The 125,808-nt window shown below is 37.8% G+C and overlaps 3 protein-coding genes, 2 long non-coding RNA genes and 1 pseudogene across 6 annotated transcripts in view; 2 read left to right on the top strand and 4 right to left on the bottom strand.

The window, feature by feature from the left end:
• Positions 1–4,169: 4,169 nt before the first annotated feature.
• LOC119808530 lies at positions 4,170–7,748 on the bottom strand. Its single transcript, XR_005284468.1, has 3 exons — positions 6,220–7,748; positions 4,806–4,988; positions 4,170–4,460 (listed from the first exon to the last, which is right to left on the bottom strand). It is a non-coding gene; the product is annotated as an uncharacterized LOC119808530 (long non-coding RNA).
• Positions 7,749–9,815: 2,067 nt separating this feature from the next.
• Positions 9,816–52,119, bottom strand: LOC119808473 (cytochrome P450 2C26-like). The gene is given in 9 exon segments (XM_038321023.1): positions 9,816–10,355; positions 30,072–30,213; positions 34,007–34,194; positions 35,259–35,400; positions 43,223–43,399; positions 45,085–45,245; positions 48,353–48,502; positions 48,669–48,831; positions 51,915–52,119. Coding segments are annotated over 9 exon segments (1,473 nt in total). The 5' UTR covers positions 52,083–52,119; the 3' UTR covers positions 9,816–10,173.
• A 1,581-nt stretch (positions 52,120–53,700) lies between these two features.
• LOC119808501 (cytochrome P450 2C26-like) lies at positions 53,701–65,564 on the bottom strand. Its single transcript, XM_042054472.1, has 5 exons — positions 65,532–65,564; positions 62,598–62,760; positions 62,275–62,424; positions 56,428–56,530; positions 53,701–55,256 (listed from the first exon to the last, which is right to left on the bottom strand). The coding sequence occupies exons 1-4, from the start codon at positions 65,562–65,564 to the stop codon at positions 56,463–56,465; spliced, it is 414 nt and encodes a 137-aa protein (XP_041910406.1). The 3' UTR covers positions 53,701–55,256; positions 56,428–56,462.
• A 13,811-nt stretch (positions 65,565–79,375) lies between these two features.
• LOC119806263 lies at positions 79,376–95,499 on the top strand (annotated as a pseudogene).
• Positions 95,500–97,010: 1,511 nt separating this feature from the next.
• Positions 97,011–117,438, bottom strand: LOC119824922 (cytochrome P450 2C25). 2 transcript variants are annotated; one of them, XM_038345514.2, is made up of 9 exons: positions 117,236–117,438; positions 112,945–113,107; positions 112,621–112,770; positions 108,946–109,106; positions 105,750–105,926; positions 103,961–104,102; positions 101,699–101,886; positions 98,682–98,823; positions 97,011–97,528 (listed from the first exon to the last, which is right to left on the bottom strand). In XM_038345514.2, exons 1-9 carry the CDS (start codon positions 117,401–117,403, stop codon positions 97,347–97,349), a joined length of 1,473 nt encoding a protein of 490 aa, XP_038201442.1. In that variant the 5' UTR covers positions 117,404–117,438; the 3' UTR covers positions 97,011–97,346. The 2 variants fall into 2 exon arrangements, with proteins under 2 accessions (XP_038201442.1, XP_038201451.1); XM_038345523.2 differs by lacking the exon at positions 117,236–117,438 and adding an exon at positions 113,557–113,574.
• A 5,457-nt stretch (positions 117,439–122,895) lies between these two features.
• LOC119824933 overlaps positions 122,896–125,808 on the top strand; it is a 10,473-nt gene continuing 7,560 nt past the window's right edge. The window contains exons 1-2 of the long non-coding RNA XR_005287151.1: positions 122,896–122,962; positions 124,808–124,935. This is a non-coding gene — a long non-coding RNA (uncharacterized LOC119824933). The remainder of the gene's footprint in view (positions 122,963–124,807; positions 124,936–125,808) is intronic.

The following is a 125,808-nucleotide window of genomic DNA, read 5'->3' as shown; positions in this document are numbered from 1 at the left end:
GTGGCAATTTCTCAGAAACTTAGGAAACAACCTTCCTCAAGACCCAGTAATACTACTTTTGGGTATATATCCAAAGGATGTTCAATTGTGCCACAAGGACATGTGTTCAACTATGTTCATAGCAGCTTTGTTTGTCATAGCCAGAACCTGGAAACAACCTAACTGCCCTTCGACTGAAGAATGAATAAGGAAAATGTGGTACATTTTTTATACAGTGGTGTACTACACAGCAGAGAGAAAAAACAAACAAGCAAGCAAACAAACAAAAAACCAAAATGACCTCTTGAATTTTGCAGGCAAATGGATGGAGCTCGTAAACATTATTTTGAGTGAGGTAACCCAGACCAAGAAAGACAATTATCACATGTACTCACTCATAAGTGTTTCTAAACATAAAGCAAAGAAAACCAGCCCACAAACCACAATCCTAAATAACCTAGACAACAATGAGGACACTAAGAGAGACATACATATCTAATATTAATGGGAAGTAGAAAAAGACAAGCTTTCCTGAGTAAATTGTGAGCATGGGGAAATGGGGGGAGGGCTGAAGAGGAGGGGAGAGGCAGGGAGGAGAGCAGAGAAAAATGTAGAGCCCAATAAAAATGAATAAAATTTAAAAAGAGAGAAAGGAGATTTATTAGAAAGATAGATGAGTCTCAGACCATGTAGTCCAACAGTGGCTGCTTGTGGAAGGATAGTCCAAGAATGCAGTGCTTATTATATCAGAAGGCTATTTGATTCCCCTGTCTTCAAAATGCTGAATCATGAAAAAGTAGGTCCTAATGACATTAAAGGAATTGACTCTCCGTCAAAGTTAGGCACAGAGCATAAGTTTTCTTCTTCCAGAATTTGTTTACCTCCCCGACTTTGAGAATCAGTGGGCCCATGCTGCCACCAAGCAGCTTGCATCATGCTGCCCCCAAAACCCATTCATGTTCTCTGTAGCAGGACCTCCTAAAAGAGATTTCCATTCTGTCTGCACAGACCAGGAAGTTGTCTCTTTTTTTTTCTTTTTTTCTTTTTCTTTTCTTTTCTTTTCTTTTTTTTTTTTTTTTTTTTTTTTTTGGTTTTTCGAGACAGGGTTTCTCTGCAGCTTTTTTAGAGCCTGTCCTGGAACTAGCTCTTGTAGACCAGGCTGGCCTCGAACTCAAGTCTGCCTCTGCCTCCCAAGTGCTGGGATTAAAGGCGTGCGCCACCACCACCCGGCTCAGGAAGTTGTCTCTTAAAGGAGCCACACATCTGCTTTTTGCCAATGCCCAGAGCCTGCAGGGAGGGGCATCATATGTAGTTGAAAGTTTCTCTCCTGTCTGCCAGTTCCTGAATAACTACTCAGAGGCTTATGTTACTTATAAACTATTTGGTCTATTAGCTCAGGCTAATTATTAACTAGCTCTTACATCTGCTCTTTGCCAAAGTCCAGAGTCTGTTAAAAAAAATGAGGCTACAATGATGCCATTTCTGACTTTGTTTTTATGTATCTTAAATCCTTTATTTTATTTTATTTTATTTTATTTTCTCATGGTTTATTTTTTTATATTTAAAAATTTCCATCTCCTCCCCTCCTCCTCCCCCTTCCCTCCCCTCCTCCTCCCCCTTCCCTCCCCTCCTTCTCCCCCTTCCCTCCCCTCCCCTCCACCCATACCTCCCCTCCCTCCCTCTCAAGGCCAAGGAGCCATCAGGGTTCCCTACTCTATGCTAAGACCAAGGTCCTCCCAACTCCCCCCAGGTCCAGGAAGGTGATCGACCAAGCTGAGAAGGCTCCCACAGAGCCCGAAACAGTTTCTCAGGCTTATGTGGATGTAAGTACTCTACGGGGGACCATATATAGCTGAAAGCTTATCTCCTGGCTGTCTGTTTCTAAATAACTACTCAGAGGCTTATTTTAGTTACAAACTGTTTGGACTCTTAGATTAGGCTTATTATTAACTAGCTCTTACATCTTAGATTAACCCATTTTTATTATTCTATATTTTACCATGAGTTTTACAGCTTGTTATCTCACATCTAGTTTCCCTGGTGGTTGTTGCTATCTCGCAGACTCTGCCTTTCTCCCTTATATTTCCTGCTTGGTTCTAGTCTGCCTGGCTATTGGAAAAATCAGCTTTTTTTTATTAACCAATGGTAATAAATTCACAGCATACAGAGAGACATACCACATAAACTAACTTATTGAATACTATTAACCACAAGCCATCAAGTAAATAGTCATCTTATACATTACCATTTTTTAATGTGTTTATCACTTTCATCTTAATCACTATTGTAGTTAATTACTGGAATAAGCATAGCCTCCTGTGTATGTTTTAGTTTATTTTACTTTATTATTTTTCAGCTGGACTAGGACTGAACGAGCATGTGATAAAACCAGACTCTCTGACTGTGGCTGACAATGGGGGCTGACTGAGAATCCATTAATAATGGCACTGGGACTTGTTTCTACTGCATGTACTGGCTTTTTGGGACCCTAGTCAGTTTGGATGCACACTTTCCTAGGCATGGATGAAGAGGGGAGGGCCTTGAACTTCCCAAATGGCAGGGTACCCTGCCCTCTCTTAAGACTGAAAGGGGAGGGAGGAGGGTGAGTTGGGGAATGGGAGGGGAATGAGAGGAGGGGAGAAAGTGGAAATTTTTGAAAGGAAAAATAAATAAATAATAATAAAGAAAACTTGAAACATTAAAAAAAGTTTCATTGTATTATCCATTGCACAATGTAAAATTACATAAGGCATATTCATATACCTATATAATAAACACTAAGCTCATTTCTGAGATACTTTCTGACATGGCCCTTTCTCTAGCCTATGTCTCCCATCAATCCCTCTTTTCTCTAGTTGATTTTACTTCTATTTTCATTTTAAATTCTTTTTCCATTTTGCATACCAACTACAGTTCCTCCTCCTTCCCCTCCTCCAGAACACCCCCTAATTTGCCCTCACCTTAACCCATTCACTCCCCAGAAAGGGTAAGCATTCCTATAAAGAGAAAACCAAGCCTGGCATATCAAATTGAGGCAGGACCAAGTTCCACTCCACACTCCGCCCTCGCCCACCCCCACCCTTCCACATCAAGGCAAAGCAAGATATCCTACTATAGGGGATGGGATCTAGAGAGCCAGGTCAAGCATCAGGGATACATCCTGGTCCCACCACGAGGGTCCCCACAAACATATCAAGCCTCACAACCATTACTCATGTGCAGAGGTCCTAGTTCAGTCCTGTGCAGGCTCTCCAAGTGTCAGTCAAGAGTCCATGAGATTCCACGAGTTTACATAAGCAGTCTCTGGGAGTTTCCCTGTCAAGATCTTGACCTGTATTCCTCATATAATCCTTCCCCTCTCTCTTCATCTGGACTCCCGAAGTTCAGCCAACTGCTTGGCTATGGATTTCTGCAACTGCTTCCATGAGTTACTGGATGGAGGTTCTGTGATGACTATTATGATAGTTACCAATGTAATTAATAGAGAAAGTGTAGTGAGGGGCTGCGGGCTGCATTCCCGCCCTGCTCCTGGCCGCCTGACTAGCTTAGCCCCAGAAATAATTACATGGAAACTGTATTATTTTAAACACTGCCAGGCCCATTAGTTTCAGCCCCTTACTCACATCTTGACTAACCCATATCTAATAATCTGTGTAACACCACGAATGGTGTCTTACCAGGAAAGATTCAGCACGTCTGACCTGGTGGCTGGCTTCATTGCATCTGTCTCCCTGAGGAGAGGTATGGCAGTCTGCCCCAGAGAAGAGAGGCGGGGCAATTGTCTGAGTCATCTACCTCACTTCCTTTTTCCTATTCTGTCTACTCCACCTATCTAAATATTGCCCTATCAAAAAGCCAAGGCAGTTTGTTTATTAGCCAATAAGAATCCTCCATCAAGAAAATGAGTACAGACATCCTCTCCACTATTGCTAAGAATCTTAGTTAGGGTTATCCTTGTGGATTCCTAGGAATTTTCCTGGTATTAGGATTCTTCATAACTCCATAATGGCTCCCTCTATCAAGATATCTCTTTCATTGCTCTTCCTCTCTGTCCCTCCCCAATTCACACATCTCATTTCCTCATGTTCCCAGCCTCCATTCCTCCCTGAGTTTACCCAGAAAATCTCATCTCTTTTCTTCTTCCTAGGACAGCCATGTGTCTCTTTTAGGGTCCTCCTTGTTACCTAGCTTCCCTGGGACTGCGGGTTGTATCCAATATCCAGTTAAGAAAACAATATAGAGCAGTGGCTGATCCAGCTGTCTCTGTCTTGTCATTCTTCCAAGGGTGATGGGGACCAACTACAAGGCATGCTCTCCAGTGGCTGATCTAGTTGTTGCTGTCTTGTCATTCATCCAAGGGTGATGGGGACCAACCACAAGGCATGCTCCAGCTTTGAACACACAAGAGAGCATGTACAATCTTTCTCCTGCATTTTATCCAGTCTCATCACCATAAAGAACCATGCCCATGGCAAATCATCCTAAAAGACATTGGCCAAACAGATCAAGCTCCATTATATTTCTCCCTTTTTTGCTAATTCAGAGGGTTCTAATTCAATATAAATTATGTACAGTAAGAATTATCAAGTATTATCCAGATGAAAGAACAAAAATGAGCAAACGTGATACTACAATGAACAAGAACAATATCAAGCAAGAAACACATTCTAAATGTCCAGACCATAGGTAACAATCCAATAGCTGTTCTATTTTGAAGAATCCAAGTCTTGTACTTAATATGCCTTTAGCTAAGGTACAAGAGAATTGTAACTATAACTATCTAGTCTTCAACCCCAACAAAGCTCTGAGAAGAAAAATAATATTACCTGAAGAGGCAGGAAGTCCAAGCAAGTGACTTCCAAAAAATGTAGGAAATAACAGAAAGAGCAGGCCATCTGGACAGACAGCCAATGTTTCTCTGTAACATTGGGGCATATAACTTAGGCTACAGGCCTAGAATATTATCATTATTGTATTCAGCATCACCAGTGTCAGCACAGACTTTTCTTCTGGAGGAGATAAGAACTCACTAGAGGGACAGATAAGTAATCTGTCTGTGACTCACAGCTCCTGAAGCAGGAGAATGAACAATGGACCTTTGGAGGCTGTTTTCTTCAGGATGCTGAATGCACTCACATTTTATTTTGTTAATCTTAGGGTGCTGGGTCAGGGTTAGCCTCTACCATTATGGGTTCTCTACCATTAGGTTTCTCTTTAGGGTAAATTCAAAATTTCTGAGTTTTAAAATTAACCAATGCAATTTTGGTAAGATATTAATCTAGTTCTGTTGAGTACTACTATTATCATAGTCTCAATCTCAAGAGTTTAAATTTCCTTCAATTGTTTACTAAGATTAGACTTAAAAGTCTTCTCATAGTTCTTAAAGCATCTCTGTCCCATTGATATCTCTATTGCTCTAGAATGAGTGCTAATGCTTTTTACCCACAACCATTTTTTTCTACCAAAAACCTTCAGAATAAGTCAAAAGCATGAATATATTGCCTTTTTTCTTTTTTATGGTTTATTTTTTATATTTAAAAATTTCCATCTCATCCCCTCCTCCTCCCCCTTCCCTCCCCTCTCCTCCACCCAAACCCCTTTCCCTCCCTCTCCAGGCCAAGGAGCCATCAGGGTTCCCTACTCTATGTTAAGACCAAGGTCCTCCCAACTCCCCCCCAGGTCCAGGAAGGTGATCAACCAAGCTGAGAAGGCTTCCACAGAGCCTGTCTATGCAGAAGAATCATAGCCCAGCACCATTGTCGTTGGCTTCTCAGTCAGCCTCCACCGTCGGCCACATTCAGAGAATCCGGTTTGGTCTCATGTTCCATCAGTCCCATTCCAACTGGAGTTGGTGATCTCCCATTAGTTCTGTCCCACTGTCTCCATGGGTGAATGCACTAATGTGTATTCAGCACAGATTATACATAGTGGTACTGATAATATATCTAAAATTTTTATCTCTTTTTGTAAACTTAAAAAAAAATTAATGAGAGAGGGTAAAGCCCTCCCTCTTACATCCAGGCTTAGGAAGGTATGCATCCAAAGAGAATAGAATCCCAAAAAGTCAGTACATGCAGTAGAGACAAGTCCCAGTGCCATTATCCTTGGCCCCTCCATCTGCCCCAACTGTCAACCACATTCAGAGGGTCGGGTTTGATCCCAGGTTCATTCATTCCAAGTCCAGCTGGAGTTGTTGAGCTCCCATTAGCGCAGGCACACTGTCTCAGTGGGTGAACCAACCTCTCATAGTCTTGACTTCCTTGCTCAGAGTCTCCTTCCAACTGCTCTTCAACTGGACATCAGGAGCTCAGTCCAGTGTTCCAATGTGAGTCTCCATCCACAGGGCAGAGTGCCTTGCTCTCTCTTAGGACTGGAGGTGGGTGGAGAGGAGGGTGTTGGGGAGATCAGGAGGGAAGTGGGAGGAGGAGAGGAAGTGGGAATTTTAATTGTTATTATTTATAAAGCAAAACATAAATTTTAAAGAAGAGAAAAAATTTCTTGCGACCTTCATGAAATCAACTTTAATCGACCTCTCACAGGTCAAATAGACTCCAGATAAGTATTCCTGTTAGCCAACAACCTAACTTTCCACACCTATTGTCTATGCATGCAGATGGCATCTCTTCCTCCTTCCTCTGGTTATGGAATTACCCTTCCCCAAGTAACAAAACCCTGAGCCTAGAAGTTTCAAATGCACATCTAAGATAAAAATATTCCCCTAAACGACTTAACTTCACCTTCAGTCCCTCCTATGTATCTGTTCCAGCATATTTTAAATTAATTAAAGGCTACACACATCTCAAATGCTGCCTGCTCCTTCGCAGGCACAGATGTCCCACAGAACCTGGGCAGTGAGAGAAAAAAACCTGCTTTTTCTGGCCTTGGTGAGCATTCCAGCTTTCTTGGATACCCAAAGATATTGATGCCCCCAGGTACTAGGAAACAGCCTAAAGAGTAAGGTGTCCCTACTCCTTCCTGACCAATCACCCCTTCCTATTTACTTAACTCTTATAATAAAATAGGAATGAAAGTTTTTCGACCAAGAACTACCCACATTCCAGAACCATGTGCTCCCCATCACTCACTAGGCCTCCAGTCATTGTAAGCACTAAAGGCCAATGGGACATGTCATTACCAAAGTCCAATGGGACACAAAATACCTAAAGGCCAATGTGACATGTCATTACCAAAGTCCAATGCTACACAAAATACCTAAAGGCCAATGTGACATGTCATTACCAAAGTCCAATGGGACACAAAATACCTAAAGGCCAATGTGACATGTCATTACCAACGTCCAATGCTACACAAAATACCTAAAGGCCAATGGGACCCAAAATAAATATAGGCCAAATTTATGAGATTCCACCATCACCAGTGTTGTGTGTTTTTCTCTGGATGTGCTCCATATCACCCTCTAAAGTATGTGCTATTATAGCCTACTCTCTCTCTATCTCTCTCTTTCTTTCTCTCTATGTCTCTCCCACTCTCTATCCTTTGATTTCACTACCTGTTCTGAGGCAGTCATTTTCATACCATTTCCCAATAAATATCTTTCTTATGTCTATTGAACGGTGTGATTTTCTGGCACTCATTGACTCTATAATTGACAGGATAACCTTTAGATAAAAATTCCTTATGCATATAGTGTAATGTATTTATATACATATTCCTAATAATAAATACATTTGCCACAGTCTGTATATTTGTACATGTATGTATATTTACAAGTAGCTTTGTATGTTTTTATAGTTGTAATTAAATTTTTTATGCCTGTGTTTGTGTTTTTTTTTTTTTTGGTTTTTTGAGACAGGGTTTCCCTGTATTTCTAGAGGCTGTCCTGGAACCAGCTCTTGTAGATCAGGCTGGCCTCGAACTCAGAGATCCACCTGCCTCTGCCTCCCGATGTGCCTATGTTTGTATATACAGTTTTGAGCAGGCATCTGAATAAGCCCTAGAAAAGTGTTGAAAGTGTGTCAATGTTGTGGTAGGAAGTTGTGAGCCACCATATGTGGGTGCTGAAAACCATGCTGCAGCCCCTTTCAAAAGCAGTAACCCCCTTTATCTCCTTATTTGTCTCTCTTGTCCAATTTATTATACATTTTCTTAAAATTAAACTATATAAAAGATTGTCCTGTGTTGTTTTAAGTATCTTGAAATATTTAGTGTCATATCTTTTAATAGAAGAATATATTTGAACAAAATATAAGCATCTTGATCCAGGTTTACAGAAACCCTTATTTTAAAACAATTTTATCTGTGTATAGATTGCATAGGTTGCACGAACGTTTGCTTCTGCACTGACACTGATATGTGTGTAGCCATATGTCTGCATTCACCACTGCTATAGTGGCTAAGGGTAACAGACAAAGTGGCTTTCTTTGGAATTGATAGGAAAGCTTATGAGTGATGTCAGTTTCCATGAGATATAACAAAATAACAGCAGATGGAAATTGGTATTTAAGTTGTCAGCCCACCAGGAGGAATCACTCTGAGGGGAAAACATCCTGTGAAGTAACAGACAGAAACAAATGGTCTTACGGTGTCTGTGGCTTCATGCTTTATAAGACTACATCTCTAGATAGATAACAAAATGACTGCTTCTTTGCTTGCAACTGTAAGCTACAGATCACCAATTAGGGAGTTGACTGAGAAAAAAATGTTCCTTCTTTGCTATGTGATGAGTTTTTTTATATTTATTTCATGTGAGTTATTGGAATAACTCTGTTTTTATCATTTACTTAAGAATTAAAATGTGATATTTAAATGTTGCTCCTGGATTACCTGAAAGATTCTGTTGGGTAAATATAACTGTGAAGAACAAAAAAAGAATTGAAGAATTCAACATAAGAGAATAAAAAAGGATAAATCAAGATAATGTATAAGTGTCTTTTACCCTCAAATACTCAGATAGAAAATCTTAGTAGATTTCTTTCATACGCTGGGCAGTTTAGGAGTTGGCTCTCTCTAGGTTGTGGTTGTTATTTCTCATTTAATACCTTCCAGTGCTGTGGGGGAGAGAATATAGCAACTGACATAATAAAAATGATGCTTCCTCTGACTGTTATTCTTGCTGTAGAGAAGACAGGAGCTTAGAGATATGGTAAGCAATATGAAATTGAAATACATGCCCAGGATTAAACATGAAGAAACAAGTCAAAAGCATATTTAAAATGTTTGCATTTTTTAAGAACAAAGCAGGAAATGCTCTTACTCTCCCTGTATATTCCACCTATTTCTCTGCAGTTAGCTGCTGCTCCTGTCACTGTGTATCTGTTTAAAATGCAAGTGCTTCCAGTAACTGTAGGAGATCCCCAACCAGAGAGTGTTCTCATACCATCCTCTTCAATAATTTCATTTGTATATTTCTGTTCCAGGCAAGAGTATAGGCCTGTGTGTGTACATGTTAACAGACTGCTTTACAATAGTGAGTATTTGCCTCTTTGTGTGTTGTGTGTGTGTGTGTGTGTGTGTGTGTGTGTGTGCATCTGCATGATCATGTGGAGGTCTGTGTTCAGTCTTTGGTGTTGTTACAGGGTATTCCAGTGAGACGTAAGACTTTGCAATGATACTGGATGTTTTGACTCGATCTAGGGATGCTTTTGACTCAGTCTCCCACTGTGGTATAAATAGTAATCACCACCAGGTCTGACCTTTAGGTTTTGTTTTGAATATAAATGTATGTACTTGAGCCCTGTATGAAAAGAACATTGCTGTCTGAGCTGTCTCAACAGTATTCCCACTTTACATTCTGAAAGTTTCTTGTTATATAGTCCAGCAGGACCTTTGGGAACTCCTTTTTCTTTTCTCTCTTATGAAAACTGATGGAAAGTCTGTTGAAATCAGAAATACAAATTTAATATGTTATTGTCAATGACGTACAGGAGACACAAACATGACTGTGAATTATTATATAGTTGGACACTATACATTTTATGTGGGAGCCATGTTAACTACAGGTTTAGCTACATGTGAGCACAAGGGATAGTAACAGTGCTATGGAGAATGGCAAATGTCTTTGACGATGACTTCAGAGACTGTAAAATGGAGAACTGATGATGTCCGTGGGAAATTAGAGAACAGAAGCTGTGAGAATGTGGAAGGACACTGTATGCCTTCTGGGAAAGTGTTAACTACAAGCTTTGAGGGTGATTTCAGAGAAGAACCCAGCAGGAACCAGGCATCTGATCTTCATTAGATGGGAATGAAGCAGAGCTGGAAAGGGGGAGGTAATATAGCAAATCCATTGACCAGTGGGGCAACATTGATATCATTCGGGGGAACCAGAGATTTCAGCTTGAAGTTCTGTAAAATGGTGGTCAGGAACAGAAACAGCTCCATGCGGGCCAGACCTTCTCCTATACACACTCGTTTTCCTGTAGGGAAAAAAATATCAAAAGGGTAACTATGCCTTGTATGTGAGTGAGTGTGGGATGCAGTATGTTTGTAACTAGCACAAGAGAATAATGTAAGTGCTGAGTTATTGGATGGGTTGGTTAGTTGTATGGGTGGGTTAGCGGACAATTGCTTAAGCAAATAAATAAAGGTGGCGAGTTAGGAGTTGTGTAATCCAGTCTCAGATAAGCATATATAAGCATGTCCTTTGGGTCTCTGCAAGGGAATTCCAGTAGAGATGGTATTTCACTTGTCAGGAAACAGTGGATTTTGGCACAGGGAAGGATACTGACATATTTGCTAGGCTTGTGTGCACTTTTTCATTATATTGGTGAATCTTTTGGTGATTTTTAATTTCACTTTGGCAGTCACACATGCAACAGCTATAAATTTCTCTAGAAACTCCATTCTTTCTCAAATGCTTTCCCCTAAGATTCAGCAGGGGGTTAACACTTCTCAATTTTCTTATTTGGAAATATTAACTGCAATGCCTTATTCTGGAAACATTCCTGACTCAGTAGAGGCAGTAAAAATTAACTAGATATGCTTTCTTAATTCTTTTCAGGGAAAGGTAGAGGGTAATATACTGTGAAGAAAGGAACTAAAAATGATAATGGCAAGAAATAATGGGTTCATGTGAGGAAACATCTAGAACATTAACCATACCTCACAGTTCTGGGAAGGAGATTGATGTAATAAATACATAAAAAAGGGAATTACACAGTACCAACAGTTGAGAATAAGTTCCCTAGATAGCAAGCATTAATGGTAGGATATGGTATACTACAAGAGGACAAAATATAATGCAAAGTCTGGGATGGATAAATCATTTTTTACCACACCCAGGAGCAATTAGTTGGTGGAAGAAGAAAGGTACAGTGGAATGGGAGAAGAGTGGGTTGACAAAGTTTATCTTTTATAGAGCAAATGAGAGCAATAGCACCATCTTGAAGGCCAGGAAATATATAAAAGCATTTCTTAGATTCTGTTATTATCATGTTGTTTTTCAGATTGTTGGAGGAATTCTTGCATTCGTGCCTGCCCATCTCTCCCTTCAAATACTCTCCATTTGATAACAGCAGAACCCAGCGAAGTTACAAAAGGAAGACTTGAACACCCTAATCCAGAAGAAGTAGAAAAAAATGACATTATGAAAGAGATAGAGTCCCTTAAACAGGATATGAAGAACTCCCTTAAAGAAATAGATGAGAAAAATAACAAAAAGTTTGAAGAAATGAGTAAATCCGTAAAAGATACCCTAGGAAACCAAAAAAAAAAAAAAAAAAAAAAAAAAAATCAGATAATGGGAACAGTTCAAGACTTGAAAACTGAAAGGAGGCAATGAAGAAAACACAAATTGAGTGCCAGATGGAGATGGACTATATAGGTAAATGAACAGAGACGACAGAGACAAACAAAACCAACAGAATACAAGAGATAGAAGAAAAAAATCTCAGATGCTGAAGACACCATAAAGAAAATAAATGCTCTGATAAAAGAAAACAGCAAATCCAACAAATTCTCAACTCAAAACATCCAGGAAATCTGGGACACAATAAAAAGACCAAACCTAAGAATAATAGGGGTACAAGAAGGAGAAGAATTACAGCTCAAAAGCCCAGAAAATATATTCAACAAAATTATAGAAGAAAACTTTCCCAACATAAAGTTATTCCTATGAAGGTTCAAGAAGCATACAGAACACAGAATAGACTGGATCAAAATAAAATCCCCTCACCACATAATAATCAAAACACAAAACATACAGAATAAAGAAAGAATATTAAGAGCTGCAAAGGAAAAAGGTCAAGTAACTTATAAAGCTAAACCTATCAGACTTACACCTGACTTCTCTATGTAAACCATGAAAGCCAGAAGGTCCTGGATAGATGTACTGCAGAAAGTAAGAGACCATGGATGCAAGCCCAGACTACTATACCCAGCCAAGCTTTCATTCACTATAAATGGAGAAAACAAAATATTCCTGGATTCAAAACAAATTTAAACAATACTTAGCCACAAATACAGCCTTACAGAAAGTAATAGATGGAAAATCACAACCCAAGGAATCCAACAACGCCCACAATAACTCAGGCATCTAGTGACCCTAAAAAATAACCAGAGTTAACAACCACTGGTCATAAATATCACTTAATATCAATGGACTCAATTCACCTATAAAAAGGCACAGGCTAAGAGACTGGATATGAAAACAGGATCCAACATTCTGCTGTTTACAAGATACACACCTCAACCACAAAGACAGACATCTACTCAGAGTAAAGGGTTGGGAAAAGGTTTTCCAATCAAATGGACCTAAGAAACCAGCAGGTGTGGCCATACTAATTTCTAATAAAATTGACTTCAAACTAAAATCAATCAGAAGAGATGGAGATGGACATTTTATACTTATAACAGGAACAATTCATCAGAATGAAGTCTCAATCCTGAATATCTATGCACCAATATAAAAGCACCCACTTATGTAAAAGAAACATTACTAGAATTCAAGGCAGACATCAAACCACACACATTAATAGTAGGAGACTTCAACACTCCTCTCTCACCAATGGACAGGTAAATCAGACAGAAACATAACAGAGAAATAAGAGTATTAATGGAAGTAATGAATCAAATGGACTTTACAGACATCTATATAACATTCCACCCAATTAGGAAAGAATATACCATCTTTGAAGCTCATGGAACCTTCTCAAAAATTCAACACATACTCAGTAACAAAGCAAACTTCCACAGATACAAAAAATATTAGGAACAACCTGTGTCTTATCAGATTACCTTGGAATAAAGTTAGAATTTAACAATAATTCAACCCCCAGAAAGCCTACAAACTCATGGAAGCTGAACAGACAACTACTGAACTACCTCTGGGTCAGGGAAGAAATAAAGAAAGAAATTAAAGTCTTTCTTGAATTCAATTAAAATAAATACACAACATACTCAATCCTATGGGACACTATGAAAGCAGTGCTAAGAGGAAAGGTCATAGCTCTAAGTTCCCACATTAAAAAAAAAAAAAAAAACAGAGAAAGCTCACATTAGAGACTTAACAGCACAGCTGAAAGCTCTAGAAAAAAGAAGAAGCAGACTCATCCAGGAGGAGTAGAAGACTGGAAGTAATCAAACTGAGGGCTGAAATCAACAAAATAGAAACACAGAAAACAGTCCAAAAAATTAATGAAGCAAAGAGCTGGTTCTTTGAGAAAGTCAACAAGACTGACAAACCTTTATCCAAACTAATATAAAGGCTGAGAGAGAACATACAAATTAACAAGATCAGAAATGAAAAGGGGGACATAACAACAGACACTGAGGAAATTCAGAGAATCATTAGATCTTACTACAAACGCTTATATGCCACAAAGTTGGAAAATGTAAAAGAAATGGACTTATTTTTAGATAAGTACCACTTACCAAAATTAAATCAAGACCAGGTGAACAATTTAAATAGACCTATCAGTCATGAGAAAATAGAAGCTGTGATTAAAAAACTCCCAATCAAAAAAAGCCAAGGACCTGATGTTTTTAATGCAGAATTTTTTCAGAACTTCCAAGATGAGCTGATACCTGTACTCCCTAACGTGTTTCACATAATAAAAACAGAAGAATCATTGCCAAACTCTTTTCATGAAGCTACAGTCACCCTGATTCCAAAACCACACAAAGACCCAACCAAGGAAGAGAATTACAGACCAATCTCACTCATGAACATCGATGCAAAAATTCTCAATAAAATTCTGGCAAACAGAATCCAATAACACATTAAAAAATTTATCCATTATGATCAAGTAGGCTTCATCCCAGAGATGCAGGGCTGGTTCAACATATGAAAATCTATCAATGTAATCCATCATATAAATAAACTGAAAGAAAAAACCATATGATCATTTCATTAGATGCGGAAAAAGCATTTGACAACATTCAACACCCCTTTATGATAAAGGTTTTGGAGAGGTTTGGGATACAAGGATCATACCTAAATATAATAAAAGCAATATATAGCAACCCAACAGCTAATATCAAATTAAATGGAGAGAAACTCAAAGCCATCCCACCAAAATCAGGAACAAGACAAGGCTCTCCACTCTCACCATATCTCTTCAACATAGTTCTTGAAGGTCTAGCAATAGCAATACGACAACATAAGGAGATCAAGTGGATTCGAATCGGAAAGGAAAAAGTCAAACTTTTGTTATTTGCATATGATATGATAGTGTACATTAGTGACCCCCAAACGTCTACCAAAGAACTTCTACAGCTGATAAATAACTTCAGTGATGTGGCAGGTTATGAGATCAACTCAAAAAAATCAGTAGCCCTCCTATACACAAAGGATAGTGAAGCAGAGAGGGAATTCAGAGAAACTTCACCTTTTATGATAGCCACAAATAGTTTAAAGTATCTTGGGGTAACCCTAACCAAGGAAATGAAAGATCTATTTGACAAGAACTTTAAGGCATTGAAGAAAGAAATTGAAGAGGACACCAGAAAATGGAAGGATGCGTAGGATCAACATAGTAAAAATGGCAATTCTATTAAAGGCAATCTATAAATTCAATGCAATCCCCATGAAAATCCCAACAATATTCTTCACAGACCTTGAGAAAACAATAATCAACTTTATATAAAAAAAAAACCCAGGATAGCTAAAACAATCTTATACAATAAAGCAACTTCTGGAGAAATTACCACCCCAGACTTCAAACTCTATTACAGAGCTACAGTAATGAAAACAGCTTGGTACTGGCATTAAAACAGAGAAGTCAACAAATGGAATCGAATAGAAGACCTGGATATTAACCCACAGAACTATGAACTCCTGATTTTTGACAAAGGAGCTAAAAGTATACAATGGAAGAAAGAAAGCATCTTCAACAAATGGTGCTGGCATAACTGGATGTCAACCTGTGGAAAAATGAAAATAGATCCATATCTATCACCATGCACAAAACTCAAGTCCAAATGGATTAAATACCTCAATATCAATCTGAACACATTGAACCTGATAGAAGAGAAAGTGGGAAGTACTCTACAACATATGGGCACAGGAGACCACTTCCTATGTAGAACCCCAGTAGCACAGACAATAAGGGCAACATTGAATCAATGGGACCTCCTAAAACTGAGAAGCTTCTGTAAAGCAAAGGGCACTGTCATTAAGACAAAAGAGCAACCTACTGATTGGGAGAAGATCTTCACCAACCCTGCAACAGACAAAGGTCTGATCTCCAAAATATAAAAAGAACTCAAGAAACTGGACTTTCAAATATAATTAACTCAATTAAAAATGGGGCACTGAACTGAACAGAGAATTCTCAATACAAGAAGTTCAAATGGCCAAAAGACACTTAAGGTCATGCTCAACCTCCCTAGCTATCAGGGAAAATGCAAATCAAAACAACTTTGAGAAACCATCGTATACCTGTCAGAATGGCTAAAATCAAAAACACCAATGATAGCCTTTGATGGAAAGGATGTGGGGTAAGGGGTACACTCATCCATTGCTGGTGGGAATACAAACTTGTGCAACCACTTTGGAAATCAGTGTGGCGGTTTCTCAGGAAATTCGGGATCTACCTACCCCAGGATCCAGCAGTACCCCTCCTGGGAATATAATCAAGAGATGTCCTATCATATTACAAAAGCATTTGTTCAACTATGTTCATAGCAGCGCTATTTGTAATAGCCAGAACCTGGAAACAACCTAGATACCCCTCAATGGAAGAATGGATAAATAAAGTGTGGAATATATATGCATTAGAGTACTACTCAGAGGTAAAAGACAATGATATCTTGAATTTTGCATGCAAATGGATGGAAATAGAAAACACCATCCTGAATGAGGTAACTGAGACCCAAAAAGATGAATATGGTATGTACTCACTCATTAGTGGATTCTAGCCATAAATAAAGGACATTGAGCCTATAATTGGTGATCGCAGAGAAACTAAATAGAAAGGTGAACCCAAAGAATAACATGTAGTTATCCTCTTGGATATTGGAAGTAGACAAGATTGCCAGGCAAAAATTGGGAGCTTGGGGTTGGTGTGGCGTGGGGTCAGGGGAAATGGGGGGAGAGAAATGAGAAGGGGAGGAGGGGGAGAGCTTGGGGGAATGGGACTGTTGTGATGGAGGATGGGTGGATATAAGCAGGGAAGTATATATCTTAAGTAAGGGAGAAATTTTAGGGTTGGAAAGAGACTTGACTCTAGAGGGGTTCTCAGGTGTCCAAGGAGATGTTCCCAGCTTGTTCCTTGGGCATCAGAGGAGAGGGTGCCTGAACTGGCCTTATCCTATAGCCACATTGATGAATATCTTGCATATCACCATGGCACCTTCATCTGGTGATGGATAGAGATAGAGACAGAGACCCACATTGGAGCACTGGACTGAGCTCCCAAGGTCCAAATGAGGATCAGAAGGAGGGAGAACATGACCAAGGAAGTCAGGACCACGAGGGGTGTGCCCACCTACTGAGACGGTGGGGCTGGTCTAATGGGAGCTCACCAAGGCCAGCTGGACTGGACTGATGGAGCATGTGATCAAACTGGATTCTCTGAATGTGGTGACAATGAGGGCTGACTGAGAAGCCAAGGACAATGGCACTGGGTTTTGATTGTACTGTATGTACTGGCCTTGTGGGAGCCTAGTCTGTTTGGATGCTCACCTTCCTAGACCTGGATGGAAGGGGGAGGACCTTGAACTTCCCTCAGGGCAGGGAACCCTGACTGCTCTTTGGACTGGAGAGAGACAGGTAGGAAGAATGGGGGAGGAGGAGGGAAATGGGAGGAAGAGAGGAGTTGGAAATTTTTAATAATAATAAAGAAATGAGGGCTGACTGAGAAGCCAAGGACAATGGCACTGGGTTTTGATCCTACTGCATGTACTGGCTTTGAGGGAGCCTATTCTGTTTAGATGTGCACCTTCCTGCACCTGGATGGAGGGGGGAGGACCTCGGACTTCCCATAGGGCAAGGAACCCTGACTGCTCTTTGGACTGAAGAAGGAGGGGAAGGGGATTGGGGGGAGGGGGAGGGAAATGGGAGGTGGGAAGCAGGCAGAAATTTTCAATAATAATAAAAAGAAATATGTGCTGCTACTCTTAGCAAAAAAATCTAAAATCTCTGAAATTAACATTTGTTCTGTTTTCCAAAAGAAAATATGTGGTATGTATTGAACTTTCTTCATTAAAATTCCGAGGGCAATCAAAAAATGAATAAATAAATAAATAAATAAATAAAATAAAAAAGCATTTTCTACAGACACAAAAGAACTGCTGAGGTTTAAATATTGTTGTCCTCAGAGCAATGTACCCATGTCTATAACCTTTAATTTTTAAACTGTGAGTATCTGCCAGCTTACATATTTGCTGCAAGAACAGTAGGTGCTTGGGTAGATTGTTAGTTCAACTTGAAAAAGTGCCAGACTCTATGCCTAGACTGAGGTTGTATAAGGGATGAGAAAATGTGCTTGGGTAGTAGATAAGGGGCTAAAAGAGGTTTTCATGATGACTATGATGTAATTCTTAGAAGTCAATAATAGAAACCAATAATAAAACTATTCATGGAATCCTGGTAGAACAAGCTCTGTTAATGTATAAATAAAGATGGCTCATGTTGTTTGTGCTACTTGTGCATAATCATTAGCAAGTCATTAAGTGGCTCTGAACTTGAGGCAGGATGCTGGCACTGGAGTACATGTTTTTCCCAAATAACATACGATCTTAAGAAGTATATTTTTGAAGACAGGTTATCCAGAAAGAAAAACAAACCAGAGGAATGCATGAGCTATATAATTATATAGCAAAATAAATCAAATTAGCATAGCAGATATTTTCTGATCATTTCACATAATCATTGATGATCTACCTTATTCTGAGCAGTTCATGAACCTTTCTCTAAAACTGAATACATACATGGACACAAAGCATTTCTCAACAGATGCAAGAAAGTTAAAAGCAGATCTTGCAAACCATCTGATTGTCATGGACTAAAGATAAATACCACCACCTAAAGAAACTCTTGAAAGTTTAAAAACTCATGGAAACTGAACAAATCTCTACTGAATGAAAAAATGGATCGGAGGAGAAATAAAATGCTGGAAGAGAGCACAGACCTCCTACCCCCACTTCCCTCTGCAGGCTTGTGTCTCCCAAGCTTTCCCTAGTGTTCTCAGGTGTCCTGCTCCTGTTCTAAGGCCATCCACCCAGAGGAGTCAGACTCTGGCCTCCAGGCAGGTCTGAGGATTCCTGCAAGGGAGTGCGGGCTTCTTCAGATTGTGCTGCCAGGTTCGCTGTGTGGTATTCCATCCCGCCCTGCCCCCACCTTGGCCCTTTTGTCTGGGCTGCGACCCTGGGCTGCCTGGAATCCCTGATCCTGTGCCCTGACATTCCATCTGAACTGGCCATCCACCCAAAGGGGTCAGACTCTGGCCTCCAGGCAGGTCTGAGGATTCCTGCAGAGGGGTGAGGGCTCCTTCAGATTGTGCTGCCAGGTTCACTGTGTGGTATCCCATCCCACCCTGCCCCCACCTTGGCCCTTTTGTCTGGGCTGCGACCCTGGGCTGCCTGGAATCCCTGATCCTGTGCCCTGACATTCCATCTGAACTGGTGAGTGAATGCGGACCCTGGGGCAACCTGCCCTGGAAGAGAGCACAGACCCCCTACCCCCACTTCCCTCTGCAGGCTTGTGTCTCCCAAGCTTTCCCTAGTGTTCTCAGGTGTCCTGCTCCTGTTCTAAGGCCATCCACCCAGAGGAGTCAGACTCTGGCCTCCAGGCAGGTCTGAGGATTCCTGCAAGGGAGTGCGGGCTTCTTCAGATTGTGCTGCCAGGTTCGCTGTGTGGTATTCCATCCCGCCCTGCCCCCACCTTGGCCCTTTTGTCTGGGCTGCGACCCTGGGCTGCCTGGAATCCCTGATCCTGTGCCCTGACATTCCATCTGAACTGGTGAGTGAATGCGGACCCTGGGGCAACCTGCCCTGGAAGAGAGCACAGACCCCCTACCCCCACTTCCCTCTGCAGGCTTGTGTCTCCCAAGCTTTCCCTAGTGTTCTCAGGTGTCCTGCTCCTGTTCTAAGGCCATCCACCCAGAGGGGTCAGACTCTGGCCTCCAGGCAGGTCTGAGGATTCCTGCAAGGGAGTGCGGGCTTCTTCAGATTGTGAAGCAAGGAATAGGTCCTCCTCTGGCACTGGGGAGATCCAACCAGTTTCAGTCACAGCAAAGATTGGTCTAGGACACCAAACTCCTCCGGGCTCCTTTTGAAGGAAGAGATGGGCAGGCGCCAATGCAGGAGCTCCTCCAACAACATGAAAGGCAACATGACATCACCACAAGCCAGACATCCCGAAAAAACAAGAATCGAACACCCTACCCCAGAAGATATAGAAGAAACCGACCTTAAACAGTACTTTATGAAAATAATAGAGGACCTTAAACAGGAGGTAAAAAACTGCCATAAAGAAATGGAGATGACAAACAAAAAGGTAGAGGAAATAAATAAATCTCTCAAAGATACCCAAGAAAAACAAGAAAAAGCAATCAAGCAGGCAAGGGAATCAGTACAAGACCTGATAAATGAAATGGAGGTATTGAAGAAAACACAATCTGAGGGACGTCTGGAAATGGAAACTCTGAGTAAACGAACAGAAACTTCAGAGACAAGTATTTCCAACCGAATACAAGAGATGGAAGAAAGAATCTCGGACTCTGAATATACAATAGAGGAAATAAACTCACAGATTAAAGAACTAAACAAATCTAACAAATTCTTAACACAAAACATTCAGGAAATCTGGGACACCATGAAAAGACCAAACCTAAGAATAATTGGGGTAGAAGAAGGAGAAGAATTACAACTCAAAGGCCCAGAAAACATATTCAACAAAATTATAGAAGAAAACTTCCCCAACCTAAAGAAGGATGTTCCTATGAAGGTACAAGAAGCCTACAGAACACCAAATAGACTGGATCAAAAGAAAGCATCCCCACGCCATATAATAATCAAAACACAAAACATACAGAATAAAGAACAGATATTAAGAGCTGCAAAGGAAAAAGGTCAAGTAACATATAAAGGGAAACCTATCAGAATTACACCTGATTTCTCAATGGAAACCATGAAAGCCAGAAGAGCTTGGATAAATGTGCTACAGACACTAAGGGAACATGGATGCAAGCCTAGACTATTATACCCAGCAAAGCTTGCATTCACCATTGATGGAGAAAACAAGATATTCCAGGACAAAAACAGATTTAAACAATACGCAGCCACAAATCCAGCCTTGCAGAAAGTAATAGAAGGAAAATCACAAACCAAGGAGTCCAACAACGCCCACAATAACTCAGGCATCTAGCGACCCTTCACCAGCACAACTAGAAGAAGGGAAACACACAAACTCTACTACTAAAAATGACTGAAGTTAACAACCACTGGTCATTAATATCACTTAATATCAATGGACTCAATTCACCTATAAAAATGCACAGGCTAAGAGACTGGATACGAAAACAGAATCCAACATTTTGCTGTTTACAAGAAACACACCTCAACCACAAAGACAGACACCTACTCAGAGTAAAGGGTTGGGAAAAGGTTTATCAAGCAAATGGCCCTAAGAAACAAGCGGGTGTGGCAATACTAATTTCCAGCAAAGTTGACTTCAAACTAAAATCAATCAGAAGAGATGGAAAGGGACACTTTATACTCATAACAGGAACAATCCATCAGAATGAAGTCTCAATCCTGAATATCTATGCCCCTAATATAAAAGCTCCCACTTATGTAAAAGAAACACTTCTAGAACTCAAGGCAGCCATCAAACCACACACACTAATAGTTGGAGACTTCAACACTCCTCTCTCACCAATGGACAGGTCAATCAGACAGAAACCTAACAGAGAATTGAAAGACTTAATGGAGGTAATGAACCAAATGGACTTAACAGACATCTATAGAACATTCCACCCAAATAGGAAAGAATATACCTTCTTCTCTGCGGCTCATGGAACCTTTTCGAAAATTGACCATATACTTGGTAACAAAGCAAACTTCCACAATTACAAAAAAAATATTAGTAACCACCTGTGTCTTATCGGATCACCATGGATTAAAATTAGAATTCAACAACAATGCTACCCCCAGAAAGCCCACAAACTCATGGAAACTGAACAGTCAACTACTGACCCTCACCTGGGTCAAGGAAGAAATAAAGAAAGAAATTAAAGTCTTTCTTGAATTTAATGAAAACAAAGACACAACATACTCAAACCTATGGGACACAATGAAAGCAGTGCTAAGAGGAAAGTTCATAGCACTGAGTGCCCACTTAAAGAAAATGGAGAAAGCACTCATTGGTGACTTAACAGCACACCTGAAAGCTCTGGAAAAAAAAAGAAGCAGACTCACCTAGGAGAAGTAGAAGACTGGAAATAATCAAACTGAGGGCAGAAATCAACAAAATAGAAACACAGAAAACAATCCAAAGAATCAATGAAACAAGAAGCTGGTTCTTGGAGAAAATCAACAAGACTGACAAACCCTTAGCCAAACTAATCAAACGGCAGAGGGAGAACACGCAAATTAATAAGATCAGAAATGAAAAGGGGGACATAACCACAGACACAGAGGAAATTCAGAGAATCATTAGATCTTACTACAAAAGCATGTGTGCCACAAAATTGGAAAATGTAAAAGAAATGGACAGTTTTTTAGATAAATACCATATACCAAAGTTAGACCAGGACCAGGTAAATGCTCTAAATCGTCCTGTTAGTCTCGAAGAATTAGAAACTGTTATCAGAAACCTCCCTACCAAAAAGAGCCCAGGACCAGATGGTTTCAATGCGAAATTCTACCAGAACTTCCAAGAAGACCTAATACCTATACTCCTTAAGGTATTTCATAATATAGAAACACAAGAGTCACTGCCAAATTCCTTCTATGAAGCTACAGTTACCCTGATACCTAAACCACACAAAGACTCAACCAAGAAAGAGAATTACAGGCCAATCTCACTCATGAACATTGACGCAAAAATTCTCAATAAAATACTGGCAAACCGAATCCAAGAACACATTAGAAAAATTATCCATTACGATCAAGTAGGCTTCATCCCAGAGATGCAGGGCTGGTTCAACATACGAAAATCTATCAATGTAATCCATCACATAAATAAACTGAAGGAAAAAAACCATATGGTCATCTCATTAGATGCTGAAAAAGCATTTGACAAAATTCAGCACCCTTTTATGATAAAGGTCTTGGAGAGATTAGGGATACAAGGGTCATTCCTAAATATAATAAAAGCTATTTACAGCAAGCCGACAGCTAACATCAAATTAAACGGAGAGAAACTCAAGGCTATCCCACTAAATTCAGGAACACGACAAGGCTGTCCACTCTCTCCTTATCTCTTCAATATAGTGCTTGAAGTTCTAGCAATAGCAATAAGACAACATAAGGGAATCAAGGGGATTCAATTTGGAAAGGAAGAAGTTAAACTTTCATTATTTGCAGATGATATGATAGTATACATAAGCGACCCCCAAAACTCCACCAAAGAACTCTTACAGCTGATAAACTCCTTCAGTAACGTGGCAGGTTACAAGATCAATTCCAAAAAATCAGTCGCCCTCCTATACACAAAGGATAAGGAAGCAGAGAGGGAAATCAAAGAAGTATCACCTTTCACAATAGCCACAAATAGCATAAGATATCTGGGAGTATCTCTAACCAAGGAAGTGAAGGACTTATTTGACAAGAACTTTAAGTCTTTGAAGAAAGAAATTGAAGAGGATACCAGAAAATGGAAGGATCTCCCCTGCTCGTGGATTGGGAGGATCAACATAGTGAAAATGGCAATTCTACCAAAAGCAATCTATAGATTCAATGCAATCCCAATCAAGGTCCCATTAAAATTCTTCACAGAGATTGAGAGGACAATAATCAACTTTATATGGAAAAACAAGAAACCCAGGATAGCCAAAAAAATCTTATACAATAAAGGTTCTTCTGGAGGCATTACCATCCCTGACTTCAAACTCTATTACAAAGCTACAGTATTGAAAACAGCTTGGTATTGGCATAAAAACAGAGAAGTTGACCAATGGAATCGTATAGAAGACCCGGATCTTAAACCACAAACCTATGAACACCTGATTTTTGATAAAGGAGCCAAGAGTACACAATGGAAGAAAGAGGGCATCTTCAACAAATGGTGCTGGCATAACTGGATGTCAACCTGTAGAAGAATGAAAGTAGATCCATATCTATCACCATGCACAAAACTCAAGTCCAAATGGATTAAAGACCTCAATATTAATTTGAACACATTGAGCTTGATAGAGGAGAAAGTGGGAAGTACTCTACAACAAATGGGCACAGGGAACCGTTTCCTACGCATAACCCCAGCTGTACAGACTTTAAGGGCAACATTGAATAAATGGGACCTCCTGAAGTTGAGCAGCTTCTGTAAAGCAAAGGACATTGTCACTAAGACACAAAGGCAGCCTACTGACTGGGAAAAGATCTTCACCAACCCTGCAACTGACAAAGGTCTGATCTCTAAAATATATAAGGAACTCAAGAGACTAGACGGTAAAATGCCAATTAACCCAATTAAAAAATGGGGCGCTGAACTGAACAGAGAATTCTCAACAGAAGAAGTTCGAATGGCCAAAAGACACTTAAGGTCATGCTCAACCTCCCTAGCTATCAGGGAAATGCAAATCAAAACAACTTTGAGATATCATCTTACACCTGTCAGATTGGCTAAAATCCAAAACACCAATAATAACCTTTGCTGGAGAGGTTGTGGGGTAAGGGGTACACTCATCCATTGCTGGTGGGAATGCACACTTGTGCAACCACTTTGGAAAGCAGTGTGGCGGTTTCTCAGGAAATTCGGGATCAACCTACCCCAGGACCCAGCAATTCCACTATTGGGAATCTACCCAAGAGATGCCCAATCATACAACAAAAGCATATGCTCATCTATGTTCATAGCAGCATTATTTGTAATAGCCAGATCCTGGAAACAACCTAGATGCCCTTCAGTGGAAGAATGGATGAAGAAACTGTGGAATATATACATGCTAGAATACTACTCAGCGGTAAAAAACAATGACATCTTGAATTTTGCAGGCAAATGGATGGAAATAGAAAACACTATTCTGAGTGAGGTAACCCAGACCCAAAAAGATGAACATGGGATGTACTCACTCATAATCGGTTTCTAGCCATAATTAAAGGACATTGAGCCTATAAATTTGGGATCCTTGAGAAGATAATAAGAAGGTGAACTCCCAAAAAAGGATATAGTAATCCTCCTGGATATTGGAAGTAGACACGATCGCCAGGCAAAATTGGGAACTTGAGGGTTGGGCAAGACTGGGCCAAGGGAAGATGGGGAGAGAAAAGTGTGAAGGGGAGAACGGGGGGAGCTCGGAGGAATGGGGTGCTTGGGATATAGGAAGGGTGGATATGGGAGCAGGGAAGCATATATCTTAATTTAAAGAGCTACCTGAGGGTTGTCAAGAGACTTGACCCTAGAGGGGTTCCCAGGTTTCCAGGGAGACGCCCCCAGTTAGTTCCTTGGGCAGCTGAGGAGAGGGAGCCTGAAAAGGCCAGTTCCTATAGCCATACTGATGAATTTCTTGCTTATCACCATAGAACCTCCACCTGACGATAGATGAAGAAAATGACAGAACCCCACATTGGAGCACCGGACTGAGCTCCCAAGGTCCTGATGAGGAACAGAAGGAGAGAGAACATGAGAAAGAAAGTCAGGACCGGGAGGGAACCTCCAGCTGGCGACAGATGGGGAAGGTGACTGAGCCCCACATTGGAGCTCTGGACTGAGCTCCCAAGGTCCTGATGAGGAGCAGAAGGAGCGAGAACATGAGGGAGAAAGTCAGGAACGAGAGGGGTGCGTTCACTCATGGAGACGGTGGGACAGAACTAATGGGAGATCACCAACTCCAGATGGAATGGGACTGATGGATCATGCGACCAAACCCGTCTCTCTGAATGTGGCCAACAGCGGGGGCTGACTGAGAAGCAAAGGACAATGGCTCTGGGCTCTGATTCTTCTGCATGGACGGGCTCTGTGGGAGCCTTCTCAGCTTGGTCGATCACCTTCCTGGACCAGGGGGGAGTTGGGAGGACTCTTGTCTTAGCATAGAGTGGGGAACCCTGATGGCTCCTTGGCCTTGAGAGGGAGGGAGGGGAGGTATGGGTGGAGGGGAGGGTAGGGAAGGGGGAGAAGGAGGGGAGGGAAGGGGGAGGAGGAGGGGAGGGAGGGGGGAGGAGGAGGGAAGGAGATGGAAATTTTTAAATATAAAAAAAATAAACCATGAGGAAAAAAAAATAAAGTTGAATAAAAGTGAACACTGAAAACTATGACCCACAGTGAAGTCCCTCCTATGAGGTTAAGTCATAGACCTAATTGTCCAACAAAAGAAAAACAAGGGAGAAAAAGAAAGGGTGGTAAAGAGAAAGAGATACAGAGAGAATGCACGTTAACTAAATGGCACACCTGAAAGCTCGAGAAAAATATACCCAGGAGGTAAAGATGGAAAGAAATAATCAAACTGAAGGCTGAAATGAGTAAATATAACAAAACAACAAGACAATACAAAGAATCAGTGAATGTTAGAGTTGACTCATTGAGAAAAACAGTACACTTGATAAACCTTTAACAAATATACTAAATATACTAAAAGGTGAAGAGAAACAATCTAATTTAATAAAAGTATTTTTGAAAATGGCCTATGAAAAAAACACTGAAGAAAGTCAGGTGACAATAACGACATAGTGCAAAAATACGTATCCAACTAAACTGGAAAACCTAAAAGACAGATATAAACTTTTGATATATACAACTTACAAGAGGATGGGAAAAGCTTGGGGGAATAGGATGGTTGGGATATAGGAAGGGTGGATATGGGAACAAGGAATTATATATCTTAATTAAGGGAGCCATTCTAGGGTTGGCAGATACTTGACTCTAGAGGGGTTCCCAGGTGTCCAGGAAGACGTCCCAGCTAGTTCCTTGGGCAGCTGAGGAGAGGGTGCCAGAAATGTCCAGATCCTATTGCCATACTCATGAATATCTTGCATATCACCATAGAAACTTCACCTGGCGTTGGATGGAGAAAATGATAGAGCCCCACATAGGAGCGCTGGACTGAGCTCCCAAGGTCCTGATGAGGAGCAAAAGGAGGGAGATCATGAGCAAGGAAGTCAGGATCATGAGGGGTGTGTTCACCCATTGAGACGGTGGGACAGATCTAACGGGAGACCACCAAGTCCAGTTGGAATGGGACTGATGGAACAGGGGACCAAACCGGACTCTCTGAATGTGGCTGACGGTGGAGGAGGACTGAGAAACCAAGGACAACAGCGATGAGCTTGAACTCTACAGCATGGACAGGCTCACTGTGAGCCTTGTCAGCTTGGTTGCTCACCTTCCTGGACTTAGGGGGAGTTGGGAGGACCTTGGACTTAACATAGTGAAGGGAACCCTGATGGCTCTTTGGCTTGGAGAGGGAGGTAGTGGGGGTATGGGTGGAAGGGAAGGGAGGGAAGAGGGAGGAGGAGGGGAGGAGATGGAAATTTTTAAAAAATTTAAAAAAAGAAAGTAAAACATAATAACACAATTATCTTTTCATTAGTAAAGGCTTTTTCCCAAACAGCACATTCCTTCCTCTTAAATGTCCTGAAATAGACCTGGGATATTAGGAACTGAGGTCAACATAATAAGAGTGACTTAGTGTTAACCCATAGACAAAGTCAACCTAAACAAAATCTCAAAGCATTTCTACTAAAATTAGGAACACGATAGGAATGTCCACTTTCTCCATATCTTTTTAAAATAATATTTGAAGTATTAGTTAACGTTGTAAAACAACTGAAAAAAATCAAGGGAAGGCAAATATGAAAGGAAGAATTAAAAATAGTCCTTACTTGTTGATGATATGATTATATCTATAAAACCCTAAAATCTACACCAGGACCATCAACAGCTGAAAGGCTCTTTCAGCAAAGTGAAAGTGACAGGATATAAAACTAACACAGAGAAATTAGCAATTTGAAATGTACAATTGAGAATTGTACTTAGAAGGAAATTAAAGAAAAATTCCTTTCACAATATTCTAAAACAACGAGGACAAGAACAACAATAAAAACAACAACAAAAACTAACCAAACCAAAAAACAAACAAATAAGCACGCAAACAAAGATATTTTAGAGTATTTCTAACAAAATAAGTGAAATATTTAAGATAAAAACTTCAAGACAGGGCTGGAGAGATGGCTTAGCGGTTCACAGCATTGCCTGCTCTTCCAAAGGTCCTGAGTTCAATACCCAGCAACCACATGGTGGCTCACAGCCATCTGTAATGAGGTCTGGCGCCCTCTTCTGAAGACAGACAGAATATTGTATACATAATAAATAAATAAATATTTAAAAAAAACTTCAAGACATTCAAGATATATGAAGATATCAGAAGATAAAAATATCTCTTGTGCTCATGGATCAGCAGGATTAATATAGTGAAACTGAGCACCATATCAAATCAATCTACATTTTCAAAGCCGTTCCCATAAAAATTACAACACAAGTGTTTATGAAAATTGAGAGGACGATTTTCAGCTTTACATAGAAACACAAAAGAACCAGGATAATTAAAAGTATCCCGAATGATAAAACAATCACTACAAGTATCACTAGCTCTGATTTCAAATTATACTATGGAGCTGTAGCAATAAAAATCAGCATGATATTGACACAAAAAGAAAGAGCTGGAAGGAATCATGTTATGAGTTTATTGTCAAAATCACTTGATCCATGAAGTCATTGTCAAGCTATATATCAGAACATGCTCTGTATGTGTGAAGATGCAATATTTGTGACCAGCACCCTGCTTGGTGGAGTAGCAGAGACCCCAAAGATTCCAAAAGAGTATCCTGCCACAACTTCAAGCATTCCATTACCTCATGGTAACCTGGAAGTTTCTTACACCTAGATCTAGGATAATACATATGTGTGTGTGTGTGTATGTGTGTGTGTGTGTGTGTGTGTGTGTGTGTGTGTGTTTGTAGATAAAATTCTCTATTTTCTTTTAAACAATTAAACATGTTTGAATGTCTGGGTGAATGAATATGTCAAGGTTAATTGTTTAGGAAGTTCAGAGGATGGCTCCAGGTCTCCTGGAGCAGGGAATATAGGTGTTTGTGAGCTTCCCAGGATTAGCGCTGGGCATTTGACTCAGGTTTATGGCAAGGAAGCAAATTCTCTTAATTGCTGATTCATTTACCCAGGCCTTTATTACCTTTGCAAAAAAAAAAATAGCTAACATTAGCCAAAATCCCAGCAAGGACTGGGAATATGCTCAAAAAGTCTCCCCTCTAATGAAGAAATATGGGCAGCTAGAGGCTACTCAAAGAATAGATCTAGTTTTCAATCATGAATTTGGCCAATTGTAGGTTATTCATGCTTCAGGGCATGTCACTAAACTTAAGCACACTAGAAGGACATAGAGCACTCAGTGCTTTGAGAATGTGTTGCATGGCTGGGGCAGACTGAAGGGCCACTGGCAGTTGCACCAGGATTTATTCCTTCTGCATGTACTGGCTTTTTGGGATCCTATTGTATTTGGATGTATATCTTGCTCAGGCTAAATATAGCAAGGAGGGCCTTTGACCTTCCACAAGGCAACGTACCTTGCCCTCTTTGAGGATTGGTTGTAGGTGGGATGAGAGGGTTTGTGGGTGGAATGGACAGAGGGGAGAGAGTGGAAACTTGGATTGGTAATTTTTATTTTTTAAAAAAAATCTAATAAATTAAAATAATGAAAAGAAAAGGGGTGGAAATGGAAGAGGAATAAAAGTGCTGTATACTAGTTGTATACGAAAAGAAGAACGTGTACGAAGTTGTAGTAAGAGAATAGTGCAGGGTGAGAATTAAATGCATTTGACAATTGGGTTGAAATATAGGTGTGGTTTTGATGAGAAGTCTTTGTATACATATATAAAACTCAAACAATAAGAATGAGATTGTAAAATGATAATAATTTTTGGTTTTGTCTTTCATTTATGTCCTTTGCGTCAGATAGAAAGTCATAAACTACAATGTTGATTGATATTTGTGTTTTATATTTGAAGTATTAGAGAGAAAACTCTTGCATATTTCTCCCTAGCAACTGTCTTGGTCAGGGATGGGTGATTCTCTCTAACCACAAGACCGAACACATCAACCTCTTTTTCATCTGCTTCCCTGAGTGGGCTTCATGCCTCGGAGCTTTTCGGTGTTTTTTGGATGTGTTTCTACATAGCTGAGCCAGGAGAAGTATGAAACAACAGAAAAGTAAAATTATGGCAGTCTTTATTTAATGGTGATTGTTCAAAGGCTAAGTGACATTTATTCTCTATGATGATGACTTTTGTATCCATGAGATGTACATGTAAAGGAAGACTGCAAATTGTAAACCACTAGCATTCTTTATTGTGTGTGAAGTAAGTGTAACCTCCAAATTTGATTCCAGCAGGGAAGAGTGTCAATGACAGTGCATAAGTTCTAATCACACACAAAATACAATTCTATGAGTCCCTTAGGTGTCACTGTAAAATTTCTCACAGCTTTTTGTGTCACCAAAGTCATGAAAATGAGGTTATATTACCTGCTGAGAAAGGCATAAAGTAGTCACTTTTCTTAAAGTTTCCTTTTGCATCCAGAAAATGACCAGGATCAAAGGTCTCTGGATTGGGGAATTCGTTGCTGTCATACAACACTGATGATAGTGATGTTAATATGGTCGTTCCCTGCAAACAGCTCACACAAAGACATCAAGTTAGAAAAATATCATGGTTCTAAGAGACATAAGGGAAACAATTTTCATCTTTTCTCCGTAAAGTAGGTACAAAGAAGATCAGGGACATTTCAACAGACAGAACATGCAGGGAACAGGGAAGAGACTGAGTCAAGCCACAGTGATGTGGCTAATGTGCCTCTACTGAATTTGAAGTCAGCACTTAGGTTTTGGTAATAATCCTTCTGAGTCTGTTCCCTTTCCCTGCACACTTGGACATGGGTGTTTCATACCTGCTGCTCTAGTTTATCAGTTGCTTTATATAAGTACATGGGTCATGATATCATGTGGAGAGCTGTACTGTATGTAAATAGCATAGGAACTCATTCATGATGGAACACAGAGTCTAAACACACAAACAGCACTTGGTTTCTCTCATGGACAGAATTCAGATATAGATGCATTCCTACAGGTCAGTGAAGGAATGGTCTGTTCTCACATATACTGTCTATGTATATAAACACACATATGTAAGCAGGAGAGATGCTGCTTTAAAAGGGACCAGAACTAATAGAACATAAAAGGAAACAATGTAATTCTTTTTAATTTATTCTTTCATATTTTGTATCCTCATCTCCTTCCAATCCCCCCAGTCCCACAATCAACCCCCTCTTTCAGATCCACTGCCACTCTGTTCCCCTTCAGAAAAGGCGGGCCTCACAGAAATGTCAACTGAGAAGGGATAATAATATGCAATACAGCTATGCGAAAATATCCATATCGAGGCAGGGAGATAAAACATAATGGGAGGAAAAGGGTACCAAGACCAAGAAAAATTGCCAAAGATACCTGCAGCACCAGTGTTTGGAGTTTCTCTAGAAATCCAAGATAAACAACCAAAGCATACTTTCAGAGGACGCAGTGCAGATCCATACAGGCTCCATGATGGCTGCTTCAGTCTCTGTGAGCATGTGTCAGTCCTCCTGAGCTAATTCTGTGGGCTGTATTCTCCTGGCCTCCGTGACTCCTTGGACTCCTGCCATCCTCCCTCCTCCAACTCCTACCATCCTCCCTCCTCCTCTTCCACAAGAATTCCAAAACTCTGCCTAAGGTTTCGCTGTGAGTTTGCATCTATTCATATCAACTCCCAGAGGAAGTCTCCTAGATGACAACTGACCTATACAGTAGATTATCTTTAAAGAGCATTATTATTTTTTGCCAGTTCTTTTTCATTCTACCCTAGGTCTCTGGGTCATTTAATTGTTTCCTGTGCATCCATGCAGGCAGCATTTGACTTGGGTCTCCTCTCCTGGCATGGGACTCAATTAGACTTGTCATTGGTTGGCCACTCCACAAGTTCGGAGCTATCATTACCCCATAACATCTTGTAGGCAGGACAAATTGTTGGTCAAAGGCTTTGTGGCTGAGTTTGTATTCTAGTCCCTCACTTCAAGCTTTGCCTGCTAACAGAAGGTGGATTGTTTAGGCTCCTTAGCCCCTATTACTAGGAGTCCTAAAAACACACTTACAGATTCCAGGGATTTCTCCCTGAACACGGTTTCCACCATGATCCCCAAATGCCACCAAATTTTAGTCATTTTGCCCCCATGAACTCTTCTTTCATTACTCCACACACATGATCCCTCCTTTTCCCATTCCCAATAGCCTTCTGAACATACCAAATCGATTCTACTTTTCTTCCCAGGTTGATCCACATATTTCTCCTTGAGCCCTCCTTGTTATTTTGCCTTTCTGTGTCTGTGGATTAACAGTTATCCATTAACTGATACCTACTGTCAATTTATAAGTGAGTAAATACCGTGTTTGTTTTTTCTGAGCCTGGGTTACCTTACTTGGGATGACTTTTTTCTAGTTTCATCCATTTGCCTGCAAGTTTCATGATATAATAAATACTAGTAAATAGACCACAATTTTTCTATGGGGTCTTAAATTAGGGACAATCCATAGTTTTTCCTGTTCATGGATCTTATAAGTGAAACTGCTATGATCATAGTTGTGCAAGTGTGGTTTTGGTAGGATGGAGCATCTTTTTAGTATTTGCCCATCAAGTGGAAAATTTGGTTCTTGAGGTAGAGTGATTAACAATATTCACAGCAACATGCATATTAATTTTTGTAGTGTATTTAAAAGTTTGTACTCCCACTAGCAATGTAGGAACATCTAGATTGCTCCACATTCTTGTCAACTTGTACTGTTACTTCTGCTATTGATCTGACATTCTGACAGGTATAAGATGAAATCTCAAAATCCTTTTGGTTTACATTTCCCTGATGGCCAAGGACCTTGAAAATGTAAGGCTTTTGCACAGGCACTTGTGATTCCTCTATTGAGAATTATGTTTACTCATGTATCCTATATTTAAGTGGAGTTTTTTATTTCTTATTTATAGCTCTTTGAATTCTTTATATATCTTAGATTTTGGCTATCTGTTAGATGTGGAATAGGTGAAAATCTTTTTCCATTCTGTAAGCTTCTCTTTTCTCCTATTGAGGGTTTTTCAGAAGTTTTTCAGTTTCATGAGGTCCCATTTATTAATTGTTAATCTTAGTGACTGAGATATCAGTGTCCTGTTTTGAAAATTGTCTCTTGCTCCAGTATGTCCAAGGCTAATACCTATTTCCTCTTGTATCAGGTTTAGTGTGTCTGGTTTTATATTGAACTATTTGATCCACTTGTTTTGGTAATAAGTCATTCCTGTCCCATTTTTACTCTATTTACTATTTAGTTATATATAGAGTTATAGATTAAGTGTTGTTATATTATGCTAGACTTCAGTACTAAAAACCACAATTCATATTTCAAAAGATCCTTTTGCCACAACTTAATTAGATAAAAATACTTCCCAAATTATACAAAGACATTGTTTGACAGGTGAATATTGCAGTTACATTGATCAGAAATGAAATGTTTGCACCCATTCACCAACTCAACTTTATCACATATTTATGTCAACTTCATCTCTGCTCTAAATGAGTCATGAATTGAAAGCATATTTTACATTTTGAGTTTCCCTACTCCCTTCTGGTTCCTAATTGCTCACACATTCTAAGTGTACTAATAAAAATTTTAAAACATTATATTTCAGTGAGGTTAAAATTAAAACCCAGTTTTTTTCATGCTATCTGAAATTCATCAATTACTTCAATAATAGCATAAGCAATAGTAAGGAAAAAAGGATTAAAAATAAAAGTATACATAAAATATTATGCGGAAAATTTAAGTATAATTTACATTCTACATACATTTTCAGATAAAACATTTGTTCAATTAGTAAAATATATGAGTTTGAGTAAAGTATGATCAATATAAGAATTAAATCAATTTTTACAATGTTATTTAAAAATAAAATATCAAGAATATTCATTATTCATTGAAACTCAAAGAAAATATTTCCAAACTATGTCAGTGAAACCAAATCATTTGGAGAAAAAAAACAAAGCACAGGTAAAAGTATAATTTTTTTCTATTGCTTGAATAATGCAAGATATAACCTCCTCAAAGTTTTTATTAATTTTTTTCTCTATGATAAAAATCACAAAGTTTTCTTGAATGAATTTGAAAAAAATTTGGAAAATACATGTGGAAATATAAAACCCCAATGCTCATCCAGGCTGAGAAAAGTGGAATTATCACTATTGTGTCCCTGCCTGCTGTAGGACTGCCTTCCTGATTATGAAGCAGCATAAGGAACCCCAAAAAACAGCGTGACTCAGAGGACTGGAACCACACTGTGAACCTAGGAGCATCATTAGCACAGAAGTAGAGTAGAGAAGAAACAAGCTTACCTTGGGGATGAGGTAGTTCCTGAATTTAACATCACAGGTCACTTCATGGGGTAGGTTGTGGGGGCGATATCAATGAATCTCTGAAACCTCATGAATCACGGCATCTGTGTAGGGCATTTGCTTCCTGTCCTGCAAGCAGGGGCTGCGTTGTCTGCCAACCACACAGTCAATCTCTTCCTGGACTTTAGCTGGTTAGGAGCAATGACAAATGTTGAAATAGAGAAAAGCAGCAGGGTATGTGTGGGTCTTTGTACAGTTTTCCTCCAGTTATCTTCTTATTAATCATCAGTGGGCACGTTCAACACCAAACACTACTTGGAAATATATTTGTGTTTTAACGACAACTGTTTTTTTATAGTGAGTTATTGGTATGGAAAAAGAAAATGTCGATTAAACCCACATTCTATTTATAACTGCATATCTATTGATACAAACACATATCACACACATGTCAGTACACATGTATACATGCATCCTTTCATTTCTCTATAATAGATCTTATATCATCATACTTAGTAATATGGATACTCATTGTGGAAAGAATTGCAGATACATAAATATCATTCCCTATAACGAATATTAGAGTTAGGTTTCACTTTTGATGCATATTTTCATTAATGCATGTCTTTTCACTTCAGTTTGTAATTTTCCCTTTGGTCAGTTACAATTACTTAAAGGTGTGTGTCAGCACCACCAGACAAAAAATTTGTTATGTTTGAAAAGATTATTGTTCAGCAGAACTTTTATGGACTCTGGTAAAACTTCCAAATACTGATTTAATTTCAACATCCTTGAAAATGTATTTCTAAATGTCCAAACAGTCTTGATTTCTTCACAGAATGTAAAATTTCACAAGAAAAAGCATAAAACACTAGGATTACTTATTGACTTTTGTGAGGTGATTTCTTTTTTCTTTACCACATATCTAAATTTATCAGAATAAAGAAAGTAGCTACAAGAATTCATCTTTTCTAAAAGCCTGAATATGGTGAAGAAGTCAATATTCAGCCACAGCTCCATATATACCTTAGGTGCCTAGCACAGACTGCCTGTCAGGGAGCTCAGATGAAGGACAGTCTTTGATGGACATTTCTTCAGCTACAGTTTCTTCATTTTTCTCAGTTATGCTCCCCTTTGCAGCCAGTGGAACTGCAAGTTAAATACTGAGATTTTTGAATAACAGCACACAGGGTGCTGGCAGTATCTTGCCAGCATCTTCCAGAATGCTTTGATTTACCACACACAACCTCACCTGTGACATGTGGGTGCTTCAGCAGGAGCAGGAGAGCAAATGCCATTGTTGTCTTTAAAGTATCTGTCCCCCCAAGAAACATATCAGTCAACGTAGCTGTCAGGTTTTCACGTGTATATATCGATTGCTGATTGTGATTTTCCTAAGGATGATTTGATACTGTTATCTAATGAATTATTTCCTGCCACATCAAAGCTACAATTGAATATACAATATTGTACAATTCTAGATTGTTGATAGCACAGAATCTAGAAGGTATAAGCAGTGGCTGAAACTAAATGGCATTTCAGAGACTGTGGTATAGATATCTAAACTTCATTATTCATACGTATATTTCCTATTTGTCAGAATTGCAGTTCTAAGATTATATACCTGTATGTGTGTGTATGTGTGTGTTTGTTTGGTGTGTGTACAATGTTAAACTGTAAGACTATAGAAAATATTAAGAGAAATTGATTTTGTTTGTTGTCTATTTTCTCAAATTAAAACACGTGTTTTAAGAATTTATGTTTCATATTATATGGACATAAGAAGACTCATTTGTAAAAGGAAAGCCTATACACTACATATTGTAAGAACATTGACAGGCACTTGACTCTAATGCTTCATGTCTACTGTATGACAATAACATGAGGGTTACAAGTCTCTTTATACCTGAGTTCAGAAGACATTTGATTTAAGGTACTCATAACTAGTTTTTCCCTTAAATAAGAAAGCATAATTTGAATTAGAATAAATAGGAGAATTGGGGACACAATACTACCTTTTCAAAGCTCTTTCAAGAACTTCCTTTTAAAAGATTCCCAAAGACTTTTATGGACTAAGTATAGCTGTACACTCATTACTGATTTTAAAGTTTTTAAAATAGATGAAGCACAGCTAGCAAGATTAGGTTCCCAGTCAAGATGACTTAGCTCCATTCCATTAGGGATTCAAATAGCATCATGATCTATGAATTAAGGAAGGGTGAATGATATATGTACACATGAGATACTAAGTCATGAAGATAGAACATGACCCAGTCATGGCCTATTTGGAATAAATCAAAAGGATGAATAATGCATTTGACCAAGCTGTAAAGATGCTGTGCTACAGGATTGTCAACAATGTTACATCTTGAAATGTTAAGGCAAGTCCAGAAATAAATCCTCATCATTTCATAATTAGCAAATTGATAACATTTTTATGATTACTAGATGGCCTCTAGTGTATTAATATTGTATTATTAACACTATTAAAATAATTTGCCTTCCATTTACTGCAACTGCCAAAGAAGCTCATCTATTTCCCTTTGTAATACAGCTTCATGTGACTTTCTAACCATAAATTGGCATTGCTTATGTCCAAATTAACTTTAATTACATCTAAAGAATTATACTTACAAATTAACAATTATATTTATATATGCTTAAATGCATTTGGATATACAGCAGTGCAATTTTGGCTCATATCTTGTTAGTAAAACCACTTGTTGAGTGTAAGGATTGTTCAACAATAGGAACACATGGATGGTAGTGGAACCCTAGCTTCCTACTCTAGAGAGGAAATAGTTCTAAGAGAACAACACCCTACTTGCACTTTGACAAACCAGTAAATTTCTTAACTGAGTTAAAAATATTTATCCTAATACCCACATAGTAGTGATGTGGGATATCCTTCTGTATATGTGTTGGTTTTATTGGGTAATTAATAAAGGTGCTTTGGCCTATGGCAGGGCAGAATATAGTGAGGGTTGAAGAGCTATATACAGAGAAGGAGAAAGAGAGAGAGAGAGAGAGTAGGTAGAGTCAGGGAGAAACCATGTAGCTGCTGAAGGAGATGAAGCCAAAACCTTACTGGTAGGTCATAGCCTCATGGTGCTACACAGATTAATATAAATGGGTTAATTTAAGATGTAAAAGTTAGTTAATAAGAATCCTGAGCTAGCCGGGCAGTGATGGTACATGCCTTTAAACTCAGCATACAGGAGGCAGAAGCAGGCAGATCTCTGTGAGCTTGAAGTCAGCCTGGTCTAGAAGAACGAGTTCCAGGATAGGCTCCAAAAACTACAGAGAAACCAGGTATCGAAAAAACTGAAAAATAAAACTAACCTGAGTTAATAGACCAAATTCTGTTATAATTCATACAGTTTCAGTGTGATTATTAGGGTGTGTGCAGCCAGGAAACAAATATATAGACCCTGTTTACAAAATGGCACCCACTTTCTGGGGCATGGATCCACATAAGTCCTAGAAATCTTAAAGAAAAATAGGGCTTCTAGACCTACAAAAATGGGAGCAAAGCACAGCTTCTTGGTAGCCACATTTTTTTCAGATTTTTTTTCTGCTTGCTGGTGGTGAGCAGAGGCCCAGCTCCTTTAATAGAAGACTTCCTGACAAAGCATTAGCAGCAAAAACTCCAGGACTCTTTTAGGAGCCAACCCCCTGGTTCATGCTAGCAGCACAAATAGCTCTGTTTGTGATGGAAAGTCTTATTATAGAACATTTAATGGGGTGTGTAAGCAGAGTACTTCAAATTGCTTAATGGCAATATAAACCCACTGTTTCCCTAGACCTGGGGTGGTAAGCATGGCTGGCAGAGCCTGTGAACATGATTCCACCATGTTAGACTGGGCAGAGTAAATAGGCAGGGCCATGAAGTTGGTCCTAGCCATGCCCGCTTAACATTAAAAAAAGTGCTTCTGGTCAGAAAATAATCACAGGTACAGATACAGAAAAGGATTAAAGATAGATACAGACAGAAATAAAACTCTGAATGGGTCATAGTATATTTAAAAAATGTATGTAGGTTTGAGAGAGAGAAGAAAAAGAGTATTGTTATAAGAGTTTTAAAATAAAACAAAGTCTATATAAAGAGACAGTGAAAGTAATATAAAAGAGTATAAACAGTTGTATAAAGGAGTAAAAACAATAAAATAATCCACATAACAATAGAATATACACAGGCAATCTAGATGATTTATATTATTGTGTTTTCCTTGGAATTTTTGACTGAAGAGAAACTTTGGATTCTGGGGGCTTCTAAATTAAAGGAACATAAAGTATCTTGAATTGAAAATTTGGGTCTAAGATTATGTTGCTTTGGAAAGAGGTTCTGCTTTTGTTTCCACACAAGTTGAGAACCTGTGGATTCCTTTCAGGCTAATGAGTTTTGATGGGACAAGATTCCCTGAAAGGTCTCTGTCAACCCTAAAAATATATTTCCAAATGAATAGTAGGAAGCAGTTTAGAGAAAACTATGCCCAAATTTCCAAAATGATTGTTTATAAATGTTTGTTTTCATTTAAAGGGGGATATAGTACAAAGATGAATACTTTCCATTGGTATGGGTCTTGGTCTATTGATACAAGGTTGATTTTGTTACAATTTGTACATGTATTTCTGTTCTTGTTTAAGATAATGTACTTGTATGAGGGAGAATGATAGCAATAATGAGATGGTAAGGAATTTTGCAGCAAGATGGCTTTTCTAGATATGACAGAGAAGCTACACTCATGAAATCTCTAAATTATGGCTGTTGAATATAACCTAAATACTTATAACATCAAGTGAATTATGATGTTGCTGAGAAGAGTTGCTTGGGACGACAAGCCCAGATGATGAGTTGCAATTAAAAACTATGGAGAGAGAGAGATGCAGTCTTTCTCAAAGTTGAACACCAGAAAAGGTTATCCAATGTTAAGTGGTCAGTCCTAAAATATACAGATTGTCAATACTGAATGTTCTCACATTGTTGAATTTATGTACTTATCCTTATGCAGTTACACATGTAGCAATAATCATTAAAGAACATTCTACCAAGAATATCAAGGGAAGCTTGTTGCATGGTAGGTGTAGGTAGAAGGAAAGGAAAGGAAGAAGTGGTGTAATTATATTATATTTAAATAACATACTAAAAATAACACTGACATTCTTTAGATAGTCCAGTTAAAAATAAAAAACAAAAATGAGGAGAGGAGTTAGATAACTCTCTAAAGGCCTATGATAAATTAAAGAAGATACATAAAGATAAATCAGGAGAAAACTTGAGCAATGGGAAGAGACCCGGCCTTCAAAAGGTGTATATAGAAACAGACTAACACAGCATAGATCACATTCTTTAGAAGATCTTGGTAGAAATTTTCCAAAAACTAGAAAAGGATATTAACATCTGCATATAATAGGTGTACAGATATGGAAATACAGAGACAAGAACAGGATATGGAATGACAACATACTCAAAATATCATAAAATTATCATATAACAAAATCAGAAAATAAAGCAACTAAAACTTGTAAGAGAGAAAAATAAAATTACTCTTATAACAGGGCTTTCAGAATTACACCGGGATTTTCAACACAAACATTTAAAACCAGAAGGGTCCAGAATAATGTATTCCAAATTCTGAATGACAGTTCCCAACCCAGAATAATATGCCCAGCAATGTTTTCATTACTATGAAGGAGAAGTACATACTTTAAAAATACCTTACATATCTTTTCTTTTCCTTCTGTTCCTCCATGTCCAATACTTTACTTTCATCCTCACCTCTATAGGAGAATAGCTGTGGCAGCCTCCCCTGACTCCACTTTGATCCCATTGATTTTAGCACTTCCCAATTGTTACTTTATCTCAGAAACCAAGTCCATCAGGTCCCCAGTAGGTGCCCCTCAGGCTTTTCCTGCCAGAAAACTAAGGAGTCTGCATGCAGATATTCTCTTCTCTTCTTTCCCCCCCATATTCAAGCTCTCATTCTTATCTCCAGCACTATAGCAGGATACTTGTTGTAGCATTGCCTACTCCCTTCTCCGACCTACTATGGATTGCACAGACTCCAGTCCTAGCCCCAGTCTCCTTACTTATTTCTTTATCCAAGACACCAACTTTAGAAGGCCCTTCCTGCTAACAGACAGCTCCTGCAAAGGAAGCAGGTAGGCTGACTGTATATCTTCTACTGTCCCTCCGTTTTCCTATATCTAACCACCCCATCTCATTTCCAGGAAATACATATGCTAACTTTGCCTACTCTCAATAGTAACTGCATCAAAGTCATATAAAGAAAAAAAAAAAACAAGTTACAAAAGAAAAAAAATCCTCGTGTTCAAGTTGGGGGAAGGATGGAGTGGAGAGAAATGAAAGAGATATCTCAATACAGGGAATCATGGGGTTATGGAGAAACCTGATGCTAGCGAAATTTCAAGGATTCCACAAAGATGACCCATAGCAGTAGTGGAGAGGGTACCCAAACTGACCATCCTTTGTAATCAGAATGGTAAATACCCTAACAATCATTTTAGAAACTTCTTCCAGTAACTGATGGGTGCAGATGCAGAGACCACATCAAGTACCAGGATGAAGTATAGGAGACCAGTCAAAAAGAGGGAGGAAGGTTTATATGAGAAAATGGGGTCAGGCCCAAAATTGTGGAAACTTAAGAACTCTAGACCAACAGCTGGGGAGCCTTCATGGGACAGAACTAGGTCCTCTTTATGTGGGTGACAATTTTGTAGCCTTTTTTTTTTGTGGGAGTCCTGTCAATGGAACCAGGATCTATCCCTAATGTATGAGCTGGTATTCTGAAGCTGACTCTAAATGCTGGGATGTCTTTCTTAAACTTGATGCTGTGGGGGAGATGCTTAGTCCTGCCTCAACTGAATGTGCCAGAACTTGCTGACTCCCCATGGGAGGCCTTACCCTTTCTGAGGAATGGATGGTATGGGTTAAGGGAAGAGGGGTGGAACAGAAGGATGAAAGGAAGGGGTAATTGTAGTTGGTATATTAAATTAATATAAAATAGAGAAAAAGAAAAAAATTACCAAATCTAATAAATTACATGAGTGCAATTTGAAGTAAAAAATTAAACTTAGGTAAGAATCTGTACAACAGAAATTAGTGAACTAATAATCACATTTATATGGTTGGAAAAGACTTAGTATTGCATAATTATATGCATGAAAGATTGGCACACTTAGAACCATTTCTGGATCTAAGAAGTTGAACATAAATAAATAAGTGGAAAAGCAATTCATGCACAAACGCTGAAATTTGGAATAGCTTTAAAATGGAGTAATCTAATGAGTAATCTAATGAGTAATCTAATGAGTCACTTCTATGTGTACTAAAAATCAAATAAGAAAACAAGTCCACACATTCAAATGAAACTCTGGAGAAAGATCTGAACCCTCAAAGTAGAAATCTACAGCAATGAATGTGGTGTGGAGTTGGCACACACATTAAGATGCAAAATACTTTGATATCCAGATATACACAGGATAATATGTAGGCAAGGAAAAAGGCAAAATCCCTTACACATGAAAGAAAACTTAAAAACAATGGCACTGGATTTTGATCCTACTACACATACTAGCTTTGCGGGGGGGCTAGCCTGTTTGGATGCTCACCTTCCTAGACCTGGATGGAGTGGGGAGGACCTTGGACTTCACACAGGGCAGGGAACCCTTACTGCTCTTCGGACAGGAGAGGGAGGGGGAGGTAAATAGGAGGTGAGGAGGAGGCGGAAATTTTTAATAAAATAAAAAAATAAAGATTGTGGAAGCTATGAATTATAAACTGTTAGTTGAAATTTTTGTGTGTTCTTCACAAAGGTAAATATGAAATGAGTTTGAATCAGAAACTTTGCACTGGAGATATGCACAAAGATGAAAACCTGCCATCAAGAAACACATACACACATGTTTCTAAATGAATAGCTCAGAAGAGTCAGAGGTAGAGATAATGCAAAGACAAAGAATGACGAATGAATGTGCTATTCTCATGTTTGTAAATGAAAGATGCAGTAACAGGTGACCACAGTACAGAAACAAGCTGAAATTTTAGGAGCATCCAAGATTTTATGCACATGCAGGAAGAGAGAAAGTAAACTCTCTCTACTGAGAACTGGTTTAGATGTCAGTATACTCTGTCAGAGAGATAAAGGAAAGTCCATAAAGAGAAAAATACACTCAAAGTTATTACTAATGCCATGGAGTTTGGAGAGAAATTGTTAATGGCTTGGTGTGTTTGGTAGAGTGACACACATTTTGAAACTAGAAGATAGTCAGTGCCCCAAATTGGTGACTGGGAACATATGTTAATATTATCTCTGTTTTTTAAATTGCTTAATTAAATGATTGACAATTTAAATGCAGTCTTTGTGTGAATTTCCACTAGCCTCTTTACAAATATTGACAACATATTGTAAATATATATGGAAATTTAAAGGATTCAGTCTGTCAGAAACATAGCAAAGTTCAGGGACTTACAATTCTGGATTTTAAATATTGATAAAATAATTCAATAACAAAGACATCGAACACTGAACCACTAATAAAATATACAAACCAATATAATGGTAGCACAACTGACTCCTATCACACCAGAATATTTATCAATAGTTCTTTTCTAAACAAGAGTGCAAAATAAGTTGTGGAGAAACTCTTTCTGAAATTACACAATGCCAACAGTTCATCCTGACTGCACTCACATCTCTAACCGCACTGGAATTATTAATTCATTAACTCATGAGAAATTATACTCAAAGCGTTACTCTTTCATCCGCATACTCTTTCCCATGGTGCACATCATTCATCCTTTAGAAGTCATATGTGGAGTCCATCAGTACAAATATGTACGGATCTCTTTTAATCTGTATGATATGCAAGTGAGCAAAACACAGTCATTGATGATGTTCATGCTCAAGTTAAGACAGAAAAGCTTGTGATTTATTACTATATTGAAATTTGTTTATTTTTGTGTTGTTTTTTACTATGCTAGATTTTTTGAGTTTTTCTTTTTTGGCTTTAATTAAAAGAATGGGGTCAATGTGATTTTATTAACAATTTTAACCATTTTTTCAGGCTTACACACTCATGAACAATACTAAATTGTTTTTCAAATGATACTGACATGGTTTTAAACATCACTTCAATGAAGTATAAAATACTTTGGCTATTTAATAATTGAATAAATTAATATTAACATTTTACCTGCCTTCCTTTAATTAGGAAATAATCAATAAAGTCCCGGGGGTTGGTAGCATCCAAGGATTCCTCGTGTTCTTTTATTTTTGCCAAAAGGTAACTCTGAATAGAAGTCAAGTTTTTATAATATGTGTTATGATTTCCTGGACAATAATCAATCAGAACAGGGAACATATTGCAAACCTGCAAGAAATGCAATAATTTACATAAAATAGACACTGTATTGACCTAAGTAAGATATATTAGTAATGTGTCACATGAATGACTTGAATTGCTAGATAGAGAAATGATTCATATTCATCATAAGAAGGTGCATTTTTACATTCTTTTTTCTAATAGAGAGATTTAAGAAAGAAATTTCTCTCAATAGTTAATGATATTAGTAATATTTCCATATTCACCACATCTTTTAACATAAATTTTGTTCATGTCAACTCATTGAAGGATCAAATAAATTCTGTCCTACAGTTTGAAATACATGTGATTTAAATACACACTTTCAATGTGACAATAGAAGATAAAATTTTGGGGGTAACATTTACAGAAAAATCTAGTGCCCCAGGTTCAATATCTATCAACTGTCTTCTGAAATGCAATGACACTTTAGTGGTGGGTTTGGCTCAAAGAAATGGTTCTGTTGTAAAATCAATTGCACCACATAGGCCTTAGGGTTTTCTCTTTGATCAAACAATCATTTTGTATACAGAGAGCAAGAAATTTTAGTTCAGACTAGAACAATTCTATGAGAATATTTATGGTCCATATAGCATTAACACATATATATTTTCATTTTTACTGATACCCTGTAAACTAGAATCCCAACTGACCTATTAACTGACAGGAATACTCAGTGTTTACTGACAGCTTTCTTTGCCATTAGTATTCTTTCTTCTTTCAGAGAATATTCTGCCTATACTGAAATAAAGCTCCCCAGTAATATGTTCAGAATGTGTTTAATGAAAAGTAGATGCAGGATTTGATTAGTAAAATGTCCTGTAAATTGGTGTAGGAGGTCCTTCAGTCTATGTGTTGCTTTCATTGGTTGAATAAAGAAACTGCCTTGGCCTTTTGATGGGGCAGAATTTAGGTAGGTGGAGAATGAAGGGGAAGCCTAGCCCAAAACCTTGTTTTGTAAGGCGTGTCCCCCTTGGTCTAAAGGCGTGTCCCCCTTGGTCTAAAGGCGTGTCCCTCTTATTATTGAAGGGGAAGCCTAGCCCAAAACCTTGTTTTGTAAGGCGTGTCCCCCTTGGTCTAAAGGCGTGTCCCCCTTGGTCTAAAGGCGTGTCCCTCTTAGGCTTCCCCTTCAGGAGAAGACAGAACTGAATTATGGGAGAAAGAAAGCAGAAGGAGAGAGCCGCCATGGAGCTGCCAGAGTCAGACTTTCCCAGTAAGCCATGACCTCATGGTGACATACAGATGATTAGAAATGGGTTAAATCAAGATGTAAGAGTTAGTCAATAAGAGGCTAGAACTAATGGGCCAGGCAGTGTTTAAATGAATACAGTTTCTGTATGATTATTTCGGGTGTAAGCGAGCTTGGACGAGACAGGGGCCCTGTTCTCCCTACAACAGTGAATGACTGATCACTCTTATATAAACAAATGCAGTATTTTAACAAATAATTCTATAGTAATCAACAGGAAGATTCATGGATAAGAAACGATCAGGCTTGAGTCAGTTGGCATCTGCCTCTAAGTTTTTGCTCTTTGTACACTTATGGGTTTAGTCCTCCCTTCCAAGAATTATTTCCATAATACATTAGCCCTTGTCAGCTGGTTACCTTCTTCATTCATGATCCACATTGAATTTGAGCTGTAGGGAAGAAAGACCATAAGTATGTTCTCAGAAGGAAAGGATATGGGCTTTACCTGCACCCAGAGAGAGCCTAGTATCTTAGAGTTCACATTCAGTTTTTCCACCAAGCTAACAAAAACTTGATCTTTATACTCAAAACGATTTTGGAAAATAATGGAGCAAATGACATTGCAGGGAGCACAGGCCAAGATGAAGGAGGGATCATAGGGTGAGCCTGAAGAGTTGGAAACAAATGCCAAATGTTACTAAAATATATGAAGAAGAAATTTTGCTTTTGTTAACTACTTATAGTAATTTAAACATTTTAAATGGTATCATAATTCTGAATATACTTAACCACTATATAGTTACCTGGTGAATAATATAAAGTCATATTGACCTTATATCTCAGTTAATCTTCAAACTCACTAGTTAAATAATAAGAGATCATGTCTATTTTACTGGCTGGTTTAACCTCCAGTACATGCTATTATCTGAAAAAAATATTTTTATTTACTTATTTAATTCTGACTTTGGTTTTCCCTTCAGAAAAAGACAATTGGAGATCGTGAAGTACATAGTACTCAGTAACAATTATTTTTGCATTATTGTAACCCAAACCTGAAGTACAGGCTATTATATATAAATATAAAAGGCATTAAATTGTAAGTTATACTATGGAATAAAGGGAAAGCATACCATACACAACATACAGTATGTCTAAATATATTGAAATTCTATTATGGGATTAAAAGGTGAAAAACTCTACTCACTTCTGCTAGAGAGTAAATGCTCCTTTTTCTGGATTCCCCTAAGTAGTAGTATCAGAATTTACGTTTAATCACACATCAAAGCTTTACTCTCAGGACAAAGCAACCACAGAACACATGCAAAATGCTTGTTGGTTTATAATTCCCCTGGATCATCTAATGTGCAATGAACACAGTTACAAGCCTACTTTGGGGTGGCCATATACCAACTGAAATGTCACAACTCCCTGACTAAAATTTTGTATTAAAATAAGCAGGTCATTTTTACTTCTTTTGAGCATTTCATACTGTCATTTGATCATCTGACTGCCTTAGACTGACAGGAATTACTAGTTGCCCATTTGAAAGGATACTAATGACACTTTTTGAGCATTCTGTATCCTAATAGGTAAGGTCACTAAAAAATTTTTGTTTGTATTCTACAAGTTTTGTAACAGAACAACCTACCAAGTTCCAGAATCTTACAATAAATGGCACTACATCCTAAAAATTAGCCAATTACATTAACATAGACTATTTGCAGTTCAAAGATGTAACAATGACCAATATTATTTATTTTTGTAGCTATATAAATGAGGTCTGATGTGTCCAATACTAGTGTTCTAAAACATTTATCAAATGAGCAAACTTCCATTACTCAGTAATTTATAAAGACTCTCTAGCTATCTTATTGGGCTTAATCACAGATCATTCACAATAATAGCATTTTCATATGAATTGTAGCATGATATTAAACCATTTCAGCTCTTGTGTGTACATGGTGCACTGCTGGCTGATAATAGAAAAAGTTTTCTGGCAGGACACTGATAAGCTAAGTAACATCCATCTATTTATGTGGCACCAACATCAATATCTTCATCTCATATTTGGTAGATAAAACTATTTTAACATTCAGTATACTAACATTTTTGAATATACCACTTAAATATGTTCAACATTATCATTTCTTTTATCATGAGAAGATAATTTCTCCACATCCTTCAAAATTTTATTATTAATCCCATTTGAACACAAATAACTTTGGCAAATCCTTTTGAGATATATTTTTTAGAGTCTAATTCCATTCCTCTGGAAAAGATTTGTACCACTTAAAGATCTGCATCACACATCTCTTTTAAGATATGTCAAAACCTTTTCTTCTTCACTTTAACTTTTTCAATTGCTATCACCATTCTCAGTAGGGTTTTTGAGAATGAATGTCCAGAAGTTATGATTTATGTGAAACAAATTTGAAAACCACAGACATTATAAGAATCAGCTATTGTTTGCTCCTTTGGCATGACATGCAGATCTGTTTCAAGATTCTCACACTCAGGACAGGAAAAAAAAAACTTTTTTGAATCTATCAAAAAGTCTTGCAGCTTATTTGTCCCATAAGATCCATTGAAAATATAGTAGTGATTCTTGACATCAAAATGGGTCTGTGCTTCAAGGTCACAAACAAAATATTTAGGTGGAACTATTTGAAATGTCATCCATGTTGATTATAACTCTTTTGATTCTAGTCTTATATCTCATCCTTGGCAATCAAATGAGGCAAGTACACTCATCCATTGCTGGTGGGATTGCAAACTTGTGCAACCACTTTGGAAATCAGTTTGGCGGTTTCTCAGGAAATTCGAGATCAACCTACCCCAAGACGCAGTAATTCCACTCTTGGGAATATACCCAAGAGATGCCCTATCATATTACAAAAGCATTTGTTCAACTATGTTCATAGCAGCATTATTTGTAATAGCCAGAACCTGGAAACAACCTAGATGCCCTTCAGTGGAAGAATGGATGAAGAAAGTGTGGAATATATACATATTAGAGTACTACTCAGCGATAAAAAAACAATGACATCTTGAATTTTGCATGCAAATGGATGGAAATAGAAAACACTATTCTGAGTGAGGTAACCCAGACCCAAAAAGATAAACATGGGATGTACTCACTCATAATTGGTTTCTAGCCATAAATAAAGGGCATCGAGCACATAATTCGTGATCCTAGAGAAGCTAAATAAGAAGGTGAACCCAAAGCAAAACAGATAGTCATCCTACTGGATATTGGAAGTAGTCAAGATTACCAGGCAAAAATTGGGAACTGGGGGGCGGGGTGGGATGGGGGTAAAGGGACATAGGGAGAGAAAAGTGTGAATTGGAGAACACTTATATGAGAAATAAAATTATTAAATCACACCATAGTTGCCAAAAACTACAAACACAACACAAGAAGGACCCTTAGACACTTTAGAGAAGCAGTCTAGACCATTGCTGCTCAAGAAAGAAAAGAAAAGGGAAGAAAAGAAAGGTGATGAAAAGAAAGCTAATTCAATCTTTTCTAGGGTTCTTATGTTGCCTTAGTAACTATTGCTGTTGGAAATGGTATCGTGGTGAGATGATATGCAAAGGAAAACAGTATTTTTGATGAGGGAATGTATGGCTCCATAATGCTATAGAAAATTAGCATGAGACCCATACCCAATACATCTCTTTAGAAAACAATGCTTTGATAAGATGGGAAAAGTTGACTAATGCAGACATACATAGAACAAGACGTAAACGTCAGATTTTAAACCTGCACTTACCGTTGGTTTTCTTCAGTTCCTCCACAAGGAACTGCGCTTCCTCTTGAATACGGTTCTCAATACTCCTTTGCCCCACGCCCAGTTTCTTCAGGGTTATGAGTGAGAAGTGCCTTGTTTCTTTCCATGAATCTCCATTGCTAAACCCAATGCCTAAAGAAATTGGAATAAAAACTAGGGAGTATGTCTGAGAGACAGATAAAGGAACAGACTGGTCGCAGACAGAGTCCCAAACTTATTCCTGAAGAGCAAACATGACCTCTGCTTCCACCCTCCACCTCAATACTACCCAGTATACACAGAAGCAATGCATACTTACCCAAGCCTTTTAAAACCATATCAAAAATTGGGAGTTTTCCTCTTCCACTAAACTCCTCCCTATGACCTATGAGAGCTTCTTTTATTGCCTCATAGCCATGCAACACCACAGTGGGTTTCATGCCAAAATACAGAGTGAACACAGCGCCATATATTTTAGAGAACTGAAATGATAATAGAAAACACAAATATTCTAAAAATGTCACTGTAGTTGACCTCTTCATTCTGGCAATAGAACTGTGTCAAAATATTTTTATGCAGAAAATCTTAATTTGAAGATTGTATATACCTTTCATTATGATGATTGCTACATATAGATGACCTTCTGGGTGCTAGGCAATATCCCAGGCCTTTTATAGTCTAAACAGAGGAATCACCTTACTATGATATTCATCAGGTCACTTTGTCATATTTTACAAAGCACCTGAAGTCAAAGTTTCACACTCATTTCCTGGGTTCTAATACAAAGGAGTAAAGAGCCTTCAAATCCACACTATGCTTATCCATTTTGTGGATAATACAGATTATTCTCATGCTAACTACATACTGAAATAGACATCAATAGTCACATGACTTCTGTGGACCCAGCTGTGAAATACTTCCTGTTGAAAATTACAAAACCTGTGATGAAGGGAAAACATCTAAACTCTTAGGTCACCACAAGTGTTTAAATTCAGTCCTCATCTATTGTTACAATAGTACAGAGTAAGCGTCACAGAAGCTGCACCACAAGATACAGCACCTGTAGAAAAAATATTCTCATCATGCACTATTTTTGGTCCCAGGCATAGGCTTTGTATGGAATGAAAGGAGATCGGGAAACCACAGTATAAGCTAAGCCACACTGTTTATGGTTTCCTGTCCTGTGTGATGCTATGCCCATTGCTTTTCTTTAAATCAGGATCCAATTAATTCTACAGAGTAAGGCATGAATGAATAATCCAAGAACAATGTGTCTCTACAATTATGACTCATTTAAATAATATTCATTGTGATGCTAATTCCAATTGGTCTTAATAGTTAACACCTAGAGTCAGATACTAGGGGGTGAAAGCTGAGAGATCAGAGAAGCAGTGCAGCCAGTCACTAGAGGGACTTTTACCTCTACAGAATCCTCAGATTCAAAGGAGGTGACCCTGTCTTTATGAATCCTCAAACTGCATCTCCAGAATTAATCCTCAGACTGTATGCTCAGACTGTATCCTCAGAAGGTATGCTCAGAGCACATCTGAGCTCTTGTCTCCTCCCGCCTTGTGTCCTCTCTTTGCCCAACCATCTCACTTCCCTTCTCTAATTCTCTGGTACTTGATTTAAAGGTGTGAGCTGCTACCACATGGCTCTGTTTCCTTTGAGACTGGACCAGTATAGTGTAGCCCAGGGTGGCTTTAAACTCACAGAGGCCTGTCTGCCTTTGTCTTCCAAGTCCTGGAATTAATGTTACGTGCTACCACTGCACGTATCTTTAATTAGTTCTAATTTAATTAACACATACATGAAATTAGTCTGCACTTTGATCTTTTGGAAAGATTTATTAGTTAGATCCCAAAATATCACTATAATCCCTCACACTTCACCATTAGTCAAAATAATAGAAAATGTTTCTGAAAGGAGGATTTTAAAAAGTAGATAAAACTTTTAATTCTGTTCAGAGAACAAGAGTTTTTTAAAGAACTTAGCTTTGTGACTGAATTCTGACTATCTTCACTTCTGAGTGATCCTTTATAGCAATTTCAGAGAGGTTTTGCAGTTTCCGATTATTATCTGAGATCCAAATCATGTATATTCATGTAGTTAAAAATAAATAAACTTTATTGTGTGTGTCTTTTCATATATGTGTCTGTGTTGTGTGTATATTTGTGTGAATGCACACATGTGTGTATGTGCCTATGTGCATTTGTGTGCATGCACGTCTGTGTATGTTTGTGTTTTCATGTGCATGTATGTGTATGTGCCTGTTTATATATATATATATATATATATATATATATGTATCTGTAAGCATGCTTTTGTGTATTTGTATACTATAAGTTATGGATCCACCATCCTTCTTCTTCATATGTCTAAGAGGTTGTCTGGGTTTTATTCCATGTTGCTTATTGTGCCATTGCAATGTGTTTTGAAATCAGGACTATATTGCCACCAAGTTAAGAGTGGGAAACTCCAAATTTGTTCTTTTTTCCAATAATTTTGGTGTTTATTTGAGGTGTTTTGTTTGTGACTTTGTCTTATTATGTAGGACAGAGAGAATGGAAGTGACTCTTTACAGAAATCAAGTGGATCGAATCAGAGGGACAGAGGCACTTAGTGGGTTCCTATTACCCATGATGCAGTGGAATATGAAGATATAGGTATTTGTTGGAAGGAAGGTAGCCACCATAGCCAGAGTAAAAATCTTCCTCCCTGGGTATGATGGCACATACTCTTGGAAATAGAGGCAGAAGAATTAGGGATTCAAGCCCAGTTTCAGATATATAGTGATTGTGAGGCCAGTTTAGGCTCTATGAGACAAAGACAATGTTCTCTGAACAGATGGCACACAATGAATCTCTCCAAAATGCATAGCTCCTGTAGAAACCTTGAGAAAAGCAGCTACCACCGTCAAAGCAGCCAAGTAGAGGAAGATGAATGTGCAGAGAGTGGTGTTGACATTGTGGGGACATGCACAGTGTCTACAAAGCATCACGTTCAAGGCTGCATCTAGGAAACATTCCTGAGCGGTCCCTGCTGCCCTGCTCAGCATTCACTCCAGCTCCACTGTTCACGTTGGGATAAGGGCATGTCATTAGCTTCGTTAGACATACTATAACCGAACTATCGAGATTTATTCAAAAATATTTCTTTTCAGGCAAACTTTGCCATGTTTTTTTTTCTTTTATATAGGAAATAAGATAGTGCTTTAATGTATCAAAATGCTGTGTCCTTCTTATGAGTTACAAACATGCTATAGAACTTAGTATTCATGTTTATAGTGAAAAAAATAAAAGGCTTTATTCATTAAAAAAAACCTTTAATTCTGTGATTATATTATAAAATCAGTGTTCTAAATATTCTATAACCTGATATCTTGTTTATTACTACTTTCAACAGCAGTACTACAGGTGAGTCCCAGAAAAGACAGAAACAACTTTACTGTTTTTCACTTTACATGCATTTAAAAAATATTTTCTCTAGTACTAGAGTTTCTTTGAAAACACCATCACTTATAGCTCTCTTTACAAAGTGCCAGACAAGCATAAAGTATACTTACATTGGTAAAAGCTTGGTGAACATTTTTTACATCTATCTGGTGGATATTGCCAATAATCGGCAGAGGAGTAGGTCCAGGAGGTAGCTGCCCTCTCGTCGAACTCTCTTTCCAGTGTGAGAAGAGAAGCAGACATGTCAGGATGAGCACCAAGACCAAGACTAGATCCATGGTTCACCTTCCCACTGGCACAAGTGTGATCAGGTAGTACAGAGCTTTTAAAATGCGGCCATAGAACTGACCTCTTGTACTTTGGAGCATCATTGAGTAACCAACTAGGTAATGTTTGAGCTCTCTTCCAAGTAGACTTTGTTCCTGTGATAACAAAAACTAAAAATGAACAGTTATTTAACCTTGTCTTTCTTAGGGTGCCTCTTAGTGATTTTGATCTAATTTTACAAAGTTATGACCAAATATTGGTGATAAATATGAACAATGAATTTGATATTTTGAAAGTTTGTCTTTATTTAAAAAATAGTTAATTTTTCAAAAGTATTTTATTCTGAAATTATAGAATAATTTTGTCATTTTACAGTTTCATTTTCCTCATCCAAAAATGCCCATATTTGCATTTCCTTTTTATCTTTCTACTGTGTCCTCTTTTGTTTCCTTAGTTTTTAAAATAAGATTTATTTATTATGTATACAGTGTTTTCTTTACTTATTTTGCATATCAAACACAGTTTTCCCTTTCTTTCTCTTCTCCCAGTCTCCCCCCACTTTCCATCTACTTGATTCCCTTCCACCCCCCTCCTTTCTCCATTTATAAAGGGGCATGATGGAGGACTCTCATTGGTTAATAAAGAAACTGCCTTGGCCCATTTGATAGGCCAGCCCTTAGGTGGGTGGAGTAGACAGAACAGAATGCTGGGAAGAAGGGAAGTTAGGCAGAAGCTTCAGGTAGTCGCCATGCCTCTCCTCTCCGAGATGGACGCAGGTTAAGATCTCTCCTGGTAAGCCACCCCTCGTGGTGCTACACAGATTATTAAATATGGGTTAAAGCAAGATGTGAGAATTAGTTAATAATAGGCTGAAACTAATGGGCCAGGCAGTGTTTAAATGAATACAGTTTCTGTGTAATTATTTTGGGTAAAGCTAGCCGTGTGGCGGAACGCAGCCCGCTGCTCCTTCTACAGGGGCAGAAACCCACAGGCTTGAAAAAAGCATGGCACATCAGGATGAGGCAGGACATTGCTCCTACACTTGCATCAAGGTTGGGCTGGGTAATCCTCCATGGGGCCCATGCTTCCAAAAGTCAGGTAAGTGTCAGTGACAGGACCTGATCTCACTGCTGGGAGCCTTACATAGAGACCAATCTGCACAACTGTTACACAGATGCAGAGGGCTTAGGTCCATGCCATGGAGGCTCCCTAACAATTGACCCAGAGTCCAATAGCTCCCACAAGCTCAGATCCCTCTGTGAGTTCCCCCATCATGACATCCCTGGGCTTTTACAATTCATCCTCCCTTTCTTCAGGAAGATTCCCAAAGCTCAACTCATTGCTTAGGTATGGATCTTGCATCTGCTTTCATCAGTTTCTGGGTAGAGTATCTCTGGTGACAATTATTGTAGTCACAAATCTGATTTCAGTAGCTCGTGAGTTCAGTTATCCTCTATACTATTCCTAGGAGTGTTAGTTTGGGTTATTCTTGCGTATTTCTGGAGGTTAATCTGGTACCAGTTTCTCCCTAATGCCAAAATGCTCCCCCATCAAGATATTTCTTTAGTTATCTAATGTTATATAATATGATGACTAAACTGAAAGAAAACACAAATATCTGAGTCAATATATTCTTAGAGAAAACACTCATGTTTCCAACTATAAATCCTCATTTCTATAACCATTCATGTGTCTTTATCTGATGGTTATAACTAGATTCATCTCCTACACATTTTGGTTTTGCTCCAAACTCAAAAAGCATCAAGGTAACCTTGGTTCTTTGCCTGGCTAAGAGACCTACATGTTCATTTCTCATTGGTCTATGTCATCCTGCCAGGCTTAGGCTGCTGTAGTTTTCCATTAATTTTAATCACAGGACTTGCCGTAAGCAAGGGATGCTTGAAGTGTTTTCCTTCTTCACTCCAGACATATTTTTCTATCTCCGTTGTGGTGCAGCAACTCAATTTCCCCATTGTAATCTAAATCAATCGTCCCTCCTAACATTGTTATTTATTTCTAAACCTTTTAGTTCAAGGGCACCAAAACCCTAAAGTGGTCAGAGCAAAGACTAAACTTACAGTTCAAAGAAATGTTTATTATGTCTTCTGGCAGGATTGTTCTCACAACTGCATGTAAAACTTCTAGTCCAGAAGAACGCAAAGTGAATGGAAAGGAAACAAAAGTTTTTCTAGTGTGTCAACCATAAATACCTGACAATTTTGTATTGCCACCCAGATGTTTACGTAAGATTTTGTGGTTTTATTTGCTGACATTACTAGGATAAACATTCTCATGTGTTAACTTTTAGATAAGTGAAAATTCCTCATATGTCTGTAATCTAAGTTTATTTCCCATATAAGAAGTTATACTTCATGGACATTTTGTGGTGTATGTTTTTTCTAATGAGGTCTTACTGTGATCTTTTTTTCTGGCCTCATTGCCGCAGCCATTTGTGTGCTTCTTCTCATGTCTAGATACATATGCACACAAGACCATCCACATATTTCATAAGATGTTTGAAATGGTTCTTGCAATTTACACCTTTGGATATGTGTTCTTAACAATGGAAGCCTAAAAAGACCATAATGTATGTCTTGAGCACCATTGTTAGGAAAAAAACTATCACCTTTTCATAAAATTATTAAATTGTAGCTTAGAGAAAGCTTCATGGAGTTTACCACTGTGGAACTTAATGGTGTATAATCCAGGCTATTATTTTTTGTTGTTGTTATTGTTTTTTTCCATTGGCAATAGTGTGTAACAGAAGGACTGCCAGTGTCTCTCAGCTCATATCTAGAACTGAGAATTTAAGATGATTGTCTTATGGCTCCAGATATTCCCTCTGTTTTACCCATGGATTGCAAGGATTTGATTTCTCCATGTCCCAAAGTCAGAAGTGAGGCTGGTGCCGCAAAACTGAGCAGAAGACATATGTGCAAGTTCTTGAGAAAATGCAACTGCTAGTCTTTGAATCTCCCGTAGACACATAGCCTCTGTTCTTATTCTCGCATCAATAAGAATCGTAAACAGTGGGTGCACAATAATGAAGGTTTGTTAAATGTAGAGTGGTTGCCAAGATTATAATAAAGCATGGGCGGTAGTTAAAGTGTTCCTATAACAGAACCGAAGTTGGAAGAAATCAACTGTTTCTCAAGGCTGCTTGTTTGTTTCCCAGCTGCTCCAACCTGAAATAACCAAAGAGAACTCTGTATAAATTGCAATAATGTTTGACCAATAGCTTAAGTGTATTTCCGTTTACCTCTTACATGTTCAGTTAACACATTTCTATTAATCTCTCTATTGTCATGGGGTTGTTATAATTTTCTGACCAGGAGGACTTCTTTTTAAATGCTAAGCGGGCATGGCTAGGACCAGCTCTGTGATCCTGCATGTTGCTCTACCCAGTCCAAGATGGCAGTGGCCTTTTCCCTGCCTCTGATAGCCATGCTCACAGCCCCATTTTCAGGCAAACATGGGTCTATGTTGCCATAAGCAAGTTATAGCATTCTTCTCACAAAAACCATTTAAATGCTCCATAGCTGAACCCCCCAAAGGAGCCAGAGCCCTTTGTGCTGGCAAACCAGGGAACTGCCATTTTTGAAGAAACCACAGAGTTTTGCTGCATCTGCCTTGCAAACAGAGCCTGTCTGAAAAAAAATGCTGTTACCAAGAAGCTGCACTTGGCTCCCATTTTTGTGGGTCTAGAAGCCATTTTTTATTTATTTTTATTTTTTTAATTATTTTTTTATAAGAGAAAGCCCTTTATTTTTTCAGGTAGCCAAGTAGTTCATATATTTATCACAACAATTCAGAAGACAATATGAAAGAATGAGCAATCCAAGTCATAAAATGGGAGAAAACCTTAAAATTTAAATACCTGACAAAGAACTTTTCCCGAGAATAGGAAAAGAGAGCAAAACTAATTAGTAGGACAAAAGATAAAAGTCCTTCTATAGAACTTGTGTGAATGACGAACAGATGCATAAAACGTTGCTCACCATGGAGCTGGAGAGATGGCTCACAGTTAAGGAAACTTACTGCTCTTGCAGAAGGGCCAGGTTCAGTTCCCAGAACCCATTCGTCAGTTTACAGTTGTTCATACCTCTAGTTCTATCGGATCTAGTGCCCTCTCCTGGCCCCTGCAGGTACCATATACACATGGTACACAGAATACATGTAGGACACACACACACAAATGCAAAAAAAAAAAAAGAAGATAAATCTTAAAAAACTACATTGTTCAACATCACTAATTATGAGGGAACTGTAAATGAAAACCTATTAGGATGGGGAAAGTTCATGGGAAGTATCCAGTGCCGGTGCCCAAACTGAACAGCTAGACCTCTGCTGACTTACCTACTAGAAGCCATTTTTTAAAGCTTTCTTAGACTTTACATGGGAATTCTGGCACTCAAATCTGTTGCTAGAGCCAATGTGTTCATTTCCCTTCTGCTCTGACCTGAAATAACCACACAGAAATCAGTATTAATTACAATACTGTTTGGCCAATAACCAAACACCAATGCACTCCTCCCATTTCCCTCCCACTCCCCCACCACCTGTAGTGTAGGAGCATCCCCATTGCTCCATATTCTTGTCAGCCTGAGTTGTCACTTGTGTTATTGATCTTAGAACACTGACAGGTATAAGAAGGGATCTTAAAGCAAGTTTGAATTGCATTTCCCTAATGGCTGAGAATCTTGAACGTTTAAAATTTGCCCAGTCGTTAATGATTCCTTTATGAGAAAATCAATGTTTATAAGTGAATCCTATTTTTAATTGTATTATTTGTTTTGTTGATTTCTAGTTTTTTGAATTTTTATGTATTTTGGATATTATCCCTCTGTCAGATATGGAGTTGGCAAAAATCTTTTCCCACTCTGTAAGCTTCTATTTTGTCCTATAGAGGGTGTCCTTTGTACAAAAGTTTTTCAGTTTCATGAAGTCCTATTTATTATTGGTTTACTTTAGTGCTTGTGCTACCAGTGTTCCATTTAGGAAATTGTCTTTTGTGACAGTGGGGTCAAGGCTATTTCCTATTTTTCTTGTATCAGGTTTAGTGTACCTTGTTTATGTTGAGGTCTTTGATCCACTTGGTCTTGGGACATAAGCTATTTCTGTCCCATTTGTCAGTGTATTTATCATTTAGCTGTATATTAGGTCATAAATTGTTGTTATATTATGCATAGATTTAGTACTAAGTAATACAAATCGTATCTCAGAAAGATCCTTTGGCCACAACTTAATGAGATAAAGGTACTTTTCAAATTATCTAAAGATATTGGAATTGACAGATAAATATTGCAGATTCATTGATTAGAAATGAAATTTATATGCCTTTAGATGAGTTGAGCCTATTAACCCAGTCATCTTTATCTCGTAATATTTATGTCAAGTTCACCTGTTCTCTTGAGTAGTCATGAATTGATAGCATAGTTTATATTTTGAGTATCTTCACTCTTTTCTACATTCTGGTTGCTGTCAAATTCCAAATGTCCTGATATAGTTCTTAAAATATTCTACTTTGGTGAGTTTAAAAACTTAAAAATAGTTTTTATTTATTGCTTCCTGAAATTCTCCAATTACTTCAATAATAAAGCACAAAAGTATGAAAAATAAAAGTATGAATACTAATATTAAGGGAGGAAAGTAGAAATGTATACAGTACATTCTATATACATTCTCAGATAATTCATTAGTTTTAACTGATAAAATTCATAAGTTTTAACTGATAAAATTCATAATTAAATCAATGGTTTCTATAACCTTGTCTAAAACATAATATTTAGAATATTTATTATTCAATCAAACTTAAAGAAAATATTTACAAACTATATTAGTGAAAAGTAATCATGAAGAAAAAACAGAGCACAGGTAAAAGTATCATATATCCTTTTTTATACCTTGAAGAATGCAGGATATAACCTCCTTCGAATTATTTGGTGACTTTTCTCTCTATGATAAAAATTCCAAAATGCTTTGATTGAATTTGGCACAAAATTGGAAAAAAAAACACATGGAAATATAAAGACGCAATCTTTATCCAAGCAAAATGTGGAAGGCAGAGCACATGTGAAAGTTTCACTACCAAGTCCCTGCCTACCTTTCTGATTATAAAGTAGCATAAACAGCCAATGAAAAGTTAGACACAGAAGACTGGAACCACGCTGTGATTTGGGAGCATTGAGTGCACATAAATGCCACAGAGATAGATTGGCAGTAATAACACAGTAAAAATGGTGATTCTACCAAAACTTATCTCCTGACCCAATGCATCTATATTAATATTCCAATGCAATTAATCTCAGACCTTGAAAGGGCAAATCTTAATGCCATATGAAAATTTAAAAAAATCCAAGAGAGCTAATAAAATCCTGAACAAAAAAGGTGGAAGTCCCACCATTACAGATTTCTGGCAATAAATATTAGCTATAGTAATAAAATCTTTATGGCATTGTCATGAAAACATACATGTTGATCAAGGAAATTGATGGCCCAAACATAAATCCATACACTTATGAACACATGGTTTTGATAAAGAAGTTAAAAATACACAATGGAATGAAGACATCATGCCCAAAAATAGTGCTGGTCAAATTGTTTGTCTGTATGTAGAAGAAGGGAATGAATCAATGTTGAACTTTCTATACAAAACTCAGGAATCAAAGACATCGACACAATTATAGATACAATGAAGAGTAGCAGTATTGTAACTAATATAGCTTCTGTGTGATTATTCAGGTCTGGGTTATCAGGAAACAAATGAGCAGTCTCTGTTTATAAGAAGTGATGGCATAATTTTCTGCAAGAGTTTTTGATTCCTGATACAAGTGCATTTTAACCACTAAAATTGTAAGCTTCAGGCTTCTGTGCCACACTTTTCCAGTATAAACACAAGTAGCTGTTCAACATCTCATTTTCTCAAATAAAGATCTAAGCCCAATAGGACTTGATGGTGATATAGAACTGGAACCCTGTCTGGATTGGCAGGGTTTTGGTGTTTGTGAGTTCCATGCCAGCCTTGTCTACAGACATACATAAAGGACAATCATGTATGCATGGAGAAATTCTATATTAATAAACAGAAGCAAAACAAAAAATAGTCACATATTTTGTTTGTAAAGGGGATACAGAAAAAAATCAAATAGTAACATTCAAGGGTTAGGAGGGAAAAAATTTCAAATACAGAATACATCAGTGTGCTGCTGGAGGCTGCTTGTTGGTTCTCAGCTGCTCAGCCCAAAAATAATCACGCAGAAACTATATTATTTAAATCACTGCTTGACCTATTAGCTCTAGCTTCTTATTGGCTCACTCTTATACCTTAATTTGACCCATTTTTACCAATCTGTGTATCGCCATGTGGTAGTGGCTTACTGGGTAAAGTTCTGGCGTCTGTCTCTAGCAGGGCTACATGGCTTCTCTTTGACTCTGCCTTTTTTTTCTACCAGGATTTTGTTTAATTTTCTCCACCTACCTAAGTTCTGCTTTATCAACAGGCCAATGCATTTTTTTTTATTCACCAATGGTATTCACAACATACAGAGGGGAATCCCACATCATTGGTGTTATATGGAAAGAAAGGGTAGTATCATCAATTGTAAGTATGGCATGATCTGCGTACATAACTAAATTATACGAGAACCATAATTTTTAAATTCCATCACAGGTGAAAAAAACAGCATGAGGAAACAAATGAAGACGCTTTTTGAACATGTTCGTGTTCAAAATAAAAAAAAAATCTGCTGTTTAAGAAACAAATATATCATGTAACTATCTGAAAGGAAAATAGGACAAATGCAGAACAATCCTTACTTTGAGTTAGGGGAGAAAATGGGGAAGAATAAAATCAGGGTCAGTAAAGTCATAGTGAATGATGTGCCATTAGAAAAATGCGTCTATGATTGCACAGAAGCATCCAACAAATTTTCAACTGAAAAGAAGACAAATATACATCATGGCCAACTTCACATTTAATACATTTGAGTAAAACAGAGAGTTGTGGGTATTTTCTTTTACAGTTAGTATCAAGATATTTTATTACAGATATTATAAAATATACATATCCCATAAATTGTGTGATTGATTTTACAAGAAAATGAGTAATCATCTTCTGTGCTGATTATTTTTAATTGGATTGATCATGGGAAACTCTGCTGGATACTGTGGGCCTATAGGCTGAAGATAGATGCCCCAACAATACAAAAGAACTTTGGGTGACTGTCCAGGCAGCGAGATGTCTCTATCATTTCTAGAGTTATATGGAAATTGCATATTTCTTATTTACTTAGGTAATATTGTGTTCTTCTGGAGTCTTTGATGGAGCTGAAGAATAGATAGATAGTTATAGCTGTTTTCCTTTGTTATGATAAAAGATAAAGTAGATATAAATATTGTAACTAATTTTTGCATGATAACTGTTTTGTTATATGTAATTTTACTATGTTAAACTTAAAGCCTTTCTTTTTTGTTTAAACAGAAAAAGGGGAAATGATGGAGGCTTCCCATTAGCTAATAAAGAAACTGCCTGGCCCATTTGATAGACCGCCCCTTAGGTGGGTGGAATAGACAGAACAGGAAGAGGAAGTGAGGTAGAAGGATCTGTAAGATGCCATGCCTCTCCTAAGTTAGGCAGACTGCCGTGCCTCTCCTCAGAGAGAGAAGCCAGATGCGATGAAGCTCCAGCCCAAGATGGACGCACGCTAGAATCTACCTGGTAAGGCACCACTTTGTGGTGCTACACAGATTATTAGATATGGGTTAGTCAAGATGTGAGTAAGAGGCAGAAAATAATGGGCCAGGCAGTGTTTAAAAGAATACAGTTTCTGTGTAATTATTTTGGGGCATAAGCTAGTCAGGAGGCCGAAAGCAGGGTGGTGGGAATGCAGCCCACAGCTCATCACTACAGATTGACACAAACTACAGTCAGCACAAAAGAGGGAGCCTCGGTTCAACAATTACCCCAACATTAAATGAGGGCGTGTCTCTTCATGGTCTCTCTTCTTGAAAGATGAGGTACGAGGGCTCAACACGTTATAAGCATTGCCACACTTGGCTTGATCATTTTTATGACAATGCAAAAACAAAGACAAAGTAGGAGAAAATGACTATTTTCTTTTCTTCCTTAAAGTGCTAGACTTTCTGTCACCAAGAGAACAACACTCTTTGTGTTAAAGGTGATCCTATTTATGCAGACTCAGATAAGGGCCACTTTATTTAACAAACTTGGGCACTTGAATGTAAAAAATTCATTGAGTTTACTGTTGCTATACCAGACATTTAACATATTGAAATGCTGTAGGCTATCACAAGATTCTAAGCAGAGTATGGAATGTACAACTTTGAGATTCTTACTTTATGTGTGCGTGCAATTCATATGTACAATCTAATTGTCAGGTTTTGCTGTGTTTCAAAGAAGAAATGTTAAAACAAATTCACTTAGAAATTCAAGGACTTAATAAGATTCTTTCCTTAGAAGCAATAGGTGAATAGCATCTACAGTGTTACAGTAACTGTCATCATTTTTCTAACACAAAAACCTGTAATGTTAAAATGCTATGAAGACATTCTAAAGACACAAAGGGAAATACTAGATAGTAAATTTTCCTATAAAATGAATCATTTTAATATTTTCCATGTCAGAACTAATTTTGAATATTTTTGTTGAAATATGTTTTATTAAGGTTATAAATCAAAACACTAAATGCTATGCACAAAGAAATATAGATAGCATTTTAAAACAATTCTATAAGAAGAGATAAAATAATTGATGAAAATTCTACTACACTCAACTGATAAATGAAGATCATCCATCACACTGTTCTTAGGAAGAACTACAAAAGTGATCCAGGAAGGAATCTTAGACACTTGAGGGAAACAGTCTAGACAACTGCTGTTCAAGAAGAGAAAGGAAATGAGAAGAAAAAAAAGAGAAGAAAATAAATACTATCTAGTTAAGACTTCTTATGAGTTGTTAGGAAACATTATCATTACAATTATCGTCTGGTGAGATGATATGCGAAGCAAAAATAACATTTGTTCTCAGTGGAATGTATAGCTCTATAATATAATGAAAAATTAACATAAGACCCATATTCATGACACCTCATTAGAAGAAAATGCTTTGGATAGGATGGGAACAATATGACTCGTAAAACCATTCCTAAACCAAGATATAAAATCAGACTATAAACCTCCACTCACCATTGGTTTTCCTCACTTCCTCTACAATGAACTGCAATTCTTCTCTAATGTGGGGCTCAATACTCATTTTTCCCATTCCCAAAGTCCACAGAGCCATGGGTGAGAAGTGCCTTGTTTCTTTCTGCGCATTTCCATTGCTAAAGTCAACACCTAAAGAAATTGGAACAGACGCTAGGGTGTAGGTCTGAGAGATAGAAGGAGCATATGGGTGACAGATAAAGATTCCAAAACCCATTCCTGAAGAGAAATCATGGTCTTTGCTTGCCACAATCCAACTCACAATATATACTGCACAGTATAAACATATACACATGCACACTTACCTAGGCCTTTAGAAACCTTATTAAAAACTGGGAGCTGTCTTATTCCAGCAAATTCTTCACCACTGTCAATGAGAGCTTCTTTTATTGCCTCATAGCCATGTAACACCACAGTGGGTTGCATACCCAAATAAAGTGTGAACATTGGATCATAGACTTCAGAGAACTGAAATAAAAATAGAAAATACAAATATTAGTAAAAACAAAATGTAACTGTAGCATTCTTAGAGTCAACATATTTATATTGGTAATAGTATTGTGTAATTTTTATCCAGAAAATCTAAGTTTGAAGTCTGTATATATTTTACATTATGCTGATTATCATGTATAGATGACCTTTCATATTCCAGGTAATATCTCAGGAAGTTGACATACTAAAGCCAAGGAATTATGGCACTAAGATATTGTCATATTTCCAAATGAGTAAAGACTCAAAACTCACACTATGCTTATTGATTATTGTATGCTTGAGCATCATTCTCATGCTAACTCAATACTGAAATAGACATTAGTAGTCACAGGACTAATGTACACCCAGATGTCAAGCACTTTCTTTTGAAAACTAGAGAGCCTCTGATGAAGAGTAGAAATTTAAACTCTTAGGTCACCACAAGTATTTACATCCAGTTCTTATCTACTGTTACAAAAATCAAAGAGTGAGTATCATAGAAACTACACCACATCATTCATCATCTGTAGAAAAAATATTCACATTATGTAACATCGTTGGCCCAAGGCAGAGGTTTTGTATTGAATCAAAGGAGATTGTGAAACCCTAGCTTGACCTAAGATACACTGCTTATGGCTTCCATTACATGTGTGAACCCATGCCCGTCCATGTAAGCCCATCCCTTACAAATAAGGATCCAGTAAGTTCTTCAGAATAAAGCATGAATGACTAATCTGAGAAAAATTAATTTCTAAAATTATGACACATTGAGTGAAATGTTCCTTGCTCTTCACCTTTAGGCAAAATAATATAAAGTGATTATAAAGTAAGTATTTGAAGAAATAGACAAAAATTTATATTCTGTGACTATGTTATGAAATGTAATGACCTAAATGTTCTTCAACCTAAAGCATTGCTCATTACTAATTCCCAGAGTAAGACTAGAGGGAAATGAGAGAAAAAAACATAAAACTTTGTTTTTGACATTACATTCAGTTTAAAAGAAATATTTTCTCTATTATTAGAACTTCATTGAAATCAGCATGATTTATATCTCACTTTGCAAGTACTGAAGGAACACAATGGAATACTTACATTGGTCAAGATTGGTTTAAATTCATCTCCTCTATCAGGAGCATATTGCCAATAATTGGGAGAGAAGTAGGCTCTGGAGGTAGCTTCCTTCTCTTAAAACTTGTTTCGAGAGTAAGAAAAGTAGTCAGGTAAGAATGAGCACAAAGAGCACAGCTGGATCCATGAAGACGCTTCTGACTAACACAGGTGTGTTCAGGCAGCACCAGAGTTTATAGTCACAGAATTGATCTCTTGTACTTTCAGACATCAATGAATAACCAAGTAGGCACTGTTTAAGGTCTCTTACAAGTACACTTTGTCCAAATGATAAGAAAAGAAAACATTTCTTTAACCCTGTTCTTCTTTATAAGGCAGCTATTAGTGATTTTGTCTTAATTTTACTGAGTTTAATTAACTTATTTATTTATTAACTAAAAATTTCCACCTCCTCCCATTCTCCCATTTCCCTCCCACTCCCCCCACTCCCCCTTCCCCTCGCTCTCCAGTCCTAAGAGAAGTCCGGGTGCCCTGCCCTGTGGAAAGTCCACGGCCCTCCCCCCTCCATCCAGGTCTAGGAAGGTGTGCATCCAAACAGATTAGGCTCCCAAAAAGCCAGTACATGCAGTAGAATCCAAATCTGGTGTCATTATCATTGGCTTCTCAGTCCACAGTCATTGTCAGCCACATTCAGAGAGTCCGGTTTGATCACATGCTCGTTCAGTCCCATTCCAGCTGGCCTTGGTGAGCTCCCATTAGATCAGTCCCACCATCTCCGTGCGTGGACGCACCCCTCGCGGTCCTGACTTCCTGAGTTGTAAACAAATATTTGTGACAAATATGAACAAAGAAATTGATGCTCTGAATGTTTATCTTCCTTTGAAAATAGATAAGTTAATTTTAAAAGCATTTCATTTTGAGATTGTAATTTTGTCCTTTCCCACTTTCCTTTTCTCATCCAAAGACTTTCATATTTGTATTTCCTTCTTTATTTCTAATATGTGCTCTCTTTTGTTTTTATTGGATATTGCATACACATTTGTTTATAGTAATAGTTCAAATAAATAGATATTTAATTTGTGTGATATATAAAAATATATAAAGATATAAATACATCCTGCTCAATATGTATAACATTAATAGTATGTTTTCAGAACTGACCATTTCAAATTGGATAACTAATTGGTCTTTTATTACTTGAGGAAATCTATTTCCACTCTGTCACTGTACCTTAATTACTGTTATTTGCTTGTGTATGGTTTTGGTCTCCTTATGTTTCCCTATCCATGAAAGTCTGTTTATTGGTATTCTGTTAATTGATATGACATAACATAAATAAAAATGCAAATATCTCTACAAACATATTCTTAACAAAATACAGCATAAAGACTCATGTAAACAAAAGTTCTACTTTCTGTAGATGATCATGTGGTCTTAGCCTATGTTTATAACTACCTTCCTCTACTACTACTACTTTTGTTTTTTGCTCTGACCTCAGCAAGCACCTCAACTGACCTTGGATTTTTTTTTTTACTGAAGATGAGACTCATATCTTCATTTCTGACTTGTCTGTGCCCTATGGTATCCTTCAAGTTTTATCTGCTTTTTTAGCTTCCCATTAACCATAATTACAGGAATTGTTAGCATCAAGGGATGTCCTACATGGTCTCCTTCACTCCAGACATAAATTTTCTTACCTCCGTTGTGGAGAAGAAATCCAAGTTTTCCATTGTAATCTAGATCAATAATACCTCCTAATTCTGTTATTTATATCCTAACCTGTTGGTTTAATAACAGAAAACCCAAAAAGACCAAGAGGAAGTCTGAGTTTCAAGTTCAATGAAAGTTTTGTTGTGGCTTCTGGAAAGAGTCTTTCCATATATGGAACTAAAGTTTCTAGGCCAGCAGAAAATAATGTTGGTGTGAGAGGTCCTTCTGTCTGTTGTTGCTTTTCTTGCTTAATGAATTTAAAAAAAAAAAAACTCCCTTGGCCTCTTGATAGGTCAGAATTTAGGTAGGCAGGAAAAACTAAATGGAATACTGGGAGGAAGAAGGCATAGTCAAGGAGACGCCATGGATCCATGACTGAAGGTAGATGTGCTTAAACTTTGCTGGTAGGCCACGACCTCATGGTGATATGCAGATTAAGAGAAATGGGTTAAATTAAGATATAAGAGTTAGCCAATAAAAAGCTAGAGCTAATGGACCAAGCAGTGATTTAATGAATACAGTTTCTATGTGATTAATTCAGGGCTGGGTGGCCGGAAAAAGCAAGTAGTCTTGCAACAATTGTCACACACATGGCCAACTAAATCCATTTAAAACTTGAGAGAGTTTGAAAAGGAATTCTAGACACAACAATAGAGAGTTTAACATGGCTTCTTATTGTTAGTTGGCAGTTTGCCACAGCTCCTTTAACAGAAATTTTCTTGACTCAGCAAAGCAGGAAAATAAACCACGGCCATTTAAAAACACCAGCTTTCTGTGCCCTGCCAGTGTAAACTCTGACTCTTTCAGGCAGGAGGTCTGGCTACAGAGCATTTGAGTAGGGTATGTGAGCAGAGTACTGCAGCTTGCTTGATGGCAACTTGGACTGTCTGTGTACCTGAAGTGTGGCAGTGTTTGTGGCTCATAGGCGCAAGCGGCTCTGCCATGCTGGACTGGGTGGGGCAAGCATGCAGTACTAGTACCATATGCAGCCTAGTTATGTAGAAGCTTCGATTCTTAAGCACTTAATACTGTAAGAAGTAATCTGGTCAGAAAATAATTAAAGATATGCAATAAAAACAAATCCAGATGAGACATAGTGTTGGATAAATGTACATAGGCTTGGAAGAGAAAGAAAAAGAGTATAGAGAGTCATAAAATAAAGTTAATGCTTTTTAAAAAGGGGGGATAAAGTCTTTAAAGAGACAGAGTACAGATAGTCATAAATTAAAAGAAAAATAAGCTGCATAAAATTGGAAAATTCACAGAGTCTGGATTATGTATATTATTGTGTTATTTTTTTTAATTTTTTGACTGTGAAGGAGCTAAGTAAAAAGAGATATTTCATCACATGGGCTGCTCAACTAAACCAACATGTACATTATAAAAGTATCATGACTTTCAAATTTGGATCTAAGGAAAAGTTTTTCTCTTGTTTCCACAGAAGATGTTAACCTGTAGATTGCTTCCAGACCAATATGGTTTCATGAAACAAGATCTCCTGAAACGTTGCCTTAGATTCCCCTCAAAAAATTACTTAGCCCAATAAACAACAGGAAGCACTTTGGAGAAAAATAACTGTGCCCATGTTCCCAAATATTGTTTATAAATGTTCTTTTACATTTAAGGGGGATATGATATAGATATGAATAATTTGCATTGATATGGATTTTGCTTTAGTGATTTAAATTTAAGGTCAATTTTATTATATGTATATGTATTTCTGATCGTGATTAAGGTATTGTGATTGTGTAGTTCATTAAAAATGTAATGTATAATTAGGAAATATAGGTTGTTAAAGGATAGTCATCGATAATAATCAAACTTGTAGTCATGTTAGTTAGGTTTTCTAGATATATAGAGATATACTTCAGTTAAATAGACATTCTTCATATTTTTCAAAGACTACAGAATATGAAATTTTAAATTTTTTAATAACTTAGGGCTTTTCAGGATGAGATATGTCTGCTCCTGGCAGCACCAATCTACTTCAAGAGGAAGATGGGCATTGAAGAGGCTCCTTATGGAGTTTGATAGTCATTTGGGCAAGAAACTGCTCTTTCCTGGACTATTGCATAAACTGGACACAGAGAACCCTCAGAGAGAGGACTGCTGAACTTGCCTAAAGGTGAGATGATCTTTTGGAGTTCCTGATTCATGAAAGAGTCTGTGAAACATTCTGCAGGACACAGCAGAAAGTGACTGAACTGCCTTTGAAATTTCCTGCTTCATGGAAATGTCTGCTGGAAACTATGGGCCTGTAGGCCGAAGATGGATGCCCCAGCAGTACAGAGAAACTTTGGGTGACTGTCCAGGCAGTGAGATGTCTCTGTGATTTCTAGAGTTTTGTAAGTTGCTTACTTCTTGTTCACCTAGGTAATATTACCTAGGTAATATTGATAAAAGATAAAGTAGATATGAATATTATAACTGTAATTCTTGCTTGATAACTGTTTTGTCATATGTAATTTTACTATGTTAAAGTTAAAGCCTTCTTTTTTGTTTAAACAGAAAAAGGGGAAATGATGTAGGTGGGTCATCTGTCTATGTGTTACTTCCATTGGTTAATAAAGAAACTGCCTTGGCCATTTGCTAGGACAGAAAATTAGGTAGGCAGAGTAAACAGAACAGAATGCTGGGAGGAAGAAGGCAGTGAGTCAGTTGCCATGAAGCCAGCCACCAGGTCAGACATGCTGACTCTTTCTCGGTAAGCCACCACCTTGTGGTGCTACACTGATTATTAGAAATGAGTTAAGCAAGATGTGAGTGTTAGCCAGTAAGAGGCTAGAGCTAATGGGCCATGCAGTGTTTAAATGAATACAATTTGTGTGTTGTTATTTTGGGTGTAAAGCTAGCTGTGTGAGATCCGGTACACATGTCATTGCAAGGGCCAATCATCTTTTAGGAGGCTTTAACAGTTGCTATTAGAAATGGTTATGGTTCACTGCAGAAAGCTTAAATCATTTTAAATGCCTTATATAGCAGATCTCCAAAAAGGTTCAAGAGCCATTTTCTCTTGTGTACTGCTTGTCCAATTTGTACAGAGTACTGTCACCAGTTGAGGCAAGGGCAGTTTCTTCCCCAGTGCCTATCTTTTGCCACAAAAAAAGCAAGCTCCAGGTGCAGGTTTTTTGATGATTATTATCTCATGTGAAAGTAGATCAGTGCTGCCAGGAGCAGGTGTGTTTCATTGTTATGAAAAGCTTTATGGTATCATAACATCTTAAATAAAATATTCTGTAGATCTTAGAAGTGTTTGAAGACCACATGTGTATCTAAATATATCTCTGTTGGACCTTGAAAGCAACACAACTAACATGACCACAAGTTTTACTAAAATGGTGACTAATTACTAACATGCATTTTTTTTTATTTTTCCTAAGTAGTGTATAATAACTTTCAAGAATTAGAAATTTCCATTGTATTTTTAAATGAGCTGCATAGGTACAACACCATAAATAAGAATAAAAATAAATGTACAGAATGTTCTAACAAAAATAATATAACATTAAATGTGCATCAATATACAATAAATTCTTAAAGAAGTATAGAAACATAGATATTGTATAACAAAATAACCTCAATTTGCATCATTTTACAAAACTCCATACTAATGGAAAATAAGTAAGATTAGTGGGTTTTTAAGTTTATAAAACAGAGTCAATAAAATAGCCTTTAATCCTATCACTTCTATATCCATACTTTTTTTCAATTCAGAATGAGACACCTAAGACTAATGTTCTTTGTTCAGCTTTTTCCTTGCCTTTACAAATAGCAAATTGTAAACAACATCCCTAAATGAACCTATTGAATGACCAAAAAACATCCACTCCACCTCTTAGAAATGTGGGAGTTGTGTTCTCCAGATTGCTTCCTACTATGTGGGCAATGATAGCATCTCTAGAGGACCCTGAGAAAATTGAGAAAATGATCAAGTCTTGGGAAAGATAGATGTATCATTTGCTGACAGTTTATGTGTAATGGGAGAGTATGGACTTATCTGATTACCTAGATGGAGTAGTGCATGAAGGTGGCAATCTCAGATAGCCACCTTGAAACTGTCTAGAAAGTTTGTAGTTCAAAGCTGATCTTTGGGTGGTACTTGTCAGCTTAGTGGCATTCTGAGGTAGAATAGTTGTTATAGAGCCTCTTCAACCTTTTGAAGACATCTAAGGTCACCATTAGGAATGGTCATGGTTTACTCCAGAAAACTTAAATATTTTAAATGCTGTATGCATCATATCTCAGAGAAGTTAATGGATCATGATTTTTTAAATATATCAAGAGTACACAAACTTAATCCCTAGTTATATAGTTCAGACTTAAGTTCAAAGTCTACAAAAAGCAGGTGACGACTTCTTTTACAGTTAGTGTTCTATATGATTACTAATGTCACAGTAGAAAATCTAAACAAATATTATAGATATATATGTATCTTACAAATTTTGAGATATTTATACCTGAAAAGAAGTTTTAAAGAGTCAAAATAAAACCCAAAGATTATTTTATTACTGGCAATAGTATAGTGTTTTATCTTGATTTTTTTTCTGCCATATATCATGTGGCTCTTCTGACATTAGACAGAAATATTGGATTTTACTTTAACAAGCATGCTTGGGATTAGAGAAGGAGAGATCCATGTTCCAAATATAATGCCAACTTTAATTTTTAATTGAACTATGACTACAAAAAACTATTCACCTTATATGTCTGTAGAAAAAAGCAGAAAAAAGATTTGGGGAGATTCATGAAATTTTATTTTGCTGGAAATGTGATATACCAATAAATCAATTTGCTATTTTTCTTAACATATTCACTGCATGATTTATCCTTTTCCTTCCGATGTCTCATTTGTTCAGTAGCCCTCAGATTCCTTATTTACAAGCCTTCATTCTATACCTGCCACAACCCTCACTTCTGGGAATTTCCAATTTTTTTAGTTATATCTGAGCAAATGAATGGTATTTGTCATCCTTACATGTTAGTTTAGATTGAAAGATCACATTGTTTGATAAACTATTGCCTCTTCCAATCAAGAGTAATCTCTTAAAATATAAACTTTATTATTTTTATGGTATCCATAACTATTATTCCCCTGTGCAAAAAAAAGTAAAACTTCTTCCTCAATGTAACACTTATTCTGGTTTCCATTATGAGGTCAAGACATCTTTAAGGTATATAAATGTTTCAATTCAATTATTTTTTTCTACTCCCCAATGTCTCTTTAAAGTTGTTGTTCCAAATTTATTTTGAAGAGGGAGATGCCCCTTGTTTTCAAGCTACCCAAACCTGATAATTGCACAAAACTATATTAATTATAACACTGTCTGGTCTATTCATTCATGCTTCTCATTAACTCTTACACCTTAAATTAATGCACTTTTATTAATCTATTTATTGCCACCAAGCTGTGGCTTACCCAGTAAGGTTCTGTTCTGTCATCTTTCTCCTTCAACAGCTACGTGGCATCTCCTTGTCTCCACCTACTTTCTCTTTATATCTCTGTTCTGATTTTCTGCCTGGACTTACAATTCTAAGCCATTGACCAAAATAGCTTATTTATTAACCAATGGTAATAAAACATATTCACAGCATACAAAGGGGACTCTCACATTATTTCCCATTTTCTGTCTAAATAAAAAGTAAGTTTTAAACTTATAAACATATAAAACATATAAACATATAAAAAGTAATCAAGCAAGAATTACAATTGTAATATTTAGTCTATTTCTATCTAGCAAAAATAATAAAATATTCTATCACCTATTTTTTGTGAATCTAAAGTTTTGTATCTAATTTATCTTTTATCACAACTAAGGAAAATTATAACTATCTTCTTCAACTCTATCAAAGACCATCAGAAGAATATAATATTACCTAAGTAATCAGGAAGTGTATTGTAAGCAATTTCTAAATCTTTAGAATTGACAGAGACATCTCACTGCCTGGACAGTCACCCAAAGTTCTTCTGTAATGTTGGGGAATCCATCTTCAAGCTTCCAGTCCATATTATCTGTCAGATATTATCACAAAGCAGGAAATTTGAAAGGCTCTTTTGCCTATCTTGGACTTTGTCACTCACATTTTTTTATATCCTACAGTATATCTGGAATTTTATTCTGTGAAGTAGGAACCCTGAAGGACCATTCATCTTTTGGAATGTTTAGAATTTACTTTTTTGTGGGTCCTACATGTCTAGTTTATACATCATACCATCAAGCAGTCCAGGCAAGAACAGTTTCTTGCTTAAATGGCTATCAAATGGTGTGTTGCTTTTATTTAATAAATAAAGAACTGGCTTGGCCTGTAACATGGGAGGAGGCAGAGTTAAAGAGATACCATAGAGCTGTGATCAGAGTCAGACATGTTGAAATTTTGACACCATGCCATTGCCACATGATGATACACAGATTAAAGGGGATGAGTTAAATTAATATGGAAGAGTTAGCCAATAAGAAGCTAGAGCTAATGGGCCAAGCAGTTATCCAACTGATACAGTTTCTGTGTGATTATTTCTGGTCTAAGCTAGACAGGCAATTGGGAAGAACAAGCAGCTTCTCCAACAGACATGTGCTCAACTATGTTCATACCAGCATTGTTTGTCATAGCTAGAGCCTGAAAACAACCTAAATGCCCCTGGACTGAAAAATGGATAAGGAAAATATGGTCAATTTACAAAATGGAATACTACACATCAGAGAAAAATAATGATATCTTGAAATTTGCAGCAAATGGATAGAGTTAGAAAACATTTTGAGTGAGGTAACCCAGATCCAGAAATGCAATTATCACATGTACTCACTCATAAATGGTTTTTAAACAAACAGTAGAGTATACCAACCTACAAATCACAATCCCAGAGAACCTAGACAACAATGAACCCCAAGAGAGATATACAGAGATTTAAAATAAATGGGAAGTAATAAAAGGCAAGATCTTCTGAGTAAATTGGGAGCATGGGAATCATGGGAGAGGGTTGAAAGGGAGGGGAGAGGCAAGGAGGGAAGCAGAAAAAAATGTATAACTCAATAAAATCATTAAAAGATGGAAAATACAAAGAGAATGTGGATATTTCATGTTATTATGATGTTTTTGAATAGTTTTATGACTGAGGAAGAAGCCACAGGTGCTAAAAGAGATTTGATTATAAATGCTGTTTAATTAATCCAACATATATATCATGAAAATTCCTTGACTTCAAAATTTAGGTCAAAAGATACGTTACTTTGGATAAAAGGTTTTGTTTTTGTTTCCACAGGAAATGAGAGGCTGTAGATTCATTCTGGATTTTAAAATAATCAGGTTTGTTCAAAGAAGACCCCCCTGAAAAATCTGCAATAAGAGCAGGTGGCCTAGGTGATGATATTTTTGAGAACCTCTGTTGCATTTTTCTCTGAATTCTACCTACATAGAGCATAGCCTCAAAACTACTGTATGAGATGATCAAACTTCACAGAATACTCCAGTCAGGACTTGACCAATATCCTAAATTTTCTTTGGGTCTGCATAAGATCATCATTGCCCCCAGTCAGCAGGAAATAGTCTGGAAAATTAGGCCCACATTCCCAAAACATGGATTATGGTTGTTCGTCTTTTAGAGTGTTGGTTATAAGTTGTTATGAATATTGGGAAGGAGAAAAGCTAAACAAAGAGATTAGATTAAGAGTCCTTGGTTTGGGGGAATAAGAGGGTGCTGTGGGACAATGACTGTGCACCCTGTGAAGAGTTGTCACTTATATTGGTTTAATAAAATGCTCATTGTCCAGCAGCTAGGCAAGAAGTATAGGCAGGGCGACCATAATAGGAGAATACTAGGAAGAGAAAAGGCTCAATCTGTAATTGTGACCCAGATGCAGAGGAATCAAGATCAGAATACTTCACTGATTAAAGGTGCCAAGCCATGAGGCTTATATAGATAAGAATGATGGGTTAATTTAAGATGTAAGAATGAGTTTAAAAAGAAGCCTGAGCTAATAGGCCAAACCATTTATGATTAAAGGTCTCTGTGTGTTTCTTTGGGAATGAATGGCTTTGGGACTGGGCAGGACAGTAACCTCTGCCAGCAGCATTTGCAATAAATGAGATAATTGTGGGTCATGGGTCAAACTTGCAACACAGTAACATTTAGTTTGGCAAGAATGCACTGAAAATCTAATCTACAAGTGATTATATCCAAATATAAAAGATATTGAAGTGTAAACCATTATATTTGATTAAGGGGGCATATCAAACACAAGATACCATACATATTTAGATATTTAATTGTTATTTAATTTAAATTGTGCATACCAATTTCAGCTCCCATTCTTTCTCCTCCTGATCCTCCAAACTTCCCCCTACCACCATCCACTCCTCAGGAATAATAAGATCTCCCATAGGCTGTCAACAAATTCTAACACATTGACTTGAGTCAAGACCAAGGTCCTCCCTACTATATCCAGGCAGAGCAAGGTAAACTGAAGAAAATGGGCACCAAAAAGACAGTTCAAGCAGTAAGGACAAACCCTGGCCACACTGCCAGTGGCCCCACAGACTGTCTCAGTCATACAAATGTCACCCACATTCAGAGGGCCCAACTTGGTCCCATGCTGGTTTACCTACTGTCAGTCCAGAAACTCCCTTAGCTCAGGTAAGCTGTTTCAATGGGTATCCTCATCATGGTAATGAGCCTTTTGCTCATATTGTTTCTCCTTCCTTTCTTCAAGTGGAGTCTGTGAGCTCAGCCAGCTTTGTTTTGGATCTCTGCATCTGCTTCCATCAGTTCCTCAAAGAAAGTTCTATAATAACAATTAAAACAGTCATCAAGTTGATTTCATGGGAAGGCCAGTTCAGGCACCCTCTTCACAATTGCTTTGGGTCTTAGCTGGGGTCATCCTTGTGGATTTTTTGGAATTTCCCTATAGCCCCATAATGGTTCCCTCAATCAAGACATATATATATATATTTGCTCTTGCTATTTGTCCTTCCCCTCATCTTGACCATCCCATTTCCTCATGTTCTCCTTTAGGTTTTAGTATTAGGCTAAAATGTGAAGCATTATGCTCAGGTCTGCTGGACACTAATTATAAGTTTTCTGAGTTCACTCAAGTATACTGATATTTTACATATAATCACACCTAGAAGCTTTTATCTCAGGACAAAGAAAGAAGCAAACACACAAAAAATTCTTATTTATTAATAACATCCCTGACTTTTCCAATATGCAACACATATGACTCTACAAGTACAACTTCAGATGAGAGTACACAAACTCAAAATTCTCAACTCTGTTTTAGAATTTCTTATTAAAACACACTGATCTTTCTTTACTTCTCATGGGGATGTCAAACTGTCATTTGATCATCAGGCTCTTTTAGAATGATTAGAATTACTAGTTGCCAGTATGAAATAATTGTGATAAAATTTTTAAAGTGCTCTATCACCAAAAGGCTAGGTATAATCACAATTGTTTGTTTACATTTTGCTCGTATCAGCACTGAATGATCTATCTTGGTCAAGGACCTTAAGTTAAATTGTACAACATCCTAAAAAATTAGCCAATTACTTTAGTGTAGGCAATTCAGAGTCCAAAGTCTGAAGAATGACCAAACAATTCTTTATTTTTATAGCTGCATAAATATGATCCAAATGTTACCACTACTAGTTTTTTCCAAAAGAAATATGCAATATATTTGCAAGTTATAGTTGTTTGGTGATATGTATGGACTCCCTTCATGTTTCATTGTACTTATTCATAGACTATTCACAGTAACATTATTTTTATATCAAGTGTAGCATGATGTGAAGCCACTTTAGTTCTTGCACATACATGTTACAATTATGGCTGATGATGGATAAATTTTAAAGCATTACACTGTTAAGTTGTGTTGCATCCATCCTTTTAAATGGCATTAATATCAATGTCCACATCCTTGTCAGACATCATGGTTTCAACTTTTGGTACAACTAGTATGTGTTGGAACATACCAATTCAATATTTTAACCAGAATCTTTGTAATGAGCAAAATATTCTTCTTCCACTACCTTCAGCCATTTTATAAGAGGTTCTATTTGACACAAATATCTTTGGCAAGTTCTTTTGAGATATATTTCTTTGAAGCATTTTTATAACTGGCTGATGAAGACTTCTGCTTTTCAAAGGTCTGAACATACATGTCCTTAAAACTTTGTGGAACCATTTCCCTTTCCATTTTTTCTTCCATTTCTTGTATAGCTTTCTCCATTCTAACGTGGGTATTTGAGAATGAATGTATAGATTTTGTGATGTACATTTTTACCAAGAATGCCTTGGAATCCAAAGACTTTACAGAATTACCTATTGTTTCCTTCTTTGGATTCACATGCAGATCTTTGTCAGGATTCTTACACTTAGGACAGAAAAAAAATTTGTTGAATTCATCCAAGAAGTCTTGCTGCTTATTTGACTTATGAGATTGATTTACAATGGAATAATAATTCATTACATCAAACTAGTTCTGTGCCCTCTGGTCACAACCAAAATATGCAGTGGGATGCACTAGAGTCCTTTACAAAGTCTACTATGCTGATTTTAATTTTCTTCATTCAATTTTCTATTCCTTCAACCATTGAATCAAGCAGGGAAATTTGTTATGACAGAACAAGTCTATCACAGTATAATTGACTTTGATAAACTTTTCTTCTTATTTGTGGTTTTATCAATAAGATGAACAAATCTTTGATTGAAACCTTTTGTTCTCTTCTGTCTGGAAAATAAGGGATGACATAAACGACTGCAAGCATTCACAGTCTTTGACATGAAACATCTTCAACGCCGAGGTTGCAAGCTTCCTGCTTTTGTGCAATATTTTCTCAGTATAAGTACAAGTAGCTGTACAGCATGTGGTTTTCTCAAAGACATAAACTCAATAGGCCTCACCAGGGGCTGGAAGGAAAAGACATTCTTTCTCTGCATGTTTTTGTGTGGGGGAGCACAAGGGACAGTCTCAGCAGTATCACTATGCATGCCAGTACCACCTAATCCTGGTAAAATGAAGGAGACTAATCTTGAGCTATGGGTGAATCTGAGTTCTAGACCAGTCTGGTCTACAAACTTAGTTCCAAGATAGTCAGTTCTACACAGAGAACTCCTATCTCAATAGACAAAAACATATACAAAATAAAACAACACTAAACAAAAAAGAATAATCTATTGTACTAGGGAAGTGAAAATAAAAGGAATCATGTAGTGAAATTCAAGAATTAAGAGAAAAAGTTTGAAATACAGTATACATCAGTGTTATACAGGATGCAATATCAGCAACTGTGAGTATGACATGATCTGCTTCCATAGTTAAATAATATGAGAGTATTATTTTAATGTCCATCCAAGATAAAGTAAACAACATAAGGAAAAAATAGGGACTTTCTTTTTTAATACTGATGCTTAAAACAATGAATTTTGCTCTTTAAGAAGTTCATATTTCATATTAATATCTGTAGTTGAATTATGGCAGTAGCAAAACTGGGGGATAAATTTGGATAATCTGAGAAGAAACATGAGAGTATGCAAAGCCAATGTGCATAAACTATTACAAAACTGTCTTCATGATCTCATCCCAGCATCCAATGAATTCACACAATAACATCTGCTGAAGAAAAAGGTAAATATTCATTGTGGCCAAACTTCATATTAAACATCTTTGAGCAAAACTGACATTTGTGGATATTATCCTTTATAAAAAGTATTAAGATCTTAGACTGCAAAAGCATTCATTGTGTGTACTTCATTGATCATGCATTTGACAGCCCCCTTGGGGATTGAATGCCAACCCTGATCAAGTGGTCCTTGGTTGTAGAAGGGAGAAACTGAGAAAGGCAAGTGGAACAGATCACTGAGCATTGTTTCCTGCTTCAGTTCCTGCATTTATCTTCCTTTTTTCAGGTCCTACATTGGCTCTGCTAAATGATGGAATGTAACCTGTAAGTCAGGTAAACCTATTTCCAAATTAGTTTGGTCAGTGTTTTATGACAAAACCAATAGCAATCAAGGAGAAAATTACTGTTTCCTTGCATTCTTTTCAGTAATGAAATTGTTATGACCAAGAGATTAATATTCTTTTTGTTGAGGGTGATCCGAATTTATTGTGACTCAAATGAGGACCACTTGATTTTAAAAGTTGGATATTTGTTCATAAAGGATTTCTTGAGCTTACTGAAGCCATACAAGATTTACCATTTTGCAATACTCTAAGGAATCCTAAGTTTTTAAGTAAAGAAGAAGGATTATAGGCCTTTGAATTTGTTATTGTATGTGTGTCTGCCATTCACATGTAAAATCTGATTGGCAGTCTTTTCCTATATTTGGAAGAAAGGTTTGAAACAAATTAACTTAGAAATTCAAGAAGACAGAAAAATTATTTCTTTACAAGCACTAGGTGAATAGTATGCAGAGTGTTAGCAAAGTAACCAAAATAAACAAGGATCTAGCTTATAATATAATGTTCTTTCTGTTACATGGATTTCAGAATACTTTGCAGTTTCAATGTGATACAACTCTTGCCAATTTCTGTTATCTACAGCACAGTCAGCAGTACTTTGTGACTGACCCATGTAACATGAATGGGGACTGCTTGTTGGGGTTTCTGTCCTGCCCGGTACCCCACAGCCAGCAAGCCCCAAAGAAAATCACACGGAGATCTCTTTAAGTTACAAAGCTGATTGGCCCATTAGCTCTTATGACTTATATTAACCCATTGTTCTTATCTATGCTAACCACATGGTCTGGTACCTTTCTTCAGCTGGGCAGCTCACATCTTGCTTCTTTGGAGTCTGGGCAGGAGTGGGAGGAATCAACTTCCTCCTTCCCAGAATTCTCCTGTTCTCATTGCCTAATTTCTACTTCCTGTCTGGTTTTCCCACCTACACTTCCTGCCTGGCCAATCAGCATTTATTTAAAACATGATTGACAAAATACAGACAATTCTCCCACACCAGACCTAGATTGCCTAAACACCCCAAATTCATGTACTTTACCTTGGACAAAATGTGCTCAGTATGAATCTTTAAAGGCAGCATCATTTTTCACCTAAAAAAAAAAGGTTGTTCCTGTTCAATTTATACTTTTTTTGTGATGAGTATATGGATAAGTCTAATTTTTGATATCTTAAGGCAGAATAAATCTTCCTACAGTGACTTAAACAGGCATCCAGCCATTTGTTCTTGTTATGTACATATGGTAGCACATTCCTTTTCTACAGAAAGTGAGCCCAGCATGGGAACTCTTGTTGTAAATTAGCTGTTAAGTGGTCCTTCTTTGGTCACTCACAGTCCAAGTGGAACAAACAGGTTTATGTTCTGCAGATGTCTTGGCACCCTCACTGATAGGTAAACTCTTCTGAGTGTGTAGAGTAGGTTTCTGTGCATTTTTGTCTGCTTTTATACCCAATACACTTTACGTACGCTTTCCATTTTTTGAAGAAAAACAGCATGCAAGCAAGCAAAGAAATAAGATCAACAACCAAACACTATACACATCTATTTTCAGAAAAGGAGCTACAAAATTTCATCCATGCCCCAAAGAAATTCATTCTTTACTACAATTTACTTATTTAGAGCTCTATAAGATGGGTAGTTGATGCCTTTATTATAATAAAAATAACATCCCAATAGCATTCTATGGTTAGTTATAAATGAATAGGTGAATTTTGAAATATTTTGAGCAGAAAATGCAAGTTCAGTAAGTGAAGCACAGGGACATGAGAGGTGACCTCTTGTCTCTGCTGCAATATGGGTTTGAGGCCTCTTTGTTCACATAAGCTGACCTGATGTAGATTATATGATGTAGATATATGAGGATGAAAAAGTAAGTTCTAATATGTCAGAGGCAATGAATGATGCAGCAACTATGCCTAGCCAGGTATGTCTGATTCCAGATGTGTGACCCAGTGCTGTCCTTCTACTGCTGTGCTCATACAAAGTTCATATGCTCCTCTTTTGATGGACTTACGATCTGGCCTTGTCTTTTTTTGTTGCACTGCTGGTGGTAGTGCAAACTTGTTCAGCCACTTTGGAAATCAGTGGGAAGGTTTATCAGAAAACTGAGAATCAACCTTCCTCAAGATACAGCAATACACCCTTTGAGCATATACCTAAAAGTGCTCAATTATACCACACGGCTTTTGCTAAACTATGTTCATAGAATTATTTGTAATATCCTGAATCTGGAAGCAACCTAGATGTCCCACAACTGAAGAATGGATAAAGAAAATGTGGTATGTTTACACAATGGAGCATTACTCAGTGGTAAAAATCAATGACATCATGAAATTTGTAGGCAAATGGATAGAACTACAAAAAGATCATCCTAAGTGAGGTAACTCATACCCAGAAAGGCAAATATAGTATGTATTTACTCACAAGTGAATAATAGATACAAAGCAAAAGGTAACTAGTCTACAATTCACAACTGCAGAGAAACTAGGTAAAAAAAAGAAGACCCTAAGAGGGACATTTGTGAAGGGCCCCAGGATGAGAAGATAGTTAAGAATTACTGTTTAATTTTCATTTAATGTTCAACAAAATTAAACCAACTGTAAATGGAAACTACACTTTTGCTTCCCTCCCAGCCACGCAGACCCAGATAATCACACAAAACTATATTAATAGCAAAATTGTTTGACAAATTGCTCAGGCATATTTCTATCTAGCTCTTATATCTTAGATTAACCATTTCTATTATTTTATATTTTACCATGAGATTTGTGATTTGTTACCTCACTTCTTGCTTCTTGGACATCTGTCTGACTCCACCTTCGTTCTCCCTGCATTCAATTTAGTTTTCCCGCTGGCTGTATTCTGCTCTTCCATAGGCCAAAGTAGTTTCTCTATTAACCAAAGGTAATAAAATATATTCATAGCATAGAGAGGGGAATCCCATATCAACCAACATTTCTCATTAGGTATCAGTTAAGTGCTTTATTTCCCTAAAACAATAATAGTGGGCCCTCTCCTAGAATCTATAATCTATCTATCTACAGCTTCTTGGCCCTAATAGCAGTTCAAAGATTGGGTTCTAGCCTGTTGAGTTGGGCTTAAATCCAATCATTAAGTAGTTAGTTACCCTGAGAATATTCAGATCACAATTTCACTTATGGTCTTGTCTTGTCAGGCTTTTTGTCACTGTAGCTTCTGGGGATCACAGCTGATCAAGATTGCTGATTTTTTTTGCCCAGTAATATCCACAGCACCTTACAATTCTGGTAATTTCCCCATGATAATCTGGATCTATCACCCCCTCCTAACATTATTATTCTTCTCTTTGCATTTTACCTTAAGGGCTTCCAAAGTGGCCAGAGGGAACTCTGAGCTTCCAGTTCCATGGAGTGCTTGTTGTGGCTCCTGGCAAGAATGCGCTCTTCCCTGGAACCAAAACTTCTATGCCAAAAGAACATAAAGTTAAGGGAACAAGAAGCAAAACTTTTCCTAGTGGGTCAATAGGGCAGAGAGTGAATTGATGGAGTCTACAAAGATATGCAGTAATGACAGCTGGCATTTTTTAATGCTACCCATCACAGAAAATCATATCTGATAGATATTAAATTTATAAGCAAGACTTACGAAAAATACTGCCTATAAATAACTGGCTGCTTCTATCTGTGATTCTCTTGTGTATCCCATGGTTTCTCTTTACAGCAACTTGGGAATTGTCCTACAAATCCTGGTGGTGTATTTCTCAGCTTCTGGGCACTGTTATGTCTGTGTACTATTACAAGGATGACTTCTTCCTACAATATCTTTTCTGGCATATAAAACAAGCTCTCCAGTTTTTGTCCCATTTTATGATGAAAAACTTTGAAGCCTGTTCACTATCAATAATCCAACTGACAGGACAAATTGGCCAGATGGAATGTCCTTGTGAAGAGATGACAGAAAGAATTTAACAGAGCAAAATTGCAGGTATCTGATCTTGCTAGATCTAAATCCTTTAAAGATTTATGACAAATTACAGTGGTATTGCAGATGTCTGTCCTTGTTATATTATAGTCCTTCAAGAGATTAAGAGTAACTTACATTTCCCCTTCCAACCCTTATGGGAAGCAAAAATCTTCCTTTCTCTGACTCAAAATAGCGATTAGTGCTTTGTTTTCAACATACACACCAACTTTTGATGCAAGTCTAATCTCAGTTTACTAACTGTTTACCTTCAGTCCTGAATTTTATGTGAATACCAGATCATTAACCAGCTAATTATCTAACCCAGTTTGGAAGAGATTTAAGCTCAATTCTGCCATGGAAACAGGCACCACAATATCCAGAGCTGTGAAAACACTTGCTCAGTTTCTCAGCTATGCACAAAATTTACGAGGTCCACTTCCTAGATTCTGACACTATTGTGGGGCAGAACATTTATTCTTGAATCTGAAATGTTTCCTTTGTTATTCAGCCAGCTTTGGTGACGCTGCTGATACAGATCAGCATTGCTTGCTTCCTCTTTGTTTACACAGGTTGCCATGGTTATTCGTTGTACCTGGTTCAGCAGAAAGCTGCTTTTTTTTGAGAGGCACTCCCTGTACTTTTACTTTTTGGAGTCTTAGAGACCACAAAATATTAGCCTACACTATTAGTTAAACTTAATTGTAAACTTGCTGGGCAGTGGTAGCACAAGCCTTTAATCCCAGCACTCAGGAGGCAGAGGCAGGTAGATCTCTATGAGTTTGAGGCCAACATGATCTACAAGAGCTAGTTCCAGGGCAAGCCATTCATTTTGGTTTTTGAATTCTGTTCAGAAAATCCACAGGTTAGCAAGATAGGAACGAATAAAACCAGAGGTCCAGTGTTTCCGGACTGCTTTAAAAGTACAATGGTGACTCCTGCTGGCCCACGTTATTATTACACCTTAAAATTCTCATCTGACCAGAATTTTAATGGCTGTAAATTATCTGATAATGGCAGACAATATCACCATCCAGGAACTTAAGCACCTTTTCTTTCACACAATAGGGGAATTCTAAAAGAGGTATATGATCTACCTGGGTCATATACATTCCTGGGATGTATACATTCCTAGCCATAGCTGCTATTAGTTTGATACTTCATATTATATTCTTAAATAATAGTTTGATAATAGAGTCAAGAATAAGAAACTTTTAGATATAATACAGATTTAAGGCCAGGTGGTGGTGGTGCACGCCTTTAATCCCAGCCCTTAGGAGGCAAAGACAGGCAGATCTCTGTGAGTTCAAAGACAAACTGTTCTACAAGAGCTAGTACCAGGACAGGTTCCAAAGTTACAGAGAAACCATGTGTCAAAGAAAGAAAGAAAGAAAGAGAGAGAGAGAGAGAGAGAGAGAGAGAGAGAGAGAGAGAGAGGGAGGGAGGGAGGGAGGGAGGGAGGGAGGGAGGGAGGGAGGGAGAGAAGAAAGGAAGGAAGGAAGGGAGGGAGGGAGGAAGGAAGGGGGAAGGAAAAATTGGTACAGACTTTCTAGACTAGTAATGACTAGTAATGAGAAGTTGGCTTAAAGGATTCATACTGTTGAAATTGATAGCCTGGCCACTTAGACCCAAAATAATCACACAGAAACTATATTAATTAAATCAATGCTTGGCCTATTAGTTTATGCATATTTCTGGCTCACTTTTGTCACTTAAATTAACTCATTTCTATTATTTAATATTTTGGCATTAGGCTTGTACCCTACCAGCAAGGTTCTGGCTGGCATCTTGCATCTTTCTCCTCTGGCAGCTCCATGGCACCTCCTTGACTCCACTTACTTTCTCCCCATATATATTTCTTCCAGCCTGGCTATATTCTGTTAAGCCATTTGCCAAAAGAGGCTTTTTTATTTATTAACCAATGTAAGTGACACATATACAGAAGGACTTTCCACACCATTTCCCCTTTTCTGTTTAAATAAAAAGGAAGGTTTTAATTTTAAGATATTAAAATTAAATATACAAAATAAGTATCAAATAAAATTACAGTTACAATATTTATATCTACTTTTTCTTTTAGCATAACTAAGAAAACGTATAATTATAACTATCTCTCTTCAACTCCATCAAAGACCCCAGAAGGATATAATATTACCTATGCAAACAAAAAAAGTACATTGTAAGCAACTTCCAAATCTCTAGAATTTACAGAGACATATTGCTGCCTGGACAGTCAGCCAAAGTTCTTCTGTATCATTGGAGCATCCATCTTTAGCCTACAGGCCCATAGTATCCAGCAGACTTTTCTATGAAGCAGGAAATTTGAAGTTCTAATTTGCCTTGTAATGACAAAGTCCATCAGTTGCATTCTTCTGTGTCTTGCAAAATGTCTGTCAGACTCTTTGATGAAGCAGGAACACCAAAGGACCAGCTCACCTTTAGGGAAGTTCAGCAGTCATTTCTCTGTGGATCCTGCATGTCCTGTTCATACAGCATAACATTAAGCAGTCCAAGACAGAGCAGTCTGTTGCCCAAACGGTGAACAAACTCCATAAGTAGCCTCTTCGGTGCCAATAATCATCTTGAAGTAGATTGGTGCTGCTAGGAGCAGATATGTCTCAGTGTCATGAGAAGTTCTAAGTTATTAAACATTTTAAATGCCATATTCTGTAGTCTTTGAAAGGTTTGAAGAATGCCTATCCACCTGAAATATATCTCTGTACATCTAGAAAATCTAACATGACTACAAGCCTGACTATTATAGATGACTATCTATTAATCTGTATTTCTTAATTATACATTAAATTTCTAAATGAGCTGCACAAACATGATACCTTAATCAAGAGCAGAAATGTATATAAAACAAAATTGACCTTAAATTTGTATCAATAAACCAAGATCCACACCAATGCAAAGCAGCCCATACAATGAAATGTCTCTCTGTACTTAGCTACTTCACAGACAAAAAAATTTGAAGAAAACACAATAATATACACAATCCAGACTCTCTATTAACCAATAAAAGCAACACACATATAAAAGGACTTCCCACACCACCTTAATCTATAGTTTACCATTATATGGATGACATATTGCTTTCTGATTCAAATGTAGATATTTTAGAAAGAATGTTTGAAGAAGTAAAGAAAATTTTGCCTCATTGGGGAGTACAAATTGCTCCTGAAAAAATACAAAGATGAGATTCTATCAATTATTTAGGTTATAAAATATGTTTACAGAAAATTAGACCTCAAAAGATGTAAATTAGAAGAAATCAATTGCAGACTCTTAATGACATGCAAAATTGCTAGGCCCATCATTTGGATAAAACTCAATCAACTGGCTCATTTCAACAAAACCTTAGTGAAAAGCACTTAAATAGTCCCAGGTAATTATCAGCCAAAGTTGAGATAAAATTGACTTTAATTGAAGACAAATTACAGAAGACATCTGTGAATTGTGTGGATCAAAATCATAATAGCGTTCTGGTCATATTACCCTCAAAATATTCCTCTACAGGAATTTTAAGCAGAGGGCAAATATTATCTCTGAATGTATTTTTTTTACCATATAAACCAAGTAAAAAATTTAAAACTTATGTGCAAAAGGTCTCTGAATTAATTATAAATGGAAAATTAAGACTTCTTCAATTAGCAAGAATAGACCTAGCAGAAATTATAATATTTTTTACTAATGTTAAAATTAACAAATTATGAGAAGACTAAACCCTGGCAAAGAACTTGTACTAATTTTGGGGGAGAGATTAACAGCAACTATCCCAAACGTGAGAGAACTTGACTTATAAAGAGAGTTAATTGGATCCTTTCTCACATTGTAAGGTGATGTAGGAGAGTCTTCTGTTTGAGTCGATTTCATTGGTTAATACAGAAACTGCCTGGTCCATTTGATTGGCCAGCCCTTAGGTGGGCAGAGTAGACAGAACAGAATGCTGGGAAGGGAAGTTAATAAATCGCCATGCCTCTGCTCTCTGAGCCAGACCACCATGCCTCTCCTCAGGGAGACAGTCGCCATGAAGCCAACCACCAGGTCAGACGTGCTGAATCTTTCCCGGTAAGACACCACTCGTGGTGTTACACAGATTATTAGATATGGGTTAATCAAGATGTGAGTAAAGGGCTGGAACTAATGGGCCAGGCAGTGTTTAAATGAATGCAGTTTGTGTATTGTTATTTCGGGGCATAAGCTAGCCAGGCAGCCGGGAGTAGGGCGGCGGGAATGCAATCTGCAGCTCCTCTTTACAGAGTGGCTCCCAACTTACTTACTTTGAACAGGTCCTCACTCAGTGGGCAACACAACTACAGATTTACTTTGATTGATAGAGTCTGCTCAAAGCTGTATGGCAGCCGGCCACCTTCTTAGCTGGAAATTGGCTTACAAGGATTAAGCAGAAGCTCGAGCATGAACAAACTTCTTAGTTAATGTCCAGAGACCTTTGACATGCTCACTGGTCGAGGTGACTGTGTTCATCCCATCCATCAGGTGCAATTGGCCATCAAGCCTACCAGCAGCTGATGGAGTCCCCTCTTTGTGCTGTGATTACCATTAATGAATAAAGAAACTGCTTTGGATCTATAGCAAGGCAGAACTTAGATAGGCAGGGAGAACTAGGCTGAATGCTGAGAATAAGTAGGGTAAAGTCAGGGAGACACCATGGAGCTACGGCCAGAGTCAGACATACCAAAACTTTGCCAGCAAACCACTGCCACATGGTGAAATACAGATTAATAGAAATGGGTTAAATTAATATAAGAGTTAGCCAATAAGGAGCTAGAATTAATGGGCCAAGCAGTTATTTAAATAATATGGTATCTGTTCCAAGTAACCTTAGCAGAACATCATACACCAGATGTTAAGTTTGCTAGTGATATTTCAGTGCTCTGCTTACTCAATCAGGGCATATGTGACCAAATGGCCAATTTCTGCAGTTTGGGCTTGTATACACAAAATTGTGAGATTTGGGGGTAAAGAAGTGATAAAGGCAGAATTGATTCTGTGCTCATGCCCTCCCACTCCTGGTTTTTTTCATCACTCTATTTGATGTTTATTTTGATCATCTGCATGTTGTGACTTTAAAAAATATCAGTGTAATGGTTACAAGGGTCATGAGAGAATAATGGGGATACATAATAATAATATAATAATATACATAATATAATAATATAATAACAATGGGTGCCTAAAAAGAATATATAATATGGTTTCTATGTGGTTACTTTGGTTCTGGGTGATCACGACGAACAAGCAGCCCCCTGAAAACAAATTGGCACGCACTGTGGTGGACTTAATCCATGTAAAACCCGAGAGAGCTTGAAAAGAAATTCTAGACACAAAAATACAGAGTTCAATACAGTTTCCTGCTGTTTGCTGGCAGCTTGCTGCAGCTCCTTTAAGAGAGTCCTTCTGTGTATGCCTTGCTTTTATTGTCTAAATAATAAAGAAGCTGCTTTCAGCCAATGGCTTAACAGAGTATAGCCAAGCCACAAGAGATATACATAGTGAGATTAGGCAGAGTCAATGAGAAGCTATGTAGCTGTAGCTGGAGACAGATGCACCAGAAGCTTGCTGGTAAGCCACAGCCATGTGGTGATACACAGATTAATAGGAATGGTTTAATTTAAGACATGAGAGTTAGCCAGAAATATGTTAAAGTGATTGGCCAAGCAGTGATTTTAAATAATACAGTTTCTGTGTTTTTCTTTCATGGTCTGAATAGCCAGGAATAAACAAGTAGCCTCCCCAAGAGGTCTGAGCATAGTGGAGTAAAATCTGTAGCACAGTTTCACTAGAAAAAAAGACATAACTTAAAAAAGTATTTTAAAACCAATTTTACAAAGAATCACATTTTGTACTATAACCATCCCTATATAGATCTCATAACATGTGTGAAAGTTTGTCTGTGCACTAATATATTTGCAGACATACCTCTGCATAGGTCCTAAGGTACAGACTTAGCAATACCATACAAAGTGACTTTCTTTGAGACAGAATCAGGAATGGATAATGAATAACATCACTTTAAATTTGCTGACATCTAATGCAGTAGGTAGGGAAATTAGCATCTAGAAATAATAGAAATGTGTATCTTCCTGGGACTGTTATTCTTTTTGGGAACGAATAGGGTTTTACAGAGAATGTGGTTACCAATAGAAAAGGAAAAATCGTGCTCAGTTCTAATTATAAACAACAAGCCAAAAGCATGTTTAAAAATTTACTCTTTGTTTCTTTTGGCCATTTGAACATGCTCAACCTCCTTAGCGATCAGGGAAATGCAAATCAAAACAATTTTGAGATACCATCTTACACCTGTCAGATTGGCTAAAATCAAAAACACCAATGATAGCCTTTACTGGAGAGGTTGTGGAGTAAGGAGTACACTCATCCATTGCTGGTGGGAATGCAAACTTGTGCAACCACTTTGGAAAGCAGTGTGGCGGTTTCTCAGGAAATTCGGGATCAACCTACCTCAGGACCCAGCAATTCCATTCTTGGGAATATACCCAAGAGATGCCCTATCATATTACAAAAGCATTTGTTCAACTATGTTTATAGCAGCATTATTTGTAATAGCCAGAACCTGAAAATAACCTAGATGCCCTTCAGTGGAAGAATGGATGAAGAAACCATGAAATATATACATATTAGAGTACTACTCAGCGATAAAAAACAATAACATCTTGAATTTTGCATGCAAATGGATGGAAATAGAAAACACCATCCTGAGTGAGGTAACCCAGACCCAAAAAGATAAACATGGGATGTACTCACTCATAATTGATTTCTAGCCATAAATAAAGGACCTATAATTCGTGATCCTAGAGAAGCTAAATAAGAAGGTGAACCCAAAGAAAAACATATAGTTATCCTCCTGGATATTGGAAGTAGACAAGATTGCCGGGCAAAAATTGGGCACTTGGGGGTGGGGTGGGAAGGGGGTAAGGGGAGATGGGGAGAGAAAAGTGTGAAGGGGAGGATGGGGAGAGCTTGGGGGAATAGGATGGTTGGGATATAGGAAGGGTGGATATGAAAACAGGGAAGTATATATCTTAATTAAGGGAGCCATTTTAGGGTTGGCAGAGACTTGACTCTAGAGGGGTTCCCAGGTATCCAGGGAGATGCCCCCAGCTAGTTCCTTGGGCAGCTGAGGAGAGCGAGCCGGAAATGGCCAGATCCTATAGCCATACTGATGAATATCTTGCATATCACCATAGAACCTTCATCTGGCGATGGATGGAGATAGAGACAGAGCCCCACATTGGAGCACTGGACTGAGCTCCCAAGGTCCTGATGAGGAGCAAAAGGAGGGAGAACATGAGCAAGGAAGTCAGGACTGAGAGGGGTGCTCCCCCCACCGAGATGGTGGGGCTGATCTAATCGGAGCTCACCAAGGCCAGCTGGACTGGGACTGAAAAAGACGGGATAAAACTGGACTCCCTGAACATGGCGGACAATGAGGGCTGCTGAGAAGCCAAGGACAATGGCACTGGATTTTGATTCTACTACATATACTGTTTTGGGGGCCTAGCCTGTTTGGATGCTCACCTTCCTAGACCTGGATGGAGGGGGGAGGACCTTGGACTTCCCACAGGGCAAGAAACCCTTACTGCTCTTCGGACAGGAGAGGAAGGGGGAGTGGAATGGGGAGGGGAGGTAAATGGGAGGTGGGGAGGAGGCAGAAATTTTTAATAAAAAAAATTTATTCTTTGTTGACAGTAACAGCAAAGCAGGGCTTGACCTTCACCCTGCATGTATTTTCCTGCCTGGGATTTGTCCTCCTGTACATTGTTTATCTCTTTCAAATACAAATACTTCCAGTGATTCTAAGTTATGCTTAAACAAAGAGTTTTAATATCACCTTCCCCTTTATATTCTTTTTTACATGTATGTACATAGATATGTTAGTATATGTTCATTATCTAGCACATACATGTGAAAGCATGTACATGTACATAGATATATAAAAGTGAGAGGTGAATTTTGGGTTTTGTTACTCAGAATCAAGCAAGAATTTTTTGTGGCAGGGTATAATATAGGATTCACTTATCAGGCCACCATGCGTATCCAGCAATCCTTGTGATTTCTGGTTTATGTATTTCTAGCATTGCTTTAATAAGCACACATCAACAGTCCTAGACTTTTAGATAAACACAAAAGATCAAATTTAGATCTTAAAGTTTCTGTGGCAAGCACTTCAGTGAATGATGTATTCCTTTAGCACTCCCTCTTGCATTCTGTATGCTTCCTGTTATGGGAACCAGCACAATGTGTTTGGGCTCTATTTTCTTTCGTTGCTTACCTGAATTGTGAGAAAGTCTGAGACAAGGTACATGTGTATTTATTATTGAGAACATAAATTAGAAAATAACCACAAATTATTTTCTGATGTCTCTTATTTTACAGTAATGCTTATTTTAACTCAGGAATGAATACACATAAACACAAGGAGAGAAGAGGATGGGGGAGGAGAACTTGAGGGAACAGGATAGTCAACATAGAGGAAGGACGGAGATGAGAGTGAGGATAGATATATTAAGGGAGCCATTATGGGGCTATCAATAAATCTGACACTAGAGAAATTCCCAGGAATCCACAAGGTTGACCCCAGCTAAGACCCTAAGCAAAAGAGGAATGGCTACCCAAACTGGCCTTGCCCTGTAGTAAGACTGATGAATATATTAAATATCACCAAATAACCTTCATTCAGCAGCTGATGGAAACAGAGGCAAAGACATACATCAGAGAACTGGACTGAGCTCCTAATGTCCAGTTGAAGAGTGGGAGGAGTGATAATATGAGCAAAGAGATCAAGACCTTGATGGGTACACCCACTGGAACAGTTTACCTGAGCTAATGGGAATTAACCAACTCCAGTCAGACAGGGAAAGAACACATAGGTCCAAACTAGTCCTTCCTAATGTGGGTGACATTTGTATGACTGGGACAGACTGTGGGACCACTTGCAGGGGCACTAGGATTTATCCCTACTACTTTACTAGCAATTTTTGAACCTATTCTCTTTGGATAGATATCTTGCTCAGCCTAAATACAGTAGGGTGGGCCTTGGACCTTCCCCAAAGCAATGTGCCTTACCCTCTCTGAAGAGTGGATGGGAGGTGGGGTGAGATATTAGGTGGAAGGAATGGGAGGAGGGAGTAGGAACTGGGATTGGTATGTAAAATGAAGAAAGATTTTTTTAATTGAAAAACACAAGGGATAATGAAACTGTTATATATAATAGAAAGTTTTTAAAAAGAAAGTATCACTACATTTGTTCAGGTACTCCAGAGATGATAAAATGTTTGACAGGTATTTCATGTGTCTTTTGAGAATATGTTATGTGAGAGAAGAGGAAGTACACCTTGTCCATGACAAGGATGGTAGTGTGTGAATACCTAAAGGGGATTGCAGAATACATCACAGCTTTGTCTAGAAAGTCTGATCTTCTTTAGAGAGGATGAAGCAGAGCTAGTAAGGAGGAAGAAGAGATGCAAGTCGATTGGCCATTGGGCTCATATTGATGTCCTTAGTGTGAACCAGAGATTTCTGTAAAATGGTATTCAGGAATAGAAACAATTCTGCATGTGTCAGGTTCTCTTTTAAATAAGTCCATTTTTACAGGGTAATGATGTCAAAGAAGATTATTATGTCTTACTCATAAACCTGAGAACCAATGTACTTGTAATTGTCACAAGGGTTTATGATGAATAGTGAGTTATTAGATAGGTGGTTAGAGGGATGAATGTTGAAAAATTAGGAAAATTGACAAAAGTGGAACAAACTTGTTTCCCAATCCTAACATATGATCATAAGAAATACATTGTTCAGAAATACTTTTTATTAAGGTATGGCAATTTACACCTGCTTTCAGACACTCTGAGAGACTGAAGAAGAAAAAAATCTGTGTTCATTATAAAAGTCACAGCACCAAGAAAGGAAGCTGCATATCCAAAGGCAGCAGACACACTACAAGTGTGGACTCAATACCCATTTCTCTCATCCTCAGTGGGAAGGATCAAGGGTACCAGTGATCTTTGCAAGATGTCCTACCACAACTACAATGTACCCATCATCTCACACTGGTCTTGAAGTTTCTGGCATGCTAAACTGAATATAAATGTCATGATATAATGGTTCATGATCTTCTTTTAATGATACATGGTTTCTTGTTATAATTCTCCATTACACACGTCCTTTGAGACAACTAGGAATTCATTTATTAAAACATCACTTCATTTTAGCAATAATATATAAGGTTTGAGAGAGAAATGTGCCAACTTCTCCACAAAACTCAGAGATCTGTAAGTCTTTCTTATTACCCTAGTCCAACTGAAATTTAACAAATATTGTTCATTTTTGTGCTTTCCAAGTGTGTGTGAAGATTTTGATAATTTTCTGTAGTTTTAGAGACTTGTAATTATATAGCTGAGCATGGAATGAAGTTTCATAGCAAAAACAGACATCATAATATATATTATAATGTCTCAATGTTTATAGTGAGTGAGTGAAGTATAAAGAAATTTTCTTTCAGCAATGGTACCTTTGTATCTAAAGGATGTATATAAGGAAGATTACAAATTCCCTTCACTCTAGCTTTCTTAAATAAAAAGAAACACACCTCAACCACAAAGACAGACACCTACTCAGAGTAAAGGGTTGGGAAAAGGTTTATCAAGCAAATGGCCCTAAGAAACAAGCGGGTGTGGGAAAACTGTTTTCTTAATACTAACTTACATCACATTTTATTTTTATTGCTCAAATGGTAAGCTATGTACTTTTTGTCACCTTGACACAAGCTGTGATCATCTGATAGGAGGGACCCTCAATTGAGAAAAGGTCTCCAGCAGACTTGGCTATAAGGAGACAATTCTTTGTGGTGTTTTACTGGTGTTCAAGGGGGAGGGCCCATGCAATTGTGGGAGTCACCTCAGGACTGGCTGGGTTCTATAAGATGGCAGACTAAAAAGTCATGAGTTGCAAGCCAGTAAGTAGAACCCTTTTATAGTCTTTGCATCAGCTCCTGCCTGCAGGTTCTTCTTTCCCTGTTCAAGTTCATGTCCAGACTTCCTTTAATGATAAACAATGATGTGGAAGTAGAAGGTAAATAAATCACTTCCTACCCAACTTGCTTGTGGTCAGTGATTTACCACATCAATAGTAACCCGAAGAAAAAAAGGCTCCTGCCAATTTTTACTGTCTCATTTCTTTAAATTTTTCAACTTTCTTTATGGGAGGCAATATTCTCATTTAGGGATGAGAAACTAAGTCTTGGAGATTCAAAACCATGAAAATAATCAGAGATTGAAGGAGACAGACTGGGGCATGGTGCCACACAAGTGGCTTCTTGCCTCTTTGCCTGCACAGCAACATTCAATGCACTTTTATCCACTAACATCTAAACTAACTTTGAACTATCATTCAATGTTGCAATCCAAATAATCAGCAGCAATCAAAATAAACAGAATCTAATCAATAATGTTGTCGTTTTTTTCGTACATGGAGTCCAGAAAAGTTTGTTTTTGTAATCTGTAGAACCTTAGTGACCCAAACACTTGGCAATAGCCATCATCCAGGTTTTCGAGATATGTTATTGAACTCTGACACTTCTGAGACTGTCAATAAAATTTGTTTTGCATCATAGGGTGGAGCTATCTACTAGCTAACCAAAATTAGCCATAGTGGTTTTGGAAGTCAAAGAACACAGAGAGAAACTGAGAAAGTACTAGGAAAGGGTTGAAAACTATTCTTGGCTGTTTTACATGGAGGAAGGAGACAGAGGAGGTCATTGATCAGTTCACCACTGCTTCTCTGGTCACCAGGATCTTACCCCAATATCTGACTTACACGTTTTGCTGATAAAGAATAATAAATAAGCACTTCAATCCAGCAATAATAAGCAGTAATTTGTTGATTGGCACACATTGACCTAATATCCACACATTCACAAGCTTTATTTTGGACAAAACAAGCTCAGTATGTTTCTTTAAGGACAACATCATTTTTGCCCCCCAAAGAAATGGCTATCCCTGCTTTTTTTCACCTTTTTCCTGGAATAAAGCTCTGTACCAATTTTTCCTCTCCTAGAATGCCAGAAATGAATTTCTTATAGAGAGAGGATAGCTCTTAAAACATTTTTGCTGATCCCAGACCCAGAGCATCTGGCATGTAGAGCCAGAACTGGGGAACGGGGCGACTGCAGGGATCCCGGGGTAGAGTCTCCCTGGAAGAAGATGTGACTGTCTGCAGTGATACATCATGGCAAGAAGTTAATGCCAGAAAAGGAAAAGAAATTGACAGCTAGTGAACAAATTCTAAACAATCAGGACTTTGCATTTGTGATTTCTAACTACAGACTTCTATTGCCCACTTTTAAATTAGCAAGATTCCCAAAACTTCTTCTGTATATTTTCTTTGACATTGAGAAAACTGCAATATCTAGGAATTAAGCCTGAAGGATTTCTCAGGATTAATTTTTGATTTTCAGTCCAATACTGTATTAACTCATGAAGGAACTTTTGAGAGCCCAAAGGAGAAGATAAATGCAGTTCATGCAATAGTTCCTAATAAGAGCAACAATAAAATCATTGTGGTTTCGCAGCACTTTAACAACTGTGTGGACATGACAGCACAAGCATTTATAGAAGGCAGTGCCAGTGATACACTCAAAGAATAGATAGTAGCAGGCAAGAAAAAGAACAAAAAGAAGAAAAGCAAACCAAAATCTATACCAGAAGCAAATAACAGTGCCCCAGACTCCAGTAAGTCAGTATCTGTTAAAGAGGAGCAACCTGCTTCTACAGAGCAAAGTGGGATTAATGGTTACCATGTTAATGGTGCCATCAATGAGGTTGAATCTGTGGACTCACTCCGTGAAGGTTTGGAGACACTTTTAATAGATGCCAGAGAATTGCAAGATCCTGAATTTGCCACACCAGATACAATGGATAGGACTGGATCACCGCTGGAGTGTGGTGACTGACTTGGAGCCCAAATCTTTGACTATGCCCTCTATTCCAAATGCCCAGAAATCCTGGAATGTTGACAAATCTCTCTCAAGAGCCACCACAGGAGACCAGGTTCAAATCTAAGAATGGAGAATGTCCCACTGTCTTCTACCAATAAAAAGCTAGGTTCAAATATTGAGGAATCTGTGAAAAACCTCCAATGCTGTACTGTGTCTCTTACACAACACCAAATCATAGTTAAAGAAGAGGAAGAGAGGGATGTATCTATTAAGAAAAAGAAACAAGTATTTTGCTGAGTTGCAAAGCTGTTTAATGGATCAAGTGGCCTTGCTTGCTGAAAGGGACAAAGTGAAACCAGAAGCAATGGAAACTTTGCTCAGCTGGTAGAGGAAAACAGATGTTTTGAAGAAGATACATGTGGCTGTATGAATGGCAGAGGAACAGCTGGTTGAACTCGGGGCTAATATCAAGCACTTCGCTAGTGAGCAGAAATACGATGATGATCTTGGAAAGATACCCTGGTTCATCTCTGGTGTGGAGACTGAAAAAGAGTATTGATTCATTTGGACAAGTGTCCCATATGAAGAACAACTATTTGACCTGCTCTCGATGCAGCTCAGTGGTATCTGTCCTTGAACAGCCCAGGTGACAAATCTGCTGCTTCCTCTTGCCCCTCTGCCTCTGTTCCCAGCCTTTCGGGTGCTAATAAGAGACACTGTGCTCGCAACTGTGACATTAGCAGCCATGACAAACTCGAGTGTTGGGCCCCACCAGGTAATTTCTCGGAAACAGGCAAGGAGGACAAGGTTACAGGCCACAAAGTCAGAAGGCTACTGTCCTCACAATCCAAGGGTGGCATGACAGTGCGGGTCATTATAGAAACAGCTCGTGGTATTCATTCATGCCCCGCTATCAGAATACTCCACCTCAGGTCCTAGAAAACGCTAGTGAATGGATCTAGGCTTACTCTACAGGGACCAATAGAATTGAAGCCAGCATAATGCCTATCCCACCCAAGCCTTCATTCAAAAAGGTACTCCCACAGCACAAACGGAGGACCTCTCAGGCTGAAGATGTGAACTCTTGAGGGAAATTCCAGTTGACTTCACTCTTCTATACCACTCTGTCCAAACTAGCAAATATATAATTTTAGGACTTTAGGAAATGTATACTTAAATATAATAACAAAAAGAAATTTATGCATATCACTTTCGGCTATCCTAAATATATTTGCTTTCTCCTCTCGTTATTTTCTGAAAGAAAGCTTTTTCTCCCTGGCCTTTCCTAGTGATATGAACTGATTCGGTTAGTCATTTTCACCAGGAATGAGGAAAACCATTGTGAATTTTCCCAAGGGTAAGGAGTCTCTCTCCCAGTGCACCTGTCTTCCAACTACCTGAAGAGTCCTTTCTCAGCAAGCCCTACCACAGAGACTGTTTAAGAGGAAGAATGACCATGTTAGTCTGTCACATTTCCATTTGAAGAAGATGCCACAGGTACTACCAGGTTCCTACTCAATGTCACTTTAAACATGGGCAGCAATGAGGGGACTTTATACAATACTGAATCAGCAAAATATGAAACTTAGCATTAATGTGTGAAGATAGGAGAACACGAGGAAGCTTGAGAACATGTCTCTCTTTGGAATGTGCCTGAGATCTGACTCAAATCAGGGTATCATTCCCATTGGCACTGTACCTTAACCTGCAATTGCTTCAAAATGCCAAAGCCCAGTTTCCTTTTACCTCAGGCTGCAATCCAGTCTAAAGAAGTCTGTGGGAACTTAGCACTTCAAGTTTTTAAAAAGGAAAAAAATATATATATTTCTTTTAGGAAGAAAAGGGAAGCATATGGAACATATGGTTAGCAATAAGGAAGCAAAATGCATGGTCAGTTCTAACCTTAGAACAGCAAATCAAAAAGATGTTTCAAATTTTACCTTTTATTGACACTAACAGCAAAGCAGGGCATGATGTGACCCTGCATGTGCATTCCTCCCTGTGACTTATCTTTTATTTGTTTCAAATATAAAAACTTCCAGTGACTCTAAGTAAGCTCAGCCAAGGAGCTTTGGTACAACCTTCCTATTCACATTCTGTTTTATATGTATGTATGTGGATGTGTGTGTATTATATATATATATATGAGATGTATGTATATTACATACACATATGTGGAAATCAGTGGTGACCCTTGTGAGTTGTTTCTTGGGAGATGTCAAGCTTATTTTTAGAGATAGTGTAAATCACTGGGAAACATAGAACAAATTAGCCTGAACTGGATATCTAGCAACCTCCCAGGATCTCTTGTTCTGTCTTCCTAGTGTTGTAGTGTTGGTATAACAAGCACACACCACCATGCCTGCCACCATATATATATATATATATATATATATATATATATATATATATATATATATATTCCAGAGATTGGATTTTGTACTCAGGCTTGTGTGGCAAGCACTTTAGTGAGTGAGATATCTCTCTAGCACTCTCTCTTGTTATCCCCAAGCTTCACAATATGTGCAGCCACCTGATGTGTTAGGAACTCTATTTTCTTTTGTTTCTTACCTAAATTGAAATCAGGTCTAAGAACAGGTACACAAATCAAATATATTTATTAATGAAAACATGCAGAAGAAAAATGACTATGAAGTCTCTTATTGTATTAGTTAATTGACAGTGAAGCTCTATTTTAACTGAAGACCAGATTCACATTAGCCCAAGGGATTTAACACACTTGCAGAGAACAGAAAATAGCAGTACATTTGTGCAGTAAATTGCAAAATGATTGACAGGTGCTTTCTGGGTCTTGACAAATGGGTATACATGAGAGAGGGGAAGGACATCCTGTCCCTGATGGGTAAAGAAATGGATGATGGTCTAGAGTGAAAGTCGGAAACAAGACAACCTGCTCCACAGAGTCAGCTCCTCTTTAGACAGGAATGAAGCAGAGCTGGTAAGGGGGTGGCAGAGAGGCAAATCCATTGGCCACTGGGGTCGTATCAATGTCCTTAGCGCTAACTAGAGATTTCAACTTAAAGTTCTGTAAAATGGTGGTCAGAAATAGAAACAGCTCCATTCGTGCCAGGCCCTCTCCTGCACAAATCCGTTTTCCTAAAGGGGGGAAAAAAACAAAGATTACTATTCTCATTTGTAAATGTGATCATCACTGCACTTGTAACCAACACAAGAGACTATAAAGGAAGGGCAAGTTATTGGATGGGTGGGTAGATGAATGGGTACACGAAAGGAAAAGCAATGAGGCAAATAGAACAACCTAGAACAAGTTTCTTTCTCAATTGACCTATACTATTAAGAAATATAGTGTTCAAAAACACTTTTCACGTTGGTTTGGTTGTTCACATCTGTAATCAGACTGCCTCAGAGCCTGAGAAATAGGGCTTCTGTGTTAATTATCAAAAATAACAAAACAAAGGACAGAAGCCGCATTTTCAAAGCAGAATGCACACGGGAGGTGTAGACTCAATATACATTACTCTTATCTTAAATGAGAAGAAACAGGGTTCCTGATTATCTTTGCAGACTGTCCTACAACATCTACAATATTTCTGTCATCTCATGATGATCTTGGCATTTCTGGAATGCTGAACTGAGTAAAAATTCTCTGATCTAGGAGTTCATGAACTTTTTTAATGATAGGTGATTTCTCCTTTTAATTCTCGACTACCTATAAATTTTGAGGAAACTAGAAAGTAAATTATTAGGGTATTGTTCCATTTTTGCATTAATATGTAAGGTTGGAGAGATAAATATGTTGATTATATCCCCAATAACCCAGAGATCTGTGGGTCTTTCTCATTGTCCTAGTCCAGCTGAATTTTAATAAGTATTATTCATTCATGTGTTTACCAAGTACACTTGGGGCTCTCTGGTATTTTTGGAGACTTGTAATTGCATACTTGAGCATGAAGGAGTGACTTAGCAAAAAAGACCTGAATATAAACTATAATATCTTAGTTTTTACGGTGAGTTAGTGAATTGTGAATGGACTTTGCTTTCTTTGGTATTTCTGTGATGTAAGCTAAATAAAGAATATGAACATCCTACACTCTAATTTTCTCAATTGTGAGTAATGGATGAACCCTCAAAACCTCATTTTCATAACCTGACAGAAAATAAATCTTTTTTATCATGATATGTATAAACACTGAAAGTCATATTCCTGATCACTGGCCATTCGGGAGCCACTATGTAAGTCTCCACAGATCCTCATGTCCCTGGATCCATGGAAATGAGTTTCTATTACCTGTTGAAAATGGCATAAAGTAGTCACTTTTCTTAAAGTTTCCATTCTTATCTAGAAAGTGGCCAGGGTCAAAAATCTCTGGGTTGGGGAATTCCTTGCTGTCATTCAGCACTGAGGAGAGTGATGTTATTATCGTTGTTCCCTACAACAACACACAGAAAGAAATCAAGTTAAAAAGAAATCCTAGAACTAAGACAAGTCAGGAAAATGACCTAGTTCCCCTTCTGCTCCATAGTAGGGATTAAGTACAAAGAACAGTAGGGACATTTCAACAGGCAGAGCAGTTAAGGAGCAGGGAGGAGTGTGAGGACAGGCACAGCAGTGTGGCTAACATGCCTTCAGTCACTTTTCACGTGAGTACTTGAAGTCAGACTTCTGAGTCTCTTCTTCCTTCTTTTTCAGAGTTAACTCATTCTTCTCTGACCACTGGCTGCTCTAGCTCATCACATATTTCTACACACATCTCATGTAAATCATTTTCCAAGTGGAATAATTTATTGAGTGCTTTGAACAGAATAGGAGGCCATTCATTATGTACAATAGGGAAGATTTGGAAAGATGAATGCATCTCCTTTTTCTCTCATTTATAGGATCCATCCATCTATCTCTGTATTTATATTATAAGAAAGTAACTGCAGAGCTATGCGCCAGAGTAGACATGTGTAGTCTTGTATATATTCTATCTATATGAACGCACAGGTGCAAACACAGAAATGAACATATGTATATGTGTCAAAAATAAAGTATGAGAACACTTTGGGAGAAGAAAATGGAGGAATGGAACTGTATTCTGAAATCGTGAAACTTAAAATAATATTATATATATGTATATATATGTGTAGTGAAAATTAAGTTCTATTGTCAATAGGCATTGAACTTAGTATATTCATAATCATTTCTTTACATGTTGCCTGTGACTGTTTCTCTCCTGCAATGACAGTTTCTTAATGGGCAGCATAATCTTCTTGGCCGAGGAAGTCTGAATCTTTGAGAACCATTATGGCAAAGATTATTTGTTCCTTCATATCTGTTAGTTCTGCTGAGATCAGTGGCTCCATTCTGATCTAAAAAGAATCATTTATATAATTGTCACAGGGTAAAATCAGCTGTGAGACCACCAAGTTGTCTCACAAAGACAAGAATGAAATATTCTATTTCACTAGACCCAAAAGAGACCAGTCATATCATAAACTTTCAGGAGAGATACGACAGGATATAAGTTTAGCTGATACAACACACACCTCAAACTAGGATTTAAACACAAGGAAGTTATGAGGTGATATGCCGTTCCTAGTTTGCCCTTTGTTCTACTTATTATTTAGTAGGCTCTAAGGACATAAACATAAACAGCTTTTGTATTTTGGCCACAGACCTCAACAGTCTTACCACAGGAGTGTCCTTTAGCTGAACGGAGCAGACTGACAGCCTAACCCATATACTAAGTCTATCATCATACAGCAACACCCACTGCCACCTGACAAAGTAAGTTCTATCATTTCCACATGATATTAGTAACTGGAACCTTAACAATATAGTTTGCCCATCCCCCAAAATACAAATCTTCCCAGAGAGAGTAACTTCAATCTTTATGAATGAGTTATTGCTATAAAATATTGTATTTTTCATCTGCAGTTTTTGGTGTCTTCAAAGTAGCACTAAGTGGCCACAGAAATGAAATAAGTACAAAAATAACCACATCAGTGAACTTTTGAAAATCATCTTAAGTCAACAGTTTGGTTTTAATATAAAAACTCTAACGAGTTTTTGGAAGAAAAGCTATGAACAAAATTTTCTTAAAATAGAAATAATAGGCAACATGTAGTAGAGAAATCCAATATAAACATGTGTTAAAACATATACAGTCAGTGATCATGAGTAAAAAATATATAGAACCATAAAATGTATAGAGAACAATTTTAAAAATAATGTACAGACTTTTGTGATAAAATTCATCTCAAAGTAAAAATCTGTGTTCCTCAGTCATGCTCATGCATAATTGGATCCATAATAAAGTATCTCTTACATGCTTAAATAAACCAGACAAAAATTTTTTATCTGATCTACACAACTATCAGTATAAAACCTCAAATAGATAGAGATATTAAAGTCACTGTCTTTCATCCTAATCAGAAATGAGACAAGTGATACCCATTGCAAACATGTCTGTTCATCACTAGCCTGCAATTCATCATACTGAAGAGAAAGTAAGAACACGGGAATATGAAAAGTACATAGAAAACTATTAGCGCACCTGACACCTTCAATTTCAAATATGTTATATAAACATTGTTAGAAATAATAAAATTCACATGTTCAGATAAGAACAAGGGCAACAGAATGATTACATAAATTGTTTCTCTCTCTTTTTTTGGTTTTTCGAGACAGGGTTTCCCTGTAGTTTCTAGAGCCTGTCCTGGAGCTAGCTCTTGTAGACCAGGCTGGCCTCGAACTCATAGATCCGCCTGCATCTGCCTCCCGAGTGCTGGGGTTAAAAGGCGTGTGCTACCACCGCCTGGCTATAAATTGTTTCTCTTAAGCAAATGAAAAGAATGGAAGAGGCTGTACTAGAGAAAAGATATTTAATGTTCAGAATACCTCTAATAAGATATTCACAGACTGCATAAATGAAAAGAAACAAGACAGATAAATAAACATCACAAACAAATGATTGATTGGTATAACCTTATTGATGAGTTGAAGTTCCAGGCTATCAGTACTTTCCAATTTAAAGATTTTTTTTTCATAATGATAAAAATCCAGAAAAGACTTTTGGAAAACTGACAAAATGTCGAACTTTCAAATAAAAATACCTAAGCTTTGTCAGACAGTATTTGGAAGAGAGAACAAATATGGGAGTGTCATTACCAGTTATCTCTGCACCTGCAGTAGAGCTGCCCCTCTGATCACGAAAAAGGATAAACCACCAGCAGCACTGGATAACTCAGATAACACTGGATAACACTGTGAACCTGCGGGCATCAAGAGCACAGAGGTGCAGCAGAGAAGAGACAGCTCACCTTGGGGATGAGGTAGTTCCTGAATTTAATGTCACAGGTCACTGAATGGGGCAGGCTGGTCGGAAGGAGGTTGATGAATCTCTGGACCTCATGAATCATGGCATCTGTATAGGGCATGTGGCTCCTGTCCTGCATGCAGGGGCTGCGGTTTCTGCCAACCACACGGTAAATCTCTTCCTGGACTTTAGCTAGTTGGTCACAGCGACAAATGGGGAAACAGTAGAGAGGTAACACCTTTGGTTACAAGAGGTAACATCAGGCCATCCACGGCACAATGTGGGTGTTCCAAAATAAGTGTAAGTGTGCACTTTTAATTTATGGATAAAGTATTTATACAGAAATGCTGTGTTGTAGGTTTATATCACTGTCATTCTATAAGATACTACGATATATTTATTATTTAGGAGCCATAAGAGCAAATCAAGTATTAATAATTAAAATATGAACTAAAAATATAGTTAGTCTCTAGTAAAGGACATTAGAAGTCAGATACTAAATCTGGATTTAAATACAATATTCTCTTACAACCACATACTAAAGTGTGTATATATATATATATATATATATATTTGTGAATATGTGTATGTTTAATTTAATTTAAAAGATTTTACATTTTTGTTCCCACACTCTGTAAAGAACAGTTCGACATCTTTAGCTACTTCTGAAATATATTCATAATGAATGTTTCTTATATATCCACATATGCACAACATTTATTGACATTTATGCATTGGAAATGAAATTTCAGTTACATCTCATCATCTACACACGCATGCACGCACACACACACACACACACACACACACACACACACACTCACTCACATAAATGCTTCCCCTTGCCCCTCACTTCATTAATAATAGCATACTGGAACCTAAGGAAACTGAAAGCTTCTTCATGGCAAAGACACCATCATTAGGACAAAATGACAGGTTACATAATGGGAAATGATTTTTATCAACTACACATCCAATAGATGACTAGGATCCAAAATATATAAAAATTTTAAAAATAAGATATCAAAAAACAAATAACCCAATTAATAAATGGGGTACAGATCTAAGCAAAGAATTCTCAAAAGATGAAATTCAAATGTCTAAGAGAAACTTAAAATGTTCACAAACCTTAGTCATCATGGAAATGCAAATCAAATCTTTTTTGAGATTTCACCCTACACCCACTGGAGTGGTGAAAATCAATTTTTAAAAAAGTGACAGCTTATGCTAGAAAAGATGTGGATAAAGGGGGCACTTATGCATTTTTGGAGGAGAGCAAATCTGTATAGCCACTGTAGATATTAGTGTGACAGTATGCCAGGAAGAAAGAGAGCAATCTACTTCAAGATCCACCTGTACTCCTCTTGGGAATGAACTTAACAGTTGTTTCATCCTACCACAGAAACACTTGCCCAACCATGTTCATTGCTGCTTTATTCATAAAAGCTAGAAAATTGAAAATGAATTAGATGTTCCTAAACAGAATAGATTTTTTTAAAATGTGGCACATATATACAATGAATTATTAACAGTCATTTAAGAAGAATTAAATCGTGAAATTCTCATGAAATGGAGGGTACTAGGAAAAAATCACCCTGTATGATATAATTCAAACACACAAAGACAATTATTTCTATTCACTTATGTTTGGATATAGCTGTGAAATCAATGATAACCAAGCTACAATCTGTAGAGCCACAGACATTAGATATAAAGAAGGGACGAAGGAGGACAGATAGATCTTTTTAGGAAAGGGAGAGAGACTGGATAGTTATGGATGTACTGGAGTTGCTTGAACAAGGCCTCAGGAGGGGAGGAGAGGCAGTATGAGGGAGGGAAACCAGAGAGACATAAAATTCAGCCTCATTCGAGGGATTGTATGGAGTCTTAATATAGCAGAAATTTCATATATATATATATGTGTGTGTGTGTACGTGTGTGAATGTATATATTTATAATGTTTATATATATATGTGTGTGTGTGTGTGTGTGTGTATAGTATAAATGCGATCTAATAAAATAACCAAATAATGGGGAGGCAGAGTCCCAACTGAACAACACTTTTCACCATATAAAACTTCCAATACCAGCATTAGGTTACATCTAATTGAGTCATTGGTGAAAGGAGTTCCATGGAAATTTCCAAACAACCCAGGCTATTGTCAAGATAATAGGTTGCTTTCCAAAAACTGACAGCAAGGTCTCACTGTTGAAGCAACACCTACACAACTCTGTTGACATGAAGGAGTCAAGTCAGTGTCCTCACCTGTGACATCAGGGTGCTTGAGCAGGAGCAGTAAAGCGTATCTCAGTGTTGTGCTTGTTGTCTCTGTCCCAGCACCAAACAGGTCACTCACAGTCGTTGCCAGATTTTCAAGTGTAAATTCTGATTGTTGGTTGTGGTTTGTCTGAGAATAATTTGATACAACAATCTAAAAAGTCTTTATCAGCACACCTTATTACAATTACTCTACAGTTTTATGCAAGTTTATGTATTTATTACTAAAAGTGTAAAATTTAAAATAAAACTCCATAACATCCATTCCAAATGGTCGTTCTAACTGTATAGAAGTTTACTGAGTCATGTAGACATTGGGTCTCCTTAATTTAACAAGATGTTTTATATATGTGCAAGTTACTTTTTATAAGAAGACTTCTGAAAAATATTTATTTTATATTGTTTTCAACAAATTTCTTGAATGTAAAGGCGAAATTAACACATTTTTCAAAGACTAGCACAGATTTTTATAAATTTTGATTTCACTCTTAATTCCTGACTAGTGTAACTCTTGCAATGATGTGATTATCTTCACTTAAGTGTATATAGATTTTTACTTTTATCCACTAAAAATATAAATGAAACATTTTATTCATTACCTATAATTCATTGTCCTATAAAAGCATGTGAAAAAATGTATGATAGTTCTAATCTTGGGACATGCAGATTCATACATAAAAATAAATGCCTGTATTCTCAGTAAAGTAAAGAACAGCAGAAGACATTTGACTGTATCTCTGGGAATTCCCTATTAAACCAAGATGGAGTTGTAATGAGATTTTTGACCTTCAGTTCAATAAATTCATTATTTCTCAATGCATTAATAACTAGATTTTCTGTTAGTTTTAAAAAGTAACATATCCCTGCATGTGTATCCCACATTCTTGTCCATCCATCCAACTGTTGATGAGTTCTAGATTGATTATCTCAGCTATTTTGAGAAACATAGTAGTAAACAAACACAAATGTGCAGGTACCTTTTCCATATGCTGATATTCTTTGGATATAATCTCAGATTCAGTCTAAGACCCACTTCATCACATAGGACCCATATCTGTCACTGTTAAGGGTCTAAGAATGTTGGTCAAATCTATTACTCTAATAGACATAGTGTTAAAGTGATTCCTAATAAATTACTACTGTATCCATAAATGAGAACTCTCTTACTTTTCATCAGAGAAACTTCTACTTCTAGGAGATGGCAGTTAATACAGAGACACTCAACTGTTCGATGTACACAGAATAAAGCACTGTGTCCTGATCACTATTAATCATAACACACTCGTCCCCAGGTTTAAGGATCTTTGTGGAAGAGGAGGCAGAAATACTGTAAGAGCCATCTGTGATCAATAACATCAAGGAATCAGTGTTTTCTGGACACAAAAGGACAGATGAACAAGAAAACTCACAGTGACTGTGACAGTCTGCACAAAAACTGTGGAAGTTCATCAGATAAAAACCCAATACATATGGGGGGAAGAAAATATGAAACCCCACCTCTAGCTGATTAGCTCCTGGGAAGGAGTAGTCAATTGCTTATAATGATGTGACTCCTGGTAGCTTGATTACATGTCAAGGCCTGGGGCTAGGTGAGTAACAGACACTGGACTCAATTGTGAAAAGAGGGAAAGAAAGAAATCACGAAGTTTGGTAAGGAGAGTTATGAGGATGGAGATGAGGGTAATGAAAGTTGAGGCTTATGTTTAAATTACATCACATTAAATTCTCAAGCCAGAAAATGCTCAGGCAATAACACAAATTTATATTAATATTTTACCTGCTTTAGTTTAGTCAGGTAATAATCAATAAAGTCCCGAGGGTTTGCAACATTGAGTGACTCCTGATGTTCTTTAATTTTTTCCAAAAGGTAACTTCTGACATAATCAACATTTTTTGATATTGTGCGATGACTTCCCGGGCAATAGTCTATTAGTGAAGGGAAATTATTGCAGACCTACAAAATCAGACAGAGAAATTTTTGTTAAGATATACTGTTTTACTTTTAGTCTTATGTGTGGTGTGTGTATGCAATGTATGTGTGGGTGCCTTAGAAGTCAAAGATATCAGATCAAATCTCATCTGATGATGGTTTTGGGACACCTAACATGGGTGCTTAAATTGGTCTTGGGTCCTTTGGAAGATCAACACATATTCTTAATCACTGCTTCATCTCTCCGACCCATTTCAAAGAATTTTTTGAAGAAACAGAGATAAGGAAATATACATATTCATAATATATAGCAAGACCAACGTGGATTTATAGATTCAGATAAAAATGAAAAATAATGTCCAACAACAGGAGGAGGTGTTTATCACAGGGAACAAGTACCTGTGATAGCAGAGAGATTTGGGGATAATAACGCTCTAAATGATCAAAGATCATAATCAAGCTTCAACATTCATAAATCACTTTAGTATAAATATTTCTTGTGAAAACTGACTAAGGACTTATACAATTTATTCCCTACAAGTCTGAAGTATAATATGGTATAAATCTTGGGTATCTCTCCACTGCTCTGCGCTGTGAAGATCTTGGAGCCCTGGCTCTGCAGGACCAACTGTTCTCATGCTCCAGCAGATGACAGATGGGGTGGATGCTAAGGTGAATCAGTTCATAACCCTTGCTCTGGCTCTACATAGTTGCAGTGTTGGCCAGCCCTCCAGGTATCCCCTATCCTCACAACCAGGGTGAGCTTCCTGGCATACCCTGGCAGGTTCACCCCTTATAGCGATGAGCTTCTTTCATGCCCTCAGAATTATCTCTCCCACACCTAAACCGTCAGGCAAGATCTACTGGGTTTACCCATGCAAGGTGCAGGGGCCACTCTTCCAAGTGCTGCAGCTGGTGAAGTGCAGGATCGTCTCCCACTCTTATGACCTCAGGGTCAGCCCTGCAACCTGCCACAGGCTACAGGAGAGGGGAGACAATCTCTCTCCAACACATACCATCATAAGACAGATGAGGGGAGGGCCAGGTCTCATATGCTCACATTTTCTAAGCAGGTTCATGTGCAGCCCACCATCCCAATCAATAGGGTCTGAAGCGTGGCAGTCGGCAGAGATTGGAAACAACCCAAAATAGCCTTTTTTGAATGAATCAGTTTTAATAAAGGGAGCAAGTGGGGTACACTTACAGAGCCAAGGTTCCAGCGAAGTAGAGAACCAAGCGGAAGAAAGAAGGGCCAGACCTTCCCCAAACCTGGTTCTTTTAAAGGTATGTTTTGCCCCTGGAGCGGCCACGCCCCTCAGACAAGGGATTGGTCAGCCACAACAAGGGTCAATAGGGTCAATAGGGTCTTGTCGGTTGTACTACCCATGGAGGTACAGGCCCAGCTTTTAGATATGCTGAAGTTGGTGAGGAGGAGTGTCAGGTCCCTCGCACACCACAGGGGGCAGTGGCAAGGGGAGGAGGATATCTTTCTCTCACTCTGACCACCATATGGCAGATTAGTAGGTGTGGTCAGTTTTTCTACTCTCAAAACCTCAGGGCCAGCTCACTTGTGCCTCTGCCCACAGGGTCAACTCTACTATGCTTCCCAGGCTAGGAACAGAGTCTTCTTTAATGAGTGCTGCAGCTGGTGGTGGGGTGGGAGAGGGACATTCAGCTCCCTCATCTGCCTCATTCATGAGGGGTTTAATAGTAAAAGGGACATACCTCCCCAACCACACCAACAAATGACATAGAAGTAGTAGGGCCAGCTCTCTCACACTCATAACTTCGTGGCTGACTCACCTATACCCCTGTGGACAATGTTCAACTCTACGGTACTGTCCAGGCAAGGTATAGGGTCTGCTCTTCTGAGTTCTGCTGATAGTAGGGGCACAGGCAGCTTTCTGGCTCTTAGGACCTCCAGACCAGCTCTCTCACCTGCCACACTGAGAACGGGATATCTCTCTCACACCCATGCCACCATTTGGCAGAGGAGGGGCAGAGTCAGAATCCCCCACCTCACATTCTTACTATTGGCACACCCACATCACTATCAGCAGGATCAGTACCACTGTGAAGCCCAAAAGAGACGCAGGGCCCACTTTTCCTAGGGTTTCAGCCAGTGAGTGACATGATCAATCCTCTACAGCCCTTTCCTCTTGGCCATAGGTGGTATCAGGAGCTATGGACATCAACACAGACCATGACAGCAACAGGTCCATATACTCAGACATGGACCCTGCCAGCAGCCAGGTTCCAGACATCACCATGGCCCTGTGTGGCAAACAAGGCACCCACCTCGGCCCGGTCCTCCCTGTTTTACTTCTACAGATGTGTCTTTCTCCATCTGTATTGAACCATCCTATCTGTCTTTCCCATATCACATCGTATATTTGCTCACCATAGTAGCGTCTGACTGTCTGGTGCCGTGTTGCACTGGGGTGGCCCTAATCACTGACATTCTTTATGGAGAGTCAGGAGATGCCAGTTTAGCACAGGACAATTCTGAGAATATGTATGTGGGTCACACAGCATCAAACGACTCCTCATTTCTACCTGTCTGTTAACTAGGATTCCAGCAGACACATCAAACCACTGAAACTACTCAGTGTTTCCTGGCAGATTTCATTGCCATAAATATTTTTTTTTCATTTAAGGAAATATTCTTTCTAAACTAAAATATCCCTGCCTAGTAGTATGATGAGGATGTGTCTAATAATCGGAAAGGTAAGAATTATGCATAGAAGAATGTCCTATGAACAACTGACCACACTTCTACATGTGAATGCAATACTTTGTACAAACAGCTCTGTGGACATCAACTGGAAAATCAATGGATATGGAACTAGCAGCCCCAAGCCGACCTGAAAATTGCCTTCCAGTTTTGCTAAAGACTTGGACCTGCCTTCCAGATATTCTTTCTGTAATATATTATTCAGAACTGTGGTGTCTAATAACCTCAATTTTTGGTCCATATTGAATTTGACCTTTGAGAATGTAAGACTATAAATATGTTCTCAGGAGGAAAAGAACTTAACTTCACCTGCATCCAGGGGGAGCTCAGAATCCTGACATTCTCATTTACTTTTCCCATCAAGTTAAGAAAATCCTGATCTTTATAATCAAAACGATTCTGGAAAACAGTGGAGCAGATGACATTGCAGGGAGCACAGCTCAAGATGAACGTGGGATCACAGGGTGAACCTGAACAAACAATTCGAAAAATACTATTAAAATAAACAAAGAAGAAATTTTGGCTTTGTTAACAGGTAAAGAGTCTTTAGAAGTTTTAAACCATATCCTATCTACAATTTTTCTAACAACTAAGCATTCGTTATATGTAGAATCAATGTACCACTTCAATCTTAAATTTGAGATGGCCTCAACATCAGTAGTTAAATGAGAACAAATCATATATGTTACACCAGTTTTTATACTTTTAACCATATGGTATTTGAAAGAAAACCAAAGATTTTATAAGCCTAATATTTCTAGTATGCTGAACAGAACTACTTCTTACTAGAATGTCTAGTTTCCATATAACATTCAAGATAAAGATAGAAAAGTGTACACCTGGAAGATCTGCAGTCACAATGAGTAAAACCAAAGAAGCAAGTTTTGATCCAAGGAAGGAGGACCCCACTGCAGGTGAGTTCTGGTATTAGAAGAAAAAAACATGGGATACTTCCTCCTACTTACAAGAGAATAATTTGTAATCTCAAGAATAGTCACTTCTATGTGGATGAAAGCATTCGTTTTACAGTTAGATTTCAAGAGGGGGAAACAATATAGGGCAGTGATAGAGACTTCCCCTTTTTCATTTCATCATTTAAAACAACACATTTTCTCCAGAGGAAGTAAATGCAGTACTTGAAAAGTAGACACAAAGTATAACAAGGTCAGTGCTGGACAGAGAGCTTTTCATTCAAAGTACTTGCTGTTGTTTTAGAGAGCCAAAGTTCAGTTCTAAGCAGCCTCCCAGTGGCTCATAACTTTCTGTAACCCCAGTTCCAGAGGAATAGGATACAGTTTTCTTACTTCTGTGGCACCAGGTACAAAAGTGGCAAACATTTATACACATAAGATAAAAATAAACAATCTTTTTAATTCTAACAAAGAAGTCTTGGGTAGGATGCAGTAGGACAAATGGAAATGGAGCTTCCAGAAATGGGATGATAGGGAGGCATCTCCGAAGCACATGCTACATTCCTACAAAATGTCTGTATGAAGTTCACACTGTATACAGTATTCGTGACAATAATGGTTAGCTTTTAAAAGAAATAAATAATGATTATGTTCAATAAAACTACATAGCATATTTAGGCATGTGTGGTTTGTAGATTTGTAAACATTACCCAAAATCACCATTACTAAATATGCTGATATAATGCTTAAAATTTTTGTAACACATAGGTGTATGATATTACAGGTCAAAAATTACAAGGAAATTTCATATTTAGGCCTATTTTTATTTGTGTAAAAGTGTTCAGAGGTGTGTGTGTGTGTGTGTGTGTGTGTGTTTGTGTGTGTGTGTGTGTGGTGTGTGGTGTATATCTGGGTAGGCTAGCAGAGCGTGTTGGATCTCATGGAGTTACCTGACATGAGCACTGGGAACCCATTGTTGCTTCTTTAAAGGAGCATTCTCTCTCAAGTGATAAACCGTCTATCCAGCTCTCAGGGCAGTTTCTTCTGAAGTCTTTTCTATAGTGAGTTTGCTTTGATCAAATGATGAATACACTTTCCATTCAAACTGATTCGAAATTTATATGTGTAGACCCCACATAAGGATCACATAAAATAACAGTATTTTGAATAAATTATGAAGCATTTAAATATAGGAAACTCCTGAATAGTGTTGTGGCTGTGCCAGGGTTTAAAAACATGACTATATTCTATGCTATTAGGAAATGTTTTATTTAAGCCAAAAACAGTGATGGGTAAAAGATTGCGACATTTCTTATGTGTACGCAAGCTGTTCACAGATTAAATTTGATTTTTAGCCTTTCCTTTCACTTTATTTGGAAAAAAACTTAAAGTCCTTAGAAATAAAATAGGCAATCAGATTTTTTTTTCAGAAAAGAAACTTCTAAAGTATCATTTATAGTGGTAGCAAAAGAAAAGTGTTTCATTTTCTACAAAAACACACAAAATGTTGAACTTGAACATAAGTGACTGGCAGGATTAAAGACAGAATCAAAAAGTTAGCAATAACAGTTCATGTTTTTAAAGGCATAATTTAATTAAGAAATAATTTCCTTGTTCTCTTTGTGTATCTTGCAGATTTGTGCTATCATATGTGTTTCGATAGAATGCAATTCAAAACAGTAATGCGATGATACAGTGGGGTGATGGGCCTTAGGAAAAAAAATCTACTACCTAGTCAGCTTGACCAGAATAATTCTTTACTACATTCTAAATCATATTCTTTTATGTATAGGTAAATGTAGCTACCACCCCTTCTTAAAGAAACTTCTTTTACAGCAAATAGAGATCATAAGAAAAAGCCACAATTGGATACAATGCAGATACCAACTGATTGTGGGAATCCCACCCTTAACAGATACAAATACATCAGAACTCCTGCATCTACGACTCAGGAAACATCACAGAAAAGGAGGCAGAAAGATTGGAAGAATCAGATTATCAAGAAGTCTAGTAGAAAACAGTCTCTCCTAGAAATGACTTTAAAGCAATACTGAAAAAAAATGTCGAAATCAGTAGATGTGCTAATGTGGAAAGGGAAAAATTTCAGAGTCTAACCCCTAGACAAACAACTGACTGAGGGGTAAGAATAATTATCCTTTCCAATCGTTAAGCTGTCTTACTGGTTGTCCAAGTGCAGAGTAGTCAACCCTGAAATCATATATATGATACCTAGCAACAAAGAGTACTGAAGAGGTTGTGTACATATGTGTATATGGACATACATATATAAAATATTAATCAAAAAAAGGCTATCAACTATATAGTACGAAGGGCATGAGAAGGAAGAAGAGAGGGTATCTGGGAAGGGATAGAAAGAGAAAAGAGGAAGAACTAATGTTATTCTATTTCAATTAGAACATATTTTTAAACAAGTACCTAATTCAGAAGGAACTAATGAAATATTTCTTACAAAAATCTTACATGTCAAGCACAAATCATGTTTGGTATTATTAAATGAAGAGACAACATCAAGTAGGGTAAATAGGAAAGTGGGTATGTATCTCAGAGGAGTTGGTTGGAGATCACAATGAAAACACATTATATAAGATTCTCAATGTAGTAAATAATTTTTAAACAAATAACAACACGATTCTGAGATCATGCAATAGTAGACAAAATAATCAATGAAAAGTCTATTGTACTTAGCTAAAAAATGAAAGCCTTAAATCTTATCAGTGTTACCCAGGACAGTAAACATTGGCCTAGAAGAATCCCTGTACTGTTCAGTTAATTTGCTCAAATCTCTGTAATCCAATAAAATGAAAACAAATATCCTCTGATTGGGATCTGCCACTATAATAAATAGCAATTATTCTGTGGTAAAATGATCCACAAAGACAAAGTAGACTTGTGCTGATGGAAATGCACAATTATGCAGCTCAAAAGAAAATTAATATGAAACCCACATCAATTGTTTCTGATTAAAAAACAAAGAAAATTTTTAGATAGGATATGATCAACATATCATATACACATACCTAAACTAAGATGTGAAGCATACACCTACACTTACCATTGGTTTTTCTCAGTTCCTCCACAAGGCACTGTGCTTCCTCTTGAACACGGTCCTCAATGCTTCTTTTCCCCATTCCCAAATTCCGCAGAGTCATGAGTGAGAATCTCCTTGTCTCTTTCCATTTGTTTCCATTGCTAAAAACAATGCCTAAAGAAATATTAAAACATTAGAAAAATATTCTAGGTACAAATGATAGATCTGATTGGTGGAAATAACAGAGGTCAGCCCTGTACCTAAGAAAGAAGTCCCACCCCTTCTTTCAGTCTTCAGTTTCACAAGAAACACTGTGCAACATTTATAAAAGCATGTATAGTTACTTACCAAGACCTTTATTAACTCTTTCAGCTATTGGGAAGCTTCCTCTGCCAGAAAACTCCTCCCCATGATCAACCAGAGCTTCCTTCACTGCTTCATACCCATGTAACACCACAGTGGGCTTCATGCCCAAGTACAGGGTGAATACAGGACCATAGACTTTTGAAAACTGAAAATAGGAGAGAAAAATGTAAATGCTATCAAAAGAAAGTCATTTTAATCTCCATGGAGTCAACCTCATTCACACTGATAATATCACTTACTATATTTTAATATTTTTAGTCAGGCAAAGCTCAATTTCAGATTGTTGTGAAGCCTATTTATATCATATTAGGGTGGATATCAGTTATTGATCACCTACAGTGAATCATATAACGGCTCAAGATTCAGGTAGTTATTACACAATAATTACAATGAATTTTTACGCCAAACATTCAGAAGGATGCTGACCACCAGAACTCCATATAGGACACACACATGCCTGCTGACTTCCCCCTCTGTCTCAGCGCCTGCCTACCCTACCCACCATCAAGCCTCCCATCTTTCCCACCATGTCCCAGTTCCCCAACTCAGGCAGAAACACCCTGTTTGAACACAGACCACTCCACTATGACCTACAGAAGTCCAGCCCACAGGTGTGGAGACACTTTCCTCAACCACAGGCAACTGTAGTCAGAAGATCAGAGGAGAAACAGAAACCTAGTAACAAAACATACATACTACTAAACTCAAACTACTATATTCATAGATTTAAATGCTATACATCAGATATCTGATGCCATATTTACAGGTTTAGAGAAAGAGCAGAGGACATCATATAATACATAAAAGGACCAAGAATAAATAGTCAAGGCACTCCTAAGGAGTAAAAATGCTGTTTGAGATATGATAACTGATAGCAAATTATATTATAGAGTTATGTGATAGAAACCATCTGGTACTCACAAAAATAGGCAAGTGGACCAATGGAATAGACAAAATGATGCAGCAATAAAGCAGCAGTGTAAGGCCCACTTACTTTCGAAACGCAAATTTGTAAGACACCACAGTTGATACTATTGAGGAACAAGATTAGGCATACTGCTACTACAAACACAAGAGAGTGGGCACCACAAGAGCTGCACCATAGGCATGCAATATTTCCTGGAAAAATAGTTCCTTCTCTGGCAGGATTCTTAGCTCCAGACAGAGTTTTCAAAAAATAAAACTGGATATAAATATCACCAAATATAATGAAATCTTGGCTTCTCGATTGCATTTTTTGTGGTATTCTGTAGGTGTGTCTTCTATCTATCTGATGATTTCATTGGATAATTAATAAAGAAACTGCCTGGCCCATCTGATAGACCGGCCCTTAGGTGGGTGGAGTAGACAGAACAGGAAGAAGGAAGTGAGGTAGATGGCTCAGTCAGATGCCACGCCTCTCTTAAGTTAGACAGACTGCCATGCCTCTCCTCAGGGAGACAGACGCAATGAAGCTCCAGCCCACGATGGACGTAAGCTAGAAACTTCCCGGTAAGGCACCACTTTGTGGTGTTACACAGATTATTAGATATGGGTTAGTCAAGACGTGAGTAAGAGGTTGGAATTAATGGGCCAGGCAGTGTTTAAAAGAATACAATTTGTGTGTTGTTATTTCGGGTTTTAAGCTAGCCGTGCAGGAGCCAGGGCTGCAGGAACGCAGCCCGTCTGCTCCTCACTACAGTATTCCATGTCCATTGATATTTAGTTAAATTAGGCATCAATTACTTGTTTAGAGTACAACATCAAATAAATAACCTCAGTAAAAATGGTTCTCTAAAATTCTACCTGACTTATTAAAGAAAATATTACTGACTATTGATCTTCAACCAAACATAATGGAAAAGGTTGGGTTTTTTGTTTTGGTAAGATAAGAAATATTCACAAATTTTTCAGTTTTTTTCCATAATAAAACCCTTTTTGCTTTTATTATTTGTAAGATTAAATTCAAATATATGACAAACTATTAATAATTACATTGGATCTCATTTAGAATTGCCTCATATACATAATATATAAACAAACCATTTATACATGATGCTGTTCAGGGAAAAATTCAAAGTCTTTAATTTTCTTTTGGCTCACGTGTAGTTTATTCTCATAAACAATAAAATAGAAATAAGCAAAGTAAGTCACAAAAGAAATAAATGTATGGCTCCAGTCAACTGAAATGGATTTTTCTGGTCTCTTAGGATGTTTTTTATTCTAATATATGGCTTGGTGGTATGGAATATGCAAGCAAGCTGTCTAAACAGTTTTGGATTGCCTATGCCTATCTTATTGCTTAGAAGAGGGAGAGGACTTCTACCAGAAAATAGTAAGGGAGTGTAGTAGTTGTTATTGATCTAACTTGGTTAGACCTGAATAATTATACATTTTAACTATTTTTTAAATTTATAAGTAAAAGTATACATTTCGTGGGTTACTATGTGATGATTTGATGCATGTATATATCATGTGATATTCAAATAAAGGCAAACATCTTACAATCTACTTATTGTCAAATGCTGGAAATACAAAAATAAGTTCTGCTTCTTCGTGAAGCTTCCTAAAGCTTTACAACTGTTCTCAAACATCCTTGGCATGACATGCACTAATTGCTTTCAAGCGGGAAGATAGTAAGAACTAAATTATTCTCTCCAATTCTAATTATGGAAATAACGATTCATTAATGTCAGATTAGCTATGGCATTGATAAACACTTGCCCGTATGCTCATGCACTCACCCACTATCAGTCTGCAATTTCCTCTACGTACAATCATGATGAGACTGTGAGCCAGAGCAGCTGACGCTGGAGGAAGGCACAGTGTGCTTTAGAGTTAAAGTTTCACACTGTGCTTTTTATCTGTCTTCCCACAGCCTGATTTCTTAAGTCTGTCTGCTTTCAGCCTTTGGGCCTCAGGGTGTGGGTTCATTTACATAAGGGTCTGGAGAAGAAACACGTCGTAAAATCTCCACGCAAGCTGGAGGTTCCCTCACGGTCCTGACTTTCTTTCTCATGTTCTCTCTCCTTCTGCTCCTCATCAGGACCTTGGGAGCTCAGTCCGGTGCTCCAAGGTGGGGCTCTGTCATTTTCTTCATCTATCGTCAGGTGGAGGTTCTATGGTGATATGCAAGAAATTCATCAGTATGGCTATAGGAACTGGCCTTTTCAGGCTCCCTCTCCTCAGCTGCCCAAGGAACCAACTGGGGGCGTCTCCCTGGAAACCTGGCGACAGATGGGGAAGGTGACTGAGCCCCACATTGGAGCACTGGACTGAGCTCCCAAGGTCCCGATGAGGAGCAGAAGGAGCGAGAACATGAGGGAGAAAGTCAGGAACGAGAGGGGTGCGTTCACTCATGGAGACGGTGGGACAGAACTAATGGGAGATCACCAACTCCAGTTGGAATGGGACTGATGGATCATGCGACCAAACCCGTCTCTCTGAGTGTGGCCAACAGCGGGGGCTGACTGAGAAGCAAAGGACAATGGCTCTGGGCTCTGATTCTTCTTCATGGACGGGCTCTGTGGGAGCCTTCTCAGCTTGGTCGATCACCTTCCTGGACCTGGGGGGAGTTGGGAGGACCTTGGTCTTAGCATAGAGTGGGGAACCCTGATGGCTCCTTGGCCTTGAGAGGGAGGGAGGGGAGGTATGGGTGGAGGGGAGGGGAGGGAAGGGGGAGAAGGAGGGGAGAGAAAGGGGAGAAGGAGGGGAGGGAGGGGGGAGGAGGAGGGAAGGAGATGGAAATTTTTAAATATAAAAAAAAATAAACCATGAGAAAAAAAAAAAAATCTCCACGCATAAATGGAAAGACTTCTGTGAAATGCACTAGCTAAACTTGGTGATAAATTCCTTCATAGCAGCCATCTGCTTTAATTCTGTGACATGCAGTGTGGTTCCACTACAAAATGAAATCAAGTTCCAGAGGGGATTTACTTTTTTTTTTAAATTGGAAAATATGAAAAGTTGACAGGTTTTGCAAAGTTTCCTGTGAAAGAGTTCTCAATGTTTTATAGGAAATACTTTGCTTGCATGGAAATTTTTTTCTGTTTTGTGAAATTTTTTTGTTTTATAAAGTGTGAAGAAGTAAATGTCCTTTCACCTGAAACCTCACTCATTACTGAGTTCCTGACAATAGCCAGCTATAAAAGTCATAAAATAGACGATGATTTGTAAGTATTTTGACTTTGTGATTATTTATAACAATATTGCCTCAAATACTAGATTTTCATCTAAAGCAACTGTCAGTTTATCTTCTTTATCAAGGTACTGGAGGAGCACAAAGAATACTTACATTGGTCAAGCATTGGCTGATGTTCTTCACATCTATTTGGAAGAAATTGCCAAAAATTGGGAGAGGAGTGGGGCCAGGAGGGAGCTTCGCTCTCTCAGAGCTCTGTCTCCAGAAGGAGAAGAGAAGCAAACAGCAAAGGCTGAGCACCAGGGCCACAACTGCATCCATGGAGATCCTTCTGTCTGACACAGCTGTGGTCAGCCAGCATGGAGCTTTTATAACACTACCTGCTGAATCGACATGTCCTTCTTTGGAACGTCACTGACTGGTCAATCAGATAACCTTTAACCTCTCTCTCTCTCTCAAGTAGACTTTGTCCTTCTGATAGAAATAAAAATAAGATGTTTGTTACCCTTGTCCTTTTTTTTGAAAATTTGTAATGGGTTTGTGTTTATTTTATCAGGAAAATTATTATATGGCACTTTAGGTGTCAAATATAAATCACTTTCAGATTCTTCATGCATTTCCTAAGAATAAGAATAACAAATCCCCGTGTCTTGATTATGATATTTAATACACAAATAAAATATAACATTAAACTGTAAGAGAAAAATTTGAGAAATCATCTATTCCTAGGAGACATTGGTTAGGAATGACTTAGAGCTCACAAAATACGATAGGCTATTGATGAGACTCTTGATTGACAACCAGAATGAGAACCAAAGGCTGTATCACTGAACATACTTAATACTTGTTTTGAAAGATACTGCTAATTCAAACAGGACCTGGGCTTCAAGTCTCTTTCCTGCTGACTGTCTTTTCTACTGCAGGATGATGTTATGTGACACTTCAAGGTTGAGGAGTAGAATCATCAAGGGTCGTTACCAGCTTTAAAGCATGGATTGCAATAATAACCTGCCTGAGAAGAGTTACCCACTGGAGGGAGTAGTGGCATGGCTACTGTGATCTGAAAAGATGCTCTGTGGTTGTATGTGAGCCCTACTCCACAGGTGGCAGTCTCTGCGTGGTATTGAAAACCGGGTGAAGATCTCATGGCTAAGGAGGTCATTGACCCAAGGGAACAATGTGTTACTACTGTTTTCCTGAAGGGATATGAAGCCAAACTGCATTCTCCATGATCTTACACTCGTCATCAGTGCTGCTCTCAGCCAACAGCAGAGTATATGCTTATTTAAGAGGACAGCTGTTAATATAGAGATACTCAACAAGTCAAGATGAGAACAAGTGACTTTTGAATGTTTGCAGCAAACTGGGAAATCTACATCATTGCATCCTCCGTAGACTCAGAGATAGTTGTATAAGAGTTTTGGAAAGACTCTAAGAGCTCGAGTATAGGTAACAGTGGTGAGTGCTTCAAAACTTTGTCTTCTAGACATGGCATGGCTGCTTACTCGGGAACTCCATGAAGCTGTGATTAGCTACTCATGTTTGGTCTAGTCGCCACTGCATTCTGTTCATGGCAATATTGGGTGCTGTGCCATGAAAGGAAATTATCAAACTGTGAGGGATAGTTTGGGGAAGAGGTGATTCAGTGGGAGAGTAAGGGGATGAGATGATGTTGTGGGGTAAAAATACCCTAAACTCAGAAGATATATAAATCAAATTTTCAAATAAAATAAAATTTAAATTATTAGACACTTAAAGTGGTAAGGATTCCTTAACATGACCAGTCTCTTCCATCTACCTAAAAAAAAAACCTTTATTTTTTTTTAGGTAGATGGAAGAGACCCTTGTCCTTCTTTACAGGGTATCCATTTGAATTTCCAGTATAACAGTACAGATTGGTGTCCAAATAGTGCTAATAAAAATAAGCAAACATGTTTATTATTAGTGACTATTTTTGAAAAGCAGTAAATATTCTGAGAAGAAAACACCTCAATATTTACATTCCCAGGTTAGTGACTGGTAAGAATTTAAGATTTTGTATAGTTTGCATATTCTATGAAATATATTTATTTGTCAACATAGTCTGTATAGCTTAGGTTGCCCTCAAAATGACAATTTCTTTTGCTATATTTTTTCAATGCTAGAAATATATTTGTGTATCACCATGGTCATGTATCTTTAAAATATTTATTTCCTATATTAAACATTTGGACATATTTTATTAAGCAATATGAGTCTATAGCTCCTTATTTTACTCTTTGGTCATTTATAAAACTAAGCTAACAAAACATAGCTATTAATCACACATCTTGAATCAGAAGATATGTATTAAGCTTTTAGCTGGAGAAAGTTGTTTATTTTTCAGTGTTGTGTAGTCCAACCATGAAAGATCTTTTTTTTCTCTAAAGGTAATGGGAAATAAAGAACTGCCAGTATCTCACAGCTCAGAGTAGGAAGAATTTAGAAATCAAACTGACTATCTAGTGGACTTACTTACTCCCCTGGCTTTACCATATTTTCTTATGGAAAGGTATGAGAATTCTCCCCGTACCACCAATGCATATATAAAACTATAAAAGCAGACTAGTTTCTAGACAGTAACAATATCTGATAAGACCTAAAACTCCCCATCAAGTGGGTGCCAAGTATTCAAGTATTCAACTGTGAGCCTAAGGGAGCATTTCTAACTTAACCAACACTTCTTGTATCTTTGCCCCCTTCCCTATACAAAAGCATTTAGTTTAATTATAGTCACCATAATTTCTTGACTGTGGACTATGGCACTATACTGATGATAATCACTAGCATTCACAGTAAACATGAATCTAGTTAATAATTATGGCATCATTGTTTTTACACAGAAGTCAGAAAAGTTTGATCAAGTTTTGTAATCTTGCTCAAAGATTACAAAAATGGCTTTAAAGGGAGCTTTCACAAACTTCAAAAATAACCAAAATTCATGGTTATGCTCATTGTTTTCAATGAAGTAAACAATAATAAGTTGCCCAAATCATATTGCTCTAAAATCTCAAAAAATAGATTTGAATAAAACAGTCTTAGTAGAGTTCTTTTCATGCCCAGAGTGATGAATGTTCTGGAACATTTGGAAGTCAGCATGATGCTTTGGACAAACTTGCACTTTTATTGAATATAAAACTGAAAGAATTCTTAAAGAGAGATGGGCCTCTATCTTCAACAGATCTACATTTTTATTTGCTTTTTAAGAAAAGAGCTGTTGGTGATTCATGAAGTATAAACAATTACTGTAACTCAAGCAAAGATGAACTGACTCTTGGGAAAACATTTTATTGACCCTTTTTACAGTTTTGTTTGTTAGCTTCTCTATTTTTTTATCAACATCATGTAACATAATTAACAAATACTCAGAAACAGATATTGGGGTTCAACCTGAAGGTGAGAAAAGCAAAACAACCAGCCACGGACCCTTACGTCTTCCACAGTATAAAATGGTGATCCTGCCTTCAGGTTTCTCAGACTCTGTCTGAGAGCTGTCTCCTCCCATCTTATACTTCTTTCTAGGGCTGAGACTAATGGTGGGCACAACTACTGCAAGATTTCTATACCAAAATAATGTGGCTACTGGGATTAATGGTTTTAGTCACTACTGCTAGATCTATAAGGCTGACCATTAGGGCTCTTTTACTCTCTGATCCTCAGGCAAGATTTATTTATCAAAATACAAATGAAATATCACTAAAACATCACATAATTTTTAAAAATATGTATGCATTTTTATGAAAAAATTCCTAATGCATATTCATCATACAATTGGATAGATTTTATAATGTCATTTTTATTCAAGTATATCGTGACTGTGACATTATAAACTCCTATTCTTTACCATATTGTTTCCTCCTCATTCTGACTCCCAGTCATCTTTGTCGTCTGAAACAGTCTCTCTTTCATGTCTGAAAAAGTAGTTCTCACTCAAAAGAATTAAAAGACATAGTTTATTCTGGAGCAAAGTATGATGGACCATGGCTAAAAAAAAAAAACTGGAATGATGTTTTCTTCCAATATTTTGTCCCAACATGGAACAATTTCAAAGAACACCATAAACGGAGACCTTTGTCAAATTTACCAATGGAAACATTAGGTAAGGTGATTATAAAATATGGAGAAAACTCAGCTGCAGGCCTCAGATGTCTTCTAAAACTGTTAGTATTTTAGTTTGTAGAAGGCAGGAAAAAATATATGTATTCAAAAAGATTATCTCATAATCACATAAAGATTTGGGAGGAAAATTACTACAAAGGAAGCAGAGATGGCCTCCAGTCATTTAGGTCTACACTTGTAACATTCTAGACTCTTCACCGCATGTTCTTATTTTTTCTTAAAATATAAAAATATTTATTAAACAAACCTGGACTCATTATTATTATTTTATCAATTAGACAGCAAAAAAATTTTTCCTAGGGCAAATATATAGAGATATAAACAAAAATTACAGTGATTTTTAATTATGCAACTGGATTAGAAAATAAGAAGAAAAACTGGCTTTCTCATTCCACATGATAATTTCAAATGAGCCAGCAGGTACTCAGAGGCAGGGACAGGGCATCTGCATAGTGTATATGGCTTCTGTAACCACAGGAAGTCCTTTAGTGAGCTCCCCCACTCTAAGAAAAACTAAGGTCACCAGAGCGGTTTGAGCCTGACCTCTGAGGACCAGGAAGATCACAAAGTCTCCAACTCACTTCACCTAAGCCACATAGGTAATGATGTATATTACATGACCAACCAGAGCAAACCTCCCTGCCACCCTGAATGACAGTGTGTAAAGGTTTGCAAGGCTGTGAGGTTTACAAGGCAGATTTGATGGAAGCATGGCAGTTCTGAGCAGTCCAGTCAGCCTTCATGTTTACAGCCTCTCAAGGAAGTAACATCCACAAGCAAAATCCTCTAAAACAATATCTTTTTGACATGGTGGGATCTGACAACTAAAATAAATTAAATAATTGTATTGCCAGTATCTTAAGGATCTACCTTGCTTTAACACTAGAAAAATTTGAATTCAACATTTTAAAAATGAAAAGGAAGAGGTACGAGTAGAAAGAATGCAGAGACTTGTTCAAATATTTCATAGGTATGTTCTGAAATCAGTCTGTTTTCGAGTTTGTAATTAATTTTTTATCATTTTATGAATCTGTGCTACTCTGGTTGACTGTTCTTGTGACTTATTCAGACAACTTTTCAAAGAATGAAGAATAGGTTCTGCAGTCCTCATATTCCTACAGTCACAATATTCAATTAGGTGTTCTTAGACCAAGTTCAAGAACTAAGAAAGCCAAGTGAGAATCTATAAAGCCCACCTAGGTAAAATAGGAAGAAAAGTTACACTGAAGAATTTAAGAATCACGACATCTCTGTCGCATCTACTTCCCTAGTTGAGCCTGGAGCAGCAGATACATTTGGAAGGGGAAAGTCATTGCCCTGGACTCTAAACCAGTACTGAACCAGTCGTGATAACACTTCATTGCCCCATTCCCTTTGTGTGTCTGCATATTGACCTTCTGGAACAACATGAACTGTCACCACCACCCTCCCCAACCCCCTGTGACCTGAAGAGAGAGTAAATCTGCGCCTGGTGGGTGGAGCTAGCAGAGAATCTTGCACTGGTTTCAGTGTTTGCTGCAATTCAGTGAGATATGAGAGGCAGGGACTGATGGAGGAGTGTCTATGTGTTACTTTCATTATTAATAAAGATACTGCCTTGGCCCTTTAAGAGAACAGAAAATTAGGTAGGCTGAATAGACAGAACAGAATTCTGGGAGAGTTGGGGAGACGCTTCAGGCAGTCGCCATAGTGAGTCTCCATGCTTCTCCTCTCTGAGATGGACGCAGGTTAAGATCTCTCCTGGTAAGCCACACCTCGTGGTGCTACACAGATTACTAAATATGGGTTAAAGGAAGATGTGAGAATTAGCCAATAAGAGGCTGAAACTATGGGCCAGGCAGTGTTTTAAAAGAATACAGTTTCCGTGTAATTATTTCGGGTGTAAAGCTAGACGGTGGCCCGGTGGAGGGACTCAGCCCCGCTGCTTCCTTCTACAAGGGACTGATGTCCCTGTGCTTAGATCAGAGCTTACCGATGGAGCCTCTAGACCTCCTTAGAGTCATGTGGGAACCTGTGCAGTCATAGGACAGACATATCCTACAACACTGGCTGTCATTTGTTGTTTTACTCTTTGGGCTCTTTTGGGGAGGGGCGCCACCCAGCTCCTAAATAAATCAGATGGAGCCTTATACCTAGTTATAAATGTCCAGGTTTAGCTTGGCATGTTTCTTGACAGCTTTTCTTAACTTATATTTTCCTGTTTGCCTTTTGTCTCGTGGATTTCCCTGTTCTCTTACTTCTTCTGTAAATCTTACTTTCACTCTTGCGCTAAGGATTGTTGTGTAGCTGGGTGGCTGCCCCTGATGTCCTTCTCCATCTCTCACTCCATCCTTTCTCCAAGATTTCTCCTTTCTACCTATCCTTTCTCCTGTCTCGCTATTGGCTATATATAGGTATAGTTTCCTGAGTGCTTCAGCCAGTGAGGGGCAGGACCAGTTCTCCCTAGAGGTACAGCCAATGAGGATCGGGTCTAACTCTGTACAGCTCTATCATCTAGCCTTCTGTGACGTTCTGAACCACAGACATCAACACAGATCACAGCTGCAACACGGCCATAAACCTAGACATGGGCCCAGGCCCAGACAACTATGGCTCTGGGTGGAAATCAATCTCAATACTATGGTGATACATTGTAAATGTCTGACCACTTGTGTATGCACAGATACATGTGTGCATCAGGGTCACATAACAAAGAGACTGATCTTGGGAGATTAAGTCCGAAAGGTAATGAGAAAATAGTTTCTTACTGAATACATTTCGTGATACATATTCAGTGCTCAATTTCGTGTGCTCTCAAGAAGAAATGGGGATAATGGCCTGTGGCAGTGAATTGCTATTCATATTAACTCTGAGGCATCATATAAGTAGACAGGAGAACAACATTAAGATCATATGCTTGGAGATATGAGAGCATAGATTCGTTCTTTCACTTAGGTTATGTGCAAAGAATATTTTAAGTCCTTTTCTTCATAGCAACACAAAAATAGGGACAAGATTTCAGACAGACCTTAATGTTACTCTTTTTCTATTATTGGTTCTTATTATAGTTCTACAAGTAGCAGCCACTCTGGAAATTTCAGTGTTTCAAATCTCCATATCCATTAAATCTAGGTACGCTGAGTCAATGAGACTTTTCACCTTCTCCCCTTTCTGTCCTCTATGTGGATTTGCATGGTCTTTTAGTAGTCTTCCTTTCATGCATTAACTGTTCATGTACAACAGAGGTCGTAGAACTTGTCCAACTATCAAGAATTCTTGTTATTAGGAACATGCCAAAGGGAAATTACTGAATTGGGATATAGTAATAATTTATATTTTCCTGTGATGTCATGTTAATAACTCAGTTTTAGATAAATATTAGCACTTGTGATGTCCAGTACAGGTGAAAACATTGTGGATAGCAGTAGCATCTGTGCAGTGACATGTGAAACACTTCACAATTGAGGCTGTGTATTCCTTAGACCTTGAGGGAATGAAAAATGGGGAGGGGTACAAGAAGGCATTCACGAGGAGCAGGAGGTAGAAGATGCTCCAGAGGAAGCTATTGGTGATAGGGCAATAAGAACAAGGTACTTTCTTTCTCTTCAGGGAGCAATAGAAGAAAGCTGATCTGAAGGTGGCAAGGAAGAACACAGGCCCTACAATCTGTGATTTCTTAACTGCCCTGATCGAGACTTGTAGGCAGAGGGTTCTTTTGACAGTTTTACCCTTAGCAGGTAAGCAGCCGTTCTGTAGTCTCTCTGTGTATTATCCACATCATCTTTATCTTCTGCTTTTTCTTCATCATCCTCATCTTCAGTCAGTCTCCTGGAAATCTGTAACAGCTCCTTTATGTTTTCCTCCATGGTAAACTTGGCATCAATAGCCCAGAAGGCATCATCTAAAACCATCTGTAGCTTCTTTCCTGGAGGGTCTAATATTCTTTGGTGCTATCAGGAAGAGATTTGGCACAGTGCAACTTTTTTACCTCACCCCATGCCTGTCACAAACACAAAATATAGCTGTCTCAATACCCAATTCAGGAATATATTTGTGAGCATCCTCCACAGAGATACCAGACTTACAAGGCAGAGAAGCCATATGTCAGTGGGAATATAAGGTAGCAACCCATTCCTAAAGCACTTCACTTTTTTAGCTGGGAAAGGTAGACACCCATAGCAGTACCTGGCTAATTGCCATAAGACCAGCCAAGAGACTTACTGGAAAAAGAACAGAATGAAGGATAAGCATTTCTAGGCTATTCATACCATGGATTGTTTCCTCCTTCATCTGTGACAGACAGTTTTGATACATACTTACTCTAGATTGGCAGCTGTGGTCTTTTAAGATTTGGAATGTATTGCTCTAAGCTCTTCTGGATTTCAACATTTCTATTGAGAAAACCACCATTATTTTGATGGATTTTCCTTCATATGTGATATGTGTTTTTCTCTGATAGCTTTCGATGCTGTTTCTATGTTCTATATACTTAGTTTTCCAACGATGAGATGCTGTGATAAGTTTCTTTTCTGATTTTTTCTTTTTGGTGTTGTATGTGCTTCTTGTATTATTGGGGAAGTTTTCTATGTTTTTATTGAAGATCTGATTTA

Source organism: Arvicola amphibius, chromosome 1, assembly GCF_903992535.2.
Source record: "Arvicola amphibius chromosome 1, mArvAmp1.2, whole genome shotgun sequence".
NCBI lineage: Eukaryota > Metazoa > Chordata > Mammalia > Rodentia > Cricetidae > Arvicola > Arvicola amphibius.
Note: the sequence above shows the minus strand (reverse complement) of the source record. Positions and strands in the feature narration are given on the sequence as shown.

Bases quoted from the DNA above. Each gene is read 5' to 3' on its own strand.
- LOC119824922 (XM_038345514.2), bottom strand. From the start codon at position 117,403: ATGGATGCAGTTGTGGCCCTGGTGCTCAGCCTTTGCTGTTTGCTTCTC. The intron at 104,103-105,749 runs GTAAAATATTAA...AATTATTCTCAG, and splicing joins ACCTGACTAAACTAAAGCAG to ACAAACCACAACCAACAATC. The intron at 101,887-103,960 runs GTGAGGACACTG...GTGACCAACTAG, and splicing joins CAAGCACCCTGATGTCACAG to CTAAAGTCCAGGAAGAGATT.
- LOC119808501 (XM_042054472.1), bottom strand. From the start codon at position 65,564: ATGGAAAACTTGGATTTCTTCTCCACAACGGAG. The intron at 62,425-62,597 runs GTAAGTGTGCAT...CAATTTCTTTAG, and splicing joins TAAGGTTTCTAAAGGCCTAG to GTGTTGACTTTAGCAATGGA. The intron at 56,531-62,274 runs GTGAGTGGAGGT...TGGTTATTTCAG, and splicing joins GGAAGTGAGGAAAACCAATG to GTCAGAGCAGAAGGGAAATG.